This window comes from Cyanistes caeruleus, chromosome 1 (assembly GCF_971803275.1).
Source record: "Cyanistes caeruleus chromosome 1, bCyaCae1.hap1.1, whole genome shotgun sequence".
Taxonomy (NCBI): Eukaryota; Metazoa; Chordata; class Aves; order Passeriformes; family Paridae; genus Cyanistes; species Cyanistes caeruleus.
The window spans coordinates 121719173-121843683 of NC_141701.1; the positions used below are offsets into that span (position 1 = coordinate 121719173).

The 124511-nt window shown below is 40.5% G+C and overlaps 2 protein-coding genes across 11 annotated transcripts; one reads left to right on the forward strand and one right to left on the reverse strand.

Moving 5' to 3' along the window:
• Window positions 1–7839: 7839 nt before the first annotated feature.
• Window positions 7840–53923, reverse strand: LOC147655869 (uncharacterized). Of its 9 annotated transcripts, XR_015277371.1 has the most exons (8): window positions 53743–53918; window positions 52947–53067; window positions 30068–30107; window positions 25597–25768; window positions 22787–22941; window positions 18086–21680; window positions 16148–16261; window positions 7840–8540 (listed from the first exon to the last, which is right to left on the reverse strand). XR_015277371.1 is itself a non-coding variant. In XM_086854517.1 (7 exons), the coding sequence occupies exons 3-7, from the start codon at window positions 39312–39314 to the stop codon at window positions 21665–21667; spliced, it is 393 nt and encodes a 130-aa protein (XP_086710643.1). In that variant the 5' UTR covers window positions 39315–39888; window positions 52947–53067; window positions 53743–53918; the 3' UTR covers window positions 18555–21664. The 9 variants fall into 9 exon arrangements, 2 of the variants coding, with proteins under 2 accessions (XP_086710643.1, XP_086710652.1); XR_015277376.1 differs by lacking the exon at window positions 30068–30107 and having other exon boundaries at window positions 53820–53923; XR_015277375.1 differs by lacking the exon at window positions 30068–30107.
• Window positions 53924–54244: 321 nt separating this feature from the next.
• SP8 (Sp8 transcription factor) lies at window positions 54245–67297 on the forward strand. 2 transcript variants are annotated; one of them, XR_015277382.1, is made up of 2 exons: window positions 54245–54329; window positions 55684–56793. XR_015277382.1 is itself a non-coding variant. In XM_086854553.1 (2 exons), the coding sequence occupies exon 2, from the start codon at window positions 65543–65545 to the stop codon at window positions 67295–67297; it is 1755 nt and encodes a 584-aa protein (XP_086710679.1). In that variant the 5' UTR covers window positions 54245–54329; window positions 60710–65542. The 2 variants fall into 2 exon arrangements, 1 of the variants encoding a protein (XP_086710679.1); XM_086854553.1 differs by lacking the exon at window positions 55684–56793 and adding an exon at window positions 60710–67297.
• The last annotated feature ends 57214 nt before the right edge of the window (window positions 67298–124511 follow it).

Consider the following 124511-nt stretch of genomic DNA (forward strand, 5'->3'; position numbering starts at 1 on the left):
ACATTTCATGCACAATTTAACTATCTAAAAGGAATAAACTACTTAATGCATTGTACTGGAGGCACAGCTGTTTCACAATCAGAAAATTTGCTGTCAAAGATGTTCTCTTTAAAACTGACATGTTTTTATATAACTCTGATGGGGTGTTTATAATGTATTAATAGTTGTCAGTAAGAGCTGCTGTCATCATCAAGAAGTAAAATATTTCTGAAGGTATATTAAAATGAACAGACTCCTTTCTTTTTCCAAAATCTATTTAGATAATTTACTTTGAATGTGGCCTGTTTAATTCTAAATGTACTTTAAACAAAAAGCTTAGCATGTATCTTTCAAGTTACATCAAAAACAAAATATACAAGTTTACCTTCTGACTAGGGAGTAAAACTGAAATATATTTTAGCTATAGTGTAAATTTATTTTATTTGCAAGAAAATCATAAACATAAAATATGCTGTGCTAAAATGATGGGAATGGTCTCCCTTCTCTTCTTAAGAAATGAATCAAATGATAGAAAAGTCAGATGTAAAGTATCCATTATGGTTATAAGGATTCATATAGACCATTACTTAGGAGACCAAGGAAAGGGTGTACGAGATTTTTATTCTTGCATGTGAATTTCACACACCAGACCTGGAGGTAAATGATAGGTTCTGAGTCAGTTTACTGAAAGCTAAGGGCCTTGCATTTTGTGTCTAAATTTAAGGTACAATATCATCATCTGATTAACACACTTTCTTTTTAACTGCTGGGTCTTTGCAGATTTTTGACAATTTTTTAACCATGAGAAAAATCAAGAGATGCAACATTTTATAGACCTCTAGAAAAGTTTGGACAAATGTTGTATAATCTGTAAATTCTAACAGTATGAGATAGAGAGCAGAACTGGAAAGAATCTGCTGTCCTTGGGCTAATGGCATCTAGACACAGCATGAATGCAGTTCCCAGTGAAGTCAGCTGGGTTTGAAGGTCATGAGAGACCTAAGCTATCATGCCTGGCAAAGACACCTATGGCTATATATGTGTAAAACCCAGCACTGCTGTCATTTAGCATCTCATAAAGGATAAAGTCTGTTGTCTCTGAAAGCCTGTTCTCGTGGATCTGGGCTCTACTTGCAACCTAACCTTTAATAAGTAATACAGACTAGATGGAGTCAGAACACAAGCGAACAACAGAGTCTGGTTCTTTAGAGAGAAGACTGAGGTAAAAGATCATCCTTTCCTGGGTGCTGAAGCCCAAAGTTTGAATGATGCCTTTCTTACTATTGGTGATTGAGAGACAGGGACATCCCAGTTGAGATCAGGTGAGTCGATTTTATTGAGTATACAAGGCGTTTGTATAGGGTTTTACATGTGTGGCACTTAAATAGGGCTCTATTTTTGGTAACAATTTTTCATTGGAGACACATTCCTCATGACATCAGTTACCTGGCAATCATTACAAAATTTCACAGCATATCTCTTGGTCACTTCTGCCCCAGGGGGTAGTTATCTGTGTCTGTCTCTCCCATGGTTTCTGTTTGATTAAGCCTAAGATACCAGGCTCTTTTATCAGTTCCACTGTTCTCTGTTTTATTCCTCATACTTAGCATCATTGCTCTGGAAATCTGGGTGTATTTTGGGGGAATCAGAAACTGGGGCAAGGAATCTGGCCAACAAGATCAAGTTCTCTGTTAAAACAAAACAAAACAAAACAAAACAAGGATAAAAAAATAACTAATGTGAATTTTATAAGGAAAGTTGCTGATAAAAAGAGATGCTAAGAGCTTCTAAGAGTCAAAGACAAAAGCAACCTTAAATAAAGAGCACGTATTGATTGTGCCAAAATACTGGGATTGATAAGGACATTCGGTGAAGAAGAAATGTCCAAAGAGTCAAGCACAATTTTAAGAGATTTCACAAACATAAACAGAGACAGAAATTGATGTGGATACGAAATTAGTGACTCCAAAGGAATGATGATTCAGTAAGACTATTGCTAATAATTTTTTATAAAAGGAAAGTTAATATATAAAATGAGGGAAACACTTTTGCAATTATAACAATAAAGAGCTTGAAATAAATTACTTGTGAAATCCTGAAATTTTTAAACCATCTAAAAGACACTACATATCCTTTGCTATAATGAGAATTTTATTTTCAATAAAGACCTGGTGGTTTTGGGTTTTAATGACATCTATAGGATAAGGAACCAAAATCACCGAAAAGATGCAGAGCAGAAGAGTGATCTGAACAATAAAAAGCTAACCTAAGTAAAATAATGACCAACAGTGAGAAATATTATGATAATTACCAGCTACAGCTATCAGCTAGCTAAAGAATGTGAAACCTTTGGCTTTGGTTTATTGAGAGCACCTTATCCTGGACTTATTGGATCTCCTTAAAAAAAAAAAAGAAGAAAATTAAAGAGAGCACTAAGATTTTGATCCTACATATATATGTTTACTCTATTTACTTAAGGAATCTCCTCAAATTCCAGATAACACATATATGTTTATTGGATGAAGCTGTTGGCAGTGGGAGATAAAAAATGCAGCCAACTTATGTGGACTTCATTACAGCCTTGAAGCTGCATCTCACAAACTTTGAGTTTAAAAATGGGTTGGTACAATCCTGAAGAAGAGGATTTGGTGGGCTGGAAATTGCAAGGAAAAGTGAGTGCATTGCATTGATGAGATGTGTAGCAGGAGCTTTACCCACGGTGAGAGAATAGTTTTGTCTTTCTTAACATCTTCAGTAATAATCTGAAAGAAGTAATGATCTTAATGAATTCACTATCATAATGAGCTAACAATGGTAATTTAGGAGGAGCTGAAAGTACAAGTAAGAACAAAGACAAATAATACAAAAGCACCCTGAGAGATTAAAAGCATAGGCAAAAATACTGTAACAAAATGAGGTTTGGACTGGAAAGACACAATTCCCAACGCATTTGTTGAAAAACAATCCAAAGCATGAATATTCAATGACAGAGTCAGACACTAATTGGCAATGCAAAATGGCTTAAAAGAAAAAAAAAACAACAAAAATACCCCAACAGCATATTTTGTGCTGCCATGCATCAGCTTCAGAGCATGGGAAGTCAGGAGTCAGCCTTTTCTACATTGCTGATGAACATAAGAGAGGAATTACCACCCTGGCCCAGGCCTGCTAGCCATTGCAGTACTCTACACCTGATTGTGAATTGTAACATCCCTTTCAAGAAATACTTGGCCTTTATCAAAACAATAATAGGAACATAAGAGGAACTCTTTTCTAACTGCAGGCAGTTGGGGGAGGTGGCTCTTATTCTTCCCTTTACTCACTAGAAACTTTTTAGCACTTTAAAAACAAAAAACCAAAACAAAACAAACAAAAAAAAACCAACCCAAAAAGCAAAATGAAACAAAAGCAAAAATAAAAAAAAAGAAAAAAAAAGAAAAAACAAAAAAAAAAAAAGAAAAAACCCAAACCTCTATCTTCCAGAACTTAGAGATACACAACCAGCTGAGGCCTTATAAGGTTATAGGCACTATGTTACCAGAAAAGTATTCATGAGATGGTGAGGTATGAACTATGGGGCAGCAGGAAAATCATCTGGAAGATGAAGACTATGTTTCAGGGACAAAAACACATGGACATTCACATCCACTCAAGGATGACAAAGGTACCAACAAGATACAAGTCAGCAACATATCTGATTTTATGGTAACATCTGACCCACTCCTCAGGAGCACCTTTATTGCTGTTCATTTTTGCCAGCCTCACATATACCCTCTTTCACTGAAGCCGTGACTGGGACTGTGGACCCTGCGTGAATCCATTTCAGGATGTAAAAATATGTGCTACAGTCCTTCCAGTGCTCAGGATAAAGCTAAAATACATCTAGCTCTTCTTTCCATCTTCACCCCAGCAAATTCACCACTGGAATAGCAGCTTGAAAGAAGCAGTGAATGTTTGAACCAAATTTAAAGCAGATTGGACAAAACCCTAGAATATCACTGTATTGTGAGAACTGTCGTCATACTGATCAATAGCATCTAATTGTTACTTAGGTTCCCCCATCTGTTTGTAGCCATCTGTTGTTTCTCATCTTATATTTAGGGTGCCTACTGCCTGGGTACAGAGACACTCAAGCTGTCCTCACACCCTCTAGAGAAGCACTGAGGAGTATGTGGGGACAGAGACATCCTGGGAGCCAGAAGAGGTCTGGAAAAGTGAAAGCTGTTTGCTCCTCTCAGCACAAATGTATGGCAGGGCTGCAGTCATGTGCAGTGCAGCTTTTCTAACCACACTGGCATGCCTCAGTGAAGAGAGTGACATTTTATCCATGTCCAGCCTCTGAGATATTCCTCTGTAAATGGAACATAGAGGATAAGGGCTGATCAAGGAATTTTTATATGCAGTTCTGTTAAATCTTGAAGCCTGTTACAGCTCATCTTGTCAAACGCTAGTTTAGGAATTGTAAAGTTTTTTGCAAAGGATATCTAAGAGTCTAGAATGGCAATGAACACATAGGAAAGCTCATCTGCCTGCTCAATCACTGCACAGACTCTTTAGCTAAAATTATTACTCTGAGCACAAATGTATGCACATGGTTAACATGAACTACTATAGGGGATCTCTACCATTTCTTTATAGAATCTGTACAGACTTGGAATCCCAAAATAAAACCACTTGAACTCTAACCAACCAATTCCATAATGAAATAAAATTGTAAAAAACAAGAAAAGAATTAACTGGACTATGCAGCAAAATTTTCTCACAGCTCAAAACAAACACAGCTCTTCTAGCAAAAACTAGAAAAAACATTTGACAAACTACTCAAGACCTCAAACCTTCTGTGGTCCTTTATCCAGCCAATGTTGCACAACCCTGACCAGAATTTTGGAAATTGCGTATCTGTATCTTCTTAGTGATTGATGGGATTTTTAATAACAAGGAAATATTTACAAATAATAAAAACCCCAAATATTGTAAAAGAGGTTTCCGAACTGCATGGGAAATGTGAATCGTGATTCTCCTATACTGAACTACAGGGCAATGTTCTTTCTTCCACAAACAGAATCAGCCTCATGTACAGAGCAATGGAACCAGCTTAGGGTCACACTCCAACTAATTTTAATCAGGGCTCCAAACTTAGATGCCAACCTTACCGGCACAAATTCCAATTAGGCCACAATTAGAAGTACCAAAAAAAATGGTCCCAATTTTGTGAGCCACACACTACTGGTAGAGATTTCTAGACCTCAATCAAAATATTTTTTGCAATAATTGAAATAGAAAAAGATTAAAATACAAAAATTCAACAATATTTCAGTTGTAACCTAATATTTTAAAACAGATTTGACCTCAATTTGGGGAATCCAGCCTGATGCATGAAAAATAATTGGTGTCCAGTTCTTGAAATTCATCAGCATTTAACCAAAAGACAGTATTGGATTCTGTGCCCATTCAGTCTCAGGTTTTAGCTCTGATCTTGTAGGCTCAGTGTGAAATTTGGCACATCGAAGTTTTTACACATAACAATGTGTAGAGGAGAGCAGTCAATATATGACTGAGAACATCACGCTGGTATTATCAGTCAAAGACAAGATCAAGTAAAATATTGACAAGAAGCTAACAACCAGCAACCATTTTCAAACCCAAAACTTTATGGTATGTCCCATGCTTTCTTTCGCCAATTTGTTTGTTATTTACTGAATGCCTGAAGTGACACACTTACTTCAAACATTGACCAAGTATATTTGGGGTTTTTTCCCACTTGTGCATTTCAAATCTTGCATTTTAACACAGTAAAAAAAAAACAAACAAAAAACCCCATTGTTCAGTGAATATCTTGTTCAGTGAATATCAAAAATTTTGAGAAAATTACTAAATATAAATATTTCCAGGTTGGAAAACATAAGACTACACTTTACATTTTAGACTCTAATGCTTCATATGAAAGTTCAAATGTTGTGCTATCCCCTCACTCATCCTGAACTTCCCCAATGGAGCAGACAATGAGTTTGCAATTCAATTTTTTTCTCTGTATCAGTGTTAAAATATACAGCTACTCAACTCTCTGCCTAATGACACCTTATTTTAAGCCCAAACTGGTAAAAAAATGAGGCACAGAAATGGCAGCTAAGTACATCCAGCTTGGGAGAGAGCTCTGTGGTTAATGTGCTCTGACAACCTTTGCAAGCCAATAGACTTTCAGTGGAATATGGCTGCAGATCAAGCGAAATCATTTCAGCCCCTTTTCGATTTATGGACAGGGTGATTAGATAGCTTATTCTAACATTTGGCTTTTTGGGAGCCAAAAAGCTTGTATAAATTAATGGCATGTATAAGTACATACTGCTGCACTGTAACGATGCAAAACAGGAGGCATTCCAGTCTGTTCTTTCAGCAAAAGCTCTGCTATGCTGCTACTCAGCACAGTAGTACTTTATTTGCATCCCTGCATGCTACTCATTGTGTTGCTACTGTTTTATTCTTTTCCTAGCTACTTCAGCTCATGAAAGGTTATTTTATCTTGTCAGTGTGAGTAAATCTCTCATTTTATGCCACTCATTTAAAAATCTGGCACAAGAAAAAAAAAACCCAGACTGAATTAAGTAATTTTAATCAGTTATTTGTTATACATCTTGCTTAATCAGCAGGTATTTTATCAACAGGAAGGTGCAATGCTTGATGTGATCAGTGATAGACTATGGGTAAAACACTTAAGTCAGTCACTGTCCCTCTGCACAAACTCAGAAAAATAGCTTCATCTCCAGCTGCTCTTCACCCTCTGCCATCTATTTACCTTCTTGGTCTTGCACTGCACTCAGAGTTAGACACCTGAATAAGCAGCTTGCCAAAACTGACTACAGCTGTACTGTATCTTTGATGTATTTTTTTATGCTGTTCATCATCATCATCATCATCATCATCATCATCATCATCATCATTATTACTATTAATAATTATACACAAATATAACATGGAGTAAATGAGCAGTCCTTTCCAGTGGCTGAATTTATTGGGAGGAGATGTAAAAAGGCAACATGAATTGGGAGCTGCAGTCTGCCTGGATGGTTCTGCCTGGTCTGCTTAACAGTAGATGAACTCGTGCATCACCACTATTTTTGTAGGTGGGGTTTTTGACTTACTCAGTTTTGAATACTTTATCTCTCAAAAAGACTGCATGTGTCTTCAAATCATGCTAAGATCTGTTCTCAGCTAAACTGCCTTCTCTGAGAAAACATTACTCTCAGTTCTAAAACTTAAACTCTTCTGGAAACTGTACCTGTTGCAGAGCATCAACCCTCTGCATTATTTATATCCACTTTTTATTGCCCCCTTACATTTCCAGGCAGCTGAAAATAGATTAAATTGAAAAGAAAAATTAGGTAACTATTCTTCTATTGATGACGTTTTCATTCTGAGTCAAAAGATCAGAATATGCTAATTTGATACACAGATGACCAGCAGAGAAAACAATTAAAATCTTGCTATTTTGTTCAAATGAACAGAAGATTATTGTCAAGTATAGGAAAAACAGGTTTTCCTGACGGGTCTGACAGCTGCTGTACATGAAGTTATGGATCATGACTAAATCTGGTCAAAACAATAATAAGGATGTATATGGAAAATGAAAGATCCCACCTTTTCTACATATAGGTGAGAAAAACATGGGCCCAGCTGTTGCCTCTATTACCTAAAGGAGTAAAAGTCAGCAGGAATTCATAAAAATATCTTCTACATGCAGAAACATTGCATACAGAGAAAAATTGTAGCCTACATCTCTGGTTTAAGCTATTTTTTTGCCTTTTTTTTAATGAAGGACAATAAATCAACTTTTGATGTTACAAAATCACAAAGCCCACCACAATTTTTATTTTTATTTTTTAATGACAAAATCTCTTTATGAAAAGTCATTATAATGTTGTTTATCCTGTTATTCAAATCTCCTCTTTGCATAGAAACCTACAAAGGTGAATGACTGACATCTTAACTTTTTCCTCAATAGAAAGACTTGGCTTTGTGAATCTCCTTTGTCTCCCTCAGGCAAACTTTGCACACCTTTAACCTTCTGTTCCGCAAGTCTTCTCCTAGTTTTTATCATCTTTTTTTTACAGTGCAAGCTTATGTTCAGCTGAGTGCCCTCTCTGAGATCCCAGTAGCTGCAATTGCTTCTCATGAAGGAATTCCCCATGTGTGTACAAAGCACCCCTTTGAACTGGAAATGCCTGAAAAGGGATTGCATGAGCAGCTTTCTGCAATGGCCAGAGATAACCATGGTTCTCAGGAACTTCCTTCACCATTGCATTGAAAAGACACTGTGGCTCTTCATTCATCACACCTAAAGTGCAAATGTGTTTATTTCAAGTCTGGATATGTAAAAAAATACCTTATTTTCTTTTATGAATAATATTTGTAGCAGTTTCTAGCATGAGCAATGACACGTTGGGTGAACATTCCTTTACAGAAACCATTTGGAGGATGAAATAGTGACAAAGACAAAGAACCACTTCTTCCCAAAGATGGAGTTTTCCAATCCATTTGCTCTTTCAGTGTCATTGGCTATCCATCTAGGGGGAAGAAACAAAACTACAACTCTCTCAGAATCATTTTAATATGTGAAATTATTTTTAACAAGGGCACAAAGGAAATATTATGAGACTGTATATTTAGTCTTCGGCATTTTACAAAATTGTTTTCTTCTTATAACTTTGTCAACAAATCTCTAACAAATTGAGAATATTTGGTAAAACAATAGCAACAAATTGCTGCAGTCACATGATGAACTTTCAGCTGCCAAGTCTCACCCAAGAGAGAATTTTCACAGCTAAACTGCATAAGCCTCAGAAAAATAAGCATTTATAATAGAATTAGTGACAGACTTTCAACTGCAGTATTGGGAATAGTGATAGTTAACAAACTGGTGGTAATGTTTTTATTTTATTCTTTTTTAGAGTTTGCATATGTAATAATTTTAAATAAAACTCACAGCAGACCTCAGCTACCTAGAAGAATAGATTATGGAGGATAACCAAGATAAATCAGAGCATAGATAATACAAAATATATTTAAGTCTCTCTATAATTAGGAAATTCAGCACGGAAAAGTAATTGCTAAAGCACAGAATTAAGTCAGTATAGAAAATTTACTAAGTGCAATTAAATTTAGTTAAACTCAGGTCACCTTTGTAATTCAATGGTTTCAGGTGGACAAAAAACAGTCCAATTTTTTTCACAGTGCAGGAGTACTGACAAAATTATATACCTTTAATATTAGGTAGTGGTAGCATGCATTAGTTGCTAAATAAAAATATTACCTGGATGAACACAAAATAAGTAAAACCTTTTACAAAGCAATTGAGTTATCAGAAGTTCAGAAGAAAAAAAAACCAACCAACAACCTAGCATCAGAATAAGTAGAATGAAATAAGAATATAGACATACACTCAAAATAGGAACATTTTCTTCTGTCTAAAAATAGATTGCACTTTTCATATACAGAAGAATTAAATGGATAGTCAAAAGTAGTGTTTGAGATAATACCTACAGTAAGAATGACTATGTCTTTTAGGATTTTCCCCCTTTTGAATTTAACAATGCAAATTTAACAATGGATTCTGCCCAATGATTGCAAATTTCAGCAGTGACATTCTTGATGGAATAGCCTGATTAGAAAATAATTGTACTTCTTTTCAGCTACTGTTACCTCACCCACACTTTTCATTTCCTATAAGGTACAGTGGCAAAACCGCATCTTTCAACTCTCCCTCTTTTATCTGATGTAGTGGATGACAGGTAATCTAGCTGAAAGTTCCTACAATTGCACCACCAGAAAAACACTGGCTGATGAAATCTGAGCAGTTATCACACTAACCATCACCTGTCAAGCCTCCTGCTTCAATTTAAGGGTGCATCAATTTTCTGAAGAGGAAATCAAGGGCAAAGAATAAAAGCGCTACAGATAAACACTGACAAAGGCCCTTTCTGTTTTTTTTTTTTTATTTATGATGGGATGTACTATCATAGGTTGCTCTGTGAGGTTTTATCAACTGTCCTGATACATCCCAGATAGCTTGGAATTCTTTGGCCATTGATGAAGTGCTATACTTGCACTTACTGAAAGGGCAGAAGATTTCTAACTGAAAATTACTTTCACTAAATACCACAAAGATATTGAAGTCAGAAAGAGCAAGGAGATGGAACAAATGACAGCTGCATATAACAATGAACTTCTCTGTTCTCTGAGAGGGCAGAGAAGGCTGATTAGAGCTGGAACATGAAACAATGTTTTCTCAAAGCCAGGGAGCATGTTGTCCCCCTAAAGTGTAAAGTGTCAGGTACAAAGAGTTCATATGTTCTTCATAATGAAATGTGAACACATTTGCTGCTGGCTGTGTTTCCCATGGACTCTCCCAGTTCTCCACAGTAAAGTATGATGGGACCTTCTTACAGGTGGGGGAAGATTACAAATTTCTCAGGCAAGAGGAAAAGATGCCTCAATATCAAAGTAAGGCCAATTTCAGGGTGAAAGCCTGATATATTCAGCATCACAGACTTCCATGGAATGATAACAACCAATCAGCAGTCAGCCTGACTTCTAGATATGAATGGCGTTGACATTTTCAAATGTTCTTCCTCTTGTTTGCAAAATCAGCAGAGGGAGAGACTCTCAGTTCCTATGTGACTCTGCTAGCTCTCCTGAAGGGGAACAGATGAAACAAGCAACATAAACAGAAGTAATAGCAAGAAAAAGCCAGATTCACATTTGGCTATGAATATATCATGAGACTCTGGTTTTGCCCCACTGTTTCCAGGATCATTACCAATTATCAGAAGAGTATCAATGTGTCCCAATAAAGCCCATGGGGTCTGGTGACTTCCACAGGAAGTTTAACTGAACATGAAATATTCAGATACATGCAACATCTGTTCTAGTCAAGCATTAGCCATAGTAGGTTGTTGTGGGTGCAGAAAAAACACAAGACCTATGGGTTCATGAAGGACCCTTTAACTCAGAGTGACCATTGAGGTTTTCCCTTTTTTTGTTACTTTATTCATTTGTTGAATCAGCCCACAGTGAAGACAAGAAGTGTGGATAAATACTACATGCAGTCAGTCATGTAAAAGCTAGCTGCTTTTCTCAGTTGATAACATGCCAAGTTTGGGGTTCAAGAAGATATAATGGAGATAGATCAGTTCAGCAAAGTTCACAGTTCTCACTGGATAATATTCTTACATTCATGTCAGGCCCAAGACAAGGCCCCTGATGCTGACAACCTTGTCAGGTGTCAAATTGCAAATTCCACCAGTGTTGCTCCTGTCAGGAGTATTTTCAGCAGAGAAATCCTCAGTGGAAAAAGTGACAGTGTCATTTGTAAAGCCTGCAAATATCCACTAACCACAGAGCAACATATTAGGAAAAACTTGTGCATTATTAGTCTGAATTCATCAAGCAATTTGTACAAATTTTTCTCAACAACTGCAGACTGTTTTAGATGACAGCTCAGTAAAATAATCACAAAGAATTAGTGTTGCTGCTTGCCTGGATGACAACATTTCTGAACAGAATAACAGTAATTCCACCAAAAGGATTTCTCTCTTGGGTTTCTCTAGCAATTCTTTAAACTTCAGCTCTCAAATGATTTCTCAAGAAAACAAGCTTTCCCAGCAGAAAGTAATTTTTACTTATCATATTTGTGGAGAAAATTTGAAAACATTATTAGACTGCAAACTATGAACTTCTAAACCAGAAAGCAAGTTCAAACTCTTTCATATTTTTTAACTTTATCAATGTTTTGAAGGATTGACTTACGAGTTTGGGTATCTGAATCTGGCAATCAACAAAACTATAACCAAGAACATCTAGTGTCTGATAAGGGTTCCAGGTGCATATTTAATTAAGTTGAAATGTATGACATCTTCTGGGTTCATCAGTTCTTTTTCTAAATTCTGGAATAATTTTAATAATCCCAAAGGGAAAATAATTTACAAAAAGAAGACGGATATCAGGTTAATCTTCAGGAAATCATGTTATTTTCTTATTCAACCAGCCTCATTTAACAAATATTGTCTATTTTACTTTTGCAAATACGCAGTAGCATGATTTTAACAGTTCATCTTAAGTGATACTAAAAATTAATTACTTACATTCAAATAACTCCATGTTTTGAAACGTTATACTCTTGATCCACTTACATGATAAATTTATCACCTCCTTTCTAAAAAATACAATTAATTTTACCTTTTTTTACAGAGTAAACAAAATGTTCAGGGGACAGGAACTTCTGTCTTGGGGAGGGGCAGAGGTGATAAGATGTGGGAGTAGACTGAGAGGACATCCCTGGCACTGGGCATGTGGAAGGGATCAGAAGAGGGGCTGAAACATGTGAATATAGTAACTACTGCTAGATTACAGTCACACTGCAAGCCATGTGACAGTCCAAATAAATAGGCAAAAAGTATGGCACATTGCTCAAATTTTCCTTGTAAAAAGCAGATTTTTATGTGCTAGGGCATGTCTTATTACAGTTTTAGGATTATTTTAGACATCTGAAAATTTATTGAGATAACTACAAGACTCGCATATTTTGAGAACCCGTATTTGGCCAGCAGCAAGGGTCCACACTTGGGAAAGCATGACAGCACATACTTAAATTCATCACAAATCCAAAATGGTTAGCAAATATTTGCTGAACAGAAGTGGTTTTCTGAGAACTCATGTCATCTTACATTCAATTTACAGTTCCTATGTTTAAACAGCACTACTATCCTGCTGAGAAAATGAAAACTTTAGACTTTGGTGACTAGGCTCAGCCTCAGAGTCTATAGATAGAGCCTGTGACTTTGCAAAATTATTGAATGCTTCAAATGTGATTTGTTTTGTTTTGCTGTATTGTAATACAGCAATAATTTACTGAAATCATTCACTGAAATCTGAACTAGGTTTGGATCCTAAAGTCATAGAAACCCCAAAGTTGCTAGAACCAGAGCCTTGTTTTGAATCCATCTGTATTAGTATGGTGTTTGTCCCTGTAGGGCTTCATGAATGTGTGGAAAAGATTCATACTATAAAAGCAATCTTTTTAGAAAAACATCAATGAAGGTGATGTCTCAGATATAATGAAACCCAGCAAACCCCAAACATAACAAAAATGAATAAATAATAGTACTTGATTTTATTGAACATTTGATGTAGTATTTACAGTACAATATTTTACAGTATTTAATCAGAGGTTTCAGTAAGAAGCTTGCCCAAGCAAATACTACGGGCAAAATTGGTTTATTATTAACCACTGTGCATTATTAAGTAATTTTAAGGAGAGGGAAAAAAAAAAAGAGGTTTTCACAAAAACCCCAATGGCTTAACCTAGATGACAACATCCAAACTTATTTTGCTTTCTTATTTGGCATCTATGAACAGGCATACATTCAGTGTGTATGAAAAATGTCTGCTGTATCTTCTGCTAGATAATGGGGGTTATGGCTAAAGAATTAATGGGGGAAGAGGAAGGGGAAGGAAAAGGGAAAGGGAAAGAGTAAAAAAAACAATCCCCCTCTTTGGTACTTCAACCAAATCATATGTTTCAGCTGCTTCCATACAAAAGACACTAATTGCTCAAAAACTATTTTAAGCATTACTCAGTGGAAAGTCCATGATTTTTGTTACCCAAACTCTGACTGAACTCCTTCTTTCACAATACGCAGGGTTGCCTCTGCACCTGTTATACAGTGTAGAACAATCCAAATCTGATGTAGCTATAATGCAGTGGACAGGGTATGCATTCCCCTAATCCTGCAGAAGTGCTTTAGTGGAAAATGAGAAATATCAGGGAGCAAACTCAGAGAGGTTCATGCACCATGTATGGCCCAAGAACACAGCAGTCATATCCAAGGTCTGCCAAGTGCATTTGCAAAGGACAGAAGGAAGAATTTCCACACTGAGGAATGCAAAGTTACTCTCTTAAGCCCATGACCAAGGTCACTGAGGTGCTGGACCTTTTGTAGCAGGGTCCATATTTTTACCTGCAAATTTAGGCACCCACATGCAGGAATGTCTTGCAGCATGGTGTATAATATGCTTGGGGATAGATTCAGTAGATCAGTTTGTTTTAAACAAGTATAATTTTTCTTTTTTTTTTTTTTTTTTTTTTTTAACAGTGCTGTGCTATTTCTGGGCTGTTGAAGCAGGTTTAGGAAAATCACCCACAAAGTAAAAGGAACATGGCAAAATGTTCCTGCAGTGTGTTGCCTTAATACATTTAAATGATTTAATGACAAGTAGGGGATTACAGGAGAACACAATGCACGCTGGAGGTAGTAAAGGACACCCGCTGCCTGTACTGTGAAATTCAAAATGGATTCCAGGAAGGGAGCACAATGCCAGGCTGCTACAGCTATTGCTCCTACTTCCTATACTATTATTACTGCTCACCAGTCTTGAAGCCTGAATGACAGTGGTCTGAGCCCTTTCAAACCACAGCTAGAAGGTCAATTTTTGTAATGAGAAAATGGAAGTGGTGGTGCAGTGGATCGCTGAACCTTACAGTTTCTTCTATGATAAAGTAGCAGTGCTCAATCAAATTATGGTGTAGGAACACAGTGACAACATCACCACAAAACACACAACAGATGAGCTAACAAAAGCACTTAGATCTGTGTAAACCCAGTGTGATATCAAAGCTAAGTTTGCTACTACTTTCAAACTGCAGAATTGCTGTTACCCCTCACTAGCACAGCAGAAATCTGTAGACTACAGGAAAATCGTGTTGCTTACCAAGCCACTCTTCTATCCTGGGAGCTTAGTGTCACACAGTAAATAAAATCTCTGATTCAAAATACTTATTGAATGAGCTATTCCAGAGAATTAAAATGCCTCATGTGTACAAAACCCTGCTTTGATGAATACTTTAGCTGCACTTGTTCTAAGACTTTGGAACTTACTGCAGGTGAGCAAACCAGCATGAAAAACCTCAAGGTTTTAAAATACTGTCAATAGATCTTCAATTACAGTACTCCAAGGCCACAGTGTCTTTGTGCTTGCGCATAAAGCTTCGCAAAGGAACAAAAATTAACAGCTGTAAGCTACAACTATTTTACCCTTGAAGTCTCACACAGCAGTTTAATGAGTTGCAAGTACCTCTGTATCCTATTCACCGCATCTCTCCACTTTCATGTACAGTAATATTAAGGGTAATGTCTAGCAACAATATTCACATATTCATCAGCTTCACATTTTTACTTTGTTTCCCTTTAACAGACTAAGTGACTCTAATGAAAGGGAGGAAATCTTAGCACAATAAATCTGTGAAAGAAATTACAGACACAAACAAGAAATCTGAGGAATAAAACAACTTGAATGTCAGTAAAATAGTAAGAAATTGGCTGGCACTCTGAAGTACCAGCTGATCAACAGAAAATGTGCATTATTTGCCCAAGCACACCGGATAAGGAGAATTACTTAAAAAAAGCTTGATGATTCTCTTAAATTGCACTTTTTCTAGCGAGAATGATGGAGAAATATCAAGTACTACATGCAGGATACTTTCGTCCATAGTCATATAGAAGAAATAAGAATGCTGGATCAACTGCAGGAGTTAGATAACCATTAACAAAGTCTGATGGATGTATCTTTTTTTTTTAATTTTGAAAGGAGCAAACTACTTTTTTAAGGCTCAAAACCTGCAGATGAGATTTACCCAGAAAGATTTTCTAACACACCAACAAACAGCTAGTGTGAGGGGTAAACTTCTTGTGCAGTTTCTGTCAGCCAGTCTGTACTTTAAGGAATGGTTTTGACTATTCATGTAATTTACTTACACTCTGGCATGTTGTACTATGCCAGGCAGTAAGGGTGAAATATGCTCTGATGCATATTTTCCTATATTGGGGACCATCCTTGGCAGCCTCTGCAGCTCATCTTTGAACAATTCAGAAAGAGCAAATACAAGCATAGCTTCTAAAATATGGAAGAGGCAATATTTCCTTAGCTTACAGCCTACTATAATATCATCTAATTCTGTATATATAGACAATTTTTACCCAATTATTTCTAAAATGTACCAATAAGTAACACAAACTATAATATAAAACAAACATTAATTTACAGTTGTAATATGTTCTGTATTCTACTGAAAGCAAAACATTACAAGGCATTTTGATATTAAGCAACTGAAACTTACCAATCACTTTTGGAGATCTCATTTAACCTCATGACATTTAGGGCCTTAGTTTCTGTCACAAGACTGGTGAAGATTTCAGTGGGAGATCTTCATGATCTTGATCAGAACCTCCAGCTGTTAGGCAAGAGTTCATTTACTGACTTTATTTTCTCAATTTTTGCAAGTCAACTTCCCTCCCCCGCCCCCACCCTTTATGTGCTTTGTTTATGACAGAAGTGACTGTGTTTATTTGCCCTTCCAACAGTACATGGAATCTTTAGGAAGCTTGGGGTGGGACAAAGGCTGATTTTTCTTTTTGATGGTACTGACTGGCTGAACAGCTGAGTCATGACACTTGACTTCTCCATTCCCTTGACTTCTGAGGTTTGCCACTGCTCCCTTGGCACTTCCCACCCTCCAGCAGGCCAAACTTTGATGCAGAATTAGGAGTTCATTTAAATGCATATTGACAACTGAAAGCTTGTTTTCATGTGAAGTTCTATAAAAACTTCAATACTTACTATTTATGAAGCATTTAAAGTGATATTAATACTGTGGGATACTAGTTTCAACAGTAATTAATATGTGTTTTTTGCTGGCATGAAAATTATAGTAACTGCTAAAAGGCACACACTAGAACAAAATATCAGATACAATATTTGCAATCTCTGAGTTCCTTTTAAAATATGGATAGTGTTTTAGAAGTTATCTTCCCAGTCACATAACTAGAACAAGAATTCTTCATACAGACCTTTAGAAAAAGCTAACAAGCTGGACTTTCAGCTCCTACAGGCACAGCCAACCAGCCACATGATTTGATTCTTCGCACACATCATAACCAGGTCTTGGTTACGTTCCTGCATCACTGGGCTGAGAACAACAGAAAAGTCTCCCCAGAACATACTTTGTTTTTAAAAGATATTAAATATTTTTTTTCTTCTGAATAGTCTGCACTCCCACTGAAATCAATGACAACTGGAAGCAGTTAGCAATTCCAAGGACTATGCTCTACTTGCTAAATACTTCCATACTGCTACAGAATACAGCATTATTTTTTAGTTACAAAGAAGCCAAAATTCACCCAAAAGCTTTCTTTCTCTCTTCAGTCTAAATAATTTTTCAAGATTAGAATTCTCCTTAATAGCATTTATTTTATTTTTTTAGAGCTAGAGTTAGAATATCTCCTTCTCTTTGAAAGTCTTATGATAGGCCTATTAGTCTGCAATTACTGCTATTCATATATTCAACTATTTATTATGCAAACAGCCTGCTTTTGCAGTAGGTGTCCATTTGATTTCTCTACTTATATTCATCTATATGTTTTGTGTCCTCAATTAATCAGCAGGGATATCACTTAGAATTTGCCCCTCTGGGGCAAGAACTGCTTTATGCCTGAAGTTAAGCTTCCCTGCTAGGTCAGAGAAGAAGGACTATGCATGCAGTGATGTTGAATTTAATCAGATTCCTGTGGGCAGATCCTGCAAGATGTCTACATCATTTTGAATCAGACTTTGCAACAGTGAAACAATTACTAAGGAATAAAAATACTTGAGAATTTTTTTAGCACTGAGTCAATATTCAGGTAGAACACAGGGCCTGATTTAATCTCACAGAAATTAGATTTAATGGATGACTGGTTGTAGGTCATAGGGACCCCGGTGTCAGACTCACCAGACAAGACATAGCTCAGCGCCTCAAAGGGATAAATGTCTTATCCACAGTTATTAGATGTGATAAAATCTGTGACCCAAAACACTGCCCTTATGCACAGGCCTTTTTAAGTGCTACAGGTTTGTCACACTGCTGAGGTAATTCCATGAATAATAGTGTCAGGGAAGCAGAGTATTTCATTCATGCTTTGAACTGCAAGGGAACATGCAGAGCACATGTACCACAGCTCCCACTGAGTCTCTGTAAGTAAAGTCAGAACCAGGGACTGCAGTAGATTCTGTACCTCACCTTTCGGCCCTCAAAGCGCTCTTCTTGGGAAACGCTTTCCTTTAACTGCTGCAACTGTTCTAAGGTGGTAAAGGGAAAATTCAGCTCTCTGTTTTTCTGGTGGGAGCAAGCAGAAATTTTAAAACAGCACTCTAGCACACTGAAGACTGATATCTAACTGTTGTTGTTGTTTGCCAGTTGGAGGCCACCACTGGGAAAGGCCTGTTAAAACCATCCTGCAGCCATGCAACCGGTGTGTATACAAAAAAATCCTCACAACAAAATTCCTTCTCTTGTTTAGGGTGCCGGGATGTGGGGGTTTGGGTTCTTTTTAATTTTTTTTTTTTAAGAATTAAGTGTTTACATTAAATTATATCAGACACTATCTTTTAAATCATCTTTAGTGCTTGTCTTCAGGTCCAAGGAGCATGTATATTTAATTAGCTAAATATTAATCTAATTTTAAATTTAAAAAAATACAATAAGCAAGTTTGCAAAGAAATTTTTCTTATCAGAGACAGAGTCACCAAACAACATTTTTTGTCTGAGAGACAGTTCTTGTTATTTCTTGTGCTCATACATATTATTGCCCAAAGTGAGCTGTCCCTTACTGGCTGGTAGGCTCAGAAACACTATCCAGTCTCCTGGACAGTCCCACCCACAATGAGGATTCAGGCCCATCACTGATATATCAAGGAATTACACAGAATTAAAAGCTGGAATTTCACGTGACAAGCCTATCCCTTTCATCCCACTGATTTTTTATTACAGGAGTCTTAAAGTTCATAGCATGTCTTTGTAGCTCATTAGTCATGGTATATATCAGTTGGCAGGGGCTAGATTGGAAACAAGTGGTCAGAAACAAGCTAAAATAAGGAAACAGTAAGAGCTTTTTCAGCTGGGTGCATGTCTTGATTCTTTGATACATTTCTGTGAAAGTGAGGACAAAGTGAGGAGCTCAGCAGATTGGAGAACAGCAAGGTCACAGACCTTGACACGATACACAGTCATGCAAAATATATATGGCAGCTGACACTTGGATAGAATGACAGGGTTGCCAGAAGGGTAGTAAAAAAACAACTATGAATATCTATTCTTTTTTGTAGCCCAGAAGATGAGTTAGCTGGGCACTGAACAGATAAAACTGGTGGCTGGTATCTGTTGCCATTTAACAACATGCTGGTCAGCTTAAGCCGAGGCACATTCAGCTGCTTCATCATAAGTATTTTGTTGCCTAATAGGCCAACTCCTCCTCACTTCAACTTTGTTTCCAGAGTCTGCTTCCCTTCTCAGAGCCCTGTTTCCTCACGTGGCAACACCATTCCTGTTTCTTGACCTTATCTTGGCTTTCTGCTCCAGTTCTATGCAAACCTCCAGCAATAAAATTCATAGTACCTGCATGTTCCATCAGTCCCATCAACAGCCTTCTTACTGTTCCAGAGAAGAAAATAAAATGCAGAGTGACTGTCCCATAAATCACAATTTTGTATGGTGCACATTCCATGTTAAGTGTAGGGAGCAACAGTAAAATTGCCTGAGAGGATATTCCTCTATTGCAGCTCATGCAGTTCTGTGACTGGTGTGAACAGTTTACTTCATAAAATAGCTTGGCATTTCTAGTCATTCCAAAAGCCAGCCCACCCATTATCTTCAGCAAGGCCAACAATTGCTCACAGGTCAAGCAGCCTCCAGGTATTACAACACTATCATTGCTGGTTGCATTAATAATCAGTCTATCCTTGTGTAGGAGAGATGAATTCCCTTTTATAATAACTTTGATACGAGTTGTTTGATTGAAGGGAGTTTATAGAGTGAGACATAGGTATGTTTTCAGAGAGAAGAGAACAAATATGTGACAGACGTCAGTCATGTTACTTAATGCACTGCTGGAATGAAACACACTTGAATGCTACAGGATAATAGTTTCACAAAGACATCCAGAAGAATATTAAGCAGAGCATGCATAATGGACCCACAGACAACCATTCAGACATGCAATTTTTAATCAGGGTTACAAAGTAAACTTTCAGGACAACGTGGCTTATCATTTGAAGGGTGAAGACATACATTTTCTTGTTGCTTATGTTCTTTATTTCCTGCTTGCTTGTTGAGCCATTTGTTTTGAAGGAAAGTCTGTGAGAACGCTGACAAAGTTGGGACAAGCCAACAAGCCCAACAATCAAGCATCCTAGGACAAAAGTGCAGGAAGGTAAACAAAAGACAGGACCTAGAAGTATTTCCCTTGCACCTTTCTCCACCATGCCAGGTATAATCCACCAAAAGCAGGTTCAGCTCATTTTAAATCAACTTTGCTTCACCCAGGAAGCCATTCATGTCTTTCTTCATCTATCACCATATTCTGAGCAAGCAAAATGTTGAACAGTGAGGCAAATATTACTTAGTGGTTTCTGAGCTAGTAGAAGAAAGACCACAGTAATACCTGTCTTTACATAAAATATGGTACTGGCAACAATACAGTGGAAGAAGAATAGCTGCTGCTTGCCAGAGGGTACCAATTTTTGGAAAAGGCAAACATATACCAGGCAGCACCTCACACCACCTTCTGTGAATGGGATCATTTGCTGGTTGCCAACTTCTAGATCTCTTTTAACCTCTTGAGGCTTTGAATAGATATTTGATTCTCTTTGGACAGACACCAAATTAAACTAGTACTGAAATGTATTTGGTCAATTAGGGAGAGATTTAAGACAGATACTAAGAACTGTTTATCTGATACTTTTGTTTCCTAGTGATTGTACAGGTCTATTATGGCTCTTAAGAGAAAGTGGTAGCAAGAAATGCAGTATCAGTTTATCAGCAGAGATATCAACAGTGCTCAGATAAAGTCCTTGTCTTCAATAGTCTATACATAGACACTTTCTTTTATAATGATTTTTACAAAGTGAATTCATGCAAAAGCTTTATTCTCAGGCTGTGTCAGGAGCACAAAACCCACATAGGATATCTGCTTCTTTTACTCTGGATGTGTATGAGGAAAGAGAAGAAAAGATTGCTAAATTTGCTCTCTATTTTCCAGAAAACACTTTTGTATCTGATTCTCTGAAAGGCTTCAGGTTGTCAAATATAAAATAAAAGAAGTACTCCTTCTACTTTCATTAGAAATTCTTAACTAATGACAAAATCATTAAGGCAGAGCATAGCCAGGTGTTCATTAAGTGTTCAATAAAACAGAACTCAAAAATGTCCATGTGGAATTCTTGTTACTGAAACAAGTGTTGCTTGTTGTTGATATCCTTCCCATTACAAGATTCCCCCCCAGAAAAAATACTTAAATTACAAATTTAAAATTTTACAAAATACAAATTACAAATACTGGAACACACAGCATAGTGTGCCTGAGTTATGATGCAGGCTTAAAGACTTGCAGGAACAGCAAGAGACCTGCTGGACCGTGAGCTTCAGTCATCATAAATCATCTTAAGGCATTATTTTCCGTAAACATCTTGGAGGCATTTAAGTACAATCACAGTACAGTAAACTCCTTTTTTCTCATCGTGCAGAGTGTGAATGTTACTTGCAGGATGAACCTTCTCCAGGGGCTGTGCAGTGAATAAAGCTGTTGTCAGTCAGAGTCTTGTCTCACATATTGAAGAAGCTGGAGAGTAAAAAGAATGTAGGAAACACAAGGGCAGAGTCATGGTTAACAAAGTTACTGCTGAAGAACAGTATTCTTTCTGTGATGTTGTTTAAGTTTCAGAAATCAAACTCCCATTTTGGACAATGTCTCGAGACTCTGAGAATTAGTTCCATTTATTAGCCTTTGTTATGCCAGTTCTATAGCTGTAAATTTGCATGGCTTTGGGATTTCCTGCTCTCCACAGGCTGTATTTCACCAAACAGTACATTTGTATAGAACTAGTGGAATTTTATTGCCCAGCAGTCATAAAATGTTTTATTGCATGTGCAGTTTCACACACACAAACTCTGAAGAAGTTATGGATAACAAACATTTTTAAAATTAAATTCTCTAAAAAATCCAGATAAAATTTATAATCCCTGCTACTTTCAATAAGTTAAATTCCACTAGATTTCACAAATGTTATTTCCATTCCTTTCCATCTTTACATGCTGTTCTGTCTTTCCCTAATGATAACAAAATAGAGTAACAAGATAAAAAAAAATTCTGTGAGTTTCTTGAATCTGCTGGATATACTGCCCAGAATGGAAAGCCTTCATTCATGACATATAAGCAGTTCTTCACCCCTCCCACGAATAAAGTTCCCCAGTGCAAGTCCACTGAAATTAATGGAACGAGCCCTGTTGTTTTTAAATAGGCTTTGACTAAGGGATCTCAGTGGTTGTTTATCAGCTGGGTTTATTCTGTTTTTCGTTGCTGTATTCATACATAATTCCTTGAAATAATATGAGCAATTTTTACATTTCACTGCTTTCTACATTTCTTCAAATTCTAATGCAGTGCATTTGCTACAAATGCAGATATCTTTTTTTAGCTCCATTTAATGTTCAGCCTCTGCATTTGAGCAGACCACTTTGTCAAGTCAGTGAATTTGGTACAACGAGGAGACAATTTGTTGCCTCCTTCTGGGGTCCCCAAAGACATCAATTAACTCAAAGCACGAGTTCTGACAGCACAAACAGGAAGAGTTAACCCCCCACAGTTATTCTTTATATTAGTCAATCCACCCTCCTCATTCCCTCCGTCCCTCTTCGTTTTCCTTTCTAATGAACAGGGACAGATACCTCTTTCTACTGAGATACTTCCACTACAATGACAATTCCCTGGCTCTCCCCAGGTGATTTACTTTTCAAGCAGTGCCCACTTATTGATCTCTTCTGTGACAAATTTCAACACATGCACAGTCCTGGCAAACATTTCTGGAGATGAATCCCTCCTGCTGTTCAAATAAGAGGATTATTTTTTGCAATGTATTTCAAAAAACGGTTCCTGGTATAGAATCACTTTCAATAAACTGTGCAAAAATTCATCTACTAACAAGTTAACAATAATTACTATTGAAATAATTACCTTTATTTTTGCTTATATATATCTGTATAAAGTTTAATTTACATTGATATTCTTCTAAACTTTGACTCAGGAAAGATTTTTTAATTTTTTTTTTTAAACTGCAAAAACTTGTTGTTTTCTGATAGAGTATCTAGAACTAGAAATATTTCTGTTTAAAAACTGATAGCAAATATGAAGATATTTTGTAGTCCAAATGGCAGGTAAAAATTACTTTACAAGGAAGCCACCTATAATAAAACATTTTCTGAGAAATAAACATGTAGCCCCCTCGTTTACATACACTAAAAGTTCTCGCCAGTTCACTCTGACCAAGTTGTAGACAAGAATGGCCTGGGAAGCACATTATGGCAGTGTTACATATGATAAGTATTAGGGCCAAGTACTGAAAATAGAGTTGGAAATAAATCATAATTTAGCCTCAGAAAAACACCACCAGTCACACTTTGTATCTTTTTTTTCACCAAACAGTGGTTGGTGACTTTACAAGATCTGGTACAGATGCCTTTCCCCACAGTGGCACTAAATGGTTCTGATCCCCAATTCTTGCTGCAAACACATAACCTGAAGTATGGCCTTTCCAAAATACCTGACACACAGCTCTGGGTTTTTATTATCAAGAAATTTTCCACAAATTATTCCTGAACTTTTGCTAATGTTATCAGCTCCTGCTTTTCCCTGGAGAACCCAGACCCTACTTCATGGCACCTGGCTGCCAGAATAAGCATCACTTGAATCAAATTTCACCTGGAACAATTTATACAAACTGGATACAATATTTTTTTTTTTATCACTGCTTGGTGCATTGTTATATCTTGTGTTGCCAGACTGATCAGAAATCACGGTCTTCCTAAAAGCAAAATTCTGCTTTTCCAGAAAAAAGAATTCAGATAGTGGTGCCTTCTATGGTACCAGCACTTCATGGTCTTTAATTCTTTCCTTTCAAATGCTCCTTCTCATCTAATTCCTCAGTAGAATTTCCTTTTAATGCTTCCTCCCTTCTTCTAACCACAGTCTGACCTTCTCCATCCTGTTTAGTCTTAATGTCATAACATGCTGCTCCTTTCCTACAAGACCCACTGTATTTTGTTGCTCTGTTCTCCCCTCCCTATCTTTACATAAACACTTAAAGAAGTCATTTCAGGCAATTTAGAAAGCCTTACTCCTCAGCTTCTAGGGTCTTTCTCTTATGAAGAGTCCAACTGAATCACTAGATCTTTTCACACAGCAAAGCTGTGGAAAAGAGAATTTTTCCCCCAAAATATGTCTTTTCTGAAATGTTAGCCTAAACTTTTCTCCAGGGATGGTTCCTAAATCTCTAATTCATCCTTATAATTAGCCAAGCAAACAAACTATCCCAACACCCAAAACCCCCTCACAAATACTGTTAAGAACTTTTGTCTCTATTTAGCAACAAGTTTCCACTTCATCAATTGAACATAATTGAGCTTTTCCTTGAGAAGACAAGTTATAAATAGCTGAAATTAAAATTAATAATTTATGTCAGGGTTGTTTGGATTTTGGGGTTTTTTTGTTTAAGATTAGCTTCATTTTATTAAGATTGGGGTTTATCTGGATTTAAAGTGTTAAGAAATTTTACACATCTTAAGCAATTACCCCAGATCAGCAGACCTCATCTTAAAAAAATGTAGCAATCTGGCAACAAGAGCAATACAAACCATGAGAGGTTTTTGCCTTTTACTCTCCCAATTTGTATTATAATCATATGTGTCTTTAAATCATTACCAACATTTTCAATTTGCAATTCTGTTAATGTATCTAGGTTACTATTGGTAAAATATCTGGCTGGAAGATACATACAAAGCTTACCACATATTGGGCAAGTTTTGGGTATCATCTGCTTTTATTTAAAGCAAAAAAATAGTGCAGTGTTTTGGTTCAAAGCTTACTTTTTGCTTAAAACTTGATTATTGGCAGCTAATTTTTCAAATGTTCTCATACCCTGAAGTCTTCAAACACAGCATTTCTTCAGTTCATAAAATTAAAACTTCTAGCAGTTTAAGGGAAACTTGCACAGATCTCCCAGTCTGTGTAACAGAGTCAGTCTGTTTCTATTTCCTTGCAGGGCCATTTAAAGAGAAAGGCAAACAGGAGGCTTTCAAAAGACCAAAGGTTTCTGCTCACTGTGTGTCACAATGGGAACAGAAAGCAAAACTGGAGCTGCACTTTCTCCCAGACTTATTTTACAGTCTGAGCCTCTGCATGAAACACGTGTCCTTTTGCAACATCCCTTGTTTTTACAGCCTGCAAATGGCAGCAGGCCACAGCTCCCTCTGAATTTCACATTTACCACTGAACTGAGTGGCAAAATTTCTAAGACGCTGCCAGCACCCATTGAAAAGTGCTGCTCCCCTGTCCAGAAACACACACGCCAACACACCCAGGCCATTCACAAGCAAGCAGAAGCAACAGTGACAGTGAGTAACTGTCTCTGCAGGAATTAAGGAAAGCAGGTGTAAGGCACTCCAACAGGGAATTGTGCAATTTGAATGTGATTTGCTCTCACAATCCAGTTTAGACACATCTTCTTTGAACTCTATGTGACCTTTGTGACCCATATCTCTTAGGTGGGAAGGTTCAAGAAGAGAGGGAGAGATTGTACTTCCTCCTTCCTGTCTCTCCAGAAGTGAAGCATTTATCCGGTGTTTCATCTTCAGTACTTCTGACATCCACTGCAACTAAATAACACAAGAATTGAGCAAGTTTTAATGAACTTTGAAAAGTTTAACATTTGAGTATAGATTCAGGAGGACTTTGTATGTATCCAAACCTGAGTTCTCCTCTGTAACATACACCAACACTCTAACTTGTACATTAAGCTTTGCATTGCAACAAACAAAATTAATCACAGCTGAGGAACTGAGCGAAACTTGCCACAGAGAGCCCAATGTAAAGTAAGTAAGCACTTTAAACATTCTGTCTCCCTTGTCATCTAAACAAAATAATTGAAAAGTTTTGAGGTGAAAAATTTTCACATATCAGACCATTACAAGTTATTAGAGCATTTTCCAGGGGCTGAGATAAGTAATACTAATGAGAATGTGGATAAAGAGGAGCAGCACCACAGTGGTTTCCCCACTGCCTCAGGCAGACATCTCCTCAGACCTGCAGCTCAGTTTGTGTCTACAAGAAAAGTGCAGGGAGGGAGCAGAAGCAGTGCTGTGAGAGAGAGGCAACAATACAGGGATGGGGAGAGTGGGAGGGTGATGGCAAAAGCCCAAGGAATGGTGGGAGTGGGAATGGAAATGGAAATGAGGGAGAGAAGAAAGCAATAGCCAGGAGATCCACATAAAGCAGGTTGTGAATTACAGGGTTACGCATGGTAAGCCATCTGTCACTTCTCCTCAGGCAAGGATACTTGTTTGGTAGTGAGATGGATAACATTTGGCTGTGTTTCCATAGCAAGCATTCCCTTACTCCAAGAGTAACCAAATTTTAACTGGGACAATCCCACTGCTTTTGAAGATGCTTGGGAGGGCCATATGCTTTGATCAAAGCCATCTACACTACCAAAATCACAAAGAAGATGTCAAAGCACATCACTAGACATCCAGACTGCCTGTCACAGTCCAGTCAGCACATTCGTTCTCCATCCAAGACAGTCACAGGCTCATCACATGATTGGCCCTGTGTCTGAAAAAGCACAGTCTTTTGATTTGTCAGTTTACTTCCTTCTCCACCTAAGGGCATGGCTTTGATAGAGTCTCCATTCTTATTATCAGATCTCCTATAGTTTAGATGTTTGCTAAACTTTAACCTCATTATTTTTTTCCTCTCATGGAGCCATCCTTCTTTTCTAGCATTTGTATAATGTGCTGGTTTGGGCTGGTATAGAATTAATTGTCTCCAGAGTGGCTAGTATGGGAGTATGTTTTGAACAGTGTTGATAATACAGAGAGGTTTTTGTGATTGCTGAGCAGGGCTTGCACAGAGACAAGGCTCTGCAATTCATACTGCCACACTGGAAAGGAAACTGGGGGTGCACAGGAAGTTGGAAGGAGATGCAGCTGAGACAGGTGATTCAAACTGCCCAGAGGAATATTCCAGACCATGTGGCATCATGCTCTCTACATAAAGTGGGGAACAAAGGAGAAAGAGGAGGGGCTGATCTGGGTTCAGAAGGGGGGGGGGGAGGGTCTGGCATCAGTCAGCAGGTGGTGAACAATTGTACTGTGCATTGCTTGGGTTTCCATTTTATTATCATTATTATTATTATTAGCATTTATCATTATTACTGTATTTTACTTTATTTTCAATTATTAAACTGATCTTATCTCAACCTACAAATTTTACTTTGATTCTCCTCCTCATTCCACCAGGTTTGGAGGGGAAGAGTGGGGGGTTTGAGCGAGCAGCTGCAGGGTGCTTAATTCCAGCTGGGCTTAAATGACAATTGCTATAGCTTAGAAAAGCACTAGCCAAGGATAGAAATCCTACCGCTACTGATCCTCTCCAAAGAGAATTGAAAAGTGAATTCCTGACCCAAAAAGCAAACACTGTTGATGTAAATATATCCCTGTTTTCAGGGAGAATTTAACTGGCAGAGTTCTATATTTGATTTTTTTTTTTTAATGATAATTTAGTGTATGTTAGAATAGACATAGAAAGACATTGGGTTCAAACCTGCTTAAAGCAGGGCTAACTTCAAAGTTAGATTAGGTTTCCCAGGGTCTCCTCCAGCTAAGTTTTTCACACCTCAAAGGGTGGAGATTGCATGGCCTTTCCAGTGTTAAATCAACCTCCCTAGGAAGAAACACTTTTCTTCAGAGGAATTTCCCTTGTTTCAACTTGGGTCCACTGACTCTTGTTCTGCTGTGCACCTGCAAGAAGGGTGTGGCTTCATCTTTTCTATAAAAGAGATGAAAACAAAAAATTGATCTCTTTTTAGCTATCTCTTTTCCAGGCTGCAAAAATGCAGCTCTCTCAGATTCTTCTCATATGTCATCTGCTCAATGCAAATGTTTGCATTTTCCTAATCTGTCAAATCTTAATGGAGTATTTTCACTGTTTGAAATTATGGATCCTAGTGGATGTATCACAGTGGGTAATCCTGACAGAGATGCAGTGAGCAATCAAATGCTGGCAAGGTCCTAAGAAGCTCTCTCTCTGCTGAGGAGAGGGTTTCACTCTGAGAGCTATCATACAATTTAAGACAAAAAGACACTCAGGCCTTTTTGTTTTCTGGCACGATTTTTTTCTCAGACCTTGCTATCACTGAAATTTATCTTGATTTCCCACAAAAGGGCACTGATTTAAGATATCTGCATTCCAAATCTGATTGCCACCTGCGCTGTTGTTTTCACTACCATATTTGCAGTGGTTTATTCCTCAATACTATGATTTGATCTTACCCTCAAAATATGCAATACTGCACCCAGGCAAGTACCTTGGAAAAAATCAATTACTACACATGCATGCACAAACTCAGTAGCTTTTCTTTTGATGATACACCACACTGCAGATTGCATACACAAGGGCAGATTGAGCTTTTAAGAACATAAAAGCACTTAGAGGACTTCACTGTTTAACAGACACAGACTAATCTCTTCCTCTCTGACAGTCAGGCTTCAGAGTTGACCATGTGTGCATACAGATACAAGATAATGAACAGATACTTATTCTATACAGAATTCAAAAGTAGAGTGGAAAATTCTCCCATTTCTACTGTGTGAAATTTCAGATATCTTGCTGCAGTAAGATAAATTGTTACCCTATATAACTGTAGCTATTCTATCTAATAGTCCTTCCCACAAGTGAATTGTGCATCTCTCATTATAAGCCATTTACAGTCTTGTAAAACACGTGCCTTTTCAGTCCTCCCTTTCCTTAAAGATAACACAACAGTGCAATGAAACGTTAGACCATTCAGTGCACACACGTCTATCTCTTTGCACTGAGAATGAAAGCTGCTTCCTACAATTTGAAACATTTCCACAACGACTAATCTCCGTCTTCTAATCAAACAAGAGAGCGTGCTCTATCATTTAATTTATTCTCAGTGTTTGGAATGAGCCAGCTGCTTAAAGGGAAGTTTGTTGACTTCCACCTAAATTCTTATCTGCATTAGATGACTAGTAGTATTATAACAAATAAACAACTTAATAAACACAAAAAATGCTTATCTAAATGTAGTTAGTGAGAGTTATTGAACCAGTTAATTTACCCTTAGTTTTCTGAAAAAGATAAAACTCTCTTATCTCACTTAAGTCACCAGGGAAATTAACTTCTCCACTATCAAATCTCTGGCAAAGTCAACACTCGTTGAATGGCTACTTGTAGTTCCTTTGATTATCTCCTCTATGTAGATACCTAGAACAACCACTCAATGACCTTTCTTATTAATTTTGCTTTTGGAATGTAAGAAAGTTAGAGCACTGCTTTATTCTGCTCACTTTCAGTTGTCCTTTACACAGAAAAAGAACTTTAAATCCTATAAATATTTTAGGTTTTCTCGGGAGTTTTCTTTCACCACTGCCAGCTGTGGTGAATTAAATAGGTCTCATTTTGTGCCAATGTAGGCAGCGTTAGGAATTGAAAGTCAGCAGCTCTAACTGCTCTGCTCAGACAAATGAGCCCCAGAAATGTCCCAAAGAGGTTCAGAATGATCCTGCTTAGGCAGAGCACTGTTGTTTGTCAGGAGGGCTAGACTGCCCCTCCTGTGAAACCTACCAGACATATAATGTGGGTTCTCATACCGATTTTCAGCATCAGTCAAAGTCATTCTCACTTGCATTGCAATGTTCAGGCCTCTGTTTACATGGCTTTAGGTTTTTCAAACAATTTGGTTTGGTTTTTTTTAAAAAAAACAGAACAACCCATGGCAGCCTGATGTTCACTTTCAGAGTCAGCCCATAAATCAGCAAGAACAAAATGGCAGCAATTCTCTCCAGATATAATTGTAATTCAGACTACCTAGGAAAGACATTTAAAACTTCTCATGTCACTGAGTTACTGTCTTTAAATAATAGTGCACTTACCTTAATCTTGGAACTTCTCACCTGGAATTTTTTCTTCTCTCTGGTATTTTAAAAATAGAAAAATACAGCACTGGCTGTCTAATCAAAGATATTTCTGAATTTGCATTTTATAAAAAGAGGGGTTTCTAAATCTTAGAGACAATTGATTTTTTTTTCAGGAATGAATTTCATGTGAATGAAACTGTTTACAAAAAAAACATGCTTTTTCACCAGCCAAGAATCACAAGACGAGAAGCATCTACCACCAGAGTGAAACAAACACAAACTAGGTAGTGTGCATCTGGTTAAAAATTTGTACCTGATCTCTATCAGGAAGGATATGGCTAAGCCCTATTCACCACTTATTACTTTGTATTAATTCACTTACTGAATTATGCAGCATAAAGAAAACCAAGGAACTCAGAACATATATCTAGTTCATCACAACAATATTTTGAACATTATTTTTACGGAATCTTAAGATCTTGCCTGCGAAGAGATGCTTCCACACTGAGGGCAAACATCTCTGAAGGTGATAGTAACTTAAACATCTCATCTGAAGCACACAGCTTTGTCATGTTTCATAAGCATCACTATTAATGATGTTTTAGTTTAAAATTAAATTAGAATTCTTTGCTTGGATTTCAAAGCATTAAGCATAGTTAAAACATTCTGAAGATCAACCTTTAAATATTAGCACTCAAACACCCTCAAAAATGTCAGAAAGGCTTTTATGATGTTCCTTTCTTTCTGTGGATCATCTCTTGTCTTTGGTTTCATCCAAGGCAAGAGATGAGTTCATGGAGTTTAACACTAAAATGGCTGCATTTGTGTTGAGCCATGAATGTGCTGTGAGGAGAGGGAAAATCAGACTCTGTTAAAATATCAACAATTAAAACAGCAACAGCTGGTAGAGAAGTGAATCTTTATATTTGCATCTTTCTCATAGCAGATAAAAAACATTCTGTTCAACATCAGCAAGTGCAATGTCTCATTTATCTGAAGCCCAGCTCTCCAACTACAATCCTTTTTCTATCTCTGGCACATGCATACTGATGCAACAAGTATCTACAGGTTACTTGCACAGATTGTCACAGTAGATTTTTAATCTATAACACAGAATGAGAAGTTTGTGTTGAGTGAAAAGTAATGAAACTTTCTGTCAAGATAAATTTTACACATTAAATGTGCTCTGGGTTTAGATCAATGCAGATAGTGTCAAATAAAACAAAATACTACAAAGGAAGATTCACAAAAATTGATTGTGGCCAAAATACGCCCCAGCACTGTTTAGAGGTTTACTTCAGTAATGTCTGTGGTCATTGACTAGATCAATGAAACTCATTCTTTCAACAGCATCCAATTATCAGTTTACCGTGGAGTGAGCTTTCTAATAAATCAGTATACTTTACATAAAAGTAGGCAAAGCTTCAATGAAACTTAATAGCAAAGTATAAAAATATTTAGATTCCAGGAAACTGAGGTTTCTATCACACACAACAAAAAGGTCATTACTTGCCTTATTTAAGGCTGGCCCATTGGTAGTAACATTTTGAGGCAGTAACTTTCTGTTGGCTAGTTTATGGTTAGCAGGATAATAGAGTTTGATTAAGCACTTAGGACAGGTGATCAAAATGCTTCATTCATATTTACAGAACAAAAAAATGGCACACACAGCTAGTACCAAACTACATAAATTCAGGCATGGTATCAGATAGTCAATTAAAAACTGCTTTCCACAACCCAAGTTCTGAAATGCTTTCTTACCAATATTACATGATTCAGTTCTATGTTTTTCCATTTTCTTGGGTAAATAGGCAGCCAGTAACCATTTGAGCTTTACAGCAGAGCTGAGTAGAATGGCAGACTTCAGGTCCTCCATAGCTACTCTGTGCTCTCTAAGAGGCAATGATATGAAGAATCCCCAAAGCTTCATGCTGCCAGTAATAGATCAGAGACACTGATAAACTTGATCACTACACTGTAATCTGCAATCTGTTTGTCACATCATTTCTGTAGAGCAGAGATTTTCTAACTGTCTCAGAGCTGAGAAGTCAAAACATAGAGAGATCAAGGACCAGGTCCTAGAAAGATCTTACGAAGATCAGTTTAGAAATCCCAGCTGGCTGACGCATAAGACCAGGAGAAACCAAACAGACATATCTGTGGAAAGCATGCAGCACTGACAGCCAAAGGGCTGAGTCTCAGAAGATCCAAATTCATCCAGATTAGCTGAGGAATCATCTAAATCATCTAAAAGGATCATCTAAAAGGAGATATTATTTGAAAAAATATACCAGCAATTATACCCAATTCAATGCTGAATGAACGTCTCTGTAGTGATGATAGGCAGAGAGAGGCCAGGGACGGGACAGATGTACCAGATGAAGCCTGAAGAGAGATTTACAGAGTACAAAAGGCCTCCTCTGCTCTTTGCATGTACGTGTACATCCAGCACTACTTGGTCCATGTTTTTACATCAATAAACCATATTCTGCTGTTATAATCTCTTTGCTCATGTGTATTGTCACTTAACTCCAAAGGAGGCTACAAAAATGTAGATTGCATGAGATAAATGACAGTGTCATTGCTGGTGTATTTGGCCCCTGCATTCATGGCAGGCCTGGTGCTGCTGCCAGGCTGGCTTCATTGCAGTGCTGGAATTTCCAGGAGCAAATCAAAGGAAGGTGAGCCTGGCCGCTGCCCTGCAAGGAGCAGAGCACTCTGAAAACACTCTCTCCTGCTGCACTGCACCGTTCCACCTTTCTGAGTTCTGTTTGCAGCACCAGGGATGCCTGTGGGGGCTGTGCCACATGCCCTGGGGGCATCTCCTGCATCACAGCAGCCACTGCACAAACTTGGATAAAAGAGCTGGAAAAGGGCAAACCCTAAAAGCCAGTTGTTATTTTGTCTCGCAAATGGAGTGAATGCCAATTATTTAAAAACCTGACTGATCAATTAATATTGATTCTGCTTTGCTTCCCATTGATTACCAGGCTCAATGTAAGAGAGGAAATTGTTCTCTTGTATCCTTGGTCCTGAGGTATAGTTGCAGCAGCTTCACATACAGCACTAGGTTGTTCTTCATAAAATCTACACAGAGTACAAATCCCATTGACATCAGCACGAGAAAAAAGTCTGATAACTCCTTCATCACAGGTTTTATTGTACTGAAAAACTCTCCACAAAATATATTTCATTTTATGTGCACCAGAGGTGGTGTATTTGAACAGAAAACTCTGTGGATGTAGGAAGTACAAATTGCTGACAAAAAGTTATCAGTCTATCAGTGAATCATGAGTAGTAAGACTGGTATTTGAGGGGATATGATTTTTATTTTGTGGATAAGTTCAACTTATCCACAAAGAAGGGAAGATGTGAAGAAAAGAAGATGGGAGTGGTGAACATCCTTTTCAATGGTAATAAATGTAACAAGGTTCCTGTCTCCTTTCAGCAGCAGATTTTTGTTTTTCTGTGCATCTTTGTGACAAAACTACTGCTTAAAAAAAAAAAAAAAAATGTTTTAATGCAATGAAGCAAATAGATGAGAGGATAAGAGACCATAAAAGTTCACAATGATCAGCTGTTTTGCCTTGCAAAGACAAGGCAGTGAGGCATTATGATCAATGAGAAATACATACAGGATTTTGGAGATGGTATAAGCAAATGAATTTCTGGTCTAGGAAAATTTTCATGTAAGTTGAAAACCTCTGAACCTGATTTTCAATTATGGGAAGAACTCAATAAAGGCTCTGAGGCTTGTGTTCCCATTGAGCAAACACACAACAGTACCAGTGAATTTAGTTCCCTTGCAGCCCCTAAGCCTACAAGTTGTTCTTGGTGTATCTAATTTGTTGGATTGCTCCTAGGAAAAACTTGGCCAGATTGTCCAATTCCAGTTTTGCTGGCTGCCACTGCAGCTTTAAACAAAGTCTAAATCACATTATTGAACCTACCTGTGGACCCACAGAAATCTGAACCCAGGTGAACCTGGATTTTAAGCCTATGTAAAGCCTTCTTATTTATTTCCAGATGTTGGAAACAAAATTAATATCTTGTGCTCTAGATAAAATACATTGACTGTGTGGTTATAATATTTTACACAATGTTCACACCAAATATTCTCTGTTTTCCCACCAAATTTCAGTATTTGTGGGACCCACCCACTGCTAATATAAAAATCTGCCCATACAGATAGATGCCTTCCTCATGAGCCTTAGAAAGGAGGTGAGTGGGCCATATGCAGCTCTGCTCAGGCTCAGGGCAAGCTGTGGCTGTTCTGTGCATCCTCCAGGACACAAGGCAGTCCCTGGAAGGCTGAGCTCCTGCTCTCCAGCTGCAGCTGTGTGTCCTGGGCATGGAAAAGATGAACCCCACCCTGGAGCCCCAGCCAGTTAGAGGGATAGAGATCAAAATCAACGTCTCAAATCCTTTGAATTCCCTTGAATCTGGGAGTATTTTGAGTGCTTTGGCTTAGAATTAGACTAATGATGACACAGTATTTTCAAAAAGTCCTGATGTATTTTAAATGCCTAAATATGAGTTTGATTATTTTGGAAAACCACTTCTTTCTTTCTCTATACTCATAACTGAAATTATTCTTACTCATAACTAAAATAATAAAATATAAAGACATATTCTCTGATAAACCTGTTTTTTTACATTTAAGCCCTAAATTCTTCTTTCGCTTTCAGAGGCTTACATACAAATATTTTCATATTATTGCTTTCATCTTATATTTTTTCCTCAGAGTTTCAGTTTCTCCACTTAAAAAAGTAGCAATTATTTAAAATGCAGTAGCTTTCAATTTCGAAGCACAGCTCTAGAGAGATATTCTCAAAACCATACTGTTCTATTGCCTCTCTATACAAGATCCATTTTTACACTAATAATTATGTTCCAACACTAAATCATCCTTTACCTTGTCAATTAAAAATAAATTTATAACAGACTCATTATATATCCCCTACAAGGTATATACAAATGCAAATGAAATTGGTTTAAGTTAGTTCAAAACCAGTACCAAGATAAAAAAGGACCCAGAAAATTTTTATTTCTGTTGTATCCTTATAGCTTACAACGAGAAGCAAATTCACAAAATCTATGAATTTGTATACAGACAGACATACAGACACAGAGATATTTAGCTCTCACTGGGGAGACATGAAGGGTTTCTTGTGTTTTGATCACTTGATCAGAATTTCTATGTCATACAGCACATTTTTCATGTAAGGCTTCTACTAATAAGAACTTTAACAGATTTATTCTGAGATGATGTAAGAAAATAGCCAGTGTTCATGCCTTCCTTATTAAGACACTATTCACTACTTATAATTTTTACTAAAAACTTCTTGCTATTGTTCATATTTCCATGCATATAACATTATATGCTAGAGCTTTTTTTATCCAAGAATCCTAGGGTACTTATAAAAATAAATTAAAAATCACAGTGGTAACACGAATCAGAGATTTTGTGGGATGTGGGTTTTTACATACATATATCAAGATGGAAAACCAAATGATAACTTATGATTTTGGTTATGGAGTAATTTAATAAAAAGCAATTAGTAATAGATATTTGTAATGACCTAGTCAGAACACAGCTAGGTGACATTTTTTTCTAGTATCAATGCCTTGGATAATCCATAACTTGTGCAGTTATTACCAGCAGCAACTAGTACTGATGTTCCCTGAGCCACTCACTCTGAAATACTGAATGTGTTACTTCATAACCCTACTTGCTATCACTTGTTGAAACCCTTGCTATAGTCAGAAGTAAAGCCTGAAAAGTAATTTGAAGATACAAAATGCAGAGTTCTTTGGAGGAGGATGTTATCTGTTCTGTCAGAATAATAATTGTAGCAATCATAATCAAGATATCTGAATTTCTAGTCTTAGAACGCAAAGCTAATTCTGACTCTACGATGTGCAGGAACAGAGCAGGACATGAGCTCTTGAGGACTGGATCATACTCACAATTTTATAAGCTATTCAGTTTATAAGCTATTATTTTGATGGGGGAGAGATGGATGTGTAGCTCTAGAGACAGAAGAAAAACAGCTTTCAAGCTACATGTGAATTGGAAGTACAGCAGTTGAAAGGAGTGTGTGTCCCTTGGTCACCCTTTGGCTTAGAGCATTTCACAGTTATATGCTGAAAATTCTCACCAGTGTTTAAGCACTAAGGAGAAGAAAAGGACTCGACTGCTTGGAATCAGGCCCTTGCAAACGGTTGACCAAAACCTTTGTGTACTTCACTACTGCATAAGAAATGTTAGCTCTGTAATGAGTCATAGTCTGTACCCCACATGGATTCTCTGTTGTTTAATAATAGAATTTATACTACAGTCATTTTCTCTGTGGGGATTCTAATACGTATCTTTTTTCTACTGCACAAACACCTATCTTCATGAATTTCACTGGAAATTCATATAATTGAGCCATCTTTCACTGTTACATCCATTTCAAATTGATCAGTGAGTTAAAACTTTGGTAAAGGGAGTCTCTGGGCATCCTGCTAGAAGTATCACATGAGTCTCATTTCCTTAGGGAGGCAGGTTAAAAATACACATAAACATCTTTCCAAGTATGTTACTGACCAAGTAACACTGAAGTCTAAACTAAATGGCATATCCGGATGGAATGCAATAATACGTCAGGATCAGCCTTTTTAGTTTGGTTGTCTCTGTATTTTGCTGCTATCCCAACATGGCTGCAGGACATGGCAGAATTGTGTGACATGCTGATGCTCTGCTCCAGCACGTGAGGGGTGACTCAATAAAACAGCACCAGAGATTCAATAATATCACTGGGCCTTGAATTCAGTTCTGGCAAGAAATTAAAAAAATTCCATGAACGGCTTCTCATACCACATGTTGATATTTATAAAATATGAGATAATGCATCATCAGGGAAATGATACTGATCTTACCTAGAAATAAAGTTGTTATTAGAATTTTTATAGTAGCTAGGGAGCTATAGCAAGTGAGCTATACTATCAGTTGGCTTGCAAATATGTTTCATGTTTGTGTTCCTAAGACTGCTTCTACTGCAGAATTAACTTTTATCATCGACTAAGTCATTGCCTTGCTTAGCATTTGCAACACTTCAATACCTTGTGCAGTTAGGAAATTATTACCAAAACTTAATGATCATCAGTTTCCATACTTCCCTCTCACATTGCTACAAAAATAGTCTAGTGAAGGTAACAGCTGAAATACCTTTGTATTGATACAGTGAGAACACCTTGATAAAGTGAAATATGTTTGTGCCTTCAGCCGAGAACAGAGAATTGGTAGAAGCATTACTGGGAAGAAGAAAATCAGATTAAATAATTAGTGTCAATTAGCCCAAGCAAATAATTCTATAAACAATTGGTCTCTAGTGCCCTGTTTAATTATGTGAGACTTTCATCGCTTCTTATCAAGTCTGCTTTGATTTATGTTAGACTCTTGAGCATCCCAGAAGTATAATTAATTATTGTCTTGTAAATAAACCTTTGGTAATTAATGGTAGCAGAAAACAACACACTATCTTTTTTAAACTATTCCACCATGGAACTATGAATACTTGAAAACTATTTTAGGTTCCAGGGTACAAGGGATTCACACTGCAGCAAGAGACATGATGGATGTAACTAAAGGCAAACTTTCTAGAAGCAGTAATACACTAACTACAGCTGTATTCAACAACCATTCCATGTTACTTACTGCAATCAGTGCATGCCTTTGTAATCTGGATTTAGACTGTAACATCTATTTTACTTGTATGCAGTTCTTAATCCCTATACTAAAAGAAATTAGGCAGTTTTTTTTTATTTTCAGATTTAGGCAGCAAATAAAATTTCTGCAGAAGAAATTCATTGCTAAGAAAAACTTCTTATTAAATAGCAATGCTTTGAAAGTTCTAGCACAGTCCATCCTTCCTAGATAAAATAATCTCAGCTAATCCCAGAAATACATGAAAACAAGTAAATATGAAAAGAATGGAAAGTCATTTCAGTTGCTCAAATAAAACAGTACATAACCTGAATCATTCTATTTTAATTTGTAGGTGCATCTCCTGTAATTCACTTGATCCTTTGATTCCTCTATTTGATAGTTTTGTTACAATTGGAAAAATAAATGCAGTATCCTTTACCTTGAGTAGATTCCCATAGCTAATGCAAACAATGGCACAGCAAATAAATAGTCACTGAAAATCATCAGCTAACATGAGTGTGTAGTAGATATTTTCTAAACTGATTTGGAACAAGGTGAATTTCAAAAATGCTTGTAGGTGGTCCATGCTGTGCTTTAAACCACTCACAGTACTACTGGTATCAGTGAGATGGTATGTTACAGGGTTTTTTGGTCAAGAACTGCATGTACACTATCACTGTACCTGAGCAGTTCTAGCACTGTTGGAGGCTTTTGAGTACATCAAAGAGTACTAAAACTGCAGCCCTTTGAGACATAGGAACACAGCCAGGTAACCCACAATCCTGGCCACTTATTGCCCAGATGTCTTTCCCTCTTTCAATTCAGAGTTCTTTCACACAGGGATTGGGGAAGATGAGCCTAAGGATGAATATATGGAGGAAAGGTAGTGAGAGGAACAGTGCATTCTTCACCATTTCCATCCCAATATGGTCCTTTATTCAGATCCACAGCTGGACATTCCTGAAATTTTTGTTACAGCATAGGGAGATACTAGTAGGCCATTGCATCTTTTTTTTTTTTACCAGCTGTCAAAATAGAGCTTGATTCCATCATTTCTACAAATTTTATCAAATCTTCTGGAAGTAGTGTAAGGATGCTATCATATTGTTCCTTTGTCTCCACTTTTCCAGATTAAAGACCAGATTCCTTAGCCACTCCTTGAAAGGCAATTCTAAGTCCCTGACTTCCATAACCCTCTGCTGGTCCATCTGCACTTTCCACATATGCTTCTAGAACTGGAGAACCCAAGGACACAAATATTCCCATTACAGCTTCATCGGTAACAAGCATAATGGAATAATAACTTCCCCAAATCTACTGGCCTCTGTCCTTGCAGTATGGCTCATTAGCAGATTTGTTGTATTTGCAGTGAGCACACACTGTTGGCTCACACCCAGACTGGTGCCCACTGTTCAGGGACCTCTTCAGCCACACTGGCTCTCCTCACCTGCACTGATGCATGAGGTTACTCAGGACTCTGCAGCTCTTGCTGAACTTCACAGATTTTATGCTGGCTCCATCCCTAAATTTCTCAAGGCCCCTCTCGACTGAGTCTCTCCTGCTTAGCATGTTAACTAATCCTCATAATTTGCTAAGAGCAACTTCTCTTATATCACTGTTGTTAATGACGAAGACATTGAACTGAGTCCCATTTCAACACCATGTTGATCTTTTTATTGTCAGTTGTTAACTAAACATGAAGTCATCGATAAATGCCTATGGGTCCAACAGCCAAGACCAAATGTATTTATCAGCTTCTTATACGGAAGAGCTGTGGGAGATGGCACAAAAACCTTCCTAAAGTCAAACTTTATATCCATCAGTCCTCCCCCATTCACACAGCCAGTCATTCCATTATATCAAGGAATCAGGCTGGTCAGGTCTAGTCTGCTTGACATTAGTGCTAGAAAATTCATCTCAAGGGTCTAAAACCTTCCTGGACTCCTTGCACAGTGCTATGCTGCCTTCCCAACAAATGTCTTTGTGGCTGAAGTCCCAAGGAGAGTGAACGCCTGCAGTCAGAAGATTTCTGTAGCTGTTTGTCCACTCCATCCTTCAGAGTTATCAGTTGTGTGGAAGCTGTCAGGCTTGATCTTGTATAGAGATGCAGTTTTTCACTGGGAATTGAGGAATCTGCTCTCTCCTAGGATTAAGACCAAATTCCTTTACTGCCTTGCAAAAAAATGACTGCCTTGTTTAAAACCAACTTCCCAAATCACAGAAATATCTAAAAATTCAAGGAACATCTAGACAATAAAGGAGCCATTCCCAGTATAAATTGTAAACTTTACACAAAAAAACAACAATGGTCATAAAAAAGGGATTGGTATAAATGCAATGCTGAACCAACCCAAGCATGACAAAGTCTGGGAGACAGCACTTCAGGTGCAAGTTCAGAACACCGGGTTATACAGAGAGTTAAAGCAGACAGCAGGCACAATGACATGTTAAATTGCCCACATGATGTATAGCTTAATGAACCCCCTTGTGTTGATCATGCTTGGCATTAATCAAGAGCCATGAACAGATTCCCTTATTTTCTCAATGCTGCTCTGATAAACTGCAATTTCATTTAACCTTGGACAGGAACTTTAATAGCTTCCACGGGACAACTGTCAATACTTTCTCGGGTATACAGTGATTAAACTGCAACACAAGATGCATGTCATGAATTTTCTTCATTTGAAATTAGAATTTTCATTTTTAACAACCATTTGCATAAAATATGCTGAAAATATGGAAATATGTAAAGGCTTGCATGATCCTTAGATTGAAGTGCACCAAGACAAAGGTTTTTAGAAAAATAAAACAATTAACAACATATTAGTTAACATATTGAGAGCTTCAAAAAACCTTATGTTTGGGAAACAAGACGACAAAAGACAATAATCCAAAGAAGGGCTTGACAATGCCTCCTTAAGTTAGCTCATTATGCATCAGATATACGACATTACGTGCTTCTTTAGCAGAGCCAGTATGTAGAGACTAAAGGATTAGCAAAGGTGGGGAAATGCTTTGTTCCCCAACTTCAGTGGTTTGTAGAGATACCTTTGGGTGCTTTTTTTCTCTAAAATCAATGCTTGTTACTTCCTGAGTCCAGTCTCTCTGCCTCAGAGGCACCATGGAAGAAAGAATTACAAGAGTTACTGAGTGGACTACATCCACTCAGTCTGCAGATTACTAGTCCAGGCAGAAAAAGGAGGCAAAAAACAGGACAAATACAGACTCACTGCCTCTCCCAAGCAATCTGTTCTAACAGAGTTCTTTCTACAAACAACTCTTTTTTCACTAACTTCATTTAAAAGATATTTTCATTTGTTTCCACTAATGACAATAAGAGAACAAAACTGGACCACAAATGACTGAGAAATGTGTTAACTCTCAAAAATCTTCATTATAGTTCTGGACTACAATTACAGGAGCAACCAAACTACAAATGCCAGTGCTTAATCATCAGTTAATTTTTCAAATTTTTCTGAGTGTTTTTTCTACAAAACCTGAAAAATCCTAATAAGGAAAAAAAACCCCAGCATTCTACACTTTCCCAGATTGCATTGGTAGCAGTGAAAAGCACTGCTAAGAGTACTGATAGCAAACTGTTTGCAATAACACCAGCTAAAATGCTCTGGTGTTGACTGATGTGGGACATTTAGCAGCAGTGCAAAAAACCCACACAAAATAGGGAATGGGTAGGAAGCAAACCACAGAAGGAGAATGATTCTATCAGGGTCATGCACAAGCTAAGATCAGAGATATAAAGAAAAAACAGTAATAGGGTGACCAGGGTCAACATAAGCACATGATTTTGCAGCTTATATTAAAAAACTGCATCTGTGAAGGTAGGTAAAGATAAAGTTTCCAAACCTACAGAAAAGGATCATTACTGTCAGGATACACTGCCGTCTTGGAGAATTCCCATTCATGCAAAATGTTTCATTTACAAGTAGAAATGTAACAATTCTTCACTAAGGAGGAAAAGTAAAAAATAGCAAAACATCCTGCTTCCAGTTAAAGGCACAGCAAAACTACAGAGTAAGGTAGCACTGGAAATAGTTTACAGGGTTGGGGCCTGGAATGTGTACAAGTTTTCAAGCACTTGTCCTGATTCAAGCAGAATATAAACAGACTGAATCCCAGCTCAGGCTGCTTTTAAGCCATATTGAGTCACCAGCCATACATACAGCGAACTCCCAGCCTAGGGTACGAGAGAATTGTTTTTTATAGTCTTACAGCTATGAGGTAACAGCGGCAATTGATGCCAATGAATCAAACACTTTTTCAATATCTCAATAGGCCTTCATTACAAAATGGACTTGTAGCTAAAGAGGGCCGGGAAAACCCTAGGCAGTCACAACAGCTCTGGTTCAAACCCATTATGTGTTCAGAAAATGCAGTGAGCTACCCATTGGCAAACAGGTGAACTTAACACACCAAAGAAACAAAAGAAAGGCAGTGGTGGTGTAAATGTGAACAAAGGAATTTTAATTTCCTAGGATTTTTCTTTTTCCCACAGCTCCTCCATGAACTAAGTTTAAAGTTTACCCCTCCCATCAAGAAAAATGTGATTCTGCACTCTATATGCTGAAAAAAAGGGCAGTCTGTGACTATCTGGAGACTTGATACTCTATTTAAAGGATTGTAATGACCTGGACAGCACCTCATATAAATTTAGAGACTCTGATGAAGGAATGCCTTGCATTGCACGTGGTTCACACATTCCCAGACAAGACAGTTACAATTTTGTGCTCTGTCCTCTTGCATAACACACACTACAGCAGTTCTCCCAACAATTTCTGCCTCAAGCCACAGCTTGTGATAAGCTTTAGTGTACCTTCAGAAAAACATGCAGGTTGGATTTAATGTGTATAAAATTGACTGCATCCTTTGGCAGTATTTTCTATTGGTTAATTGTTCTCCCTCCTCAGAAATTTCCAGTTTGAAAATTGCTGACTTTGATTTCTGCCATGGAATCATGTTATATGTGGCCTTTTGTTTTGTTTTGTTTTGTTTTGTTTTGTTTTGTTTTGTTTTGTTTTTTTAAAGAATCTTCTTCCCTCAGCTGATATTTTGCTATGCAGAGGGTTATAGAAGACAGTCAAGTTGTTTCTTTACCTTTATTTTAAATAATCTAAATAAAGTTTTTTTAGGCTGCCACTGTAAAGAGCGCTTTCCAAGTCTCCAATCATTTCTGCAGCTTTCTTCTGAACCTGCTCCAATTTTCCATCATCCCTTTAAAAAGTTAATATCTTAATGGGACGCAATATTCCTGTAGTAACACTGACAGGCAATTACTACTTATTAGTGATAGCTAAATCTAGGTACCTCTCTAATATCAAAAACATAATTTAAACTAAGAGAAAAATGCATATGAAGCTGACTTAGAAAGAATTGCTTTTAATTATTACTAAAAAAATCTTTTTACTGGTAATTTAGCATCCCATTACAGTACAGTAAAGCCAGGAATAAATATGTAAAAGTTTTAATTTAAAAAGAACAGCATGAAGCTTGAAGGCTGATTTAACAGATACTGCCAAGCTCAATCACCTGATGTTAAGTTGGAAAACATTTCCTTGGTGCCATCAGAAAACACTGTTGGCTACAAAACTACTGCGTAACTAATGCCCATAGATTTTACATTTATTGAAAAAGTAAGACTCCTGTTCCCTAACCTATACTATCTGATAAATCAAGATGGAGAATCAGGCCAAAAGAATAAGCAATGAGCAAGAAAACTTGGAAGGTTTATTTCATCATGATGCCCTGTGTACTCCAGTTTAATAAAGACAGGAGCCTTGCAGTTAAGCTTTACATCCTCTGAATAAGGAACCTTTAAATAAAAGGGAGATTTTCTATTTTCTAGCAAATACATTCTATATCCCATGAAAAATCTAAGGAACTACAATAAATGCCAGCTGTGACAGCTGTAATAGTACATGAATATTTTTCTTTTCACAGAGATAAGTGTTTTTTGGGACGCATTTTGGGATCTTTGGCTTTGCCCAAGTCTTCAAATTTATTTGGCTAAGATTTTAAATTTAAAATCCCTGGACTATCTTGCCCAATCTTCCTTCAAAAGGCTGCCTGCTTTTGGTCTGTTACCCTCTGCCTACATGGGTAGGAAGGTGTCAGTTTCCACTGCCCTTTTGCCCTTCCTATGGGGTCTCCACAGACACAAATTATTTACTCTGAGGCGACTGGTGGAAACATTGAGGGAGTTGATTTGCCTCCACATGTTTCTAACCATAAAATAACCTCAAAGATTTGCAAGAGACCCCAGCAGTGGGAAACTCCCCCTTCCCACCACAGCTAGTAAAAGAAATACAACGAGCATGTCCTGCCACCTGAATGCACATACTTGAAATAAGATGGTTTCATTTAGGTCTATTTGTGGGGAATTTCCAACAGGTTGAAATGCAATTTTTTTTGCCATGTTAATGCTATTACTAGCTTTACTCTATGTACTTAATGAAACTAAGTGTATGACTGGGAGATGAAGGCTTTGATTTATTGAGCTATGTCAGCCAAAGTTTAGAATAACATTAATGCTGAGTTCATTCATGCTGTTAAAGAAAAGCTTTCCAGAGTATCAGCAGAACAGGTATTAGCTAGACAGTTACTCAAATCTCTAATGCGCAAGAAAGGAGAAAGCTCAATGTGCTTTAAAGAAAAAAAAGTGAAACAAGAATTCATCTATTTAGTGTGCCGGCACTCTTATTACCAGGCAAAAGTCATTGACTAACATAAATATTAAAGTAAAATATTCCTAAAATTGAAAACAGAATCTGCAATCCAGTCAATTGATGGAAATTACTAAAGGTATTTTTGCAAACATATGTTCAGAATAGCTTTTCACAGAAGAGAGATGTAAACGGAAAAGTATATGGAGGCAAAATTACCTAAGTCAGTCTTTTTGCTGTTTAACAGCATATTCTGAAGGTCAGATATTTTGATGACTAAAATATTGATAATATACATTTATATAGCACCAGTGACCTGAAAGAACCAGACCTCGAGGGGGTTTAAAGACTGCTTGTAAGTCTGAATATATCTGTGAAGAAGCCTCAAAGGCGAATGGATGATGGATACAGGTAAATATAGAGAGAGCTGGTATCAGTTTGTGCTTTGCTACTGTTTGTAACTATATCTAGAGCAAGATCCCACTGCAGGTGTTCCATGTAAAATATACCTGCTTCCAGAAGAAGGCAAGAGAAGTAAGGCATTATATTAAAATCTTATGCTTTGCTTGGATGACGGTCTCCATCTCATCAATAAAAGTTAGAGACAAATGCAATGTCAGAGGGCGGAGAGGCTGGGGAGGCAAGGTAAGGCAAAGCATGGCAAGGCAAGGAATTGCTAAACCCTGAAATTCCTGTATAATGTACATAAACATTCTGCATGATTCCTTTGAATATCTTAGAAAAAATTAGAATCTAAATGCTTGGTGTTCATGTTCCTGTTTGTTCAGCTGTTAGCCACTGTGCAGATACACAACAGCAGGACAGGGGACTCACCAACTCATTACCTGCCTAAGAAAAAATTAGACTAAGCTATAATTTTTGGTTGATTTAAGATCTGAGTGGGACAGCGCACTTCTGAGGTACTCTAGAGATCGTCTGATGGATGCTTCTGAGCATGACATCAACAGTATATAATAACAGCATCAAAAACAGCTGCCCACTGAGCAATGCTTTAATTTTTTAATCTTTTTTTCAATTGTAATAACTAAATGGGAGAGGATGCATCCAGAACTTTCATGATTTGGTATATGACCAGTCTTAACAGATAGAAACCATGTTGCAGAGTATTTGTAATTCAAATACTTATCTGGAGTTATTTATATTCTTGTCACTTTCCCCACCCCCAGCTAACATGGAGTCAGATTCTATTCTCAGTTAGCCCAATGAAAGTCCACTGAAATCAATGGAATTACTCGGATTCACTCCAATGTAACGGAGAACAATGGCACTGAACATCACCATTGTGCTTTTGCACCTAAGCTGCTCCTTTAAAATATAAGTATTTGAGTAATTCCTGCTCTTTATTTTCAATGGAAATACATCTTGTTCCTCTGGAAATTTTAGGTGAGCAGCAATGTCCGGTGTCTTTACAGATGCACTGTCTTTCCATGTGCTCGGTAAATAGTTTAAATTGACCTCCCTTCCCCCCTCCTGGTACCTGGTTCCAATCACACTCAAATCATATTACTTATTATTCCTGCTATGAAAATCATCAAATACAGTAGGTAAAGATTTATTGTATCTCTTTAAGAAATAAATAATTCATTGAATACATTAGATGGAGTATTGTAGACTTTCCGAAAATCAACAAGATAGCTATTTCTTGCAGCTGATATGGCTTAGAATGCTTTTAATCTTGGAGTAGATAATAAGTTACATTTCTGAAAAAAAAATGTAAAAGGGAGAAAAGACAGTTGTGTAAATAAACAATACTGCTTTCTCCTCAGAAATGTATCTATGTTCAGAAAAGCATTTGGAAGTGCAAGCAAAATTAAGAGCTTGTTTAAAACAATATGATTTAATATTTTAAATACTCTCCTGACAAGGGATGATACAGTTTTCTCTGAGATAAGCTTTGAGATAGCATAACAAGAAAATAAAACATGGAATAGGACCACATCTAATTGGGAACCCAATATACTTGTAATGAAATCCAGGATAAAGTGAGAATAAAGAAAGAGGAGAAATAGATATTTTTAATTGTCATTACATGACCAGAAACAGAATTTAAAATACCACGCTTGTTTTTTCAAGAACTCAAAGTGTAAAGTAGATGACAGGTTTAAAATTACTGGATTGTGGTTTGGTCACAAATAACAGAAGACCACAATGCCCACTGACTGTTCCAGGTCTCTAGGAAAATCCAAGTCTTTGACCTGAACATAGATGACATATTAAAAATGCATATACATCCTTGAGTGAGAGAGAAGGAGCGAGGAGTCTTTTTTCTGCATTACAGAGGTCTTCAGCTTAGATCAAATAATCTTACCTAGAAATCTGGTCATAATTCAGAACATGTTTAGTAAGGATTATTTGGATGAGGTAGAATTTCTGAAAGATTGGGTTTGCATCCAAAGATATGTACAGCCAGTTTAATCTAACATCTCTGTCTTAGAATTTGATTGTCGTGGATGTTGCTACTTCATTACAAATGAGAAAGGTATTCAGTCATGCTGAATGGGGATATTTATATGTAAATATAGGAATTTTTGCTTTGGCAATAACTTCATTTCTGGGATGGAAGTTTATGTGATTCTCCTAATGCTACATTAAACACCAAAAAAACCTGACGCAAGGCAAAGCCAAAAGAAGCCTGCTACTCTGTCCCTGAACACATTTAATGCCTCACTTCCACCCAACAGCCACTACAAAACTAAGCAATCAGACAAAGAAGATGGTTCGAGCCAAACTTGCCCCTGGTGTTGGTCCCTGGAAAATCAATACATTTGTTCCCAGAGTGACCCAGGCCACATGGATGCTTTATGTCAGTGGTCACTGGGTTCACTGACACAGGAAACTTTTCATGTCTTCAGGAGGAAAACATGAAAATACAGTGATGATCACACATATTTACATTGAAAGTATGTTCATGTTGCAAATTTAAGCCCGCTCAACTTCAGAAAAATCAGAATTAAGCTTGCTTTTGCAACTTTAATTTGAGCTCGTTGCACATATGCATGATAATAAGTCTTCAACTGCAGAGACACATACATCATTCAGTTCATAGGATGGACGATGCTCCCGGAGTGAGCAGCTGTTCAATATTCCTTTTATTCTTATCACTCAATATGTGGCTCCATGCCTTCCTTACTGCACATCATTCAAACCCTGTGCAGAATACTGAATTATTAATATCTTTATGGGTGTTTCTGTAGCATTCTCTACTAGGCTTTCTGAGTGCTTCCCAAATACTAATTAATTTACTTTTAAACCTGAGAAGCGAAACTGTACTATTAGACACACTTTATAGATGGGGAACTGAAGTGCTAAGCCGTTATGGCCAAGATTGATGAAAATGTCTACTAATTTGGGGTCCTCAATATGATCTGCTTAGAGACAGATTTTCCAAGATGCTTAGCATTTTTATGGTATTTTATATGTCTAAAGCATTAGTCCCATTGATTTCAGCAGCATCTGTGAGTACTCAGCACTTCTGTGAATCAGTCCTGAGTGTATGAAGTTGTGCACTCAGGAAATAAGGAATACACAAGTGCACTCCAGTTATAAAACTTTCACTTGAGTCACATGAGGAATCTGAGTCTACAAAAGGGACAAAATCAGGATAGATGAGGATTCACTTCTGGAGCTACAGTTCCAGAAGAATCCTTTCATCCATCAGAATACAGAGCTGTTTTCACAAGAGAGCTTGCTGTCTCCCTGTTCTAGTTTCATTTATGACAGCTTCTCAATTTTCCAGGATACTCAAGTAGATGCCAGCCTATCATGTTACCTTACCCCAGGAAGCCCCTGTGCCTGACAAAGTGTGAATGTTGTAGGAAAAAAAGAATAACAGAAAGACTGTTCATTTTAAGACAGATACACTGCATGAAAGAGGACACTTGGGGCTGGCAAGGAAAGCTTAATTCTATCTGTTTCTAATCTCTCAGTTGAATGTAAAATCTTCAGAGTTTTTTTGATACTAATTTTTAGTATACAGTTTAACCCTTTATTTTTTAAAACTAAACAGGATTTTTGCTGTGTAGAGCAACACTCTTGCTCAGCATGGCTCTTTGGCATGGCTGTCAGCTTGTGATTCACATCACCCTCTATAAGGCAAGATAACATAGGGGTAACAGGAATGGTGGTCATGGAGCTCCAGAAAAACCCATGGCGGGAGTGTACATGGCATCCTGCCTGTAGATTTGACAGCTGTTTGCTTTGCAGCCATAAAATCTTGAAGCAAATCTTGATAGGAGCTTGTGCTTATAGTGTGTCTTTCTCCTTCTAGTATAGCACTTATGATCCTACATCTTCCCTTTTTAAGCCCATTTAGATGTATTCAAGAAAATAATAATTATTAAAAGTAACTAAAATGTGGTTGCTTATAAAATTAATTTTGGAATTGATGAGATTTTAATTTTTGAATTATTTTTTTCTTTAAACTATTTAAAGTTTTAAGATTTGTCAGACTACTGGTATGGAAAATTTCACAGTTTCAATGGAAAAAATTCAAACTGTTGTAAGAAGGATAAATACAGAGCCTTAAAATGGAAACTATTGAGCTTCCTCAACTTCAGAACTTTGGAAGAAGCAGGGATTGAACAATGAGAGTATATTTATTCCTTGTCAGACTCTGATTGTCTTCATTGCCTTCTTTTCTTACACTATTACTCATATCCCTTTGGTTAAAAACAAAAAAATAAAATAGGATTTGCCCTGATAACTATTGAGCTCTTTTTTTTGCCTGTCGTTTGGAGGGGTTTTGGGGGGTGGCAAGAAGTTGGGGCTTTTTGCTGATGGATTCTCTTTATACATGGCCATATCCTATATTTGGCTATTGTGTGATTTTCACCCTATTTCGTAAATTGATTTCCCTTAAGGAACATATAACTTTTTCCTGGGGATGCATTTAATACCTACACAGAGAGGCTGTCTGTGAATAGGGAAGGATTTGGCAGCTATAGCCACTGTACTCTGTTTCTCAGCAGCCTGTTGAAACGCTAATGACTGATCTAATAAGCCAGAAGTATTAGAAGGTCAGACTGAACAACATTGCTCAGTTTGACCTTCCATTATTTATGGTTTGTCACATCAGCTATCAAAGCTCCAAGCCAGGAGCTGATAAGGAGCTGAATCAGCAGCACAGGCATGACACTGCAACATTCTCACTTTGTGTGAATAGCGACCCTGAGTTGTGGTGACCTGTTCATCCACCCATGACACACGTCCCTAAAGGTGGTCCCTGCCAGTTCACTATTTCATGTAGAAACTCTCTTCGTAAAGTTCAGGAATAACAATACAGTTGGCACTCAACTTCTGCTTTTCTTTCCCTTAAAATGTCTAGATCCCCAAATGATCTTTGGAATCAGAGGCTCTTTATATGAGATCTATTTTAACACTGTTCAGACCATAATTTAATTAACAGATAAATTATGTGGTTAAAAAAAACACAAACAAATGCAGTCTTAAACTTGGAGATAATAGCATCTTCTTCATCTGAGAGTGACCTCACCCCAGCAGCAAAATTGCTTGATAAAGAAAAGACGGGTTTGAGAGAGTGAATCAATTCCTAAAATCAACTCCTCTCTGCATTTTAGCACAAAATAAAATGGACTGGATTAAGGTTGGAGCATTCCAGTGGGTGAGTGGTACAGTTCTCAGTGGGATCACAGAGACAGCAAGAGGACAGCTCATGGCATAGCTCCTACAGGCTGTGGGATAGTATGGATGCTAAAGGGTCTCAGAAGCCACTCTACAATCCAAGGTAGAAATGGATGCACACAACCATCCAAGTGTCAGATGTTCAATTGTTGCTGACATGTAATGCAGATCAGGGTAACCATGTTAACAAGTGTTTTCTTTGTTACGTTATTTTTTATTCTGTCATGATGAGAATGTGAACGTTATTTTATTGGATTCTGATATAATAAATGGCAATGTTGCTCCTTACTTCAAGAGTCATTTTCTGGAAGCTGGAAAAGTGACAGTATTGGCCAGGTCATTAAAGGCTGATAATTTTTCTCTACCTATTTCACATAATTCAACAAATCATGACAACATACCTTTGAAGGTTGCCAATTCAAAGCACAAACTACATGTCATAAGTAATAAAGAGTTAAAGTGGGATTCCCTTTCATAAGACAAGGCCAAATGCTCTGAGTTGCTTCAGTGTCTATGTACTCATTAAAATCCCCCTTATTATTAACTTCCAGGATCTGCTTCCCCTAAAAAATTTGGAGGAGAGACTCAGTCAAAACATTGCCAAGGACAGTTACAATGTTTATAACTCTTGCAATTTTATTGTGTCACTATATTTGGTGTTTTTTCCAAGCTATAGACCCCAGAAGAAAAAGTTACTGCAGAATTCACAGCTCTCATTAAAAATGCACACAACAAAACCAAACTCTATTCTGCACTGTTTCACAAAAAATAAAAATTAAAAAAAAAAAAAAGCATCAAATGAGTGTACACCCCAAACTCATAAACCAGGAGGAAAATGCCAGGAATATTTAATCTCTATCATCTCATGAGAAGGCCATGCAGAATTGGCAATGGTTTGTTTGCCTTCTGTTACAAAGCGCAGGAAAACTCTTATACACCATGTGATCTGGAGAAAACTTACTGGAACATTTCTATTGGAAAATGAAATTTCCAGACCAGGGTTGGCTTAGCTTACTTTCTAAATGGGACAGCTGACAGGACTTTTCTGAGAGAAGGCCAACAACTAATTCAGTTACGTGTTGTTTCCCCAGCAGAGACAGGCAGGAAGTCATTCACCTCATTTGGGCAGTCTAGCAAGTCCCTTTCCTTCTTTTAAGCTATTGTCCTTTTGACTAAAATCTTCACTCCTGCTCTAAGATTCCAACTCTATGGAAACAGAGACCTGAGGAGGCACAAAATCAATTGCTGTCTCCAAAATTCTGGGGGCCTAGATGAAGGTGAGTATGTCACTCCACATAGGGCAGAGACAAGTTTGGTATGTACATGAAAAGAAACAGAGGAAATGGAAGGTATAATTTTAGTTCCTGAACTAAAGGAAGACTGGAGGGAAAGTAGGATCTCATTGTTCATGATTCTCTTCTGTAGTGCAGGAGATTTTCCTGTTTCTGTAGGATTTTTTTCTGGACTGGTTCAGCTGTGGAACCAAGACAGTTCTTCTATCTGTAAATAATATTTTTTTTTTTTTTTTGTCTTTTTATGCAAGCTCAGTATCATATTTGCAATTGGTGGTGACACATTAAAACCTCCCTTAAGTATAATCTGATATGGTCTAGTAAGGTCTTGTTCTAGGACTTGATATAGGTAAATGCCTTGAGATTAGACTGCTATTTCTGTGGAAACTAATTCATTTATTTTTGTTTAGAAAATGTTAAATGAATTAATACCAGCCTTACTAAGAAACTGCCTCCTTCATGCTCTCTTTTAAGATGAGCAGATAAACAGAGGTTGGAGGTCTAAGAGCTGAAGCAGTAGGTAACAGTCTGACTGAGCTGCTGAGCTGTTCTTTCAGTGGCAGCATGGGTGTAAGCCAAATCAAAATCACCATGTAACCAGAGCCATGTAACTGTCACCAGGCACATGACTGGCAGCCTGACAGACTAACTTCAGAGGGCGGATTCCCCTGGACAGCAGAGCTGAATTTCACAATGACTAAATCCCTCTGTGCATTTTGCATTTCATGCTTTCCCCAAACCTTAGGACTGTGAAGCTGAAATCGTAGGTCACAGAGGTGCATGCTTCACACAACTGCTGCTGGATGGGACTCCAAGATTCATCACAGTAGCTCTTAATTGTGATAATAAGAAAAGCAATGCACATTCCACTACTAACTACTAGTTTGTCTACGACTGGAAGAGGAGATTACAATTAATTTAAACATTTTTAATTTCTATTCTGACCTTGGTGGTTGGGTTTTTCTCTGTTTGTTTGTTTGTTTGATATTTTTGTTCATTTGTTTATTTTTGCTTTTGACAAATTTGCTGGATATTGAACCAGAGATAATGAAGTTAAGGGTTTCTTTTACATGATAAGGCATTCTTCCCAGCCTCTTCTATCCCCTTCTCTTCCTCCTCCACCCTTTCCCTCTCTCTCCTCTGTTCCATACACAGTTATGTCAAAAGATGCCACTTTTGAGCTTGCAAGGAATAAGCTAACTCACATCCCTCATTTTCATCTTCCTCCATCACTCAGCACTGTAGTGTAATTCCTAACCTGCAAGAATAAATATTTTCTGCTTTATGCTCATTTATATATCAGCAATTTACATGCCTGTGGGCCACATGCCTAAGTATAAGTTACTGCTAAGCACTTTAATTACAATTAAAATGTGTTTTATTAACAAATGCAGACTAAATTAAAACCAACAAAAACCCAAAAACCTCATAGTAAGATCAAAATTCCAAAGACCTTCTACACTGCAAATTCTACTGTTCAAGCAGTGGAAGAACAATACAATTACATGCAAGGGGTTGTAGAGACTTGCTTAATTCATGAGGAACACTGACCAAATACACAGTCCTCCTACCTCTCTCTCCCAGAAGTACTGAAAGGAAGAGGACAGCTGTAGTCTTCCTGATTTTGGGCCATCACAGAGAATGGGATGACAGATGTTGAGCTATTCTTTCAGTGCGGGCAGGAACTCCTCTCTGTCAAACAAAGAAGATTGACAGTCTCAGAGCCCAGTTTATTTGTATAAAAAAGCCAGCTGCTTCTTTAACAGTTGAAGGCAGTATTCCTAGCATAGAGAAAGTAGATGAATAAATTAATAACTACTAACATGATGTCTGTTGAATGATTCCGTGGAAACAGTAATTCCACAAAAATGTAGCATAGACTTAATGTCACTTTTCCCCATGGAATGAAATGTGTCTTTACTACTGAACATACCAGGTTCCTAAATTCGTATTTGAAGCTGTCCTGAAAATTGTGCAAGATCTAATTAATGCTTACTGCTATCATATATAAAACACTGACTGCATCCTAATAAAAAATGACTTTAAACTTTCTGCCTATAAGAGATTTTTTTTGGTGTAAACAGATTTCTAATTACTAACTAATGGACTTCAACCGCTTCAGAAAATCCATTTAGTATTCGATACCTCTTTTATCTACTTTTAATATAGCATGACACAAACTGATACTTAAAGGGTCGTTCTTTACAGTACTATTCAATTTTTCATTAGCCAAGAACATCTTAGGGAAAAAGTGGTTTATGCCATAAAAGTCAATTTTTAATTGCAGTGTCCGAAAAACAGAGTCCACATACAAACTGTATTCCTATTAGACACCTTTCCTAGTCACTAAAACCGCAAATTCCTTACAACTAGCTATCATCGTGGGCACATCTGTCCACGTCCAGACTCGGGCGCGGGGAGGAGTGTGTTTCACTGCTATGCACCTGTAGAAGTTCTGTCTGCGCCGCTTTGGAAGCGCGAGGTTTGTGTTTTGCGGCGGCTCCGAGCGCGGCCGCTGTGAGGGCGCGGCGGGGGCGGCCTGAGGGGCGGGCCGGGGGCGGCCTGAGGGGCGGGCCGGGGGCGGCCTGAGGGGCGGGCCGGGGGAGGGCGGAGGGGCGGGCGGAGCAGGACGGGGGCGGCCTGAGGGGAGGGCGGGGGGTGGCCGGAGGGGCGGGACGGGGGCGGGCGGGGGGCAGGCGGGGGCCGGGCGGGGAGGGCCGCGCCCGCCCGCGCCTTTTGTGCGGCGCCCTCCCAGCCTGTCAGCGGGGCGGCCGGGAGTGATTGAGGGGGAGGCGGCGGGCGAGAGCGCGGGGCAGCGCCCCGGGGCCGTGCCCGCGGGCCCGGGCTGCCCGCACGGCCTCCTGGGGCTCCAAGGCGGCCGGTTGTGGCGGACGGGCTGGGCGCACGGCTGTGCTCGCTCTGGGAGCGCTGCTGGGTCAGGACTTTACATACAGGTGCGGTGGTCTGTGTGCGTCACTGTGATTTGGGAGAGGGGGTCTGCCAGGGAAGCCCAGGCTCTCCTCCTGCACTCGGGAGTCCCTCCGACAGGGGTAGGGGCGTTTCCCCGTGCTTTGGCCTGGCCATCTCAGCGTGGCCCAAGTGTTTATCTCAGTGTTGTTTCCAGCTCGAGGACAACCCTCTATCCCACCGTATCAAAAGTCAGTAATTGCACCATTAGTATTTATTCCTCCCCGCTATGAAGCAGGTCACTACAGTAAACTTTGTCTGAGACTGCTCAGTGTTTGAAGAACAATTTTACATTTGCACAAAAACGAACATCCTTTCAGAGGAGCAAAGAGTTTTTCTACTAGAAATCATTCTGGCCTTTTACCATACAGCTCTGATACAGAGCAGTTGCTAGACAATTAGCTGCACACCCCCGGGGCAGTGACCTTGGCTTCTCCTTGTGCAGACCACTGCTCTGCATCCGCTGCATCTAAAATCCCAGGCTGCATGTGCTCTTTGGACTCGGTCTCATGGAATGCAGAGCTGTCACTACTTCAGCCGATTCAAGAGGCCACGCTGCATATCGTCCAGCAGAGCTCTTCCCCTCCAGATGGATGTTTCTCTTAGGGTGGTTATGGTAGTGGCACTGAATCCAAATGCCAGTTTAAGGCATTCAGAGCCTCCTGCTGGTTTAAACCAAACTGGCCTGTCCACGATTGCCAGGTATACACAGGGCAGCCTCTTAAAAATGTTGCAAGAGAAAGGGCAATGATTCCTACCCTAAGAGAAACAGACCCATGCTTTGTGTCCCAATGGAGACTGACCCTTCTGAGGAAACTTTTGGGTATCTCAGGCCAACATGACAAAAAAAAAAAATCAAATTAGACCCGGTCACCTGGACAGACAGAGCACATGTTACACTTATTCAGTAGCGTTATTCTCCTCCATCTCACACGTATCAGGAGTGAAAAATTTATCCACTCTGAGTGTGGGCAGATTGAGGTTAAAGAAAACATTACCTGGGGTAGCTGTCCTGGATAGTTGCATGTAGGGTAGTACATCAGCTGGGAAAAAAACACCTTTCCAACACTTGTGCTCCCCCAGGCACAATCCCAGTGGGTGATTTGCCGGTTCCCCAAGTAATATGAAAAATAAGTGAACCTGCTGGTGAAAATATAGAATATCATACTTGTGTTCCAAAGTTTGTTACTTTATGTAATCAATGAATCCACGCCATGCTAAGCTGGCATGAAAAAGTGGAGCCCCTTGAATTTTTTAAAAATGGCGGGTACTTGGTGAATTCTTGAAGATGTGAGCAGAAGAATCTTGTGATGGAAAGAAAAACCTGTCATGGATATGCAGGTGTTGCCAGCCAATCTCTTCGGGAGTGGATTTATGATATGGAGGAAAGCGGGAAGAATTTGCCAAGGTGATTTGGATCCTCGGAGAGGTAGGGCAGGATCCGTTCCTACCTCTACAAAAGTAACCCAGCCGGGAGGAGCACAGGAACCCCGGGAGGCAGGACCGTCCCTCCGGGCTCAGCCAGCCCCTGCCGGCAGCACTCCGAGAGCGTTCCAGGGAAAAGGTGCCTTTCCGTCTCTGGTGTGCGGGAACAGCGGGGCTGGGGAAGCCCTCGCTTCTCTCATCTCGCATCTGCGTTCGCCTCGGCCATTGCGTCCTTCTTAAATATCTGTACATACATACATACGTGTGCAGCTCGCCTCCGCCGCATCGCCTTCGGAGATGTTTACCCAGAGAGACGGCATTGCGGTAGCGCTTTATTGCAATATAATGCACTTGGGGAAAAAATAGAAGGGGCTCATTATTGTGGTTGATAAACATGGGAAAAGCACATGCCTGACCTTTCATTTGTACAATTAATTGTTCCAGCAGAAAGAAAATGAGTCTTAATTGTGCACAGCTTCCTAGAGGATCAGCTGTGTGTGCCCCTCTGCGTTCTGAGAAAAACGCTGTGAAGTTTTCCTGAAGGCTTTTACTTTCCACTAGGGCAATAACAAGAAGAAAGGAAGATCTCTGTGTCCCATCCCTCTTCTGTCTCAGAGAGGAAGGATATTGAACTATAGTCATATTTCAGTGACCTGCAGCAATTCCTTCAGTTTTGTAAAACAGGCTTTTCCGCTTGTCCAGTGCTATTTCGCCCCGATAATAAGGAAATTTTTTATAATGCACAACCAAACTCCATTTCAGAGATCAAGGGTTAGCCCAAAGCTGCACCTTAAACCCGAGCTCAGAGTTTAGCTGTCAGATCACGTCGATAGCAGTGGGTGGGTGGTCAGGGATAGGAGCGGGACTTCCCAAGCCCTGCTGTGCTGGCGTCCAAATGGTGTGTGTGCTGCTTGCGGGCTCTGGAGGGGCTGCTTCCTGTGTCCTCACGCAGGACTCTCGGCATCCAAAGCCTCTCTCGGGAAACGAACCTCTTTGCTCGGTGACTGGGGACATAAGCCACGGCGAGCGGAGGGACAGAGCGCCGCGGAGGGTGGGGGGGAGGGGACGCGCCCGGGACGTCCCCTCCGAGCCAGGGGACAGTGGAGCGCCGGGGCCGCGGGATGGACCCAATTCCTCTCACAGCACTGACAGTCCCGCAGGCCCCGCGGGGGGCCGAAGCCCCGGGGAGACCGAAGTTTTGGTCCTTTCAGAACCGCCGGAAAAGCTCTTTTGTCTGGCCCCGGTTGATGATTAATAACCCCCGGCACCGATCCTGCCCTCGGCATCGCCCCCGGGGAGCCTCGGGGCTCAGCCCGCCGGGTGAAAAGGGATCGGGCCCTGCCCGGGGAGCGGGTGAGATCCTGCTTCAGGAGGGCCACCGTCTTAAACGCGCATTTTGCCGATACCGATTTTTAATCTCTAAACCACAAAGGGACACATTCTGTGCTCCTTAATAGAGCACAACGCCCATTGACTTCTGTCCCATTGACTTCAATGGGAGTTTCGCTCCATTAAGGACCGCAGAATTTGGCCTAAACTGACCGCAATAATTTTGTTGCCGGTAATGGAGCTTCAAAGCCCTCTCTAATTAGCCGACGAGCAAGAATCGTTAAACATGCTGTACAATTCTGAGTGTGCTACGTGGGGGCTATGGAACAGCTGAGCAGTCCCCTGCAGACCTGGAGAAGCTTAGAAACCGTGTTCAGCAAAAATCCCAATTTTCCGGAGACAGCTTGGGGACAAGGGTGCCTGACGAGTCACTTCACATCTGCTGCGTTAGTGTCCGAGCGTGAGGAAAGAGACGCTCTGAAAAGTTAGGAAAGATCTGATTTATGATCTGATTTATGCTCGGCTTTTTCCCGCCTTCGGAGACGCGTTTAAAGAACCACAGGATACGCTGCTGCTCCTATTTATCAAAGATAAACCAAATGAATTGTGTTTATCCTTAGCCTGGAGCACTCCTAACGGGTTACGCTAAATCCCGGAGTGCCTCCGAGCAGTGAGCAGCTGTAGTTTGGGCTGGGATGGTGCTCACTACGACCAGGCACCTTCACGTCGAGCTTTATGACTAGCACTTTTCTCAGTACGGGGGCGGGGGTAGAGGGGGAAACAGAACAGAAACAAATTCAATCCACTTCAGCTGAATTCATCTGTAAAGGCACTTCCATTACACGACGTTCCTGCAGTTGGTAGGCACAAACTCCTTCCTCAATTCCGCAGCTGTAGATCCAGCAGCGTGAACAAATATTTCGCCAAGATTTAAATTTAATAACCTAATTGTTACACACATACATTTAATTCCCTGCAAACTGTCTAATACCTGTAAATTTTAAACTGCAACAAAAAGCAGTTTTCCTCTTAAGATCAAATACTGAAGCAGTAAGAATGGAGTAAAGGCTTGTGATCCTTCAAGGAGAAATGCAGAAAGAAGAAAATAATAGTTATTAAATAGCATAAACTTCTAAGTCGATTCACAAAATTTTCTCGACGAACTAACACATGAGAAAAAAAAAACCAAAACAAACAAACCCTCCCGAAACTCTAGGCACGTCCAGTATCTTGGTCATCTATGTTTAAAAAAAGTAATGGGTTCGGAAGTTTTGGTCAATATTCTAGGCAAAATATGCTCAACAGATGATAGTGGATGTGCAGCCAGAAAACAACTCCAGCTATTTAAACTGCCAAATGAGACATAAAGCTGCATTGTAAAAATCATCTGGAAAACAGGTTTTCCTATTGAAGTCGCTATGTGTTAATTACTGTGATCTGGAAGAGCTCTGTATCTAAACGCCTGGAAGCCGACTTTCACCCCGCATATGTAAATGAAGAAAGTGCTGAATCTAAGCCAGAGGGTTCATGTTCGGATTCATTTCCGTGCATGCCTAGACATTAATATGTGTTCATGTAGGGTTCGTACAGTACGAGGTGTTATTTCCTTATAAAGAAACACCAGGTCTCGCTTTCCATTCTCCTTACAAAATTATTCGCATTATTTATGCTACATTGAGCGATCTAATTTCTTCGTGATAGTCAGCTAATTGCTCTGGCAGGTAATTAGAAGCGGTTTACAACGCAAAGGGCTTTTGCGGTGGCCCTCGGATTATTAAGTTGCTCTGTAAATTATACCATATTTGCCGAAGAGAGGGAGGGGGAAGGGGCTTTTGAGAAGTTCTTCTGCTACGATCAGAGCTGAGACACGTCCCTGTCCACCCCCCAACACTTAAAAAAATGGGGGGAGGGGGCTCTTCCAGGGCTCGGAGTCGAATTATTCTCAAGCACGCGATCTGAAGCCCATTTTGTTCGTGCTCACTGGTCCAGAATAACTTGGCCATAATGGCCGGGAATGGGCCAGGTCTGCAGCAAGCTTCCTGCGCCCTGGCAGCATCCAGCAGGCATGTGGGAAAAGAATGGCTTAAATGGGGACATCTGTTCAGTGTTGCTCATCTCGCTCCTGCAGCCAGGTCGGGTTAAGAGAATAACCTGTTCACCACCTTGCCTCCCTCCCGCTGCTCGTCTGCCCCCCTCCCCCGAAGTTAATAAGGCTGCTGGGGAGGAGGGGGGAGGGAGCGAGGGGGTGACCTAATTGCTCTGCCATATAGGCAAATAACGACAGGGAAAGGTGGCAGCTACATTGTAAGAGGAAGAGTAAATATATCAATATTAGGGTCTCTCAAGTCAAATCGCAGGAGTTCTGCATTCAGGAGACGGCTGTGGTGCACACTGAGTGCGTGAACAGACGAGGGCAAAACCTTCCTGGCACAGTGCTTCGAAGGTACTCTTTTCCCTGAAGACCGAGGGTTCTTCCACTTCACAAACGGAAGCTAACAAAAATGTTTAATTTTTTTTTTTTCCCCAGACTGACACTTGTGTGCAGTTGGGAGAACAAAGAAATACATACATACATGCATACATGTATACATACGTACATACATACATACATACATACATACATACATAGAAAGCTTTCCTTTACTTCTATGCTCTCTGCAGACTACGATTTTGGGTGTTTTAGGATTTGCATATGCCAGTGCCTGTCACACACATTTATATACACGCACATATCCACAGGCACCCATGTGTATATATATTTATATGTTTGTATGTTTATATATAAATAGCATGTATTTCGGGGCGTGACCCAGCTTCAGGCAGCCTATTTAATGGGAACGTCCTGTCTTACACACCGATTTTCCAAACGTTTTCTATATCTTGGCACCCTCTTGAAAAGCTTGTACTCTGATTTGAACACGTGTGGTTAAACCACCGGACCCAGAGCAGCTCCTAGATTATTTGTAATTAAGCACAATTCCCAAAGTAACATTTATCTTCCCGAAACTGCGATTGCAATTGTCAACCGTCTGGAGGAGACGCGGGGTAATCTGGAAGCATTACCTCCTCTCCTAACGGAGCAGAATGAAAAGAAATCAATACCGCTGAGGAGAAGAATTTAGTAGTTTTTAACTGTAAGTGGTGCCTGGGAGAGGGTGATATATAATAGGAAAAAACCAGAAAGCAGCTTAAACAAATCTATTCTAGGCAGGACGGAAGGAGCGGCGGCGGGGGCTCCGCGCTCTGCCCCGCCCGGTGCCGGCGCGCTCAGCCCGGGTGCTCGCTCTCCCCACCGGCGCCTCCCGGTACTTACATGACCGCCCAGGAGCCGGTGCGTGCACAGCGATAGCGTACCGGGAGAGCGGGGGCGGGGGTGGGGGAGAGAGGGCAGGGAAAAAAACGGGGAGAAGAAGGAGGAGATGCGAATCGGATCTAGGCGCACATCGGCGATGTAAACAGAGTGGGTGTGAAGGTGCCTCTTCCTCTCCCTCCCCAGGCATGCACACACCAGCATGTGCACGGTGTCTTCCCGAGCTAATTTAATTACAGGGACCTTTCGGAGACGCAGCTTGCTTTTTTTTTTTTTTTTGCTTTTTTTTTTTTTTTAGCACAGATCCTGACAAATAAATAAATAAGCAAACGACGAAAGACGTCGAAGTGAATAGCGAATCCCCTCCGCCGGCTGCAGACGGCTCGGCGTGGACCCTGTCCATCTCCAAAGTGGCTCAGAGAGAAGCCCGGGCTCTGGCGGCCGCCTCCCCGGAGGCTGCGCGGGGGAGCAGTCAGGCCGCTCAAGGCTGGGAAACGAGGGGCGGGCAGCGGGACGGGGACCCCGGCCGGGCTGCAGGGTACCTGGGACACGTTTACACCGACGGAAGAAAAAACCCACATAGCAATAGGTGGAGGCACCGGCGCGCACGCACTGCCGGCTCCCGCCGCCCTGCAGCCGGTGCCCGACGGGGAGCTCCGGTCTCAAAGCCAGTGCCCAGTGAGGCAGTGAGAGAAACGTCCCAGGTAAAGCACAGCAATGCGGAGGTGCAGATAGAGGTTAAAGAAAGACATTAGACACCCTCTTTGCTCAGTGACCGCCAGGCACAGCATGGTCCTTTCTGACTGGTGGCAGTTTTGTCTGGTTTACGTCCTGATCCCCTTTCTCCTCTCCCCAACAAGCCGAGCCCTCGTGCGCCTGGAGAGTTGTTCGTCACCCCTCCATAAATCTTCCAGCTGAAAGATTCTAGGTGAAGGTGTCGGGCAAAGGGGACACCTCCTGGTGCCACCTACCCAGGGCGGCAGGTACGGGGCGGTGGGGCACACACGGGGGCAACGCAGCCTTTTCCAAAGCACGGAGCCCAGGGAGGGCGAGGACAAGGCCCCCGCCTAGAGGCTTTCCCCCGTGAGCACGGGAGCGGAGCCGCTGGACGCTGAGGAGCGAGGCTTCCTCCTCGCTGGACGCTTGACAGACGGCGAAGCGGAGCCGCACCGCCTGGAAGGCGACAGGAGAGCGGCTCCCACCCGTGTGCCCCTAAATTGGCTCAAGGGTGGCGTGAAACGCTTTCCCTCGCTAACACGGCCATCCAGCACACGGCGTGGTCAGCCTGCAGTTTAATCTTTCCAGCTACGCCTTCTCAAATAGCACAGACCTCTGTTTTCTCAAAGAGAAATCCCCCTGTGCACCCCAGTAGCGCTGTCTGTAGACAGGCGAGGACCTCTGGTACAAGGGTCTATCCATCTCTGTCCGCTCGCCGGTCGCAGCGCGGAGAATCGGGGTTTGCTCCGAGAAAATCCACCCCCCTTCCCGAAAGGTTAGCGACAGCTATCGTGCTGGCTAAAGTTCCGGGATTGCTAATCTACATTGTAGACTCAAGATGTTAGGTAGACTTGAGCAAGTTGTTCCCAGGATGTAAATTAGGTCCCAAAAGCTGTTGTCCAAATCGAAGAAACAGAGAAATTAATCTGGGAGACTATCCATCATAGGCTGTAATAAAGGGAGCGACATGGATGAGACAGATGATATGATTAAGGAGCTGTGGTCGTTTTAATTAACTTTTTGCTGTCCTGTAATGATCAAACTGGTCAACAGACCCGGTCAATAAGCATGTTAATATCAAACAAATAAAACCAGGGATGATTAAAAACCTCCTGGTTTATTAAATTTGAAATTCAAATGAAATTTATGCTGCAGATGCATACAGAATGCTAATAGATTTTAGCTTTATTGAGAGTGGATCCCACAGGTTTTCAAGAAACGGCACGAACATTTATCTCCTCTCGTACATTAAACTTCAAATGGGGGGAAAAAAAAGTTTTAATTAATTTCTGGAAAACCTCTCTTTGCTGGTCCCCCCCCCCCCCCCCCCCCACCTGCATATTATGTTGATGTACTGCACCCTTAAGTGCAGTGGTCAATAAGGCAAATGCAAACAAAATTGTAAGCTTGCTTAAATCCTTTGCCCAGCAGGCAATGTATACAAAGGAGGAAGGTTACAGATGTTTCCGTGGCGAATTCAGAAAATATCAGCTCACCGCTCTCAAAGTTCAGAAGCTGCTGCTTTTCCAGTTTCGGGAAATTATCAGAGTAGCAGGAGGATGCCCACTGGCAGGAGTTTTGTGATTTCTGTTCTGATATATTTGCCTTTTTTTTCCTCCCTCTCAGTTGAGTTCCCTTGTAAAGACTCCCACGACTATTTTTACAACGAGTTTTTCATAATTTCCCACACGGTGCTTTTAAAGGAAAAGCGCATTGAAAATTAAGGATTTTCGACCCCAATTCAAAAGAGTCAGGGCAAGCATCGGAACAAACAAACACGGAAAGATCAAAAAAGGACACGTTTCCTCTGGGCAGACAAGTGCAGACAAAATACGGATGCGAATGGAAGACCCACCCGGCGAGGCTGTCCTAAAAAGAGATATATCACTAAAGGCTTCTACTTCCCCAGTGTATGGCAAAGTCTCTCAGACTTTCTGGGGCTGAAAGGAATGCGTGTCGATCTTTTTACCTAACCTGGCACACCACAAAATGCGATTTTGTGTTCCTCTAAAATGTAATGCTCACGACGCTTGTTTTGCTCTTACGCTTTCTGATCTATGTCTTAATAGTTCCTCCCCATCTCCAGCAGATAAAGAAAGTGGAGATAAAAAGTTAATAAGCATTCATACAAGGGAGTATCTCCAGGAAATGTTCTTCCCCTCTTTGCGGGTGATAGTATTGATTAAATTAAACCCGAAATTTAAACAAGTGTGCGTTAGGTCTGTAAAATGAATATCATTATAGAAGGAGACCAAAGCAATGAAGTTAATTCTTTTTTATTTGTTAAACGGAGTTCCCTCCTTCCCCCACCCCTTCCTCCTTCTGGGCTGGCCTGTCACGCCTTCTCAACAGGCTAAAATCATTCAGAGCAGCTCGCAGAGAGAAACGCGACATTTATGGTAAGCGTCAGCTTTCAGAGAAAGAAAGCAGTTCATTAATTTACTTCACTCTTACTTCAAAGTATGATAATGTACATTACCCCCTTGATCAATAGATATGATGTACAGTCAATATCCCCGCGACACGGAAACGGGTCAAAACCGAAGCCGAGAGAAAGAGGAAAACCATCTCCTGGGAAGCTAAGCACAGCCGTGGAAAACCCGCGGGGGTGAGAGCACCTGGGCGAGCAGGGCCGGGCCGAGCCAGGTCCCCCAGGGACAGGGGAAGCGGGCTTTGCCCTTCCCCGCAGCCGCCCAGGGCTGGGCGAGGAGCCGAGGGGAGCAAAGCGCTCACCTCGGAGGGGGACGAGGCGGGGGAAGCCAGCCCCTGATTGTGCCGGTGCCGCCCGGGTGGACTCCGCCTGTGCAACCCCACCGGCAAGAATCACGCCTGAAACCGCGCTGGGCGAGGGCGAGAACGGGGGAACGACAGGCAGCGGTGGCCTAAAGTGTTTCCTCCCTTGCCGGGACAACGGGAGAAGAAGGGCTGAAGAGAAGGGATCGGGATGGGGGAAAGGGCGGGGGGGGCTAGTGGAGAAACGAGATGCTACCGCTCCCGCCAGTCCGTGCCGATAATCACAGTAAGACCGAGATGCTGCGGCTGATGATATAAAAATTCAAATATAAACCGCTCCGCGGGAAAAAAAAAAAAAAAAACACCCAAACCCAACTGTTGTCAAATTACGCACACGGGGTGTGGGGCGATGGAAAGGGGCGGCCGGGACGAAGCAGCCCGAGCCGGGGTGAGCGGTCCCTGCGGAGCGGGAGCTCAGCTCTCCGACGTGAGAGCGTGAGGTCATCAGCGGCGCGGGGCTCGGCCCGGCCCGGCCCGGCCCGGCACGGCCCGGCACGGGGCGCTGCTGACTTCACGCGCTCACGTCGGCGAGCGAGGCGGCGGTGCCGGGGATTGGCTGGCGGTGGCTCAGCGGCACTTCAAAGCCGGCGAGGGAGCTACAATTGTGGTGGAATGGGCGGAACTGATCATTGTATTGCACACCTCTAAAAAAAACACTGCCTCTGATTTATCAATATAAAAAAGATCCTCTGAGAGGAGGGCACTTTTGTGTGATGGCAACTTCACTTCTAGGGGTGAGTCTAAGGATTTTTTTCTCTTGCTGGTTTAATTGGTTTCTTTTTATTGTCGATTGGAGGGGGTTAAAATAACCCCTGTCTTGACCGGGGCTATCAGTCTCCTCTATTCAGCCTGGGTTTTTTTTTTTTTTCTTTTTTCTTTTTCCTCTTTTTTTTTTTTTTTTTTTTTTTTTTTAGCTTAAGTACAAGTGAATTTAGGAGAAAAGAAAGAGTGAGAGGGGGAAAAGGGGGCAGAGTCACTTTTCAGTGAGCAAGAAAAGGTTTTAAGGGCATTTGTAGAAACAACCTACAGCGCCTGGGCTGTGCTGTTCCTGTGCCCCCGAAGAAGTGGCTTTTCTTCTTTACATGTGACTGCTGGAAGAAAAAAAAACAACAAACAAACAAAAAAACCCCAAATCCCAGCACTATCGGTTTTTTTGTGTGCAATTTTTAAAAAAAAATTTGCAACAGATTGTGGCTTTTTATTTCCCTTTAAAATAACACAACCCACCGTGTCTAGCAGGTACGTTCAGCTCGTGTATGCATACATATTTACATATGTTAAATTTATATATGTGTTTCATTATCGTTGCTACGTAAATTAGGCTGCTTTAAAGGAAGCTAAAAAAAAAAAAAAAAAAAAGAAAAAGAAAAGAAAGAAAGAAAGAAAGAAAGAAAGAAAAAGGAGTAATTTGATAGTCCTGCGATTCTATATTTAAGAAAACAGCCTTGCTGGCCTGAGGGACGGGGACCGGCCACGTCCCGGGGAAAGGGAGCAGGCTGAAATATAGCTGCCTCCGTGCCGGGAGCATCTTTACAGCTACGGTAACAGACGCAACTTTTTTCCCCCTCTCTTTTTTTCTCCCCCTTTTTTAACCCTTCCTGAGCTCCATCGGGGGAGGGGAGTTGGATGGTGAAAAAAAGCCCCGGAAGGCGTTTGGAGGCAGAACTGCTGTGCCGGCCCCAGCGAAGGGATCCTCCCGCGGGAGTCGCGAAACTTTGCGCCCGGGGCCGGGCGGCGGAGCGGAGCGGAGCGGGGCCGGGCGGCGGAGCGGAGCGGAGCGGGGCCGGGCGGCGGAGCGGAGCGGAGCGGGGCCGGGCGCGGAACGCGGGGCGCGGGGTGGCGGCGCGGGGCCGCTCCATCCCTGACGCCGGCGGGACGGCCCTCTCCCCTCTGTGCCCGCAGGAGGAACCGCGGGTAGGCTCCACGCCGCTGGCCATGCTCGCCGCGACCTGCAACAAGATCGGTAGCCCCAGCCCCTCGCCGTCCGCCCTTTCGGACAGCACGTCCTCCTTCGGCAAAGGCTTCCACCCCTGGAAACGCTCCTCCTCCTCAGCCTCGGCGGGCAGCTGCGGCGCCGTGGGCTCCGGCCTCCCGGGTTTCGGCGTGGCGGGCGCGGCGCGGAACGGCTCCTCGGCGGCGGCGGCGGCGGCGGCGGCGGCGGCGGCCGCCCTCGTCTCGGACTCCTTCAGCTGCGGCGGCTCGCCGGGCTCCAGCGCCTTCTCCCTCACCTCCAGCAGCGCGGCGGCCGCCAGCTCGCCCTTCGCCAACGACTACTCCGTCTTCCAGGCTCCGGGCAGCGCCGGTGGCGGCGGCGGCGGCGGAGGCGGCGGCGGCGGGGCGGCGGGACAGGAGGCGGCGGCGCACCAGCCCGTCTTCATCTCCAAGGTGCACACGTCGGTGGAGGGGCTCCAGGGCATCTACCCGCGGGTGGGCATGGCGCACCCCTACGAGTCCTGGTTCAAGCCCTCGCACCCGGGGCTCGGCGCCGGCGAGGTAGGCTCGGCGGGCGCCTCCAGCTGGTGGGACGTGGGCGCCGGCTGGATCGACGTGCAGAGCCCCAACGGCGCGGCCGCGCTGCCCGGCTCGCTGCATCCGGCGGCCGGCGGACTCCAGACCTCGCTCCACTCGCCACTGGGCGGCTACAACTCGGATTACTCGGGCCTGGGCCACTCGGCCTTCAGCAGCGGCGCCTCCTCGCACCTCCTCAGCCCCGCCGGGCAGCATCTCATGGACGGATTTAAGCCGGTGCTGCCCGGCTCCTACCCGGACTCGGCCCCCTCGCCGCTGGCCGGCGCCGGGGGCTCCATGCTGGGCGGCGGCCCCGCCGCGCCTCTGGCCGCCTCTCCGCGCTCCTCCGCCCGCCGCTACTCGGGCCGCGCCACCTGCGACTGCCCCAACTGCCAGGAGGCCGAGCGGCTGGGGCCGGCGGGGGCCAGCCTGCGCCGCAAGGGGCTGCACAGCTGCCACATCCCCGGCTGCGGCAAGGTCTACGGCAAGACCTCGCACCTGAAGGCGCACCTGCGCTGGCACACGGGCGAGCGGCCCTTCGTCTGCAACTGGCTCTTCTGCGGCAAGCGCTTCACCCGCTCCGACGAGCTGCAGCGGCACCTGCGGACCCACACGGGCGAGAAGCGCTTCGCCTGCCCCGTCTGCAACAAGCGCTTCATGCGCAGCGACCACCTCAGCAAGCACGTCAAGACCCACAGCGGCCCCGGAGGCGCCGGGGGCCCCGGCGGCGGCGGCCCCGGCGGCGGCCCCGGCCCCGGCGGCAAGAAGGGCAGCGACACCGACAGCGAGCACAGCGCGGCCGGCAGCCCGCCCTGCCACTCCCCGGAGCTGCTGCCGCCCCCCGAGCCCGGCCACCGCAACGGCCTGGAGTGAGCGGCGGAGGCGCGGGGCCGTCGCGCCCCCCAGTCCCGCCGCCCCCCGAGCGCGCAGCCCTGCGGCGGGGACGCGGACACACGTAAGTAGCTGGCACGGCTCCGCAAGGACAGCGCTCAGCCCCGCGGCCGCTCCTCTGCCCTCCCGGAGCCCCGCACGGGGCCGGCCCCGCGGCCGGGCCGCGCAACCCCCGCGACGGGGGCAGGGGAGCGGCTCGGCAAGGGCGGAGAGCCGCGACCCCCCGTGGGGCGGCCCCGCCGCCGCCTCCTTTCCCCTTCGCCTTGAGACCCCCCGCCTCGTGTTGCTTTTAGAGCGGAAAAAACACCCACGTCCCCTCTGGCTTTGCTGCTGGGAACCGGCCCGCACTCCCTCCCTCCGCTGCTGGCGCCGGTACAGCCGCGCTGCCCCGGTGGGGCGGGCTGGAGGGCCGGAGCTGCCCGCGGCGGGGCCTCCGACGGCAGCGGTGCCGTGCCCCGGCAGACAGAGAGTGAGAGAGAGCGAGAGTGAGAGTGAGCCGCGCTGACACTCGGACCTGTCTCATCCCGGTACCTGCTCAGAGCCCGTCTGCTCCCCGGAGCCGGAGAGGCAGCGGGCTTATTTCCCTTCCCCCTTTATTTTTTTTTTTTTCAGTTTTAACAATTCGTTTACCTCCTCGAGTCCAAATTTCACTGCGATTGCCAGCACATTCGTGTAATTCTCGTTTGAGCAGGAATCTCGAAATACGTTGAAAAGAATTAGGTTGAAAGTCGTATATATATATATATTTTTTTTTAACTTCAGACAAATGAAGAAGCACCGTGGGTTTCAAGCGAAGATGTATTTCCAATGCCAAAAAAGGGAGGCCGGGGGGGGGATAGGAAAATTAAATATTTGTAAAATGCGTCTGAACCTATAGGTTTGTATCACTGGGGAATCGTTCTAGATTAGCGAACAATTAAATAAAACTCCACCAATGTATTGGTGTGAGGTGCAGTTGTCCAGGAGACGATTTTGTATAGTATTTTTCTTGTAAATTTCTTCCAGTAAATATTTGAAAATATATTGAAGTACACTTGAGCTTTTTTTTTGTTTGTTTGTTTGTTTGTTTTAATTTTTATTTCTTTTCCTGTCACGAGAAAACATTCTTGTTGCAGTCCTGGTTCACTGCATTTTTTTTTTCTGGACTCCTTTCTTAAAGTGTGCATCAAATCACACTTCAGGATATAGGTTTTGCTTGAATATTAATTTAGCTAGGCATACAACTGTAATTAAGCAAACAATATTTGATAAATGTTGAATGACATTTAATTTAATGGAGCATGTACTTATTTGCATTTGCTGGCAGTTCAGGTATAGTTACGGTGAGAGTTCTCCTATATTTCATAAAGTGGGTTTGCCACGACCCATGTATTAAATAAACTGTCCACGTGAAACTGAACTAACGTTGGCCTATGTGTATTTCCTGAAAATAATATTGATAAATGTTAATAAACACTCCTGACACTACATTAGAGGTTTGCAATGCTGCAAACTAATTGTCTCATTGTAATGTTGAAATAATTTGGATATTTCACATTGAAATGAAAAGCCCTTCGCTGGAACATTTTAGATTTGCATTTTAAATGCATGAAATGTAATTGATTTTTATCTGTAATATTTTAAATGGTATTAATAAACTCCAGAAAAACATTCTACCTTAGGCCAGCCAGTTGTTTTTCTTCTTTGTAAGTCCATCGTTACAGTCAATGATTTACTTTGAACTCATATGGCATGAGTTGTTCTCTAGAGTTTCAGAGAAAAGTGATCATGCAACGAATGTAAATTTTAGCACATACTGAGAGCAGCTTCGAGGCATTAAAATGGGTAAGTTGTTGTTCTGCTTCATGCTTTTTAAAATGCAAAATCAGAGGAAACTAAATGAAAGATATTAGCTCTTTTTAAAAAAATTGTATTTATCAAACTAATAATACAGTGCCTCTCACAAACCTGAGTACGTTTGAGAAGCTGCTTTGCGTATACCTCCTCCTTGAAATTATTTTTCACATCACGCCAGATCCATTGTGAAAGGAGATTTAATATTGAAATGCTGAGGGTCATTATTGCTTTAAAAGACAAAATAAAAAGTGGTCCTCCGCTTTTGTTTTGAGGTAAGGTGGTTGTGGCTGGGAGCGATGCTAATTGCCGTAGTGAGCACTAACTTCTTCATGTCTCAGGGCTGGGAAACTTTGCGGTTGTGTGTGAAAACTCCCTTCTCGTTCGGGGGCATTTTCCCCACAGGACCGGGAATCTGGGCAATTTCAGGGACTGCGGGGTGCTGTCAGCGCCACCGCCCTTGCTGTGTCCTTTAAATCTTTTCCACAAGCTCTCCCTGGACAACAATAAAAACACAATTGTGCCTTTGGCATTTGCTTAGCGTTTTGGCAAAAAACCCCAAAATACCAAACGGAAACCAAACCAAACCCCTTAAACTTTCTTCTACCACCTTCTTTGGGGGGTGGGGGGGCTGGGGGTGGGGAAGCGTGTGGAGCTCGTGTTGTTCCTGCCTGGAAATCTGGCCTCTTGTGTTACCTAGGGAGGTGATGCTCACTGTTGGGGTAGTGAAAAATCAGGGCTAGAGCATGTAATCTGCACAGCAGACTGATCTTTTGTGCACACATGTAAAACACATGGTTGTTAGTAGTACCTTAAACAACAGGTATTAAACTACGGGGCAAAAAAGCACAGACTAGTCAGCTCCAGATGCATTCAAGATTTTGATCCTCTGCATGGTGTAGGGGTTAGACGGGACTGTTATCCACTAGAAACAAGAGTTGCTCTGGTTGACTTTTTCTGAGCTGCATTTGTATTTTTCTTCATTGCAAACGCAACCAGGAGAGGCCTGCAAAGTTTGCTGCTGAAACAAAGCAACAGTTTGCTCTGATTTTTTTTGTTCTTTAATGCCATGTAAGCGGAGTGGTGTAGCAGCACCTGATTTCCCCAGTGGGAGTGAGAGGCAGTGCTTACATTACTTGGAAATTCTGGTCCCCCTGAAATGGTGTGAGCACCCAGTAAAAAGGGTAATGGAACAGAGAATAACTTCTAATGCTGCTTCTCCCTTATCCAGCCGAAAAGAGAGCCCTATCAAAATACTGTTGTCCAGGGACTTGATGGTATCATTAGGGCACTGGTTGCTCCGTTTTGGGACTGTCTGGCAGTGGGATAGGGTCAGCAGCAAAACTCATCCTCTGCCCAGGAAAGAGCATGTTCTGCTGCTGTTTGGGAGCCGCCAGTTAGGATCCAGGCTCTGGAGAGCTGTGTGAGAACACACATATTTTTCCTTTCTTTTACCAGCAAAACCCAGTACTTGAAGGCTGAATAGCTCCTTTTTGTAGTGGATTTACTTTTACTAAACCCTTCCAGATAAGGGCATTGAGTTGCTTGATAGGAGCCAGGAACTTGTCTCTGCGTTGTGCAGATCAAGGTAGAGTTAAACTAGTTTGCTGACCTGCAGGTCAAACCGGTGTCCATCAACTCACCTTCCAACTGCCTTCAGATGATTGTGGCCATTCCCGTTTGCTCTCTGACCTTTTAAGTCGCTTCCCTTCAAGCTCGTAGCAATGTCTATCGAATTTTGTGTCCTGCTTTACCCATTATTCTGGCTTTTTATTGTCATTTTCCAGTTTAAATTTTCAATAGAGCGGCGATGGGAGATGTGTGGAGCTGAAGTGATTTAAAGCACCACTTCATTTTTGCCTGCTGGTAGTGCTTTTCCTGCTACCCCCGTCCTGTGCCTGACGAGACTAAACAGCAATCAAAAGGTGTTGACTTCTCCTGGATCCCAGTCTAGGAATGCGAAAGCAGAAAACAAGAACTGAAATCTCAAATGCTTTATATGTGGATGTGATGGCTAATCCAGCCATCAACACGTTCACAGCTGTAAAGGCGATGGAGTAAGGATACTTGATGCAGTCCAACAAATCTTTCAGTAGGAGAGGCTGAAAGTAAGTATGCACTTGCCAAAACCTGCCACGTTTCAGTTACATTCCGTGAAGCGACCTCTGGTTTAGCTTTGCAAAGAAGGAGCTGGGAAAAGGTGTGAACAAATTAGGTGTGCAGTTGCTCATGCTCTCGCCAGATTTATGATAAAAGGACAAAACTCTTTTGCTGTATCAGAATAACCTCATGTTTCTTAGAATAAATCGGGGTCTGCTTTCTCAGCTCACTCTATTACATTTTTCTCTTTTTTTTTTTTTTTTTTAATCATAAAGATATATTAAAAATTCCTCAACAGTTCCGTGGAGGAAAGCACATTTTGCAATACCTGCTTTAAAAAGTAGAACAGCAATTTTTCACTTACTGTTATGGCATTGTTTTAAGCAAACTGGCTGTCTTTTGGGAGAAATTGTTACACATCAGGAATGCGTGTACTGAGAAAAACTGTGCTATTTAGGACAATTACTGTGTTTCCTGTTCTATGGTTTTCTAGCTGCCACTTGGAATTACTTTTTAAAAAAGGGGATTAGGGAAATAGGGGATAATGGCAAGCGCATAGGAGCTTTAGTGAGGCACTCTAAATACAGAGCAATTCCATTTTACACTTGTGGATTTCGAAACAAACTGGGATCCAGCATTACTTCTTGAGAAGCGCACAATTTTCCAGGAAGCATATTTATATTGCCTGCAAGGCCCGGTGAGGAGCTGAATAATGGACCAACCTCCTGTGGAGCAATCTTGGTCGTAGCTATGGGAGAATTCTGCTTTTCAGGCTGAGCGACGCTGCTCTGAAAAGCCCAAAAAGCAGACGGGGAGCCCCGACTGTCGCAAGGTCGGTGTCCCCAGGGAGGCGACGGTGGGAGCAGCCCCCGCTCCCGGCTGGAGCCCCGGGGCTGCCCTGTGGCTCGGGGAGGCAGAAAGAAGGCTTGTGAGCGTTCATCCCTTGTAATGGAGAGAGAGATGGTTGGGCGGAAGGCTTCTTTTGAACAGCTTTTGCTTCTGGGGCGATGTCAAGCCGTGCAAATTTCTTTCGCGGGAACGAGGAAAAGAATACTTTTAAATTTTTTTTTATTTTTTTTTTTTTATTATTATTATTATTGCCGGCAACATACTTCGCTTTACTCCTGTCCTCATCCCTTGAGACAGGAGGACACATGCGTGTGCCTGTGCACTCAGTGCAACCTCCAGCTGTCTCCCACGCCTTTCCAGCTCTCCTTCCTCTGGCCATAAAGCCGCCCACTCGCACATCCCGGTTGCTGCTGAGCAGAAGGCTCCGCGCCTCGCCCGGACTTTGTCGCCATCGCTTCAGCGGTGTTTCTTTCGAGAGCGATCAGGTGCCGCCGCACCGCGCCCCTTCCCCCGCTGTGGCGGACACGGACACGGCCCTGGCGCGGGCTCGCAGCGCCCCCCGGCGTGTGCGCCCCGAGGGCAGCCGGACCCCCGAGGGCAGCGGGACCCCCGAGGGCAGCGGGACCCCCGAGGGCAGCGGGACCCCCGAGGGCAGCCGGACCCCCGAGGGCAGCGGGACCCCCGAGGGCAGCGGGACCCCCGAGGGCAGCGGGGCCCCCGAGGGCAGCGAGCCGCCCCCCGGGGCTGCGGGGCCGGGCTGGGCCGGGCTGGGCCGGGCTGGGCCGGACGGGAGCTCTGGCAGAGCTCCGTGGCTGAGCCGTGCGGGGACACACGGGGTGGCGGCCCCTGCCCGCATCGAACTCGTCCTGGCGCCGACGTGTCCTGCAAACTCAGGCTGCTTTACTCCAAATCCCAGCCAATTCTCTTCCCCTGGACCAAGGGCCCTGCTTTTCCCCAAGGGACGCGCCGCCACACTCCTTAGGACGGTGGGCTTATTTTTTTGCAGAGCAAATGGTCCAGAGTTCGTTTCTGCGGGCAGACAAGAAGCTCCACGCCTTTACGGGAGAATGAATCTCGGTGACATCGCCTGGAAATAGGTGAGATGGAGAAGGTGCCTGCAGCCCCCCAGGCCCTGCCGACCATTCAGGCGGCGGCTGGAAATGGGGCGGCAGGGCATCCCCGCAGCAGCAGGACGATGTCCTTCTCTTGGATGACGAGACGCTGAAAATGCGAAAGCAGCCACTAGGAAGGACTGGGGATTTATTTTAGATGTTTCATCCCCGAATTCTTTGAAGGCTGCTGGAAAGGGGAAGCGACATGATGACAAGGGCTTTTGGCTGAGTTACTAAACTCATTAATGTCGTGGGTTTTTTTCGGTTTTTTGTTCGTTTTTTTGGTTTTTCTTCCCTTTTCTTCCTCGAGTTTACTGCACAAAACTGTCCCGAGACTCTCCAAAGTACTTTCCTATATTTTGCAAATTTAGCTTCTCAGTGTAGCTCAGGTGTTCTCTTCACCGACTTGTGCGTGTTAAAGGCAGCAAGAGTGTTCGGGACAATTAAAATCGCTCCACAGTTAATCAACACTGCTCCCGGGCTTAGTTTTAGAAAGCACTTTTATTTATTTATTTATTTATTTATTTATTTATTTATTTATTTATCTATCTATCTATCTATCTATCTATCTATCTATCTGTCTGTCTATCTATCTATCTATCTGTCTATCTATCTATCTATCTATCTGTCTATCTATCTGTCTATCTATCTGTCTATCTGTCTATCTGTCTATCTGTCTATCTGTCTATCTGTCTGTCTATCTATCTATCTATCTATCTATCTATCTATCTATCTATCTATTTATTTATTTATTCATTTTTAAATCGAGATGCATAGCATGTTATTAAATTCGTCCGGCCCTGTTGGCCCCCGGTTTGGGCAGGGCTAACGGGGCAGCCCCGCGGGAGGCACTGGCCGAGGCTCCCGAGGCGCGGGGGGACACGGAACGACACGGTGACAATGCAGCAGGATGGGCACAGCCGGCAAAGGTGTCCTCTCAAAGGAAAGGCGACAGGCAAAGGAAACCCCTTCGGCCTGCAAATGAAGTGTTGAAGTACTGTCGCCTCCTGCTTCCCTGCCTGGTTGCAAGGAGCAGGCAGTCCGATTTTTAACTACTCGGAGGAAGAAGTTCTAACACTCAGAACTGTAGGGTTTTTCCCCTTTGCACTGCTGTCCCTTCTTATGCAGCTCTTAAAATTTTTAACCCCTTAGTCGCCTTCTCTGCTCTACTTTTCAGAGGATTGGGATTTTTTTGGTGCTTTGTTTTGTATTTGTGGTGGGTTTTTTTTTTGTTGTTGTTTGTCTGTGGTTTTTGTTTTTAGGTATTTTCATGCTCATACTCGAAGATGAGACATGGATGCCTGGCAACAGGTATGAAGATTTTCTGCTTCACTAAAGCAATCCACCTGTTGTGAGGATGCTGCCTATCCTTGCAATTCTTGACTATTGGAAAAATATTACCACCACACTTCACTCAGCTTGAGTGAACATTACCACCTCAGCACTCAGCCTTCTCAGAGCTGCCAAGTGAGTCTTGTGAATCTCACTTTTGTCAGGGTAAAGGAGGCAAGCCACGATTATTTGCCAGTAGTGAGTTTTGGTTTCTCCAGATAGATAAATAACCTATGAAGTGGAATAGCTGAACAGCGAAGGGTGTTACATTTGATATGGAGTTTAGGTGGGCAATGCAAACAGGCTGTCCCAAGGAGGAAATCCCTACCTGGTAATAAGTTGGTACCTGAAACGTCAGTAAGAGCCAGCATCACTGTCTGCTGTGTGTGTTTGCTTTGCTTTGCATAGTCCAACCATTACCACACTCAGAATGGGGTTTAATTTGCTTATCCATATACATATGAAAGGACAAAGCCAAACGGAGAAAACACTTGCCAAACACAGTTTTCAATTGTGCTGAATGTGGTGGCACACTGCTAACTCTGCAGAGCCATGTTCTGTGTCAGGACAAACACGGGTCTCACTTTTGAGTGGGATGCAGAGCGGGACTCCTTCCCTCCAGAGCACTGGCATCGCTCACATGTACAGTGACACAGCCCTGGCTCAGCAGCCAGGGAGTTTATCAGTCTCATGCACCAAGATTTCCAGCAGACTTCTTTTTAATGCTCATTTTGACACTGGATCACTTCTATTTTCAATTAAACTCAACAGCCTGTGGGAACAGCTGCAGACTAAATTTACATCCCGTTTTGCCAAGCACAGAATATTTAGAAGAATGAATGAGTGAATGAATGAATGAATGAATGAATGAATTGAAAACACATGCAAGCAGCATATCTTTATTAAAAAAGAGCTTTCAGAGCTCTGTGAATTCTGAAAGACTTGGATCCTGAAAAAATTGTTCTCATGAAGGACATTCTTAAAAAATTAAGTGCAATATATTTGTTTTGAGTTCTGCCTAGTCCTTCTCTCTTCATGACACAGAAACCCAAAAATTCAGTCTGACCCGTTTCTGCTCATAAAAGAGAAAAACTGAATTTATGTCAAAGTCATTCTGTGGATCTTGTTTCTGTTCTGGAGAGCTTCTGAGTACCCAAACATGAGTTCAGTTATAAAACACAGTATGTAAGAGTTCATAAAGTTTTATAGACATTAAATCACAACCTGGCTAGCATTCATGTCAGGCCCTGCTAATTTTCACTTGCTGTGGCAGACATTAAGCTTTTCTGGCTGTATGAGTCAGGTAAGAAAGATGATGGACTTTTAAGATGCTAAGTTTCCACGTCAATATCCTCTAGTCTATAGTGAGGTAAATATTCCAAGGTACATAGCATTCAGCATCATAGCATATCAGAGAGGAAGTATAAAAAAAATTCTATTACATATACATTCAAGTTGAAATATGGATACACAGAACAAAAGATTTTCCTCCTCTTGACACAGTATTTTTTGATCTTAAATGTACAGCAGGCAATGATTTCCAGTTGTCAGTAATACTACATCAATTGTGGACGATAGGAGAAGCCATGTTGCCTTCTACAGATAATCCACATTTTACAGCTTAGATGACTTACTTTCAATATCTTTCAATCAAAACTTAATAGAAGATGAAAACCATGAAAACAAACTCCATTTTTAATGGTCTTAATTAACAAGTCTTTTCATCTGGTAGCATTTATCTATTTTGTTCTGATTTTGTCATTTGGAGGCAGAAAGATGTTTGTTTCATAATATGATTGATGACCTGCTATCAAGATGCTCATGGGAGAATTAACAAAAGTTTTAAAAAAGACCCAAAACCTCAAGAAAATATGCACATTGTCACTTCTTTTCATGTAAAGGAGAGAGAGAGCGATTCAACAGCTAAATACAAATGAAAAGATTTCAGCCTTTTGTAAAATAGTTGATGAATTGTACTTACTGATTGTGGGCCAAACACACATTTCATCTGCTGCAATAAGTTTAAAATTACACGTGTGGATTTTGGCATTTGACAGCAGAGGAAAATGCATTTCTGAAGTCAGGTTTAATTCAAGAAAGTTCTGTTAAAAATACTTTCATATAATTTATTGTGCTTCTTCAGGCACAGAAGAGATCACAAGGGAATAGCTGCATCAATTAGATACATTTTTGGCACATAACTTAGCCCTGTTTGTAGTAGTCACCATGATCTCACTAAACCTGCTATCCTTCCCTTATTTTTTTTTTTTTTGTCAGCTGTCATTTCTAGCCCAACTGCAATAACTTCTCAGATAAAATCTCTGTTTTGTCTGTGTTGGACAAATTGTCATTCTCATGAAACACTGTTTTTATGGGGGCTTTGCCTGGGTAAAGCCTAAGCTGAAGAGTCAATAACACATCAGGCTGTGCCTTTATGATAATGTGCTTTAGGACAGGGGAGAAGGAAGAATCTTGGTTATGGGTGGGTTTCAAGGGTGATCTTATTGAGGTCTTCCCCTGATGCATGGGTTTCTCTAGGTTGGTATTTCTGTTTTTTGAGACCTAATCTACATTTACAGAGAGTACAGTACCAGCAGAGAAAGTAGGCAAAGTCTTTCCCCTTCTGAGAAAAAAAAAAAAAAAAAAAAAAAAGAAAAAAATGGGGGCAAGATGAAACCCAATGAAGAGGACAGGAGCAGGAAGTAAAGCATGTGTACTTGGCTGCTGCCAACAGCAAGTACCTTACTGTGCAGGTTCCTGCATGCCTGGGTATGGATGTCCCTACATGCTCTCAGGCTCTGTATGGCCACTTTGGTGCTCATCCCTTATGAGCTTGCCCCTGTTCACATGTTTTGAGGATTCCCTCTGTAAGCTACCAGGATTTAGCTCCCCACACAATGTGCAGGAAACTGCTTTTAATGAATGATGAGAGGAAGGTCACAGCAGCCTCCCTTTCCTTTGACTCACCGCTGGCCTGGGCCCCAGCAAGGCAGGACTTCCAAGCAGTCAGAGCAGAGGTGCCCAAGCTGAGAAGTGAGCACAATTTGAGTAATTTGTCCCTGGGCGCTGTCTAGCTGCTAAATGCACATTGACAAAACTAAGCATTTGCTCCAGAGATCAAATAATGTGTGGTTTCTCTTGTACTCATGCCAAAGAAGAGAGAGATCTGTATCTCAACAGAGATGTAAATGCTGATGAAAGCTTCTGAAATGGGAGCAGTCACAAAAGCTGCCAGGCTGGAGAGATATTTTAACTTGTAACAAGGCATGACATTGCCCTTCTCTTTAATTGGGATACAGCAATAAACTCCACTACTTAACTGCTTATTTTCTTAATTTTTAGTAATCTACATGCACCTCAAACCAGCCAACAGATACAAGAGTTCCTGTGAGGAGAGGTACAGAGGCAGACTGGTGGTTTGATTATATGAGAATTGCTTCCATAAGAAATCACTTTAAACAACAAATGAATTTATTTCCACATGTGCACACTGGCAAACAGTATTTAATGAACTCAGAATAATCTTTACATTTTTTGACTAATACAAGAACATGTCCCTCGTATGACTAGAGGCTGCCTTTTTTCTTGAGGTTGCATTTATATTCGACAAGTACCTTTCCCATTATGTAAAGCTGATCTGTGTAACTGTAACTGAGGCTGTGGGATGGATTGTTCTAATAAGGGAAATTCAGAAGGGAATTGTAGCACACTTAACTCAGACTTATAAACTAATTAATTAACAAAAGACCGTTCAACTCAGAATGTGGTACAAATAGGCTTGCAAGCTAAAGTCTCTGAGTTGCAGATTACTTTTCCTAAGAAATACTGCTTTGCAACTCGGTTTTACATGTGGAAAAATCCTGGAATAGTTTTTGTTTGATAAAATTAAGTCAGTGATTTTCCATGAGCATAGGGACCTTAAATTTTACTTTTATCTGATGGGAAGGCACCTCACATACGGCAAATCCTGCCACCAGGACCAGTTTCATTCTTCCCTGTGGAAAGCTGAGGGTATAATACCTCTATTGTGATGACATTCTGCATCACAGGACTAGAACAGTTGTGGAAAGCTATAAATTTAGGATGGATTTAGGTCTGTTGAAAAGAAACTCTTTCCCACTGCATAAGGATCAGCTCTGATCCTTCTTCCAAGACTGGAAGACTTAATACAACAGCATGAAGTACACATTTATGTGGAAGAGAAGTGGAGATGTGCATAAGTTATACTGCAGTTCAAATGAACTACTGGAATATCCAGGGTACTTTCAAAATCCAACGGGAAAGTTATGTATCTAAACATATAAAAATGTGTGTATCTATGTATATATGTTATGTATCTAGACATACAAAATCACCTGCCTATGGAACTCTACCAGCACAGGTAGACTTCAGACTGAATCTGAACAGTCAGAGGCTTGGTTAAACCAGCAGGAGGAAAGGGTGCTGGTGGATGACCATGCCTGCTCTCACGAGGGCAGGGCTGCTGGGCACAAAAACAGGCACTGCAGTTGTGCCTCTGGGCATAAAGTGGCTCTTCTTAGCCAAATATGTGACGTGCTGAGGGAGAGAAATCTCAGTCACACATGGGTGTTGCATAATCATCAAATATGCCTGTAATACAACTCTGTCAGAGGCAATTTTCACTTCCACATGGTTGCCTTGGGAAGACTTCCATTCCTAGGCTGAATTGCAACTATCAAATCTCAGCTGGTTTAGCTGAAAAAATATCATGGAATGATGCCTTTTGACAGAAATGGATTGTTTCACGCTGTGTTGTAATGAAAATTAAATTAGGCAAACTCTATCTTCACCAAGTTATTAACTCGGTAATTTTTATGACAAGACAGGTTTACTTTGCTTTATTTGCAAAACCATTTTGAGAAGCTTTTGACATTTTCACAGTGCTTTCCACAAAAAAGTGCTCAATTTTTCTTCCTGAAAGTAAAACTAAAAAACAGATGCTGAAGCAGCCAGCTAAAAATCACAAGTGAAGTCTATAAAGAATATACTGATTTTTTTTCCCCTCCCTATATTTTTGACACAAAAAAGGTATTTTTACTAATTGCTAATTAGATTTATCATTAGCATGAAAACTTCAGTGAGCATTGCACATCTTGTACTGTGTGCTCAGGTCAATACTTGTCCTGTCTACTGGAAGATAAATGGTATATTTTCATAGGATGATAGGCTAGACTCTGGCAAAGATCATGTGGAAGTAACACTATCACAACAAGTGTCTACTTGAGGATTTGCAAAAAAAGCCAAACACCTTCCCTACAGGCATATTTACAATTTGTTTCCCAAAGCACCTGAAACAAGTCAAAACAAGTGAGCAGGACAAGAGGGTGGAGGGCCCAAGTGAACAGCAGTATTTTTGTGCAGGGTACATACGTGGCTGTCCCAGCTGAAGGTTCATGGCTGTTACATGGTTTAAGATTTTCCAGATTTCAAACTACAGATCAGGTATATTTCCAGCTAGACCACCAAATTGTTAAACTGTGTCACACAAGGAAAATATTCAGCTCCAAAAAAGCAACAAAGCCCTTCTTCCATTCTCAGTTTGCACCCATAGAAGAGGAACACTTCCCAAAGCAGTGGTGGATGAAAAGAAGACCTGACACATAAGGCACCCTGAAGAGGACATTCAAGGTAATTGAAATGAAGACAAAGATAACTCTCTTACAGTAAAAAAGAAATACAGCAAGATGAAATATTATAAGTTTTGATGTAAAAAATACAAAGGGGAAATATTATAAGCTTATCTTTACCAAACACAATCTATTTGAACTCTATTTGACTCTAGCCTGTCTCTCAATAGTCTGCCTTTTCCTCTATTGCATCCTCCCCCCCATTTCTCTCTTGAAAGAACAGCTTGGTTTGCAGCTTGTTTGTTTTGTCACTCCAACTTTTTTATAGGATTCCTGCCCAGAGTGCCTGGTGGGCTGCTCTAAGCTCATCAGTGACTGCTCTCTTGCTGCTAGCCTGGTTTGAGCAAGTTCACACAAATAGAAAGCAACAGGTCTTTGCCATTAAATGCAGACAGCAGTGCACACATGCTGGAATATGGCAGGAAAGAAAAGGGAAGCTGAAAGAATCTGTAAAGATAGTCCAAACAGTAGGAGATAAATCATGGGAAACTGTGGTGATGCCTGCCTCCAGTGTGTAAAGGCAGAGGACTTGAATTTGAGTGTTGCAGACATCTAGTGTTAATTCACAGAACCATAGAATGGCTTGTGTTGCAAGGGACATTAAAGACCATCTAGTTCCAGCTCCCTGCCATTGGCAAGGGCACATCTCACTAGACCAGGTGGCTGAAAAATGCTTCCAACCTGGCCTTGAACATTTCCAGGGATGGGACACCCAAAACATGTCTGGGCAAACTGTTCCAGGGTCTCACTGTCTTCATCTGAAATAAAGCTATTTTTAAAAACACTGTCTTGTTCAAGATACACAGCTTGTGTGATTTCCTCAGCTTGTAATTTAGTGATAGCACTAGTATCTGGTGAAAAATTTCTGGTGAAATCAGAATGAAGGATGATGCAAGGAAATATAAGGAGTATTTAGTGAAGATTCACAGCTAGGGGCTGGATAAAAAAGACTGTAAGGATGCTTACTTCTATCTAGGAGTATTATGGGTTACACCTGAAGTAATTACATGGAAAACAGAAATATAAAAGGGAAAGGCTCTTGTGATCCTTCAAGTGTCATTGTGTGTGAATTCTGCTGAAATGAGCCAAGTTTAGACTCCAGGCTGAAAAATTTTAATTGTGATGATAACCCGTCACTTGAATTAAAATAACAATTTTCTGGAATCATCAAAAAGACTACAGTAAAATTCTTGCTACTGTTAACTGTTATCTCTTTAATCACTTTTATTTTTAAATGCAAATAAAATGTGGTCTAGGCAGAAATGAGTTTAAGGGACTCTCTGGTACATAATTTGAGGGTAACCGCAGCAGTCCTCTACAATGAGTTTACTATCTCTGAATCTATATAGATAAGCCATCAGCTACAAAAATTGCAAAATCATTTGACTGCCTGAGGCTGTAGGAAGCTCTAATCTATATTTAACATTTCAAACTCTGTGGGAGCTAGAAGAGGCTGACTCTGAACTCACAGATCTGTTTCAGTGGGGCCACATCAGCCCATGCTGAGATATTTTTTGGATAATTAGGTTTGAGTGGGTTCATTTACTCATTTATTCAATAATTCATTTATTTTAGATGCTTGCATAATAGATTTGAAATGTGTTTAAATTATTCCTTGATCATTTGGTGAAAATACAAAGTTTGAGAAAAATCAATTTTTGACCAGTTTTGCTGACTCATTAATTTAATTAGTCAAAATATTTTTTTTAAAAATCAAATGCTGACTTCTGCAAAACTTTATTTTAGTGTCAGTGAAGGATCATGTTTAGCCTTTTTTCAACTCTGATTCATGGCCCACTGAAATTTATAGGAGCCATTCATTAGCTATAATGAGCTTTGAAATGGGTCCCTTGTGAAACAGACTGCTCAGATGAGAACAGATGCAATCATATTTGGATTTTTAAACCGTACAGCCTGAATCTGAATTGTTTGTGTTCAAGTCAAAGTATGCTGACTTAGAAGAAGAGATAATTGTAACAGTTAAATGCATCTGCCTACTAACTTTTGCTGATTGCTCTGCCAAGAATTCCTCATGCAAGCAGATGCATAAATGGAATTCTGCAAGTGTTTGCCCTGGCTGTGTTATATTCAATATTTTCATTAATGACCTAGATGGGAAGAAGAGCATGCTTATTAAATTTCCAGAAAATGTCAAGTTGAGAAAGACTGGATGCCTGAGGACAGGATTAGAATTCAAAATTACCTTGACTAACTGGATAAATTGTCTGAAAAAATAGGGCGATATTCAATAAGAACAAGTTCTAGGAACTAAACTCAGCAGGGAGTCAGTAGCTGCAACAATGTCATGCGGTTGCGAAACCCCGTCCTGACATACACTAGGCAGGAATACAGATTACAAAGCATGGCAAATAAGCCTTCAGCTCTGCTCAGCACTGCAAATGCCTCAGCTAGCACATGCAACCTGGCTTTGGGCAAAAGACTTCAGGAAAGGTGTGTGCCAGCTGGAAAATATCCAGGAGAAAATGATGATGAACAGCAAAGATGGTTTAGGTTAGATATCAGGGCAAAACAGTCCTTTCAACAAGGAGAGTGAATCAGGGGTTGCTGATGGCTAGGAATTGTCAGCACTGGATACTTATTTGCATTTGAGAAAGCTGAAGTTTTGCTTTAGACAATCCACCTGCAAGTCTAATAAATCCTTTAGGTGGGATTGAGCTGTGTTTATTCTAGGCTTTGTACACCACAGTGTGAATTAGTTATGGTTCAGTAAATGTTTTTAAAAGACGAGTCTACCCTAAACTCAGAAGTGGGCCATGTCTAGCATAGGACATTTAGAAGTGCCTCAGGTATCGATACTTAAGTATTTCAGCTAAGCTTACTCTACATTGAAAAAGACACACAGATTATATTAGCCACAAAATTTTTAAAGATCTTTAGTACTTCAGCAAATCTGAAAATGCATTTCTAATTTCTTAACCCATGACTAAGTCATAATATGACTGAATAATAATAAAGCATTTACCACTCCTATTTCCTCCTCCATGCAACTTCAATAATTCCATGGGTCACACAATAAATGCAAACCAAAAACCCTCCCATTTTCCAAATAATTGTAGTAATGACCTTTATTGAACTGGGTGCACTGAAGGATTCAACATCACAAGGGATTGAAACTCTAGCACTTATGCAGTCTATTCTATTTTTCAGATGATTTGTCCAGTACCCACATTTTATTAACATTTCTTGATATTTTGGTATATGCTTGGCAGCTGTGGGATTGTGTGCATCTCTAAGAGAGTAAGCAATCTTCTATTATGGGTTGAGATTTCCTATTCTGGGCATTCAGCTCTGCAGGATACTTCACCAGAACTGATGAACAGATATTTCTTCCAGGAAATAAGCAGAAGGAAACTCCTAAGAAAAGCATGAAACTTTAATGTTGTTCTATGCTGAAAGTTGACTGATAAAACCAGTTAAAAATCCTTTTCCTTTCCAATTGTTCCTTAAAGAAGCTCAAAGTAGCCTTGATATTGTGCACCTACACTTACTTCATATTACCATTATGTGTGCTAAACACATCAATTAACTTATAATTTGTCTACAAATGTGTAAAAGAAAATACAGATCAAGAAAAAAGAGATTGTGATGTATGAAAATTTGTCACAATCCTTAAGCTTCTCTGTAAAATGTCGCTATCATAACAAATAATTTTTTATTATTTTTGATCCCTCTTAGGATTTCTCTATCCCTTGTTCTTGAGGTACTTTTAAGTTTGGAGTAGTTAGTGGTAATACAGATTTACACAAAGAGAAATTGAAGAATGGGACATAAACGTTGAGGGTATCCAAGGATAAAACACAAATCTCTAAAACCCATCTGTAGTAATTTAAATGTGGACTGAAAATGGTTAAAACACTACATAATAAGTTAAATTTGAACTGAGCTGAGATGCAGCCTGAAACCAGAAAAAATATTTTACAGATTTTAATTTGTTTGATTTGTGCTTCCAAATCAGGTCCATCACTACAGTCCTTAGCATCAAGAGTTCAGTTTAATGATTTAAACCTCCTCTTACAAAAATTAACATAAAAACTAGAACAATTTAAGATTATGCAGCTAATTAATTATGTCTGTCACTGTTAGTTCCAACAGAGTCTGCTCAGTTGCATATTTTATGGAGGAGGAAAAGAGGGAGTAAGCACTTGAATGAAAAGGTGAAAAATTGTTTGCAGCCACATTCATATTCAGCTCAATGTAAAAAGTGTGTATTTATTCTCTGAAGGTGAGAATACTGATCAGGTTGAAAGACTCCCAGTCCTAAATAGGAGCTATGTACTATGGAAAAAAGCCTGTAAATCCAGCAGGTCAGACAACGCCCTTTGGATACTAACTGCTCTTTTTTTTTCCCTTCCCCTTCTGACAGCTCATTTCTAAAGAAGACCTCAAGCTACTGATGTTTTATGGCAATGTTTGTGCATTTGCTAAATTAAAATATGTTTCATGTCTTGCCTTTACAGCTGGTGAATTCTTTTTATTTTTTCACTGGTAACAACTAGAAGGGTAACTCTGCTTGTGCTGGTGATGGTTGGTAAGTGGTTGCAATGCAGGTCCTGTTCTGGGCACAGGCAGGAGTTTGTTCCACCATCTGAGGAAAAATAAGAGAATTTATAATGTGTCTACATGGTCTGGCAAAAAGAAAAAATGGGTTTGGAAGCCTCTGAAGGCAGCTCTGGAAATGCAAATTCATGCAAGTTAAGATGGATAGGATATATTTCTATGAGTGTGCAAAGCATTTCTGTGTAATGTCTGTCACTAACCAGCTAAGGAAAGAGTGCTCTTCTGTAGGTCTGCTTCACTGGACAGGTTGCACACATTTAGGATCGCAGTATAATGCCTCTCACACTTGATAACCCTCTTCTGGCAAAACCTGTTACCTTATTGACCCTTCCATCACAGGAATGGGAAGAGCACAGGCTACTTCAGAAAGCTGAGTCCAACAACCCAAATCAGTTGAGTTTGATTCAAACAGTCAATGTCTAATCCAAATAAAATGCAGATCTACAGAGCATTGATAGGGCACAAAACAACACCAAATTAGATGATGATAGTATTTTATATGCTGGGATATATTGTCAAGTAACAAACTGGCCTCCTTGCTTTCTTCCCTAAGGTTAAGCAGCTGTGTTGTCTCTGTGTTGCAACTTCATCAATTATGTCTTATGAATATCAGGTCTGAATTTTCAAGTTATGGACAAAATCTGAAGGGTTTGTTTACCCAGAAAAATTTACTGCCAGAACTACAACTATCTTAATGGATACACTTATTCCTTCCATCCCCATAGGGAATTTCAGTGGTATAGTTAAGTTGGTAAATTTTCCTATTTAGACAGGCCCAGACATCTCAAGAAACACTGCTAAATTAAATATTTCTCCTGGGGGAGTAGAAGACACATGCATACTTTCATCAGGTTTTGGTTATACTACACACACAACAAACAAGTTTAAGAGACAACTACCTGCAGTTGTGTTACAAGGATGTTTTTTCATGCCATATTATGTCAGGACTCATTCATCCTGCAAACATATGTACTGACAGAGTAACTTTAGACCAATGACAGAAGATCCATTAGAATTTCTTTTTGTATCCTATTAACTTCTAAATATATTCTCAGGGAGAACAACCTATCTCACTGAGAGGCACAGGAATTTTTTTTTTTGTTTAAACTCTCTTGTAAAATGTAAGAAGTGCACATAGGCACACGTGTCATCAGAAAATTTGAATAAAGTGCTTCTCTACATGAATTTAGGGCTTAAGTATTTTGACTAGAACAGGCCAATTCCCCCAAGAAAATCATTCTAGTGTTAGAGTAGGGCCAGCCACGCAGTAATGAACACCTTGATCTCTTTCATCTGCTCATACAAAGATCATAAATTCTCGAGCCAGAGATCTGGCTCTCAAGGTATTAACTACTAAAATCACCTTCTAGATCTTCTTGATGCTAAGCAAACTGATGACTGCCTCTCTTTTACTGGATTTTAAAGGCTTTTGGCAAGTATCAGTTAAACTGTATTTTTAAGATTTAAATACCTGACTTAGATCAAAGAAAAAAACCCAAAGCACTCAGAAATCCTCCCCTATGTATTCTGAAAAAAAAAAAAGGAGTTTTTGAAATGTGATTAGTACTCATGACTCATTCAAACTATTGTAATGTCACAAAAGTGGATGTGTCCAGATAAATTCTAAAAGAATTCTGCTGTGAAAGAAGGCAGTGAAATATATGCTTGTATAAAAAAGGCTGTTAGCAGGCTTCAACAAGGTCTATGGTGGTTTTAAAAAATTCCTGAGCACTTAGTTTTAGCAGTTCATAACAGCATCTTGGGCTTTGGCTTCCCTTTATGAGGATATTTGTAATTTCTCTCCATTCAAGGACATTGGTAAAGGCGTGAAAAGGCAGTAAAGAATTACCAATTTGGGAAATTTTGCCTGGTTGTGTAATAAAAATTAGACATGTGGCAACCTTAAACACACAAAATCACAATAAAGTAGAGGCTATACTAGTGTACTAGTGTTTTGAAACTTAAGCATTTAAAAACCAGAAGAGAAGAACAAACAAACTCAGAAAAAAATTGGTTTTGAACAGAAGAAAGCATGGAACTTGCACCAAGATCCTGCATTTGCAGTGTATTAGCTGAGTACATCTGAACAAGGACACAAATAACCAGACACAGCTGTGGGGTGACAGTGGGGTGACATAAGAAGCTTGAGGACCAATTGATTCCCATTCTGTATTTCCACTGTGACAAGGGCAGAAATTAGTGTTTCCACCTGGAGTACCCACACAGGACCAAATTAATCTTGTTCTCTTTGTGTTTTCCCATTTCTGTACAATTTTATGCAAGACCTCATGATTTATGTTTTTTGAGGGTTTTCCTGAGAAAAATCACAGGGTGTTTTTTTGCTTTTCCTTGGAGAAGGCAGGGAAGGGTAGATGTTGTAAAACAGCTGTCTGTGTGCCTGCCAAGCAAATCTGGCATGATAGCATGATTTTCCATGTTAGATATCAGCAATAGGAAAGGCAAGAACAGTCCTGGTGAAGTGGAACACTTATAAGGACAGGAAGGTTCACGGAGTGAGAATACCAGAGGGCAAAAGAAGTCTCCAAAATCCAAAGCTATGGCAGTTGCTGAAGTTGGATCACCCTTTATTAAATCTTCATCATCCTCCCTGACACAGAGCACAAAAGCAGCATTTCATTTCCACTTATATCAACTGGAATTATTCTTCAGCAAAATTGGACCCACGCTGACAGTTTATCTGCCTTATGTGGTGCAAACAGGGATAGCTTAATCGGCTTCTGTGGAGTCATGGTGAAGCAGAATGAAATAACAGCTTTCCTCCTCTTAATCTGCATCTTGCTGATAGTAATTTTTAAGATGGATAAGGAAAAATGAAACCTCTTTTCTTACAGGTTACAATATTAAACTTCACTATGTTGGTAATAAGTAGCAGTAGTAATCACCCTCCCTGTGAAGCCCTTGAGACTGGACAGTAGCTCTCCTTGCTCAGCTGTGGCATTAGTTAGATAAATCAATAAATTCATCAGTACAGCAAATTGCAGTCCTCTACAGTGCAACAGAAGAGAAGTGCTTTTCCTTTATCCTCAGGTGTCAACAGAGGATAGTATGTCCAATTTCAGCTTGAAGGGAACAGCCTTCTAGAATGAGGATATCTGAGTGAGATAGATACACAAAAGAAATGTCACAGAGCTCTATACTTCCTCCAAATGTGCCCTTTGAGATGTGATCAACAGTGCTTATGCTGCTTATGTTCTGAAAATTAATAATTTCATGTAGTCACTTGTCTTAAAATTCTCATGTTGGGTTAAGGATCTATTGGAGACATATGTTTTTAGGTTGCTCCATCATACTCAGATCCCTGAAATATTACATTCACCAAAAGATTTCTGTAATATCCCTGAAATGCTGATGTGGGTGTAATGGTGACTAACTATTCTGAATAACCCTTATTAGCTGTTCCTCAGTTTCATTCTACTATAATCAGTCTTTAATTTTAGGTCTGAAGATGTATTCTTAACACTTACAGGAAAAGAATTTGTTCAGAGTTTGCATGGAAAATAGTGGCAAGCTTGACCATATAGGTCTACTTGCAGGGGAATGTGTGATATCCTTCCCAAACCAAACAATTTGAAAACGCTCAGGTAGGATGCAATAATATAACTACACCAGCCTCTGGGCCTTAAAATTCCTAATATTTAAAAACAACACAACTCATTTGTGGTCTGAGTGCCTGTTGTCTATGATTCCTTGAAAATTGTTCCAGGACATGGCAACTCTGCTATATTTTAATATAATGCAATATTATCAGATGTTCTTGTCACCAATAAAACTGCAGCATGAATAATGGTTGTATACTGTACTGCACTGTATTACTGCAAGTGTAATTAAAACACCTTCTTCAGTTAAGTCATGCTTGATCTGAGCTTAATTTTTATAGATTATAAACCAGCTGTGAAAAAGATCACATTTTCTGGTTATCAAAGAAAACGGTGGCATGCAGTCATTTTTCACTAGGCTGTTTCTGCTTTATGTTGCTTATTTCAGTGACATAAAGAAGTTTCACATCACAAAAAAAAAAAATCTTGAAAATTACCATTTTTTCGTCACCAGATTCTTAATAGCAAAGTTCATGACATGTCTAGCAAACTGTGTTATTTCATCTTGCCTGATAGAAGATCTTTGTGCAGACGTTATTTAATGCGATATTCTACAGTAAAAGAATTGATGGGGAAAACAGATATTTTCAGGAATGGGAGAGAAACACAGAACTGCTTTAAAAGGATAATCAGTTTTAATGCAGTTACTTTGAGGAATTAGATAGAAAGGGAAGTAGAGAAGTAAGCAGGGTATCTCCCAGTAATGCAAAAATAATGAATAAAGGGAGCTCTCCTGCATGGCTTATGACTGTGCATCAAGTATTTATTTCTCTCTCAGACATCTCTGTAGATTGTGTCTCTTGGCAGCAACTGAAACAACAGAAACACCTGTTTCTGCATTAACCCCACATGAAGGAAAAAGGTATCAAGGTATTTCCTCTGAGACACTGAGCTCTAAAGCAGACCAGCAGAACAACATTGTTTTCAATTAGTGACCAAAGTTTCAGAACAAACTGAATTTTTAGACTGCTTGTAGAACAAAATCATGCCCTTCTACCAAAAATATAGCTAAACAGATAAAACTAGGAATAAACAGTAACTCTTAATACTTATTTTTACTCTCTAAACCCTTCAAATGAGGCAAGGAAGGGGAATGGGTCTTCCATAGTGCAAGAAATTATCTTATTTTTCAGGTAAAGTACCACTTATTTATTTTGTATCCTGTAGTTTGATGAAAACCAATACATTTTGACAGAATAATGTATTTTGGTGAAAAACACTCTTATATTTTTAAATACAAAACATGAAATTACATTGCTAAAATGTGCCTTCAAAGGGAATTAAGAAAACAGAAATTTTAAAAATGTCTTTGCTCTGTTGTATTGCTTCTGTTTCCAAAGTTGTAGGAGGCAAGGGGATTATTTTGCTTTTCCCAACAGCGTACAGAAAGGTAAATTCATCAAAGAGCTATATTTGCCTCTGATATGTATGGAAATTGGCAGTGTGTAGGCTTAAATGGCCTAAAGATATTAGAGATATTACATACCCAGCTGTCCTCCTACAGAAGAAAGCAACATTACACTGCAGTCCTTCTCCATATATGCCTTGTGTTATGTGAAGCCCATTCAAAATATCTGCCAAATCAACCTGTTGCCTGAACTCTGCTTCCCAGGAGCCACAGGATGCTGTGTTGTTTGTGAGCTCTACATGTAGTGCTGTGTGAATGTCTGACTTAGAATCCACCCTACAGTGGTCAGATTTATGCTTTAGAATGTGGTTTTTGCATATTTTCTCATTTTCCTGGAACACTCTTCAACATATTGCATACAGTTCTGGTACCCCAACATAAGAAAGACGTGGAACTGTTGGAGCTAGTCCAGGGGAGGACCATGAGTTGATAAGAGGAGAGGAGCACCTCCCCTACGAAGACAGGCTGAGAAAGTTGGGGCTGTTCAGACTGGATATGAGAAGGTTGTGCAGAGATCTCAGAGCAACCTTCCAGTGTCTGAAGGGTCCTACAGGGAAACTGAAGGGAGACCCTTGGTTAGGAACTGTAGTGATAGGACATGGGGTAATAGCTTCAAACAGAGAACAGATTTAGATTAGATGGTAGGAAGAAATTCTTTGCTATGATGGTGGTGAGGCACCGGAGCAGGTTGCCCAGAGAAGTTATGGGTGCCCCATCCCTGACAGTCTTCAAGGCCAGGCTGGATGGGGCTCTGTGCAACCTGGTCTAATGGAAGACATCCCTGCTCTCAGCAGGGAAGTTGGAACTAGATTATCTTTAAGGTTCCTTCCACTCCAAACCATTCTATAATTTTATGGTTCTATGATTATGTTACACTATTGATGGACACCCCGAAACTGAACACTGCACTCCAGGAGTAACCTTACAAGTACTGTATTGATTTTCTTCAGCTGGTGCAGTTTTGTAAATGATGCCCAGCATGTAGTTAGTCTTTATCTCCAGAAGGTCACTCCACCCAATTTACCATCCACCAGGATCTCTCAGGTCCTCCTCTGCAAAGGTGACTGCCAGCCAGTCAGCTCCCAAACTCTCCTGCTACATAGCACTACTTTTGTTCCAGTTATGGCATCCTCATGTGCTCTCTGTCAGTCCATTTCTTCAGCCTATCTAGATCCCTCTGAATGATAGCCCTATTTTCTGACACAGTGATCCTTCTCAGAGTTTTATACCATCTGAAAACCTTACTTGTTATGAGGGCATTGTAAAGCTGGATATGTAAGTGGAAAGATAATAAAAGACATCGGCAAAGTATATACAGATTCAAGTGACATGCAAAACAACATTTTCCAGAATTTTTATTTAAAAAAAATTGTCCAGATTAAAATATTTTTGTCCCTGGATTGACTTGGTCAGTGCTGATGAGAGGTCCTCCATGATACTGGCCCAATGTGGCAGATGGCTGGAGTGCCCGAGGGTCAGGGTCACAGCTGCTGCCATGGGGCTTGGAAAGGCTGCCTCATCATTTGATGGCAAAAAGGAGGAACAAAATTACTGCTTAGCCTAATTCTCCTTTTAAAACAACATTACCAACACCAGAGGACAAATGAGGACAAAAAATGGATTTCATAAGCTTTCATTTTAACAATCAGCCATTAAAAACACATTCCTGCACACCGGAGGCCTCTCTTTTGCATTGTGCTGTGCTCTGTCCCCTGATGCAATTCTCTTCCCTGGCTCTGGGTGGTCATGTTGTGCCAATATACATATCTGTCTGGAGCAAGGTATGTTTGTGTTTAGCACTTAACCATTTTTAATATGGCAATCTTCTTTTCCAGACACTCCCTCTCTTGTGGAGATATTTATATTTTTTGATCATCTGCCCTTCAGATGTCTCACCTACATTGCCAATATCTTCCCAGATATTGCTAGCATATATGATTAGGTACAACAAGAGTAAATACATTTTACTGCCAGCAGTTTGACATCCGAATCAGACAGGATCCAAAAATGTGTCATCCACTGAAAGGCTTTGGATAAAAATGCAGAGATTGCCTAGACTTTAATTTTTTCAGTTTAAAATAAATATCTTTCTACATATTTTACTAATTACTATAAAATGCAAAGTAGTAAGGGGACAGAAGGGATGCCTGAAGAGGGGATAAATAAACAATGGCAAGCTGAGAAAGTTATTTTAGGTGGTTTCAATTTAACTGTAAAATTCTTAGCAATGTTTCATATTTTTCCAAAAAACGTTCAAATCCTTTTCTCCAGCCTCAATTTATTTGTGTGCTTGACACACTGTGGCATTAGAGCAATTCCAGGCATGCCTTGCTTTTTGGATGTGCAAATACACTGGGATCATGACTGTGGTGAATTAAAAAAGTTGTACCATCACTTCCAAGATCAACAAGGTTCTCCCAAGCCTCCTCTTCTTCAGATTAAACAGCACCAGCTTTCTGCCACTCCTTGTAAGACTTGTGCTCTGGCTCTGCTGCCCTTCTCTGGACACTCTCCAGCACCTCAGTGTCTTTCTTGTAGTGAAGGGCCCAAAACTGGACACAGGACTTGAGGCCTCACCAGCACCGAGTACAGAGGCACAATCCCTGCCCTGATCCTGCTGGCCACACCATTGCTGGGCCAGGCCAGGATGCCACTGGCCCCTTGGCCACCTGGACACACTGTTGGCTATATCCAGCACCCTGAAGTTGCTTGGTGTGGTGCAGCTCTCAAGCCACTCTTCCCCCAGCCTGGAGTGCCACCTGGGGGTTGTGATCTGAGTGCAGGACCCTGAACTTCTCCTTATTGGAAGTCATGCAGTTGTCCCCAGCCCAACAATCCAGCCCACCAAAGAGCTCTCTGCAGAGCTTTCCTACCTTCCAGTGAATTAACACTCCCACCTAACTCAGTGTCATCTGCAAACTGACTGAGGGTGAGCTGAATCCCCTCATCAACACAGATATTAACCAGGGCTGACCCCAGCACTGAGCCCTGGGGAGCCCCAGTAGTGGCCAGCCACCAGCTGTGTTTAGTTCCATTCACTCTCTGGGCCTGGGCAGCCAGTTGTTCACCCAGACTACACCCATCCAAGCCATGAGCAGCCAGGAGAATGCTGTGGGACTTGGTGCCAAACGCTTTACCAAAATCTAGATAGGCAAGCCTTTCCCTCATCTGCTGGGTGGGTCACCTCATCATAGAAGGAGATCAGGTTGATCAACAGGTCCTGCCTTTTGTAAGCTGGTGCTGACTGGGCCTGATTCCCTGGTTTCCTGCATGTGCTGTGCGGTGGCACTCAGGATGATCTGCTCCATGACCTTCCCTGGTACCAAGATCAGGCTGCAGCTCCCCGGATCACCCTTCTGACCCCTCTTACAGAAGGAAACTACATTTGCAAATTTCCAGTCAGCTGGCACTTCTCCTGTTAACCAGGACTATTGGTAAATGATAGAAAACAGTGTGGAAAGCCTTTTTTGCCAGCTCCCTCACTACTCTCGCATCCTATCTGGACCCATACACTTGTGTGTGTCTAATTGGCATAGCACACCCTTCTACCAAATTCTTTCTTCCTGGCTTATACTGGTTTCATTCCCCATCACTAACTTCCATCTCTGGGAGATGGGTATCCTGAGAACAACTGGCTTTGGTATTAGAGGCTGAGGCAAAGGAATCATTAAGTACCTCTGCCTTTTCCTTAGCCCCAGATGCTATGCTACCCTCTGCATCCAGCAGAGGATTGAGCACTCCTTAGTCCTCTTTTTATTGACAATATACTTATAGAAATTATTTTTTTTTGTTTCTTTAACCACAGTGGCTAAATTAAGTTCCAATTTTATCCAAAAGGCTGTTGCTGAAACAGGAACTGAAGTGTTTTGAGAAAGTCTCTAGTGTTTTAAAGAATACAGATGTAAACTAGAATTTATTTCCTTCTACTCAGAAGGCAATTTATCTTTGTGACTGTGAAATATTTTCCAAGATGTGAAGGGAGGTGTAAATCTGCACATTCTTAATAAACACATTTATGTTTATTAATTTATATGGCTTGCCTGAAAACACCCTTCACAGTCAGTCTCACATGAATAATTAGATACTCAACCTGAGTCCTTCAGTACAGGAGAAATACAGAAAATCAAGACTGAATCCTTAACAGGACCCACCTATTTCAACTCTATTCTAAGTATTTCTGAAATACACACTATTTAGAAGCATAAATCACTTGAGAAAACTCATCATCTCCATTTGAGGAGTCAGGGAGTTCCATATAGGAGACAGCTTCACTAGTAGATGTGGTTCATACAAGCAGGAAGATCCTGTGCACACACAGTAAGGTGCACCACACACAGACTGCATGCACAGGTGGAAACACAGGAAATATTGCCTAATTTCTTCTGTTGCTTCTATTGCTTTCACTAAGGTACCTGTATGAGTTGTGACAAATTCAGGGGCAAGGGACTGCAGGTGGAAACCTGAAAATACATTTTTTATTACAGCACCTGTAAGTATAGATCCACTCCTGTGAAACACCAGCTGGAGTCCTGCATCCAGCTCCAGGGTCCTCAGACAGGACAGGCATGGACACATTGGAGAAGATCCAGAGGAGAGCCACAAAATACAGAATATGTTTCCTATGAGGACAGGCTGAGAGACTTGGGGCTATTCAGACTGGAGAAGAGGAAGCTCTGGGGAGACCTTACAGAAACCTTTTAATTCTCAAAGGGGCTTTACAAGAAAGATGGGGACAAACTTTCTAGTAGGGTCTGTAGCTGTGAGACAAGGCATATGATTTTAAACTAAAAGAGGGTAGATTAAGACTAGATACAAGGAAGAGATTTCTTACAATTCTCAGATTGCTGAGAGAAGTGGTGGATGCCCCATCTCTGGAAACATTCAAGGTCAGGTTGAAAGGCGCTCTGAAGAACCAGATCTAGTTGAAGATATCTGGGCTCATTGCAGGACCTAGATAACCATTAAAAGTCCCTTCCAACATGAACTATTGTATAATTCCATAATTCCATAATGCCCTGATTCTGTCCAGACCTCATATCAACAAAGCCACCCATCACTTGAAGAAGGAGGAAAAAAAGCTTCCTGGAATCCTTAGAAGCAGCATCCTTCAAGTAAGGCATCTGGGCAATGTTTGCTAACAACCTATCACTCCATTGATATGCCTTGGAAGCCTGTCTGTCACTGTATTCCTGGCAGTTCCAGTGAGAGGTCAGTTGCTCTGGACACTTCTGCTTCTAAGAAATCATCAGGGACTTGGTTTCAATCTACTTCAGTGTCGTGGTTTTAAACCACTAACTAAGAAAATTATTTACTTTTTGCTGTGAGATATGGATTAGAATAAGAGCAAAACAGGCATACAACTTAAAAGGGAAAAAAAAGAAAGTTTATTGACAAACCACAATAATAAGAACACCAGAATAAACTTCCAGAAAAACCTTTCCATCTCTTATCCACTCACTATTCTCTTGTTCACATGACAACAGAGACAAAAACTCTGGAACTTTGATGGTTAAAACAGTCCCAATTCTTGCTAGTATGTTCACCAGTCTTTATAGAGAAACAGAAGTTTCTTCCTGTTAATTTATGGAGTTTCTCACAAGAAAACTATTTTTGTTATAGTTTTCTATTGCCCTAATGTTAGCTGCTCAGAGCTGCTATTATTAGAGTTCACTCCTCCCATTTTCACATCACTCTGAAGTAAGTATGGGTCATGTGTCTAGAGATAACATTTTTAAGGATAAGTTATTCAAAGGCAAAAAAAAGTCTTCTTCATCTGTTTCTGTGAGCTTCACTAGAAAACAGTTTTCTCATGGCCTCTCAGGGCTTCAAATCTCTCAACAGTTTTCTCATGGCCTCTCAAGGCTTTTAATCTCTTAGTACTTTACTATACTATAATTACTCTTTACTCAAATTTACACTTTGAACACTATTCCTCTCTAGATCCTATATCATGAATTAAAGGAGTTCTTTTCAGGACTTTATTGTCCATCTCTATAGTTTTAACAGGGAGATATTTCAGCTTAATTAAAGCATCTTCTTAATTCTCTACCTTTCCTGAAGCTTCTTTTCTTTCTTGTCACTGGTAGTTTATAAAGTCTCTTTTCATGTTGATCTTTCTTTCTCTCTCTCTCTGGATAAAAAGATTAATCCGCAAGTCTCATCTGGGTAATGAAAGAGTTAAAATCTTGCCCAGGCTTTTGTAGATGGTTTGGGGATCTCTGCCGAACAGGAGCTGGAGCCGTCTGCGATGGGAAGTTCCTCATGGCTGCTCTGGAGCGTGTGGTCGCTGCTCCAACCCGCTGCAAGTCCAGGGCTTCCCTCTTTCTTCACTGGGCAGTTTCTAGTGAATGTAGTTACAGCAAAACCTGCAGCCGAGCCAGAGATCGGCTCGGCCCGGCCTGGGGAAAACCTTCCCCAGGCCCCCCCATTTCCCGGCCGGGAGACGGGGCAGGCCCGGCCCCATCCCCGCCCGGCCGCATGGCCTGGGCAGGGACGGGAGGCCTGGAGCTCCGCCACCCTCCACAGCCAGAAACAAAGAGAGCCCAGAGAGCTCTGCTTTTACATTTTAAGGTAGGGTTCACAAGTTGATCCCACTTTTCAATGGCCTAAACTGCTGTCAATTCCCAGCAATGACCGATAATTGGTCAGGAGAAAAAACTCCAAGCACTTCCCAGCAACTCCAACTCCCTTAAAGGTAAAGTAACTCCATGACATTCAGGTACCTGAAGGAAAAGATAACCTTTCTTTCATATACAAGACCAGAAGTATTTGCAAGATGAAGTCACGAAACTACAAAAATAAATGTTGTTTTCATCTGTTTTTAACAGGTCAGCATTTAACCTCTAATCAGCCAAATGTAACAGCTTTTCTACGTAAGAAATACCTAAATATGGGAAATGATGGTCACAGGAAATATTACAGCTAGCTGCGAAAGGGCTGCTAGCAAATGACAATGTGTGATGCCATATGATATGTATTTCTTCTGCATTATTTTATTTTCACTTTCAAGTTGGTTTTGAAGGCTGTTTCTTCCCTAAGAAACCTCTGTGGTCATCTACACTAGACAGATTTTTGCTAGCTTTTCCCTCCTCCTTTTTTCTTCTGAGGAGTTTATGAATTGTCCTGCTCTTTGAGGTTATATGACTGGGAAAGAAGAGAATGTGCCTCTGCATCCCCCTGGAGTTACACATGTTGTCTCTATGTTTGCTGACTGTGTTTGACTTGTGTTTTGCAATTCTCTTGTGGATTTTTTGAGTTTTAATATTCTCTTCTCTTCAAAATAAAATGGATGTCATCCCAACTGATTGACAATATTATCAAGTTTGTATAAAGTATATGTATGTATAATATTACAGTTATTGGGCCATTTGTGTTCCTGTGCTTATACTGTGCCTGCATCATTGTGGTAGCTCAAAGAGCTTCATTTATAGGATGTCATTGTGACAAGAATTGCACAGAAAAAAGAGGAAGAAAGCTGTATAGACAACACATCCTAACAAGGCCACATCACAGGCACAGAGCCTTGAAATTCTGAAGATCTGAAGTGGTGACTTGCCTTCCCTAACGCCTGCAAGTCCTTTTTCATCCTGGTTGTCCGTGGAACTTGCATCATCTATGCACTTGCAGCATTCCTGTGACAGGAAGCATGGATGTTATGGAAAAGATCAGCAGTTATACATATACAAAGGAAACAATGACAGAAATACCAGAGATAGAGATGTTTTATATTGCAGCTCCAAGTTTGTGCCAGTAAGCTATAATCAGGTAATTAAAGAAAAAAATAGTTTGCCACTGTTAAATATTAATTCAAAATCTCATCCTCTAGATCACAGCAAGAACTATAAAAGAGTTGTGAAATGAAGAGGAGAAAAATAAGAGGCCATGAACATGTCATGGAAGTCATTCTCCATGGCCTCATCTCCCCTGACAGAAATGTGAATTGCAATCTGTCAGCCAGGCAGTGACCATTTTTTAAAACACCCTCTCAGGCTGCATGCATCTGCAGTCTGTGTGCACAGAACTGCTGCTCACACAGAGCTGGAAGCAATGGGTTTGGAGGACAGAATCACACTGCCCTTGTTAGGACACTTTAAGATTACACAATTTCTCTTCTCCCATTCTAGCTTGCATTTTAGCATCAGCCTTTGGAAAGTAACCTATTCCAGGATTTTGTATTAACTGGCTTCAGTTCAGACTGGAATGCAAAATTAAAGACATTGAAAATAATGCTAATTTTTAGTCTGGCAGCTGGACCACAAAATAAGTTGTTATATATAACTCAAAATCAGTCCAAATCAGAAAACCAGTGTATTTTTCAGTGATTAAAAAAGCTAATGGCTATAAAAGTTAACTGCACCCAAAGTTCCTTTTTTTCCTTTTTTTAAATACTCAACTCTCTTTGAAAAGTTGAAGCTTAGCTTGAAATAAAAATAGTGTTTTTATTTATTAAATATTACATATTTAATAAATAAAAATATATTTTAATAAATATTATTAATATTTATTAAAACAAAATACAATGTTTTGCCTTTTGAAAATTCCTGTCTTCTCTTTTCTATCCCTTGCTGAATTTAAGAAATTGTTTGGATTCTTGATAAATGTGACTTTAGAGGCAGATTAATATTTTTGTTTTTTTTTGTCTGCTATGTATCTGGTATTGGTTCCTGTAACAGTTCAGTTGAAACACATTAATTCATGCATTCTGTCTCCTTCCTTCTCACTGATTACTTGCTCTTTCTGCAACTGGGCTAGTCTGAATTCTTGTGTCCAGGTGCCCTTAAACTTTGAAGAACCTTGAAGTTTGGCATCCATCACTGTTGCATCTTAATCCAAGATCTGAGAAGATTCAGCTTTTGGAAAGTTGTGGTGCAAACTTCTTAAATTCACAGCTCCATGAGTGCTGTGCATCCTTTGAGTATAACTAGACTTTGATTGAAACACATGGCGCTTTACCTTTGTTTCTTGCAAGTACACTTTGGGTTCACTTGGATTGCTTTCCCTCCTGTCTAAAACCTGCCTCTTTTTCTCTTCCTAGTGTGACTCACTGCTTGCTTTGCAATGCTTCAACGTAGGAATATGAACTCTGTAGTAAGTTTGATATGATTGATATCCTTTAAGACTGACCCATATTTAATGTAAAACTGACACAGAAAGGTCATAAACAGACACAGGGTAAGATTTTTTTCTCTTTCTCTGGCTAACTTGTCCCCAGAGGTCCAGTATATTTTTTTAAAAAAGTGGGGGTTTTCATATAAAAACAGACTTAAGGAGCAAAGGTAGAGAAAGAAGAAAAGAGGTTATTCAGTGTTTAAGAGGCCTCTTCTTTCCTTCCCGCATTGTTACTATTAACAAAGTCTTCAGTGTCTGCAAATGCATCTGTTTGCACATGAAAAAACCATGACAAGCATTAGTCCAATAGTGTTCTTGCTAATTAGTATGAACACTTACACATGCAAATCAAAATAACTATCAGTTTGTGCATGCAATTACTTGATTTATGCAAATGTCCAGCTGAGGCCAGATCTTAACCTGTTGTAAACTGGAATAACTCCACAGGCTTCAGTCAAACTATGCTGGTTCATATTTGCTACAGATTTGTTACATGGTTTTTCTGGTTTTTTCCAGGCAATTTTCATTCCTGTGGAATTACAGACACAGTTATAGACTTGCTTTAAAAAGTTGACTTTCTGCTCCCCTAGTAAAGACGGTGTCTGACTCCAGTGATGGCCTGGATTTTTGGATTTGGAAGTCCAAATTTTTGGATTTCCACAAGTTCTATATGCTGAAGCTCCTCCTTCTCTCTGTGAGCTCACACTATGCCCTATAACCTGCAGTCTGATTCCAAGGCTGGAGTGAAGGTAACTGCAAAATGAGGATTGGGGAAAGGCTTTATTTTTCAAATATTTGTCCAGCTTAAACTCCACTCTAACAGTGAGCAGGCTATTTTGATGTAGATGTTGATTCCAACTGAGACTATTTACATTGTGTCACTACAGGTCGTGTTGCACTTGGTTAGGGAATGTTGTGGTCTAAATGACATCAATGTGGTCTGAAAAATATGTTTCTGAGGTTTTCTAGGTTTTTAGCTTTCTAGAGGTTTAAGGAAGGAGTTTCGAAATCATTACTAAAAGCCTTGCAGCGACTGTACTGTTGAGCACATAAAATATAAAATGTCATTTTTTTTGACATTAGTCTGACCCTAAAGAATGCAGAGATGCTCCATTGGCTTTGCTGGGTGGAGAAACAGGCCTTTTAAACAAAAGTCAGTTGTAATATAACCATAATATGCTATAAGCTGTCATTTGAGGGTCAGCTGTAGCAGGTAATTTAGTTACAACAAATATTACTGGGCAGTAGATACACAGGAATTCTTCTCCATCGTCAACCATTCACCATTCTGGGTGTGCCCTGGTCACATCTGTAAGCACAGTCATTGCCACCCAGGGAAGTGCATGTCACTGGTGTACCACACACACCTTGGAAATGGTTTCCTGTTAAGTGACCCTGAAATAACCTGCAGAGCCTGGCACTGAGATGGCCAGAAATGAGCTCCCAGAATAATCATGAGTACTGGGATACAAGATAAGGAGACATACAGGTAATTCTGAACAAAAATGATTACTTGCAGCCAGATTTGCTTGTTTGATCTTAGATAATAGATTTGGCAGAAGTAAGGATGCAGGGAGCAGCATGCAGAGCAGGCAGTGACAACAGCCTCAGAGAGACATGAAGAACAGAGTCCAGGACACACAGCCAGAAACGTGTGGAAGTGCCCCCTGTTTTCTCAAGCAAGGTCCAGGTTCAAAGAGACTTGTGGCTGTGATACTCAGAAACCCTGAAAAAAATGTGAATTTATGCGTGTTGCAGTGAGATTTTTTCAGTAGCAACATGCAGACAAGACCTGAGGAATAATCAACTTGACCTTCTGAAAGATCTGATGGGGAGGAAATGTTAGCATCCAGAGGTGACTAAATATATCTTTCTGCTCCTTGGCAAATGAAACAGCTATTTTGTCCATGAGCTCTGCTTCTTAAAATTACTACTTGATTTACAGCTGTTAAGTCATTTTAAGGACCTGATTAATCATTTGCTCTTGGCAGGCAGAGTTACAGCTGCTAAAAATAAGAAACAATGTCTTGTGTCTTAATCAGCAAAATGGGGATCGTGGCCAAACTGGAGATTCTTGCAGACTTTCTGGGCACATATATGTATGGTGTATGTTGGGGATAAACATACATTTACTGCAACACATTTGGTTAGTTGAGCCAGTTATTAAAAGGAAGATGAACTCCATTCCCACTGCATTTCAGTGCCATGATTGTTCAGGGAAACTGTGTGAGAAGACAATGTTTAGTTTTGGGTGTACCTAGCAAAGGTCTCCTCTGAGACTGACAGGTACAGCAAAAGGTAGGTAGCTAGCAAATGCTTCAAGTATCATTCTTTTGCCACAGAAATTGATACAATAAAATTGAACTGGACAGGAGTATGTTGTAAATAGAACTATTTACTAATAATTGTTTCTTTTTAAATGAATGTGCTTGACAACAACCCACTAAAGTAAGACTTTAAATTCTATGCACCTGAGCAATGTTAGTAGAATTTCTCCCACTTTCCTATAATGAAATCCTTGCAAGAAAACAGCTGTATGCATGCTATATTTCTCTTTTGCACTTATTGGCACTCTGCCATTTTTTCATACTCTATATAGGTTATTGTAGTAGCCTTTAAAAATAGAATATTACAAATTCTAAAATATACAGTTTCTCATCTCTTATGCCACTATCCCTCAGCTGTGAAAACTGAATCTATCAAAATTTAAACAAGAAGACTAGAAACTGCTTTTGCTGAACCTTATTCTATTAAACCTAAGAATTATCTGCAAGACTTCAGTGATTAGCAAAGAATCACTAATATGGTAGAAAAGACATTTAGTTCCTTTTGAGTCCCCTAATTATCATTCTTTATGTACAAAAAGTAAAAAGACAAGCAGAAGAATAATACTGATTTAATAACTCACTGAAGAGTGCTGTAGTTCATCAATTTTATACAATTCTCAGTTGCAATCTTGACAGTGGGATAAAGAAAGGAAGAAAATACTGTATGAGTGATAATTTCCAGACTGAGAGTGAACACTCAGTATAAAATTTTTCAAAGCAGTTGTGTTGCAAACTCTGTAAAAGACATTGGGTTCTAATGTGCATTTTGAAAGAACATCATCAGTGTGATAATATGGACTTCATTAGTTCCAGCTTCAACTGTGGAAATAAATTTGTGTTGGAGACACAGTCTAACCTCTCTATAACAAATCACCACTGAGCTCAGATAAATATTTATGATTTCAGACTGTTCAGGGTAATAGGGTTTGGCTGTTTGCTGCATTAGAAAAAATGGAGAAACTTGCAATTTGAATTAAAGATTTATATATAGTACTTTTATGGAAATTGTTTCCCACACATCAATATTTAGATTAAATCTTAAAAAGGAAGCCCAAATTAAATGTGAGTGGAAATAAAAAGGACATTTCTAGATCATGTAAAACATGTATTGGGGAATTTTTTTTTGTAGGTTTATATTAAGATTAAATTTGCTTTTTTTTTCTTACACACTGATCAATAAAATTAGTTCACTCTTGCTGATAGGAGAATTAAAGCAGGATGTTCTGGTGAAAGTTAGCATACTGATTTGGAAACAGATTATGTTTAGAGTATTTCCATAGGAAAAACAGCAATAGAAACATAGAAATGGAAATAGATTATATGTAGCTTTCTTCAAAATATGCAGTCATTATAGTTTTGCTCAGACCTCACAAGAATATTTTGGGCTTACCTACACTGAATATATGTATTTAAAATACACTTAGATATACATATAGGTACATATTTCAGTCACATGCAGGAGATTTTTTTTATACACATATTTTTTTGTATTATACTTTTAAAGTTTCCTGGCCGTGGCTCTGACTGTCCTACGTGAGATTGTCTTACTGCCAGTTTTCAGCTCCTAGCTACTGGATCATCAGTCCTCCCTATTTCATAAGTACCTGAGGATCCTGGTGGACAGCAAGGTGGGCATGATGAGCAGTGTGTCCTTCCAGCAAAGAAGGCACCAGCACAGGGGATATGATTGTTGAAGGAGTGCAGTCAGCAGGTGGAGAGAGGCAATTATTCTCCTCTGTTCAGAAACTGGGAGCAAGTGAGGAACACTGTGTCGAACCCTGGGCTTCCCACTGCAAAGGGAAAGACATTGACATATTTGAAGTGAGCTGGATGAAGGTTACAAAGACAAAGAGGGCTCTGGAGCACACTGTATGAGAAGTTACTGAGATGCTGAGAGAAATGCATGTTCAGTTTGGAGAAACCAAGTGCAAAGATTGCTGTCTACAGCTGGGTAATGGGAAGATCCAGAGGAGACGGAGCCCCATTCTTGTCAGGGCTGCACAGAAAAAGGATGATGGGCAAAAGATGCAAGCTACACAAAGGAAACCCTGACTGAATAATAGGAGCACAGTATTCACAGGGGAGTGGCTGAGCAGGAGCTCAGACTGTCCAGAGGGGCTGTGGGTTTGCCAGCTCTAGGGCTATTCAGCAGTGTGCTCAAAAGCCCCGAGTAAACTGACTTTGTTTCACAGTTCTCTCTGCTTTGAGCAAGGGTCGGATCAAATCAAATCAAATCACACAACAGTTTAGGCTTGAGCCTGTGAGCCTCTCTGTTGAGAAATACTCCTGTTTGCACTAGGGGATGCCAGAAAAAGGAATGACCTAGCAGTGTAAACACAACAACTAGAAGTTGGAGACTCCAAGGATTCACTTTTAGGGAGAAACAAAATGTGAGAAAGCCTCTTATATTCCTGAGACTTAGCACAATGTAGTCCTGGGAAAATGTATTCTCAAATCTACTGTAAAAGCTCAGTCATTAATTCTTCATGCTTTGTAAATGGGAAATGTGCCATATATGTGCTAGGACTCAATATAACATTAAAAAACTATGTCAAGAGCAACTATTTTGAGTAGTAGAACACATTCATTCTTTCCCTGAATGAAGAAGGACCACATACAGGACCATTTTGGAGATCAGCCATATACTTTTTAAGCTGGGGGATTAAAGACAGGGAAGTTATGACAATAATGTTTCACAATCAGCCTAAGAAACATCTCTAACTGTCTAACTGGTATTCCTATATATATATTATTATATATATATATTCCCTGTATTAAAGGTACTTACCATGTCACTTTACTGTATTTATTTTTTCAATTAAATTATGGTAATAAAAGTAATTTCTTTACACCTTCAGCAAATGTGATGCCAAACAGAGGACCAGGCCACTTTCCAGCTGTGGCCAGTTCTCACAGATCAGTAAATGATCCCTCATACTTTAATTCTAGTATCTTCAGAAATAAAAAATCAAAAAGCACTTTGAAATTACAGTTACTTCTACATTTTTAGGATGAACTGCTCTTAGTGTTGTCTTCAACTGCAGGAGGAATCAAGCAGAAGAATCCTGAGGCAGCAGAGAACAAGGGTGAAGCTACAGGTCTGAATTATTCTGTGATGCTGCCTCAGGACCACAAATAACAACAGAATCCAACCTTAATAACTGCTGTATTGGTGACACGAATTTTAGAAAAAGGAAACAGTCCTCCTGATCAGTACAGAAATAGTCATTGACGCGTTCTTCTGAAGAAGTGATGTGAGTGTGAAAGGGGAAGTGGTGGGCAGGAGCTCTCACAGCTGTGAGAGACAAGTTTGCAGAACCTTGCTGGTCAGAAGAAATCTCCAGAGGTCATCCAGTGCACCCTGTGCTCAGAGCCTGGGCCTCACTGCTTGAGTCCTCATCAGCTCCAAGGATGGAGAGTCCACAGTTACGTGGCTTGACAAATATCTATCCATTTCATGTTGTTTTATGGTTCAGTGACATCCCTGGACCTTTTAACTGGTGTTGTTCATTACTTTTTGAGGGGTTTATTCTTCATCTTCTTATTATGGACCATGATTTCCCTTCTGCTCTGTTTGGCTTCAAACCATTGATGCATGATCCACCTTTAGGATCTTCTGCAGTTACCAGTTCCTCTAGTAACATCCATTCAAACATATTCAAGGAGGATAGGACATTAAAAAATTGAATCTACATGCAGAAAAAAAAGCAAACATGTTTTTTAAAGCCCTAGGAAAACAGCAATTGCTTTTCCTCAGTGGGATTAATTCTGTGTGATTTTGAAAGGTTCCTGCAAGTATCTATTGACTTCAATGATGTAATAATTACTCAGCACCTCTTCAAATCACCAAGTTTTCAAGCAAACAATAGATTCTTATATCCATTGACAACTTTTAATTCCATTTTCTGGAATTTTGTCAAATACTCGATGAAATGCTTTTGGTGGCTGCTGCAATTTGCAAGTACATTTCTGTCAGTTTACAGTTTACCAAAGCTAACATGAAGTCAAATAGAGCCAGATTTCACCCTTAAAATTTAGCAGCCATTTTCTTTGTGTGTCCTTCTAGTTTTAGCCACTTTTCCCCCCTCAGTTTTAATTCCAGACAGTATGCCTGAAAGACCCTGGCCACAGCACACTGACAGCAATGGCAGAACCACACCTATCAAATGGCTTACAAAGCATTCCTGGGCAGGCCCAGATAAGTACATGTTTTAAAGTAATTTTCCAGAACATAGCTTTCAAACTGTGCTTTAGTAACCTCTGGAAATCCAGTCCCACTGCTTTTCCCATCTATTTAAACTTGGTTTAAGTTGGTGTCAAAAAAAAGTGTCTCAAGTTATGCTCCTACAAATTGTATGTGAACTGACGATGTGATCGGTCAGGACAGTGAATCTCTCTTCCTTGTCATGCTGTCAGAACTTTTCTGCCTGTCAGAGTTGACAATTACTCAAACTTCATTAGATGTAGTGGTGGAGAGCCAGCCCATACCTGGCCTTCTTAACCCTTTTACTTTTCATTTTGCTGTTGGAGGCAGATCAGTATGGAAAAAAGGTGGAAAAAACAAAAAGCATGGAATGTTTTCTGGGTCATCTTGGTTTTGTTTTCAGCTTGGCTCCTACATAAATATAAGGCTCAGAGTTATAGCCTCAGGTCTTTGCTGCCCACTCTGAACTGTGAAACCCTTCACCCACACTTCTAACTGAGACTACAGGCAAAATTGCTGCCAGGAAATGGCAGAGGAATGATATAAAGAGGTGAAATTTTATTTGGAGGTGAGTTGATTTTGGTATCTCAGTACCAATCAGACAGCAGAGCACCAAGGGGTTTGCCTATTGGTGGCCATGATGTAGCTGTTAGGTCTGTGAATCCCCATCTGTGTGTGTCACTTTAAAGCACATGCCAGATCATGCTTAAATCATGGGTCATGTGTATTTTAAAAGCCATCTCAGCCATTCAGAAATAAACAAACTCACAGTGGCTCATACAAGAAACCAACATGTGTAAAATTGCTGAGTGACAAATGTATCTATTCATGAACATATTTCCAGCTCCCACATCTAAACTGTGGCTCAGTAGGGATTTGATCCATGATATATCCAGCCTGTTATGCTATGTTTATGCAAGTAATAACAGCAATGAAAATCAACATACCTGTGAGGTTGCAAGTGAAAAATGTGGCTCCTTTTCCCCATCAGCTGTGTGTGTGTTCCCATTTCAAGCACTGCACCATCCACAATGCCCACTCTTACATCCACAGTCTGAGCAGTGGAGAGCCAATGAGCAACAATAAGAGTAGTTTGACTTCATGTGGCCTGTAAACAAAACACCAAACTGTAATTCATGTCCCCTGTTGCTTGGTGGATTGGAGTAATTCTTCTAATTTGTCATATTGATACTGCTGTTACATCCCATTGATCCCATCTGCTGAATATCTGTGTAATCCAAGATTCTCTCTCAACTGACTTAACTAACAACCTCCTCCTTTCCCTCACAGACTGGAGTCATCATCAGTTCTCTGTTTTGGCTTATTGTCTGCTCCTGCTTTTCTTGGAGTATGTCTTTTTAAAATGGTGCTGAAAAGCCCAGCTAAGATGTACAAAGTTGGGAACATTTCCATAGGGAATGGCTCATTGTTGAAGGACAGGTCTGCTCCCAGTGTCTCACAGCTTCTAACACTTTGACACGAGTTATTTGCCACTGGTAAATGTTGCTCAGCATTAGCTGACTAAAGGCAATCTGTTTGCCTTAAATAGGCAGCTTTGGGCTTCCTTTGCCACACAGAAATATAGAGGTTGTAATTTGGTAATTTATGGAGGAAAGTGCACTCAAATAAGTTCCAATGCCAAATTTGCAGGAATAAACAAACATACAGGTTTAGTACCAGCGTACAGCCTATACAACCAAAGAAAAGAGGCAAAGGCTTTTTCCAAAATGCACCTTACTCAGTTTTCTTCATAATGAACTGTTGGGAGTTAAACACTCAGTGCAGTTACATTGTCTGGGGTGTTGCAGTGAGAGTTCCTCCTCTCTTAGGGCCATGGTGCCAGCCCAGCCCCAAATAGCCAGGTGGTGATGAGGTAGAAGAGATGAGAATATTGTCACAAAAGAACAGTGTGAAGCTTTTTACCCTGGATGGGAAATAATCCTTGTCCTTGTTGCAAACCTGTCAAAGAAAATGATAACTGTCACTTGTGCCTTCTCTCTGAATTTAAATTAAATTCATGATTGGAGGAAAGAGAAATGAGAGATATATCAATGACAAAGCACTTACTTTTCCTAGTCCAATGTGAGCCAGCAATGTCTCACCTATGTCTACAGCAGATGCAGTGTTATCTAGTAAGAGAATTTTGGGATTGAACACTAAAGCTTAATCAAAAGCCATTTCTGGTTTCTGACCCTTGATTTCTGCAGATTTCTTCTTTCAACCAAAATGCTAGCATGTTTTGAGAAGAAGGGTATAAGATCTATCACTTTTTTCACTGTGAACAAATAATGTCTGATAGGATCTAATTGGGCATTAAGGAAAATGGCAAGATCCTGTTTGATTCTGCCAAGTTCAGCCTCCAAAGGAATGGGATCTAAAAGGAGTGTTTTCTTGCTATGTGACATTTTCTCCTAGAAATGAGTATCAGTGAAAATCCAGCCTAATTTAGGATGTTTTCCACTGACAAAACTCTTCATGTGTCAGAGCAGGTCTCCTGGCAACAGCAGCAAGTTTATGATCTCTAAGTCCCTTGCGTGCAACACCTTGCTGAAGCAGGGCACTGGACTTTCAAAAACAGATTTTGAGGGCTGCATTTTCCATTTTCGACACAAGGTGGCTGCAGAAAATCAGTTTGTGGTTTAAATTCACACACACACACACACACACACACACACACACACACACACCTTACCCCACTGTGTTTTACTGGATTTGCAGGGGGGCAGATGTGACCCACTTGGGAATGGCATATAACTCTCCTTTCCCCTTCGATGTTCCTCCAACACTTTACTGCATTTACATTCACTCTGCCACTCTATAGCTTCAGACTTTGCTCTTATTACTTGGCTGATCTTAATTTCTCTATTCCCAGTGTTCATGTAAACCCCTTTGTTTTCATTTCTTTGAGTTTAGAAAAAAAGGTAAATTTTAGAGATAAACTAGTCGCTAGACAAGCACACAAAACTCCACTACACACATGACAAAACCCCAAGCTCCTATTCAGCTGATATAGTTCATATTGAACTTTGTGTCAATTTGTTTCCATGGAAGAGAAAGATTTGAATATCATAACAGAAGATCCATTAGGTTAAAATAAACACATTCTCTCTTGTTTTGATTGCTTGTTCATACATTGCACTTTCTCTGCCATGTCTTACACCTGTTTCATTAGTCATTCAAAAATGATGGCTACCTGTCTGACCATGCCTATGAGTTCTCAAAAACCTCTTAAGTAAAATGATTTTTAGGTCATGTTCCTCCAGGATGATCTGCAGAGAACATCACACTCTCTATCAAAGCACAAGATTCCATTTTATGGCCTTTCACCTCTGGATCAGACTGATATATGTGATAGGGCAATCTGATACCAGATTAACAAGTCATTAAGTAATGCCTCCTTTAGGTGGGTATCTGCAGGTAGTTAGACATCAAACTTCTGGATGGATGGCCAAGGCCAGATAAAATAATGCCCACATCAATTGTAAAAATGATTAAGTTTAAACTGAAAATGCTTTATAGGCTGAAATGTTAGAGAATTGTAAATAGATTCCTTTCAGGATTACTCATCTCATGTGGAGAAAAAGTGATTATCACAAAAAGACAACAAGAAGGTAATTCTTAAATATTTATCAGCTTAAAAAGGTAGTTATTATCACAGTAAAAAGTAGTTATTATTACAGCAAGTTTTACATTGGCTACATGGTAAACATCACTATTTCATCAATAATCTTGCATCAGCTAGCGAATCAAGCTTCACTTATGTATGCAAACATGACACTTATTCCCAAAAATTGTTTCAAGCTTGTACAGTAGTCTACATTGTACTGGACCATCCATGTCTTTTAGTGTAATTTTCCCTAGTTTATGTATTTAAAACATCCAGGAGAGAAGACTTTACAAGCCTGAATGGAAGTTCCCAGTTTTGGCATGCACTTCCTTTATTATTCACTCAAAGGGGAAATGCTATGAATGAGTCATCTCACACAACAGACACTTTCTACACCCCTCGTATAAAGATGCACATTTCTTCTGTACCAAAGGGCTCCAAACATGAGGAATCACACCATACATAGGCAGCACAGCGTGAAGTTTGAGAGGGTTTTCCAAAGGCATCTGGAATTGCCCAGGGATGAGCAGAAGCCGTGTAGCAAACAGCAGCTACAGATCATTTCAAGAGAAATATTAGTTCAACTGCAACCAATATCCTGCCCTTTGCCTTGGGACACTATTTTGCATGAGTCTATTTTTAACCTGGGTTATTTCTTTACTATGTTGTGGTAGCTGCAGGCGCACTGCCTTCAGTTTATCAAATGTTAACTTGGAAAAATGGACTTATGCAGACTGTATCTAAAGGGGTAAGTAATACTGTTGCCTTTTATTTTAAAAGCAAAAATCATAGCAAAAGGCATATTGAAAGAGTTGGTGCAAAATATTGTGAAGGTAAAGTCTTAGGGACTGATAAGGTAAACATAGAGAAAGACCAGCTTCTCTGGTAGCCTGTTGTGCCATCTCTGCCAAGAAAACCCAATTTAAATTAAAATCCTCCAGACAAGCTGCTGGCTTTTCTTGTGGTGGACAAGGGTGCACTCACAAATACTGCTTCTTTGGCCCCCTGAGCCTTTGCTGCTGACAGTAGTTGAGGGTCCCTAAGAACTCCTGAGGCTGTCTTGTGACAATTTAAATTTGAGGGCTGAAGGATCCCTTGAAATCAACATCTTGAGACCCTCTGCTCCTCCAGATCTGCATTTCCTTACCTCTGTGCTTTACCTCTAGAAGCAAATAAAGCCACACCACCACTCCACGTCATTCTTTCATGGAGTTTGGTTATCCAAGCTGTGCTAGGAGGTCAAGTGATGCCACCAGCTGACACACCTGTGAGCTGAAAAGAACTGCCAGCGGTGTTAGGGGTAAGCATGTCAGTATAAAAAATGACAAGCACTGCAGAGTAAGAAAAACTGGCACATCTCTTTGCTTTCAATTCCACTGCAGGGAAATGAGAATGGGATGAAATCTCCAAGACAGAGGATAAAAAGTGGTTGAAGATGCTTTTAAAAACATATGACTGTACCTAATCCATGAATTTCACCATTTAAGTACTGCAGGTCCATACTAAAACAAGGTCCATACTAAGAAAAGTAGTCTTGAAAAAAGTATTCTTGAATTAATTTTAGGATGATTGGCAACACAAAGTTAGTAATAGATGGGATATATTTTTAAAACTGAAAGACAGATGGAATCCTTTTCCAGCCATCCTATACCACTCCTCCATTGAGTTCACCTGCCATCAGGACCATAAATACGCTAACAGAAACAGTTTATTATGAATTTGTATTCAGGCAGATTGAATATCCAGTGAAGCCAATTATGCTCTAGAGCTCAGGAACTGAAACTGAAATGGAAAGGTTGTTCTATTTAGAAGAAGTAAAAACTACCAAGAATTAAACTACCTTAGGCCAAATACTCATCTAAAAAAAAAGAAAAAAAAAAAGACTACAAGTGAACAAAAAACCTGGGGAAAGGGGAAAATATATTTATCACCAAATGTAGGTGCAGTTTGGATGTCAGGATCATAAAAATGAAGCTAAAATAATGTCTAATCAAGAAGACTGGAATGCTGCAAAAAATGAAACAATATATCAAGTAGTTCTCAAGACACACAGAGAGAAAAAGAAAGAAGCAGCAAGGCCCTTGTGTATAATTGCCTCCACCACGACTGCATTATGTAGGCATTAGGTAACTACAAAGTTATTACCTTGTCTCAGCTTCCCAGGAAGCTGATGATGTCATGGATGTGGGAAAGGCAGAGTCAAAAGGGGTCAGACAGCATGGAAATGGAAATGACCACGGTCAGAGAGCTCATGGGCTCAGCTTGGATAATCTCTGTTCAGGAAAGGAAATGACATCTGTGATTCTGCCCAGAGGCAGCCAGTTTGGGACATTCTGGGTACATTGCATGCTTTACTTGGCAGAAAACAGATATCACAACTTATTTTGGATGTGAAGAAACTGATTAGAAATGACTGAGTCATATTCTAGGCTTGGGCAAATAGTTTAGGCAATCCTAAATTTATTTTACTGAATAAATAGTATGTGTAAGACAAATCAAGGGAAAGTGTAATTTGTATTCAGATTGATGACCAGTAATTTAATTTAATGAACTCTTCTCACATCAGCAAAAATTGAATTTTAAATCACCAGGTGAAATAACGAGAACCTTCCAATATATAGCAGGATTTGTTGTGCAAATTTTCTGTGTTAGGCCAACAATGAGTATGACTTGTAAATCCAGATAAAAACCACTTTTTAATGCTGTAAAGACCGGCCACTGCCACCAGCATATCCCAGCCATAAGACATGACAAAATGAAATCTGTAACTCCTTTAAATTCAGATAGTGTATTATAGCATATGAAGTTCCTGTTTAAGGCTAGTGATTCATGCCCCTACTTTGGATATAAAACAGATGTTCAGACCAGAAATTATTATTTCATTGGTACCTTTATCTGGTATTAGAGCACGTCTAGGACTGCTACTTTATAAATTACACACATATAAATATAACATCATAAATGACTCACATTTATGCAACTCACATGAGGTGTAAAGAACACAACCTAATTTACAAAGAGCTATGGTTATAAATACACTCTTCTGAAAAATGTTTCTATTTGAAGTGGTGGAGTCACCATCCTGAAATGTTCAAAAAACCTATGGATATGGCACTTGGGGACACAGTTTATTGGTGAACATGTCATGAACATGTCATGAACATTGACAGCTAGACCTGATGAGCTGAAAAGTCTTTTCCAACTTTAATGATTCTATGATTCCATGAAAATTCTGTAAATTACTTTAATTTTGTTTTTTTGCATTAGAAATGATGAACCTATTTACACACTTTAATGTATTTGTAATGGAGTAAATACTACCACGTATTTATGATATACTTTTATGACATGTAATATATTAAATGTGCTAATTGCATCATTGCATATGATATATATTTATACACCATGTATATGTTACAAAATTAATATTTTCTTCTGTTTGGAGATATATATACATGTGTTTCTGCAGAATGAGTACAGAGATTTGGGTCAGTATATGGTATTTTTTTTATGAGTTAATTAAATCCTTGATTTTAGAGTATAACTTGTTTGAAATGAGAGCTGGGATCTATTTTTTTATGTTGTGCTTATAGGCTTGCTTTTGACTAATGAGCATTGTTGTCTTTTTGCACTTTTCCTTTAAAATACCAGAAAATTATGTTTATTTTCTGAACAGATTCCACCCAGACCTTTCCTGTCTTTTCCCCAGGATTAATAATCTTGACTCCCAGAGCAATTCTGCTAACTCTCCAATTGATGTATTGAAAAGGTTTTCTCTTTAGTATCTTATCTGTGTTTCTTGGTGAGACAGTTGAACCTGAGCACATAATCAATAATCATCCAAAACATAAGTTCAGTGGGATATCTTCTAAATTTTATACAGAAGCTATCTTGGATTAAAACTTTTTTATTTTTTAAAAATTTTTATTTTTTTCCCTATATTAGTAATTTGCAAGAAAATTCTGATGGAAATAAAGCTTCCCATGCTGACAAAAATGAATAAAAATTCATGACCATACACCATAAAAATAAGCTTCATATTTTAAGTAAATTTGAAACGATGGAGGGAACATACCTGAAGGCAGCATGGAGCTTGGAGCAGGAAGATGTTTTCTAAAACAATACAATTATTTTTAAATGGCAAGCCTTTTTTTCTCCAGAGATGTGAAAGCTGTTGTACTTGGATTAAGGATAGATGTGATACATTTTGGAGAAGATTTGTTACTTGGGAGATTTCTCCTACAGTTTTCTTTCATCTCAGCAAGACACACAGGTAAGCATGGTTAGAGGGGGACCCTGTGTTTCAATCCTATAAAACAACATTCTTTCCAGAACATATTGGAAAAAACACAGGAATAAAAAAAAATTACAAAAAAGTTGCATATCCATCTCTCCTTGCAATAATGTCCATCCTCAAGCACCCAGAGTCTATTCCAGCTCTCCAAACTCATGACATACATCTACACTTATCAGGATTTCATTTTAGGGACAAAACTAAAGATTAGGACTTCTTTCCATGTCTAAGCTCAGATTAGTAATGGCGAGGTCATGGGTTTGAGCCTGTATGAGCCATTCACTCAAAATTTAATGATCCTTGTGGGTCCCTTCCAACTCAGAAAATTCTGTGATTCTGTGAGTAGTAGTTTTGACACCCCAGGAGAAGACACCACATTAAATTTGGAGCAAAGTAGAAAACCTGTAGGACAACCCTTTTATTCTGTGGGGTTTTTTTCTCCTCACGCTTGTCTCCATGTTAATATTTCTTTAATATTCATTTCACTGGCTGGTCCCCCTAATCCTCATACTGGTTATGGAATGCTTTGCTTGATGGCTCCCCAAGCAATGCTCTGCTGGAAAGCTTTATCAAGGAAGGACATGGGTGTAAGAAAGAAGCCAAAGAAGAAACAAGAAGGATTTTTCTGAACTCCAGCAGATTGTCTTTGCTGCCAGATTTTGCTGGTTTTTCTGCAGAGACTTTTAAAAGCCAAGCTTCTCTGCATAATTGATGAAGAAAGTATTGCAATTTAATGAACGTTTTATAAAGAAATATAGGTCATTAACAAGTTACCATGCTGACTCTGGCTTCTTCCCTTTGCTTTTTAATGGTGGATCATCTAATCTGTGTGTGCCATTGTAGCTTCTAAAACAGTGACTCAGTTTACAATCAGGATCAAGAGCTACATGTCTGGATTCACAAATGTAAGCAGTTATGAGATCTTTAGAAAGCTCTCAGATAAAAGCAGTATTTTAATTTTAATAAGAAAAAGACGAAGTGAATGAAGTTTTGTGAAAAACTGCAGATTTGCTCTCCCTTGCCTTTCTGCGGCTCTGGCTCCAGGGACTCCTTAGCGAGTTGTCACCTAGCAGGATGACTACTCATGGAAAGAGGGAAAAACTTGTCATCCAGGGGGTATTCTCATGTCCTGCATGCATAAAACTTTTCACCCAGGACAGCTCTGATGCCACTGACAGCCCTGACTGCTCAGTGGGGGTTCCTTGCATTGCTGTGTTGGAAAGTTACTCTTGTCTTCTAAAGGCAGCATTTGTCACTGCTTGTGCTCCATTTCATTAGTCATTACCAGTAAATGCATCAGCTTCCTCTTCTCCTGAGAAAGCAACAGTGGAAATCCAGTCTCCTCACTGTGCCTGCCTTCTCTGCTTTTGATACTGAAGGTTTCATGAAGTTCATGATGCACAATCTTACTCAGCTTAGGTTTCTTAACAGACAGCTGGCTTGCATGTGAGAAACCTAAAATTCATTCACACAATAAAACTTGAAAACATTTTATGACCAGAAACAGGTATAATAGAAATTAATATCTACTTTAAAATCAGTTTTATAGGATCTCTTCTCTTTTTTCCCAGGATTCTCTGTTGACACAAGGAAATTCTTTAAGTTTACCCCACATCTCTTAAGACTTACGATAGTAGGTAAATTCCTTATGAATGAGACAATCAGAAAATAGTATCATTGAAGTAAGTCTTAAAAAACTCTAAAAAACCTAGCAGAATAGAAGACTTAAACTGACTTAATCCTCCTGAAATAGTAAAACACACTTTATGCCAGGAATTCAGCTTATCCTCTTGCATTGAACTACACAGTTTAGATATAATTTTGAAAAAAAGAGAAAATATAACCAGGAGTTAATATCTATTAAAGCACATACTCAGCTAGAATCATTATTTTGGTGACTCAGTAATCAGGCAGCTTCATTTAGAAGTAAACCTCAAAACACTCAAAGCATGCCACCCTAAATCAGAAAAGTTAAGACTACAATGATAAGAAAGGGACTAAACCCTCCTGCTTATTATCCACATCCAGGCAAGGAACAGCAGATAAAGTCTCTAATGCCCACATGTCAACTATTACCTTGACTAAATCTCACTTGTCCTCTCAGTGCACAGACTTATTGACAAATAGATGTAGGACAGGATCTAACTTCAAAATTCCCTACTCTTCCTCAGGAGAGTTACCACTGTGGTACAAATGTTGTTTTTCGAGCCTATGGACATGGCAAGTCAAGAGATCTCAAAACTCCAACCCAGGACTTTCAAAATTCACAAGCTAATAATTGCCTGTTGGGGTGGGAAATCATAAGGTTGAAAAACACTGCAGTACCTGGCTGGACTTATATGCAGCCTCAAGGATTTTACATCTAGAGGAAATAATTTTATTAGCAGTCTCATTTCTAACTTCCTGGCCCTTGGAGAAGCACTCACAAAACTGAGTTTTCAAGAGAGAAGAGATTCTTGAAGTAAAGTCCTTCCCTAGAATGCAGCATGTCACAAGACAATGTTGCTGTTACAAATGAATGTTTACACAAGTGGAAATGTCTTTCAAAAAAAAAAAGAATTCAAAAAAGAAGGGTCCCACTGTGAGCGGGGATTGCAGAAGCATGGACTCTGCAGTTCACGTTGTGCAAAAGGAATAGGCCATTCACATTCACTGAATTTTTCAGTGTCCTACTGTTAAGTTATCCCAGAAGCTCTTTACAGGGCAGCTCTGCCAGTCTGTGGGGCTGTGCCCTGGTGAGGCAGTGTGCTACTGCACGCACCCACCGCGCTGGGGACGCTGCTAAAAACACTGCCACAGAAGAAACAAGCAGAGATCACTGCACAGTTTTTGTGCCAATAGATGTCAGTGTTGCATATCTTATGTAGCTTTACAGTTCTGGCAAATGCTAGCTCGGTGTGGATGTCCTGATTTGTTTCATGGGCTCTTGTCTGTGCTTTTTTTTTTGTATCCAAGCCTGCCCAAATGGCAAAGAGCAAGTAAGCTGGGGCATGTGCTGGCTAGTTCTTCATCAGTTAGATAGTTATAAATAAGTTTTATCTGTCAAATAACAGTAAAATGAGACTTTTTTCTCATTGATCTGATTAAATTTGCAGGCCTGACAATTAACAATGCCATCTGCAATCCAGTTGCTAACCAGACTTCAGAGAGAGAACAGAGGTGAAATGGAGGGGATGCAGAGCTGCACAGAGCAGCCCACAGCTGCTCTGATGGCTCTGTTGGTGCTGATACTATCTGCTCATGTGCTGAGTTGTTGTGGGCACATGTAACTGAGAGCAGGACTTGGCATGTATTTTTGGCATCCCCTGGCTCTGACTCATGTGCTAAAAGAAGGACCAGAGCACTCCCCTGCTAAAGCACTGGGAAAAGGTGCCTGTTCTGCACTGGACACATCAGTAGGAGACTCCACTATGCAGGAAGGATAATTTTTCAGGGGTTTTTGTTCTCTCACGAAGGGTTTGTTTTCCCTTATTTGCCACATCATTCATCCTGGCTGATTCCTTTTCCACGGCAGCCCCTACTTGTGCTCTTGCATCTGTGGTTACGTAGGGAATCACAGAAAATGTTACTGTAATAAATGTGCCACTGCAGGATCCTGCCTGTGCTCTCATTCCTGACTAGTGACTCAGCCCTTCTTTTATTCCCCCTTATGGCAATCAACACACATCGGTGCCTTTCCCCCAGATGGAAATGTTTTGATTAAGGACAGCTAGCACACCCCTTGTTTGGCAATGCCAGGTGGAACACAAGCAGTTTTGATAACACCACCACAGCAGAAAATCCAAAGAGATTTTTCTGGTTTCCTGAATTTCCTGCATCTCATTAGACTGTCCGGTGCACATCTGTAACAGCTCACAACCAGGCCTGTCAGCACATGGTTCATTAAAAAGCCAGGGCTGGCAACTTCTTTTGGCCAAAATCCTTCCCTTCAGCAGTAATACAAACAGTGCTGTGTGCACTGTGTACCTTCCTGGGAGCTTGGAGGGAACGAAAGCAGCCTCTTATTTGACAGGTCACTCCTCTCTGGGGGGTCAGCATGCCCTGGTGTGCAATAGCCTCTGCTCTCCTCAGGAGTGGGGAAGTTGAAAATCCCCAAAGATGAGAGTCTGACCTGAGGAATTTGCCTTGTAAATGACACAAAAATGCCCAGTGGGTCAGAGGTTTTGTTCTGAATTTTTTGTTTGTTTTCCTTTTTTTTTCCTCCCCATCATATTGTATGTCATGCAAATCATAAGATATATATACTTAAAAATAAAATGTAAAAAAAAAAAATAGATGAGAATTTAAGTCCGGGTTATTATTTCCAATTCTCATTTTCTCTGTCCAAGTTAAGAAACCATTCTGGTAAATTATTAAAATGTAATTCTTGGAGCATGTGAGCTACTGAACTTACATCAGAAGCCAGAATTCCTTAAGTTTAAGCTGCCTTGAAACCTTTCTCATCCCAATAACAAAAGCCAGACGTGCAGATTGAGTATCATCACCTTGCTCTGCTAATACTGCTCTTTTTCAGTAATCTCAGACATATCCTTGAGACATTGAGGATCCAGAGAATTTCTCATGAAAACATAGCTCAAGACCTATTTTGGCTAAAAACATTGATTTCAACTGTCTGCTGAAGCACTTAGAGACCCTGAGAGTTTTTGGGCCTTTGTTAAGGAAAGATGAAAGGTGGTACTTTATCAATATGAGGAAGTTTGGTGTTTTTTTTAAATAGTAAAAGCATTAAAATAAGATAATCAAGTGAAATCAGGAGGAAAACATCAATGACACCTTCCCTCCTCCAGACTCAGGGGACAAGGCTTTCTCAGAAGGCTCATACAGGGCACTGCCAGCTGCCCTGGACCCCAGCAGTCTCCCATGGGAAGAGGGTGGGGAAGCAGTGTCCCACCTTGGACAGCACTGCAAGGGATCCCTGGGACAGTGACGGTGGTGGCTGTGCTGGGCAGGTTCTGCATGGCACAGGCATCCTCATCACAACAAAACCAGTTTTTGTGTGGTGAGCAATGGGAGAGGCACACTGAGGGTTATTACTGTGTTTCTTGTGCTTGAAAGCATTTTGACAGGATTGAAGCTGTATGGTTCCAGTCATTTCATAAACAACTTGGGGAAATTCCTCCTCCTCTCTTGACATCCTTGCCATTTATTCTGAAGCAAGATAGGACAAGAGAGTATGATGAGCTGAAGGAAGGAAGGCCACACAAAAGATGGATGGCTAATGTCCTTGTAGAACATAATTTACACCTCAAGCCTCATGAAAGGCATCCAGAAAACACCCACAACTATCATTCAATTCAACCTTGAATGGTTGCCAAGTTTTTTAAAAGGTTAAAATAGTGCAGAGTCCTGAGAAAGATTTGGAGAAGCTTCTGTTTGTGTGTATTTACCTACCTATGTACTTCAAGTGTTTAAGGTTTGGGGTTTTTTCCTGTTTTATTTTTTGTTAGATTGATCTCATTTAGGATGGCATTTTCCTTGTCTCATCAGAAAAAGGCTGGCACATTTTAGAGGCAACTGTCCAAATAAAAAATATGGTAACAATTATAGTAAAGTCCCATCTGACTCTGACTTGTCATCAAACTAGGTTTACATGCAGTAAGTGCAACTCAGTATTGGAAGTTCCCAGACATTTCCAGTTCTAACAGTTGATCAGGACATCTTTATCTCCCTGCACTGTTGATAAAATACAGAAAATAGGACATTTTCTGTGTGCCTCTGTTTCCAGAGAAACAGTATTTCACGTAATGTCTCACTAAATGGGGCCTTGTCAGTTGTAGTGAAGGATGGAGCTTAGTTTCTTTCTTTGTGGCAGCTTTTGCCACTGAAGAATTAACTAAAATCTGGGGAAATCTGAGAAGAACTAGAGGAGATGGATGAAATTACATCAGATTTTCGAGAAAACAAATAGATCTACTGGTATTAAAAAAAACCAAAACCTATGTATGTAATGCAATAAGTAGTTTTTAGCAATGGTCTGCCATTTACAAATCACCTGTAATCAAAGAACACAACCTTTTATATGCAACATTAAAAAATCAATATCTGTTCTTGTGCTTTTGTGGTTTTTTATTAAAAACCTGAGATTCAGACAAAATATGACTAATGCTAGCACAAGCCTGTTATAAACACCTGTGGATGTTTATGCAAATATGCCACTTCTGGTGGCATAATGATTGAGTGTACTCAACATGAAAGAGGATAAAATGCAGTTTCATATGAACTATGTTCCCCATAAAGATGAAACCAAGGTAAAGAAGTCGCAGCAAAAGATGAACTTTAATGAAATGCATTTTAAATGTCACTACACAACACTTCTCTTCACTGGTGCTTGGCAGTACTGTGTGGTGATGAGTAGGGTGGGATAAGCTGTGCTGCCATTGGCTTGACATACATTTTAAGGACACTCAGTGTGAGGGTGCTGGCCATGGTGGGTGGCACTTCTAGGCTCCTTCTGTAATGAGCATTTTCTAACATTGCATGGGGTCCTGAGCAGCAGTGGGGCATTTCTGTTCCCCATTTGTTCAAGAATGATGTGCAGCTGTAGGACGGATGAGGGAAGAATAAAATACGAAGCCTTCACAGGAAAACTCTGCTTTCTGGAAGAAAGGAACCTCTGGAAAAGCAGAGAGATGAGGAAAGGTTTAATTTTGCTGTAAGTTTTTTCAGAAAAGCTGTTTTGAGCTGTGTAGTTTTTCATAATACTGTCTCTCATGAAAGCCGGGGGCAGCCGGACAGACCCTCTGCTGCTTTCATAGCCTGAGCTGTCTGGGCTTTTCCAGTGCTAGGAGTTTAATTGCTTTCTCAGGAGGTACGGCTAAAAGGCCTAGACACAAAACTAACAATGGATTATCTACTGAAAAATAGAATAAATTTGTGTGAGTCACTGGCATCATGTGGGCAAGTGCAGTATGTGACTCAAGGGAGAGCTTAAGAGTCTGACTAAGCTGAACAGAGAAATTGCATCATCATAGCTTGATGAGAGAAAGATTTTCAGGAGAAAAAGCTAGTTTTGACTCTGCAAAATTGAACTAAAATGCTGAGAGCAAATGGAATTTCCCCATGATTAATTTGAATTTTTTTTCTTGGATTATTTTCAGACTTCTTATCATAAAGCAATCTACAATGTATATAAGTATTGAGTAGCATATATTTTATAAATAGAGAACTATATAACCATTTAAGTATGCTTTCATATATACATGTATATTGAAAAATGTATCCTTTCCTCTTTTCTATAAATGGGGTAGATCAGACATTTTCCTCTTAGAAAAAGCATATTAATAACTGTGTTTATTTATTAAAAAACAATTAAAAAGTGATAGATCCAAAGATTATCCAAAGTCATGGTGGTGGATGCAGACAAACTTATCAGAATCAAAATACACTATCACATCTAAATTTATGAGTGTAAAACAATAAAATGAATAAAGAGAGAGAGAGAGAGAGAGAAGAAAGCATTAAAACATGACACTGGAAGAGTCCCAAAAGAATTGGCATCAATTCACGGAAAAAGTTGTCCCAGGTCTCAAAGTATGTGTGAAATAAGGAATTGAAGAAAATAGTGTGTGTCTGTATTTGGAATCCATTTATTCTGGCTAAAACTACATTACTGAATACTGGAAAGTAAACCACATTACAGATATCTCTTCATATTGCTCTAGAATAAAATATGCCACCTATTATAGTTTTTTTTTCTATGTTCAGTTGCTGATATACATTTTATTTGTAGTAAACACATATAGTGGGTTTATAACCAAACCCATTAGTGCTGTGTAAAGCGATAGTTTTTTGGCTGAGTTTGCTTTGAAGAAACACACACACTGCATTGTCAGGGATATGTTCATATGAATAACAGATGTGAAAATGGGAACTCTCTTTACCATTTTTAGTGTTATTTCATAAAAGACATTATATGTAGATGACCGAGACAGAAACTATTTTGATTCCTGAAAATGTTAACTCCTTGTTTAAAATTTTCCACGTGCCATCCAAGAGGGAAAAAAAATGCAGATTCTCCTAATTCAGTCATGGTTTGGGTTCTTCTGCAACCTGTATGTTTCTTTTCCATTTTTGCATATTTGGGATAAATATTTCCTGTTTCCTGAATGTTTTTCCTTCACTCCAAAGCTTCTTGCACAGCTAATATCTAAATGAAGAAATCTGTCCCTTGTTTACTGCATAGACCCTTTCTAGAAGCACTTGGCTGCAAGACTGGGCTCCCCAGTGCCTATCTGGAGATGCCTGGAGATCCCAGGCAAAGATCTCCAAGAATTATTTGTGGGACTGATAAACTAAACTAGTGATCTCTTTAAGAAACATAAAACATTCAGAGCTGATGTAAATATAAATGCAAATACATACTCTGACTGAAAACTGATACTCTTAATTTCAATTTATGGTAAGAAATAGGCACTTCCCTGATGTAGTTCACTGCCTGTTCCAAATGCAGACACTTGGAAGGAGAAGAATCATGTCCTAGAGTACTTTAAAGGCAATCTGATTGATTGCTTCAGACCCAAATGTCTGCAATTAAGTGATAAGTGCCCCACAGCAGTGCCTCTTCCCCCTTGTTACCCTCCTGGTAGAATAACATGTGCATTCTCCAGGAATGCTGCTTGCAGTGGATCAAATACCGGGGACATCTTTTTTTGCTGGGTTGAACTTGAACAATTATTTCCACAAAAATAGACATATTCATATAGTCCTTCTTTCAAACTTCAAGGACCATAACAAAAGGGACTATTCCAGTGGTGATTGACTGCAAAGTAGTTTTGCTTTGGACAACACAGGAGAGAGGGCAGTAAAAACACATTCTGTTCATAAGGATTAGAAAAAAATGAGAATGTTACTCCTATGGAAAGCACAGTGCAATGAAAAGTATATCGGTCAATTTAAGCACAAAAACTATTTGTTGAGCTAACATGACCTTAAAACATCTTTGTGAAAGCATTCAGTACAGACTGGCATCTTCAGGAGAATTACAGGAAGGCTTAGCAAGTTTGCTTTGGAGCTTGTGTACTGATGTCACTGTGCAGGCTGGGGATAACTCCAGCGGATGTGCGAGCTTCCCTAAGGGAACAACAAATTATTATTTCCAAATGGCATGCTCCAGGAAATAGTTTCTGGACTTAACTGCTGATGAACCAGGTAGGTAATAAAATGTTAAAATGAGATAATTGCTAGGGTTTCAAGTAGATAGGAGCTGCCTGCACTCTGGATAACAAAGCACAGCACAGAGGCAGATGAAAGTAATCCAGTGTAAATTATTAATTTAATGAATGCAGTGACCAGTATTCTGCTGAAAAATTTGTGCTGATTTTAGAAAGTAATTATTTAGCTTTGCTGTTGTTTTTTCCACTTCCCCTCTCATCTCTGCCTGCGTTTGGCACCAGATCACATGGTGCAGCATCTGTTGTGTGTGCAAGGCAAGGTGCTTGAGGAGGAAAAGCAGTCCAGGCAACTGGAAGAGAACAGTCAGGAAGAACTATAACCCTGGAAAATGTCAGGGAGATGGGCAATATGTAGTGAAGCTCATATAAAGGGCAGCTGGAAGGTGATGAATGATAACAAGGCAACTGGAATTTTCTACCTTTGCATCTAAAACTACCAGTCATTTACTAGTACCTAAGGATCAGGACTAAACAAACAAGCCCTTCAAGTGCATTTTGTAAGAAGAAACTATACAGATGCTGTTTGTGACCTTGCTACCCAGCTGTTACTCTTCTTTACTATGTTGGTGATCTTAGAAACACTTTAATGTCGCAGACGTGGGGAAGATGTGTTGTACAGAAATCTGGTTTGTCTACACACAGCAGCAGGGATACACAGAAAGAGGTAAAGTACAAGCTTTCATCCAGTGTTTTGTCCAGTTTATTCACAGTGTGGATGTCATTCTAGTGACTGCCAGAGCACATTCCTCTAATATTATCCAAATTCATTAAGAAACAGAAGAGTTTGATAATACCTTAGAAAAACTGCCACTGCATTTCTTGCTTCAGCAAGACACAGCCACATCTCCAGCTAAACTGTATGAATTTTTCTGCTCTCCATGGAATCACAGGTTGGTTTGGGTTGGAAGGGACATGTAAGATCACCTAGTCCCAGCCTCCCCACCATGAGCAGGAGCACCTTCCATAGACCACTTTGTTCACAGCCCCATCCACCTTGGCCTTGAGCACTTCCAGGGGTGGGGCATCCCCTCTTCTCTGGGCAGCTCATGTCAGTGCATGACCACCCCCATGGTAATGAACTTCTTCCTAATGTCTGCTCTTAATCTACTCTCTCAGTTTAAAGCCATCACCCCGTGGCCTGTCCTAGTAAAATGTCCCTCTCCAGCTTTCTTATCTGTCTCCCTTAGGTAAGCTGCTTGTTTCTCCTTGGAAAAGTTGAGATCCCTGGGCAGAGTGGCCATGGTTGCAGGCAGAAGATGAGCCCTAAATGGGGGCCAAGCTGGAGTATTGCTCTCATAAAACCAAACTTACTCAACCCCAAAAAAACCCCTCTTCCCAGAAGAGACTCCATTTGCCCCACCCCTGGCAAAGAGAAGGTGCTATAGAAAAACCTTCAGGTCCTGGTCAGGCTCCCTCCTGGCTACTGCAAAAACTAACCCTGTCCTGGCCAGAACATGTTTATAATTACATTTTTTTTCCTGAAATGTTTGTTGTGTGCTGCTTTATATCCCAGGTGTCAGAGTTAAAATCTCCCCTAACCCTGCACAAGTGTTGGTGTTCTCCAAACGTGCCCACAATATGTTGAGTCACTGCTGGCATCACTGGGGAGGGGACCTCACCCCTAAAATGACTGCCAGAAGGATAGGGGTGAAGGGAAAACATTGGCCTGTGCTTGTCAAGGAACACCAAAGGCCTCATTCATGACTAGGAGAGGAGCACTTAGCTTGGACACTTGCTTAATGCCAACACTGATCTAAGTCGCCTTTGGAATTTTTAAGATATGCCTTCCCAGAAAAGAGGGTGAAGACTTCAGAGAAGGTATTTTGAAGGAAAAATTGAGCATTTACTTGGTAGAGCAAACAAATCCTCTGTCAGAGTTGATTCTTTTGATCTGTGTACCACATAGGGCTTGGTGCTGAAATAGGTGCTTTTGACATACATTTCTCTCTTAATTTAGGTCTGCTTTCAATGAGAGCATAGCCAGTTTGCAAGCTCTATGGGCATACCCA

Bases quoted from the DNA above. Each gene is read 5' to 3' on its own strand.
- LOC147655869 (XM_086854517.1), bottom strand. From the start codon at position 39,314: ATGCTAAGCAGGAGAGACTCAGTCGAGAGGGGCCTTGAGAAATTTAGG. The intron at 37,352-39,192 runs GTGAGGAGAGCC...TCTTCTTCCCAG, and splicing joins AACCTCATGCATCAGTGCAG to TAATGCTTCTACCAATTCTC. The intron at 22,942-25,692 runs GTACAATCTCTC...TTATTTGAACAG, and splicing joins GGAGAGACAGGAAGGAGGAA to CAGGAGGGATTCATCTCCAG.
- SP8 (XM_086854553.1), top strand. From the start codon at position 65,543: ATGGTGAAAAAAAGCCCCGGAAGGCGTTTGGAGGCAGAACTGCTGTGC.